Genomic DNA, 144179 nt, shown 5'->3' with positions numbered 1-144179 from the left:
TTTTGCTTTTCACTTGCAAATGTCCTTTTTCTTGTAGTAATTAGCAACTTCTCTTTTGTTATCTATAAAAGGTAACCACCTAAAGTGAACCTGTGCATAGTAAATGAGGACCATCCTGGATGTAATGTGCCCAGAAAGCAATAAAAAGCGTGTCAAGGCAGGGGTTGGAGCACTCTCTCATGCAGAGAGTGGCCATGCTGTCCCTTTTTCTCCACAGGACTTCTATAGCCCATGTGAATTTATTTGTCGCATCCACAACACACAGACCCCTCATGCTGGGGTCCACATCATGTAAGAATAGCTATAAACAGCCCAGGCTGTTAGATTGAGTGCCAACCTGTGAACCAAAGGGTTGCCTGTTTGATTCCCTGTCAGGACACATGCATGGGATGCAGGCCAGGTTCCCAGTAACAGGTGTGCCAGGGCAACCACACATTGATGTTTTTCTCCTTCTCTTTCTCTCTCTCTAAAAATGAAAAAAATAATATCTAAAAAGACTTTTTAAATTAAAAAAAGCAGGTGGTATATCTTTAAAACAAAGACAGCTATAAACAATGATAATGAATAATGATACCTTTTTTTTTTAAGTACAGTGCAAGTAAGCTACTAAATAAGCCACAAATCCCATTCTGTAAGAACTAAACCCCTGTCATCATTCAGGGTTCCAAAAAGTTAAGCCACTATTAGAAATTATGTATTTTAACCAAAAGTGATCAGGAAAGGTTTTATTTATGATTATGTTGTGTTATGTATAAACATACATATACTTATTAAGTTGCACTTATTAAATATGTATTTATATATTATATAACTTTATTAAACTAGAAAAAAGTAAAAAAATATATAGAGAAAATGTATGTTTAAGATACCAAAAAATTCTGTGTTTTATTTTAATACAATTTCAAATTCTTATCTTCTTTAAAAAGATTCATATTGGTTACGAAGTTGCAAAGTCACTCATCACATATGTGGAGTCACCCAAGGGGACTTTGCATCACTTTATAGTTTATCAATTAGCACTTAAGAATACATTCAACCTTTAAAATCATCAAATACTTTCCAGAATCCTTTTCTGTCTAGGTAGAAGAGTTACAGCTGTGAGTTTCAACTTGCAAAGAAAACCTTATCCTATAAATCATCCAAAGCCCCAGAAATACAAAAAAAGAGGTCTATTATTATAAGAACTACCTTTATCTACATATTAACCCCATATCATTGATGACCAGGTAACAGGATAGACATTCCTGGAAGTTCACTAATAATTTGATTCCTATGCATTCTCTTGCAATTATAAATGTTCAAAATTGAATCTTTGTGAAGAAAATGGTAAATATTAAATTATTATCAATGTAATGATTAAATTTGGAAAAACTAATTTTTACCTGGAATTATTTTTTAATAGTCTTCTAAGTACTGGGTTGGCCAAAAAGTCCATTTAGCTTTTTTTGTAAAATAAAAAACAAATTTTTCATTTTCACCAATAACTTTATTGATTTGAATATTTTGAGTATGTTGGCTATCTCCCGCTATTAGCTTCTAGTGGGCAGAGGTCAAAGGTGCTGCTAAACATCTTCCAATGAGTAAGACAGCCCCACAGCAAAGAATGATTTGGCCAAAATGTCAATAGTACAAGAAACTTTGCAAAACACTTTTGACATGTTCAATCAGTCACAGCACCTTCTCCACAGACTGCATAAATCTTTTTTTTTTGCATTTCAGTTGCATTTTGCCTTTCTTGAAATACTAAAGCATAATACATAAAAATGTTGTATATATTCTTCCATCGTAAACATTAAAATGACTGCACAAAAATTCACCAATTTTGATCTTTTTAATGCATATTGATATGACAGCTGTCACAATATAATCTAAAAATTGTTTTGAATGAAGTTAAAGACAATTATGCACTATTAGAGCCATTGTACAGAAAAAATTAAATGAACATTTTGGTCAACCCAATATTAAACAGTATTTGAAAGGAACCATACAAGTCATGTAGTGTCAAAGCCATCTCCAAAGTGTTCCTGGTAATTGTGTCCTCAATACTGTATATTTCTGACCCAGCGGGGGAGGAGTAGACCAGATGTCATTCACACTAAACTTCAATTTAGAAAAGTTCACAGCACCTCCCTCCTCCCACCCCACCATGCACACACACATATTACCTCTTTAAGCTTTAATAGTTCCAATGGTTAAGAAAATATGTAATAATTATGGCCTTCCTTATCTCCAGTCTAAGTCATTGCCACTTTGCAAATTCATTTTTTCTGTTTTCCTCTTTGGAGACAGAGAACAGCTGGTTGTCATCTTCCAAATACTGTAACAATCCCTCATATACTTGAAGATAGTAATTAAGTCATCCTCTCAGCCTTCCCTTTTGAAAAACTCAAATTCCTTTTTAACATAATATCAAAAATTTGCTTTAGTCTTGGACATAAAAATTGTATTGCATGGACTTTTCTGTAAACCCCATTTGTTTCTTTAAATACCAGAAGCAAAAGCAGAAGAGCTCTGTCTTGATGAATTTGAGTTCCCACTGTCTGGCTCTATCCTTCTTACAACATAACATCACTAGTGAACTTGGGCTCTCCATTAACCTCCCATGAACACTTTGCAGTTCCCACGTAAACTCGTATGACTCTTACCTCCCAGTGATCTTTCACTCTCTGCCTCCACCCCGCCACATTCTAAAACAGGAAAACATCAGGAAGAGCAAGTTCTTTCGCAGCCATGAGTGCAGTTCCAAATATAACCTAGACTGTTTGATCCAACTGTACCATTCTCAGGTGGGTGAGTTATCTCCATGGGGTATTAATATGCTAATAAAATGTTAAGACAAACAAAGCTTTCCTTTTAGCCACATCTGTATCAAAACAGCAATCAATACACAGAGACATGGAAGAAAATAAATTCACTGTGATTTTAAACAAATTATTGAATCTTACATTTTCTTCATCTGTACAATGGGAATAATAATATCCCAAAGAGTTGTGTTAAGGGCTGGGTAAAATAGTATGTTACCCACAACATGGCCTGACAAAAGTCTTTTCTCTGGCACTTGTGTGGCTTTTTCATCCTTAGGCGAAGTGTTCTTTATGAAAATAGAGTGGATTAATGAATCCAAATTTCTGCTGAGTCACATAGTTGTATTTAAAGAGGGGGTTTCTGGGGCTTTTAAAAAAGTGGCTCTAATGATAAGCATTCTAAGTGGAAAGTCAGACTGACAAGGACAATGTTTTGAACCAGGAATAACACCTGAATAAGGTAAGCCAACTCACAGCTGTGTGATTTCATCCATATGCAAACATAGATATGTCATTTAAAGAAAAATATCCTCAATCTCAATGATCCTGAGTTGCATATAACAAGATTTTCTCTGAACTATCATTTTACCTCGTACTATTTCACTGGTTAAGAGGATGACCCTAATCTTAGAAAGAGTTGGCCTGCCAATTTACCCACAATATGAATCTAGAATATTAATGCACCAACCTTTTACTTCATTATGCTTTGAAGAAAATAAAACAATTAGTCTGTTTGAGGATAGAGTATTTTAAGTTTGAAAAAAGTTGAAAATGTCTTTTTATTTTTCTTATATGACCACAATTTAATTATTAGTCCACCCCTTGCCTTGCTATACAGCCTAAAAATAAGTTTGAACACTTAGAATAAAGATATACCCTCCGTAAGTATTTTAATAATTATCTGAGGAGAGTTTGACTCTCTAGTTACCTGGAATTAATGAATAGCTTTTAGAGCTTCCTACTTTCGTGATTTACCTATTTCCTAGCACCTATACATAATTGACTGATGATCTGACTAGTAATAAATTTCACTTAAATCTAAGAATTGTTAAAAAGGTGACACGAAAAGTATCTCATGGAGGAAACAGTAAAGTCTATTAGAAAGAGACAGCAAAATTAATTATCTCAGCAGCCAAGCTAAATGGCTCAATCAGCTACCCAACAAAACACTTCCTTACCTAATATAAGCCTCTTGAATGGCAACCAGTGAAATTAATCACATACCTAGAAAGTTTATCTTTTCTGTGTTTAAAAGAAAGCTACCTGAGTATTCACATACCCAGAAATGTGTATGTGTGGATGTATGTGTGTGGGGGACAGATTTGTGAGGCCAGGGTGTGTGGAGGGATTATACACATTCAAAGCTATTTCTGCTCTTTTCTAAATGGCAGTGTTAACCTACTTGCTGATTTATTTTATAAGGTGATTCATTCTCACCCACAGACACATTTCTCTTTTTAACAAAAAATATTGCCAGCATACCAGTAGTATTTAAACAACCTGTGCTTTGTGTATGAAATATTCTACCCCAAATTGGTCACTGTGGGCTATCAGTGTAGCAGTAAACTCCTGCCACATATGACCATTGAAGGTTACAAAAGTCCTGATGTGAATGAGTGAGGTAGGAGCCTTTCCCCTAGGTATTTCAGGAGCACTTTATCATTCTCACTGGTAACTCATACTCCATTCTTCCCACAAAAAAAAATTTTTAAGGACATAACGTTACTTTATTAAAGTTTAATCTATGTTCAATAGACTCCGGCCTTTTCACAGGTCATAAAGTTTTCCACTAGGAAAATGTAAGCTCCCCTAACTTGAGTGGAGGAAACAAGACAACTGGGAGCTCATTTGGCAACTAGTCAAGATGGCTGGGCACAGAATGTTTAAGATTTCAGATGGTCTCTCAAGGCAGCAAAAGCAGGTAAAGAACAGCAACAGGTTTGTTAAAGTAACTTCTAATTCCAACACCTCTCTAGGTAGCAATTTGACCATTTATTTTGTTTGGTCATTTGTTTCATTAATATTATCGCAAGGTTCTATTGTACTCCTCCTCCATAGTGCTCTCTGCCATTCAACCCCTCCTCTGTCTGGCTTATATTATTTACTGATTTTTAATATTACGTATAATATAGTTATGATTTCAAAGGTTAAAGGAACAGGAAAAGTGTCTCTGGAACTTCCAATGTTATTTCCTATTACTTATTTTTTAAAATGTATTATTTGAATGTCCTCACTCAGTCAGTATGCCTTTTCTTGCTCATCTTCTACTCTCCCAGATTTTGCTTTCCTCAATAAGATTTTTTTCTTCTGTTCATATGACTCCTCAGTTTCTACTTTTTCACACCAATTTTCCTTGATAAATATAGTACTGAGCTATTAGTAAAGCACTTGTTTTATATCTCAACTATATTATTCATAAGTACACACATAAATTTCATGTATACTTTCATTTATTCCACAAACCATTAAGACATACCAAAGCTATATTGCTCAGTAGAGAGGCAAGTCACAGGTTTACTTATCAAGAAAGTTCATGAATCACTTCTATCTATGAATATCAGCCACAGTCCACACAGCACCACTCCTTGCAGCATAGATCAGCTGCCCCACATCACCCTTGAAAACGTTTTAGTAACATGTTCCCCACTACTCTTCCCAAGAGAAAAGAAAGATGGAAGGTGTAAGAGAATCAATCACAGTATGCCAGGGTAGTAGTGGAGCACAGGTAAGTGAAGAGGAGAAATCATGAATGCAATAATCAAATGCTCATCGCTTACTGGATTAACATGAAGCTTGTGTTGAGCTGAAGGTAAGAGATGTGTAAAATGGAGTGTTCCTTAAAGAGATAGCACATATGCCCAGAAGTCAAAGAACAAACCTAAGCAGAAATACACATAGTTTTGGTAATCAGCAGTTTGCTCTGGAAATTGTTGGTATAGAAGCAAAGGTAAACAGGAATATTCTTAAGAGAGCTAAGGAGAAGGAAGAAAGTTCAGTCAGAAAAATATAAAAGTGAATAACTATGAGAAGTTTTAAAGGACATGTATTCCTAATAAGGAGAAAAAATTACAAATACAGAATCATTTTATCAGTATACTCATCATGTACAAGCAGACACATGTATATGTAAATGTAGAGTGGGAATAAGAATACAGAATTTTCTTAATCATTGTATATATACCATTAGAGGTACTGTTTCAATAATTTTTTTGGAACTTAAACATGAAGGCTATAAGTGAACTCAGAATTATGATTTGAAGAAATGGTGGACTATTGACAATATGTGATAAGTAATTTTAAAATGTTTTTTTATACTTAGATAATTTGGCAAAAACACATAAATGCATAAATAAAAGAAGTAACTTGATGCACATGAATAAATCCATCATAACCTTATTATTATAGTGTATAGGCAAAGATCCCATTCCATAAATCATATGTCCAATTCAGTATAGCCCTCTCAAACCCACAATTCTGAATTTTTCTAAGCAGTATTTCTCACTAAGAGCTTTAATTTGTGCAAGAGTTAAACCAATCAAAATGCTAAACTTGGAAAAAATGGTGTACAGTTACAAAAATAAAGAGATAATTAGGTATAATATTCTAGAATATTTAGAACTGTTTACTTTTTTCAGGCAATGGTTTTTCCAAATAAAAGCTCAGGATGAATTAATTGTTGTAAAATAAATGCACAATCAAGCAAATAACATTTTACAACTCCAAAACAGGAATATAATAGAAACCATTTCAAAGATGCCTAATCCAAAGGAACTGGCAACTGGAAGTAGATTTGTGAATTAGCAAACGTGATGATCTGGCAGTTAACATCTCCGGTTCCTAGTGTTTAAGTGCATGCTTATAGAATGGGAGCAAAGCACACAGGAAATTAAGTATATGCAGCATATGAAAATTAAGCAGGTGGAGGAGTGAAGAAGGGAGCAAGTAAACTACTCTAGAGGGGAATATGAATGCAGGGAACTGGAGAAGGAAGAAGAGAGGGAAATTAAAAATATTTGACTATTTGGAAAAATCTATTTAATTTCTTTGTTCAACATCTTCTATCGATCACCATCAGTGCTGGCAAGTGGCTAGAAGCTGTGATCCTGAATTGATATTTAATTAAAACCCAGTTCTATTTTAATAATATGGTAAACACATCACAATTCTCTATGTAAATAACATCAGCAGATGAAGGATAAAAGAGGAATCAAAACTAAGTGCTAGGAGGTTTACAAAGAAGGCAAAGAACGGTTCATGCAGAGAAAAACAATAATTAAACTCTGCTTCCAATGTATTGTTATCGTGACTCTTATTAAGATTCTGCTTTAGTCCAAAAGTTATTTTCTTCCTGTCTTATTTGTCTTGCCACAGAGGAAAATAAGCACAGACTGCATTTTATTACTTTTATTCATAAAATCAGAGGCAAGTTCTGCCCTTAACAACTCATTCTCAACTCTCCATGGCTGAATTATTTTCCTGATCATCACTTTTAACTTCCTCTTAGTAAAATTCTTTACCAAAATTCTTACCCTGATTACACCCAACTATCAGATAATGGTAGTTATATGTGTTTATTTGGGGAAAGATTTGGCATTTAAGATAGATTCCATGAGTCAACCCAGCCAACTTCTTTGAAAACTTCTTAGATTTCCAAGTATCCTAATAGATTCTACTTTACAAGTTTGTTACATCCCCTTGGGAGCTATTGCCATGCATATGTGTTAGTACTTATATTTGTATACATGTGCATGCATGAAATGAGAAAATGTGTTCATATTTATATGTTTGCATACATGTTTGCAAAATTTTGAAGATATCTTTGAAATTTGGAGAGTGCTTTCCAAATTCAAAGTATCTTTTCATTATAATGGTTAGTCATTATGATAAATCTTTTTGCTTCACCCAGCAAGTGGGGAAAATTATGACTCCTTAGTGACCTGAAATAGTTACAGCTATAATAAAATTTTAGGCTCGTCATTTAGGGAAGTGCCTTAATTCATTTGGGCAGCTACAGCAAAAATACCATATACTGGCTGGTGTAAACAACATTTATCTTTCATAGTTCTGAAAATTGCAAAGTCAAAAAACTGTGCTGGCAGATTCAAGCAGATTCCATGTCTGGTGATGCTCAGCTTCCTAAAGGGCTATCTTTTCTCTGTGTCCTCACGTGGTACAAAGGGAAGGAATGTCTGACAGGCATTTTTTATATAAGAACACCAATCCCATACCTGAAGGCTCTGTCTTCACGACCAGATCACCTTCCAAAGTCCCCACATCCAAACACCATAATGCTAGGAGTTAGGGTTCAACTTACGAATTTTGGGAAATATAAACATCCAGTCCATAACGAGAATTACTAAAGATGACATTTTTTTTCTTCCTCCCCTAAGAATTGGAAGAAGTTCTGATCTTATAAAATAGAATCTACTTCAAATATATGAGGTCTGTCCAGAAGGTATCCAACCATATAATGTGAAATAAAATTAGAGACATTTATTGAAGAAGATACAAGATACATTGTACACAGGACAATGATATCTCAGTTCCCTTCAAAGTAGGCACCTTAGTATCTCACACAGTTCTCCCAGTCACCATCAGCTGCCCCATCCTATTTTCCTGAGTCTCATTGACAGTCTGAAATCTCCTCCCTTTCAAAGGCAATGTTAGTCTCAGGAAAAGCCATAAGTCACAGGCTGCCAAATCTGGGCTGTATAGGGGCTGAGTCATGTGGGTGACTTGACATTGTGCCAAAAATTCTGCACAAGATATGATGCAGGAGTGGGCATGTTGTTGTGATGAAGCTGCCAACCACTAGTTGCCCAAAGCTACAAACTTTGTGGAGAAATGTGCTCAAGCTTAATGCAAATTTTGATGCATATTACTTGCTCTAATTATTCAGTCATTTAGAATGTGATGGCCACACAATACACATGCTCACTCAATGTTGTCTACCACCCACCCTGACTACTACAGTGAAGTAGTCATTGTTCACAGATGTGCATTCCAGTTGATCTCCTTGGCTGCCAGGTTACGTAAATGTCTCAAGAACTATTATTTTTATATAAACAATGGCTAGACTTCTTTTGGACAGATGTCATATATTTGTGCTTTTAAATTATAAAAAAAAATACTACTTCATTTCACCTTCCTGTTGATCCATTCCAGAGTGAGAAAAATAGTAAGCTAATGGGCATATGAAATACATTGCCTCCTTTAGAATCAGAGTTAAAAGGACAGGTGAAAATGTCTCCCACTCAGGTCTGCATAATCCTATGCAATCCTATATTGCAAATTTCTTAAGAGATCACAGGCAAATCCATTTATCCCCACATGTCCACCTTGCCTGAGCCTCCCCTCAGTCAGAACACAGACTTATAGGAGCCTCCATGGGGATTGCAGAAAAACAAAAGAAAGCAGCCATCCTTCCCTTCCTCAAACTGGTCTAGCACACTTGTGTGCACCATTATTGTTTTCCAATATAAACAAATCTTAGAAGCCAAAAATCACCCCAGATGATTCTCATGGTGAGATAAATCAACTATATCATTTGTATGCATCTCAGAAACGTGTGTTACAAGCGCTTGCACAGGCAGTAGCTAGAATAAAGGTTCCCTGTGCTTAGTCATTCTATTCTTGAAGTAGCAAAAAAAAAGTCAGAAAGAATATCAAAGGGCCCAAAAGGGAGGATTTTCTTTTTTCCAAGACTAGCAGAAGGAAAATAAAGCCAAGCCTACTGCTCCTCTGCAGTGAGGCATGCTGTAATTATTTGAATGAAAAGAGATGTACCAATGCCAAAAAAACATAAAACAGACGGAACAAATCCAAAGATTTGAAAAGGATGTGATTTGGCTAAGATATTATCTCTGCCTTTGTCTTCTTCCAACCCACTTTTATTCAAGCAGCTCACATCTGGCATTTTATGTGAAGTCAAGAGGAAAATCTCACTCAACTGACACTGAGCAGTTCTAGGCTGGGAAGTAGGCCCATGTGCTCATGGAAGTGGAGCAAATCACAGAGCAGGCCCACCCAGCAATCTCCAGCCTTCAGAGCCCAGGATTTATACAAGCACCTTCATTTCAGTCAGAGAGAATAGATAAAGAAGAGGGAAAATAGTTAAGTTATAGATGGCCAGAAGTATATTAGACTGCAATGACCCCTTTGCTTTGCTATGATATCTAACTCATCTATAAATAAATAGCCAATTAAGATGCTATTTTCTATATTCTTTTAAAGTATTCCTTACTTTTCATTTCAACATTATTGCTTTGTAAAATAAATTTATTGTTGAATTGTAAAACTTACAAGGTTGTTTTCTTTTTTAAAAATTCTCACCTGGGGATATATATATTGATTTCAGAAAGAGAGGAAAAGAGGGAGAGCGAGAAACATGAATCAGTTGCCTCTCACCTCTCATACATGCCCCAACCCAGGATTGAACTCACAATCTTTTGGTGTACGAGATGACATTCCAACCAACTGAGCCACCCTGCCAGGGAAAAACTTGCAATGTTTTAATTACAAAGTTAGCAGTTGAGATATTCTATACACTGCATAAGTCTGTAAGTCAAAAGAAAATAAAACCCATAGTAGTTTGACCCTGTGTTGTATGTTGTGTTAAAATGAGCTCTAATGAACTACACTGTCACCTTGATTTCACCTCCATGATTGAGATGAGTAACCCCACCAGAAACATGCTTCTTCTGAATCTCAACCAATGAGAGTAATACTCCACATGTGGGGTTATTCTGAGGGCTGTGATAATAAAAAAGCCTAGAACTAGCATAGCGTTGGCATATAAAAGGTGCTAGCAAATATGAGTCCTTCACTTTCTTTTAGCACCATGGGCCTTGTCTAATACTCAACTCTATCAGGCTAATAACTGAGGAAAAAGCCTACACTCCCAACAGAATTAAAAATGTCTTGGTGCATAATTTGAAAAACTAGATTAATGTGTGCTCATCCCTCAGGAACTAAAAGGAGAAGTTCTCCCCTAGGAAATCTCACCTCTACAAATCTTACTCAGAAGACTTCTTGCCAACATCTTGTATTTCTCTGTCCAAGCTTTCTTCCCATTTATAAATTAATGTTTCAAGGTGATTTATCAAGAGCTCCTTAATTCTGATCTGATAAGATAGACACCATAAATTTATGAGGACTCTTGTGACGTTTCCCAGTTTAGCCCAGCTCTAGTTGAGATCCTTTTGTGAGTTAGCTCTCATGTTGTTCAATTCTCAGGGATCAGTCAGAGCTTCAGTTCTTATTACCTATAGTCCCTTTGAAGGGAGTTCTGAGATATGTCAGATTGCTCTCTGTTTTCCCAAACTAAAAAAATAATAATTTTTACTTTCTTTGGGACGTGTGTTGTATTCACATACAATCTGTAAGGGAAACTTCTCATACTTTGCACCACAGTACTCTTTGTACAGAAAGGGTGTGATCAATTCTCATTTCCCCCAAGTCTAGATAGTATATGGGTTTGCTGCCAGAAATAGACAGAGGATCCTGGGGTCATAATGAAAGTCAAGGTATAAGCTGACACAGCAGAAAATGGGTCCAACTTGAACATGGTCAGGAGGGGTGGAGAAGCAGTTGGACTAGATCCAGTGTGTATATTGGTTGTCCTAGGGGTAAGGGGCATTGTAATGATTGCACAGCCTGGTGAAGGGGTTGTACAAAGAATAACAAAGTGAGGAGTAACTTGCATAATGCATTGGTCAGTTAATTCACAGAGGTGAGTTCATGAAATATATATATATATATTGTGGTATATCCTTACTGAAAGCAAGTTACCAGTTAAACACATCTTCCTAAACATCCCATCAATGGCTGGACAATATGCAAAATTACAGGGCAAAATACAGACATGTATGATTCCTATCAATCACCAATTCAGTCTTAAAAGTTACACCATTATTTCTACCTTTGTTTTCCACGTGATGCTGTAAGTTTTCAACTCTCAGAATCTGAAAAATATTTATTCTTTGAAATATAATGACACCACAAAAATATGTTCACTTTACCAATTATCTTTCATCCTATTTACTAATAACAGAAAAGCAGCCATATATTACCAAAAATATGACCATGATCGTAACTGATTTAAATCATCATAACTTAACAACATAGAACATACCCCATGACTACAAATGTTTGCATCTTTCTTTAAAACACCATTAGCTTGGATCTGAACTTCAGCTCTTTGAAAAGATCAGCACTATACAGATTGTAGAGATAGTCAAGTTGTTACCCTCAATTCATTAATATGATTGCAGTCATTGAATTCGTTTGAATTCACATCAAAGGACACTATGTACCAGCACATTTCCCAAGGAGAGAGACAGAAATAAAGATGAGATGGATATAGAGATAGAAATTGAAGATACATATTACTATAGATAAATGTAATATAAATCTTATATTGTCTCATATAACTACCACAAAAAATAAGCTTTAATAATGATTAAAAAGATCATTAATATCATATAGTGAAACATTTTTGGTACTCTCCTAAAGAAGGTATTCTTAAAACTTTCTTAACTGCCTTGTAATCTATACAGTGTATATGGTTGATTATATTCTACACTTGAAGTTTGGAATTAACTTTAACATTGCTTAAAGTTGATTGTAAGTTCCTAAAACCAAGTGTAAACCCTCAGCTCTTGAAAGAGAAGACACAGATTTTCATTCTATTCATGTATATACAAATTGCACTGTACCATACATGGTTTGGCTCAAATGTTAATTACATAGAAGAGAAATGGGAGGGGAAAACATTTGAATGAGCTACGAAGCAGAGAAGAATGTGAACCTAGCAGGGAAAAGGATATTAAATACTTCAAAAAGATATGTAACAGAAAATTTAGAAATTGAAACTAAAATGTACAAGAAGGCAGATAATTTTTCCTGTCATTTTTATACTTACTTTTATCACATGTCTAAATGCTGTAAAAGCTATATCTTACTGTATTTAAACTTTTCAAGTACACAGAAGCTTAAGAGTTGACTATTTAAAAATGAAACAAGAGCAAAAATTTACCAACTATTGAAAAAAGATTCCAGATAAATTTAGAATAATATGTAATTCATCCCTGCTGCTTTTTCCATTCACGTTGGCAAAGTTAATTTGTGTCTCATATTATTTCATTTTCTCTATGCACTACTTTTGCAATAAAATAAAAATAAATTCAATCTCACCTTTGAAAAGTGATAATTATGTTCCATCACTTATATGAGAGATCACAGTAACTGTCATGCCTGAGGCTTTTTGAGTTATGGGTCTTTGACCTTTGTAGGAAAAACAATAACCATACTTCATAGGTAAGGCATTCTACAACTGTGAATGAGAAGATGGAATTCCAGTTCCTCTTGGCAATAAACCATTTTCTGTAGGTTGGAAAAATCAGCTCTGAATTATTCAAAGTGGTGATTCCTCAGGAAGACATTCTCTTTCCAACACAGCAGTTTAGGGAATAAGAATCCCAGAAGAAGAATCTCAGAAGAATCTTCTGAGCATGGAAAATAGACACACATACATGCATGCATGTATGGACTTGTGACTGTATACACATGTGTATATATAGCATATACTCTATACATTACATTATATGTATACACATATAAATACATATACACATGTGCATTTACATATGTGAAGGTGTGCCTCAATCATGGTGCTATACAAACCAATTTTATATAGACTCAAATTGGGCTGTATATAACCAGCATAATCTCTTTCATTATAGTTCTCCAAAGAGTTGAAGATATTTATTTTACATGTAAAATACAGTGTCCAGCACAAATAAAGCCCATTCTTATTGCATACAATTTTTATTGCAATATCATAAGCACATAGTTCTGTAACATAACAATATCACACTCAAACACTCCATATGACATTTTAGGTAAAATGTTCAATTGCTGTCCATCTCATGTGAGACATTCACGTACCCTACTAACCACACTCGATGGCATTACTTCTGACGGACACTATAGATCACATAACTCATCTTTTTAAACTGTTTTCACCTTTTCCCTCCTGAATCCACTTCCAGAAGTTGGTGGAAAGAACTGAATCATTTTATGAGTAACAGAGAAAACCTACAGAATGGGCTTTGGCATCAGTTGGACTTGGTATGAGGGTCCAAAAACAGCTGTGCCAATGTTTTACCTATTTGACCTCTAATTATTCACATCTGTATACTTCATTGTCATCATCTTATAAACTGGGATTAAAAATAGGGTTTTTGTAAAGATTATGTGAAATTATTTATATATTATAATTAGCAAACTAACACATAATGACAAAAATTGGTAATTACTATATTATTTCTTAAGACAATGATGACCCAGTTCCATCTGAACAGGTTCATAAAATTATACTTACTTATCTTTAAGAAGTGATAGACAAGTCACTTGTTATGTCCCAGATGTGTCGTATTGTGTGTCATGGGACAAATCTAAAAATTCATAATACAGAAGTTTAAAGAGTCATTTTTATATACTAAAAACCATAATAATGGAAGTATTTTAATTTCTAATGGGTAAAATTCATTTTAGAAAATATTGTTATTACTTACCAAATATACCAAGTACCCCTCTCTCCCTATATTTCCCAGCTTCTCTTGTTTGGAGCCATGTATTTCTTTGTAGCCAACAATTACTAAGCATATTTGCCATTTCTGGTCCAAGAATTTTAAGGGTGGCTTGAGTTCTCTAAACTCTCTTTCCTATGCCTCAATAATATCTGTGTTGTATGGAAATAACAGAGCCATAAGAGGAAAGCAGTCTGGATTCCTAAATTATGGTCAGAGATTTTAACACCCCTCTCTCAATAGTTGAGAGGACAAGTAGACAGAAAATCATTTAGTGTAAAGAATGCTTGAAAAACACTATCAATCAACTTCACCTAATAACTCCACCTAACAAGGACAAAATATACATTCCTTTAATACAAATGGAATATTTACCAAGCTAGATAACCTTTTGGGCCATAAAAGAAATCTAAGTAATTTGAAAAGTATTCAAACCAAATATGTTCTTTAATGACAAGAAAATTAACTTAGAAGTCAATAACAAATCAGTATGTGACCAATCCCTAAATATTCACAAACTAAATATATTTCTAACTAATCAATGGGTAAAAAATAAAAAAGTTAGAAATTATTTTAACTGAATTTAAAAAAGCACAACATATCAAAATTTGGGGATGTAGCCAAGTAGTACTTAAATAACAGTAATAACATTATTTAATAGCGCTGAATAAATATTATAGCAAAAGAAAGATATTGAATGAATGACCTTAAACTTTACTTAGAAAACTCAGGAAAGAATAAATTAAAGCAAAAGAAAGAAGAAAGATTATATTTTGCTTGTTTGTTTGTTTTGTTGTTTAGGTTCCTGTTAAAGGTGAGATCATATGGTATTTGCCTTTCACCACCTGGCTTCTTTCACTTAGCATAATGCTTTCCAGTTCCATCCATGCTGTTTCAAAGGGTAGGAGCTCCTTCTTTCTTTCTGCTGCATAGAATTTCATTGTGTAAATGTACCACAGTTTTTTGATCTATTCATTTACTGATGGGCACCTAAGTTGCTTCCAGCACTTGGCTATTGTAAATTGTGCTGCTATGAACATTGGGGTAGAGAACAGGCTGACAGTGGCCAGAGGGGAGAGGGGACGGAATTTCAGGGGAAAAGGGGAAGGGTTTACAGTAACAAGTATAAAGGACACATGGACAAAAACTAGCGGGGGTGGAAATGCGGGGGAGGTGGGGAGGGTGGAGGGGGCTGGGATGGGACTAAAAGACAAAAAACTGTACTTGAACAACAATTAAAGTAAAATAAATAAAATAAAATAAATACTACATATGGAAATGGAATTGGATAAAAATAAAAGTTACTCTATGCACTCAAAAAAAAAGAAAAACGAAAGAAGAAAAAAATGATAAAGATCAGAGCATAAGTCAATAAGCAGAAAATTAAAAGCAAAAAAAATTGTGCTTATTTAAGGAGATCCATAAAGTTGATATATACCTAAACAAACTGATCAGAAATAAAAGGTAGAATATATACATTAACAATGTGAAAAATGAAAAGAGCAGCAGTGCTATGTATATTCAAAAGGCATTTAAAGAAAAATAATAAAATATTATAGACAAATATATGCCAATGATTCTGATACCATATATGAAATGTAATAACTGCTTGAAAGCCAAACTACCAAAGCACACTGAAGAAGTAATCAATAACCTGAATATCTCTTTTATAAAATGAATTTTAGTTAAGAACTTCACCCAAAACAAAACTCTGGTTTCATATTAATGAATTCTGGCTAACTTATAAGAAAACATAATACCATTTTTTAACTTTTTTTAATTATTCAAGTACAATTGTCTCCATTTTCCCCCACCACTCCCACCCCCTGCCTCACCCATCTCCACCTCCCACCCTCAATTCTACACCACTTTGGTTTTGTCCATGTGTCCTTCATACACATTCCTTGACTACTCTTCCCCTTTCCCCCCCATTATCCCCCTCCCTTCTCTCCTCTGGTTACTGTCAGTTCTCTTTATTTAATGAAAGAGAAAAGAATTCCTGATCATCCTATGAGGCCAGTATATTCTGGTACCAAAATTGGACAATGACATTAAAAGAAAACTAGATCCATTAACTCTTATGAGTACAAATGTAAAACCTATTTTAAAATTTTAGGAAATCAAATCCAAAAATGTATAGAAAAGATAGTACATCACAACCAAGTGGAGTTTAGCCCAGGAATGGGAGATCAATTGATATTCTAAGATCAATCAAAGTTATTGACCACATTAACAAACTAAAAATTAAAAAGAATATGATCTCAAAAAAACAAAAATAACTTTACAGAATTCTTCATGCATTTCTGATTAAATCTCTAAGCAAACTAAAAAAAAACAGTAGAAAGCAGAAGGAATCTCCCCAAAACTTACAGCTAACAGCATACTTAATATTGAAAGTATAAATAATGTCCCTCTCAGAACATTAATAAGATAATGATGTTCACTGTGACCACAACTACTCAACATTGTACTGAAGGTTCTAGCCAGTACAATGAGGCAAATAGAAGAAATAAAAAACATACATATTGGAAAGGAAGAAGTAAAGTGTTCTTTATTTGAAGACAACATGGTATCTATAAAAACAATTATGGAAGCTCTCAGAAAGGTACTATAATAAATAATCTCAGCAAGATTACAGGATTCAAGATCAATATACAAGAATCAATTGCATTTCTATATAATATCAACAATGAGAATTTGATTCTATTTCTAAAAACCCCTTTTATAGGAGCATTTAACATTAAATTTATATGGTAAATCTGGCAAAATGTGTGTTAAGCCTATACAGTTAAAACTGCAAAACATTCCTTGGAGAAATTTAAAAACACCTATATAAACAGAGATAAACCATGTTCATAAATCAGAGAATTCATTACACTTAAGATATATTATTTTTCTCTAGTCGATCCATAGAATGTATAGGTTCGATGCAATCTAAACCAAAATTGAACAGCTTTTTCTGTGGGAGTTAACAAGTTGATTTCAAAATTCATATGGAATTATAAAGGACTTAACAAAATCATCTTTGAAAAATAACAAAATTGTGTGAGAAAAAAACAAATTTTCAACAACTCAATGAAGAAAGGTTGGTCTTTTCAACAAATGGTATTGAAATAACTGGATAGTCATATGCAAAAAAAAAAAAAGAAAAAGAAACTTTGATCTATACAAAAATTAACCCTCACAATGGATCATTTACCAAATTGTAAAACTTATAGCTATAGAATTTCTACCAGAAAAGATAGTAAGTTAAGCAAATTTTCTTTCCACATCTAAAACACAATCCATCATATGGTATTTGTCTTTCACTGACTGACTTCTTTCACTTAGCATAATATTCTTTAGTTCTATTCATGCTGTTGCAAAACATAGGAGTTTTCTTTTTCTCACCTATAAAAGGAATCTAATGAACAAAATAAACTAACAAACAAAATAGAACCACAGACACGGAAACATGGAATAGACTGAAAGTGACCATGAAGGAAGGGGAAAGGGATAATGGTGGAAAGAAGGGAAGGGATTAGACAAATGACATGTATGAATGACCCACGGACATGGACAACAGTGTGGGAAGTGACTGTGAAAGTGGGAAGGTGGAATGTGTGGAGGAGGACAAATAGGGGAAAACTGGGACAACTGTAATAGAATAACAATAGAAATTATTTAATATAAAAATAAAGAGGTACTAAACCTATGTTAGTAACAAAAAAAATAAAAGTGAAAATAAGTGTTTAAAGAAAGCACAGTCCGTAAAATTAAAAATGATAAAATTGCTCAACTGATTTTATTAAATTAAGAAATTCCTCTTTTTGAAAGGCACTGTTAAGAAAATGGTAAGCCAGAGATTGAGAGAAAATATTTGCAATCACATATGTAATGAACTAGTATTCTGAAATTTAATTAACTTTAAAAATCTAAAAAAAAGCAAGAGATTTGAATAGATATTTGATAAGGAGAATATATAGCAAGTAAATAAGCATATAAAAATCTCTAACATAAGTACATTTACAAGCTATGTTAAAATCTGAAGCTATGAAAAATTCAGTAATATTAATAGTATATTTAAAATTTTGATATTTTTTCTTTGTGGGTATTTTACAGTATTTTTTTTAAATTTTAAAATATTTACTAAAATATTATTTACCTTGACTACAGAGTCTTGGCACCTCCTCAAATTTTGTGCCCAAGGTGTCTCCCTCATTTTATTAAACTATTGACTCTGCTTCATATCATTAGTCATTAGATAAAGATAAATTAAAATATATCTATGCATCTAATAGATATCTAAGATTAAACAAGATTGGTCATTTTTAGGTTGGTGAGGATGTGGAACCCCTGGAATTCCCATGCACTGGAAGTGAGAATGTCAGATAGTACAATCACTTTGAAAAGCTGTTCGACAGTTTCCTAAAAAGTTAAACATACTGCTACCATATGATCAAATCATTCCATTCTTAAATATGCATGCAAGGGAAATGAAAGCATATTTCCACAGAAAGGCTTGTACACAAATGTTGATGGCATTCTTTGCAATAGCCAAACACTGGAAACAACCCAAATGTTCATCATCAGGCAAGTAGATTAACAAGCTACAATTTATCCATACAATGGGATACTAATCAGCAATAAAAAATAATAAACTGATAACATGCAAAAACATGAATGAGTTTCAGAATAACTATGCTTTGTGAAAGAGACCAGAAGAAAATAGAGTACTACTCCAGGATTCCATTTATATTAAATTCTAGAAAATGCCAACTAATTTTAGTGATAGAAAGCAAATCAGTAATTGCCTGGGGGGAAACGGAAGATTACAGGGAGTAGTGGCAGGGTGCTATCACAGTGGGCCACAGGGAAATTTGAGTGGTCATGATATAAACATTACCTTGATTGATGGTGTGGTGATGGTTTTACAAACCAGTGCATCTACCAAAACATAGAATTGAACATTTGAATTTTGTACAATTTACAGTAGTTCAATCATAACTCAATAAAGCTGTTTAAGAAACATTTGGTTTTATGAGAAAAAAGTCATGTCTTCTAATTATGTAATAGATATCATTATTCCTTTTGAAGCAATTGAGAATGGGCTGTTTTCTTAATTTCCCTTTCTGCTAGGGCATTATTGACATACTAAATTCAACTGAGTTCTGGGTATTAATTTTGTATCCTGCCATTTTGCTGAATTCATTAATTAGTTTCAGTAGTTTCTTGGTGGAATCTTACTGTTCTCTATGTATAGTATCATGTCATCTGAAAATAAAGACAGTTTTACTTCTTCCATTCCATTTTGTATGTCTTTTATTTCTTCTTCTTGTCTGATTGTTATGGCAGGACTTCCAGTACTATGTTGAATAGAGAGGTGAAAGCAGATATCTCACTCTTGTCCCAAATCTTAGGGAAAAAGCTTATGTTTTTTACCCATTAGTATGATGCTGGCAATGGGTTTGTCAACTATGGACTTTATTATGTTTAGTTATGTTCCCTCTCTTTCCACTTTGCTGAGTGTTTTTATCATAAATGGGTGTTGGATTTTATCAAAAGCTTTTTCTGCATCTATTGATATGATCATGTACTTTTTATACTTTATTTCATGTATGTGGTGAATCACATTTATTGATTTGCAAAAGTTGTACCAACCTTGCATTCCTGGAATAAATCCAATTTGATCATGGCATATGATCTTTTTAATGTATTGCTGTATTCCATTTGCTAATATTTTGTTGAGGATTTATTCCTCAATGTTCATCAAGGATATTGGCTTATATTTTTTTGTAATGTCTTTAACAAGTTTTGGAATTTGGATAATGCTGGCTTCATAAAATAAGCATGGGAGCCGTCCCTCCTCTTGAATTTTTTGAAATCATTTGAGAAGGAGATGTGTCTGTTTTTCTCACAATATTTGGTAAAATTCACCTGTGAAGACATCTGGTCTGAGGCATTTCTTTGAAGTCCATTATTACTGCATCAATTCCATTTGATATAACCTGTCTATTCAGATTCTCTGATTCTTCCTGATTTCATTTTGAAGATTGTATGTTGGAACTTGGAATTTATCCATTTCACCCAGATTGTCCAACTTGTTGGCATAGATTTGCTCAGAATATTCTTTCACAATCCTTTGTGTTTCTTTTGTGTCAGTTGTTATTTCTCTTCTTTTATTTCTGATTTTATTTATTTAGGTCATCTCTTTATCTTCTTGATGAATCTGGTTAAGGATTTGTCAATCTTCTTTTCAAAGAAAAGCTCTTGGGTTCATTGATCTTTTGTACCCTTTCTTTAGATTCTGTTTCTTTTATATATGCTCCAATCTTTATTATTTCCTTCCCTTTATGTTCTTGGGCATTTTTGTTGTTGTTGCTCTTTTTCAAGTTCCCTTTTTAAAAATTGTATTTTATTGATTATATTTTATTGATTATGATTATTGATAATTATATTTTATTACAGTTGTCCCAATATTTCTCCCATTGCACCCCTTCACCCAGCATCCCTCACACCCTCAGGCAATCCTCACATCATTGTTCATGTATGTGGGCCATGCATATAAGTTCCTTGGCTACTGCATTTCCTATACTGTACTTCACATGCCCATGGATATTCTGTAACTACCTATTTGTACTTCTTAATCCCTTCACCTCTTCACCCATTACTTTACACCCCTCTCACATCTGGCAACTATCAAAACACTCTCATTATCCCTGATTCTTTCTCTGTTCTTCTTATTTGTTTAGTTTGTTTTTTAGATTCAATTTTTGATAGATATGTATTTATTGCCATTTTATTGTTCATAGTTTTGATCTTTTCTTAAATAGGTCCCTTTAACAAATCACATAATAATGGTTTGGTAATGATGAACTCCTTTATTTTTTTCTTGTCTGGGAGGCTCTTTATCTGCCCTTCTATTCTAAATGATAGCATCGCTGGGTAGAGCAATCTTGGCTGTAGGTCCCTGCTTTTCCTGACTTTGAATTTCTTGCCAATTACTTCTAGCCTGCCAATTTTCTTTGTGAAATAAGTTGACAGATTTATGGGACCTCCCCTACAGGAAACCAACAGTGTTTTCCTTGCTTTTAAGCTGCTTTTAACATTCTCTCTTTATCTTTAACCTTTGGCATTTCAATTGTGTCTTGAAGTGGGCCTTTTTGCATCCATCTTGTTTGAGAATCTCTGTGCTTCCTGGAATTCCATGTCTATTTCCTTCACCAAATTACGGAAGTTTTCTTTCATTATTTTTTCAAACAGGTTTCCATTTTCTTGCTTTCTCACCTCCTTCTGGCACTCTCATGATGCGAATGCTGGTGTGCTTGAAGTTGTCCAGGAGGCTGCTTATATTATCCTTGTTTATTTGGATTCTTTTTTCTTCTTGTTCTGATTGATTGTCTTTTACTTCCTTATGTTTCAAATCTGTGATTTGATTCTCAGCTTCATTCAGTCTATTGTTGTTTCCCTGTAAATTGTTCTTTATTTCAATCAGTGTATCCTTCATTTCTGACTGGATCTTTATTATGCTGATGAGGTCCTCACTAATTTCCCTGAGCATCATTATAACCAGTGTTTTAAACTTTACATCTGATAGATTGCTTACCTCCATTTTATTTAGCTCTTTTTCTGGAATTTTAATTTGTTCTTTCATTTGAGTCATGTTTCTTTGTCTCTTCATTTTGGCAGCCTCCCTGTGCTTGTTTCTATTTCTTGGTAGTGTGTCTTGGTAGTGTGGCCTAATGTAGTAAGTGTCCTGTAGTGTCTAGTAGCATAACCTCCACCCTCACACAAACTGGGTACTCAAGGTGTGCCCTATGGGTGGACTGAGTATATCCTCCTTTTGTAGGTGAGCCTTGGTTGTTGTTGGCAGGTCCATTTTGGGGGGATTGACCCAGGCCAGTTAGCTGCAAGGACAGACTGTGACCACAGACCACAAACCCCCATTCTCTGTGGAGGATCAGCTGTGCAGAAGCAGTGTGGTGGTGCCCTGACATGGTCTATAGCTGTCCACTGGGTACACAGGCCCTGGGTTTACCTAGGTGGTGCAGGCCATGGTCAGCTCTTACCTGTATTTTGCCCAGAACCACCCTGCCTGAGCTATAAAGCAATCTTAGATGGCTGCTACTTGCTTTGGGCTTGTTGGTTAATTGGCTACCAGATGAAACCAATCTGTGAATCTAGGCTGGCTGCTGCTAGTGCCAGGCCTGGGGCCACTTAGCAAGAAGTCTAAGGTCTGGGGGCTGGGGGCTTACTGAGGGCTGGGTTATGGAATTTGTAAATCATGGGTCAAGATCAGTTATTCATATCTTGGGTGGGCCCATCAGTTTGGTGGGATGGAGCTTCAGGGGATCTCCAGGGTGGGGCAAACCATGTTAGCCAGTTTGATGGAGTTTCAGATATAGCACCTGCCTGCTGTTTCTGTAGGGGGAGGGTTCAGAAAACGGACAATGGCCTCTCACCCTTTCCAGGAGAAAGCTGTCTCCCAACTCTTGCCTTGATGCCAAACACTTCAGTTCCTCCCTTTATACCACTGGTGAATTTCAAGCTGCTCCCCTGGTGCTGGCGCTCAGACGAAGTAAGTCTGAATAAGTTCATGTGCGGGTTCTTTAAGGGGAACTGCTTGGGACTCCAATAGTTTCTTCCAGCAAACCTATCCCTGCTGGTTTTTGCAGCCAAAAGTTATAGGGACTTATTTTCTGGGCACTGAAACCCTGGGATGGGGTCTGATTTGGGGCTGGGACTCCTTGCTCTTGAGATAACCCTCCCAAATTTCTATCCACCACATATTGATGTGGAACCAGCCCATTCCACAACTTTGACTTTCCTACCAGCCTGGGTGGATGTGGTATCTTTAATTCCAAAGTTGTCAGACTTCCATTCAACTAGATCCCTGCTGGTCCTAAGGGATGGTTGTTCTATAATTTAGTTGTAATTTTGATGTGGTTATGTGAGAAGGTGAGCCATGTTTACTTATGCCACCATCTACTTAAGTTCAAGTGTGAAGTTAGATTGTTTCTCTGAGCCTTTTCTTGTTTCTTGATATAGGATTGTAATGCTATGCATTTCCCTCTTAGAACCACTTTCCCTATGTCCCACAGATTACGGATTGTCATGTTCTCATTCTCATTTGTTTCAAGGTATCTTTTGATTTCTTCCTAGATTTCATTTTGACCCATTCATTATTTAATAACATGTTATTTAGCCTCCATGTCTTTGTGTATTTTTTAGTGTTCTTCTTATAACGGATTTCTATTTTCATAGTATGTATATTCTGCTATCCTCAGGTAAAACTTTCTGAAGATATCAATTAAATACATTTGATGTATTGTGTTTGCTGTCTCCCTGTTAATTTTCAGTCTGGAAGATCTATCCATTGATTCAGCAGGGGTGTTAAAATCCTTTACTATGACAACTATGAGGTAAGGGAGGTTAGGGGTGGTGGGATTGAGGAAAAAATAAAAAGGACTCATGAACATGGACTACAGTGTGAGGACTGTAGGGGGAAGTGGTATAAGAGTTAAATGAGCATGGGAATAAAATACAATTTAAAAAAAACGAAATGCCAAAGAAAGGGCTAGAAAAATTCATTGTCTCTAGAGTTCAAAAAAAGAAGAGAGACTGCTAATTTTTAATATCTTTTATATTTTTATCTATATTTAGTGTATTTCTTTAAACATTTTATTTATTTATTTTTAGAGAGTGAAGGGAGGGAGATAGAAAGAGAGAGAAACATCAATGTGTGGTTGCTGGGGGTCATGGCCTGCAACCCAGGCATATACCCTGACTGGGAATCGAACCTGCAACACTTTGGCTCGCAGCCCCCGCTCAATCCACTGAGCTATGCCAGCCAGGGCTACTTAGTGTATTTTTGATAAATAAATAAAGTACTTTTAAAAAGGGAAAATCCATGAGAAATTCTGATGCACTGCAAAGGTTAAAAACAATGGGACTGTCCATAAAAATATTAACAAATACTACATAGTAGTGTGGAAAAGAAGTCAAACTACATTATTTTATTCTCAGAACCACTTATTATTGCCCCTGTTCCTTATCTGGAATTCTTTAGACATTAAAGGAACATTCTTTTTCCCCAGAAATAATAGTTTCTAAAATATTAAGAAACTGCCACCATCCCCCAAAGAACTTACAATGTATTCTTGAAAAAGGTGTGTTTCTATGACTCCTGTTAGGTTCCCAAATGAAACATTAGTTTATCACTTTCCTTTGTTAGATTTCACAATGTTCTTATATACTGAGATGAAAGAAGTACCCTCACCTGTGGACAAAATGATAGCATGTTGTCAAAATTAAATAAGCCTAGTTTACAACAGTTATTGGTGATGACCTCTAAAAATTATTTTTTTCACTGTCATATACCAGAGAGCTGTGTAATCATGGGGAACTCATTTCATTTCTTTGAACCATACTTTTTCTAACATGAAGTGGAGAAGCAGGACTAGTTCTTCAAATCCCTTGGCTTTAGATATATTTAGTTCTACGTTATGATGACTAAATGTCATGTTTTATTTAACCTAAAATGCCACTGAGGTAAGATGTACCATATTGACCACAAGGAAAAAAAAAAACTGCCAATAAAACTATGTTTGCCTGAACTTTAGGATTTTTATTTTAAATACATTTAAGTCTCCAGAACTTATTTAGACATATTTTTTCTTTTTGCATAGAATTCCTGTTCATACATTTAAAAAGTAATATGCAAATGAAAGAAATTGGTTTAGATGTTTGCAAAGCTTGTGTGCAGAAATTGACTCTTCTAAGCCACTTTTTTTAATCAGACAAGAGCGTTGTATACATCATTTCTTAAAAGAGTGCTCCACTAATGTGTCTAGGATTTTCTTCCAAGCTACTGTTACTAATTCAAGATTTCCTGGAGGGTCTTCAGACTAACAACCTCATGTGTGTTCTCAGTCAGTCCTTAACTGATATGTTGACTGACATGCCACTAATTTTAAGCATGCACAGGCAGTGACAGCCATGGCAAAACCTCCCCTATACACTATCAGTTACAAGATACTCTTGATTTCAGAGAAGTTAAAATGTGGGGTGCAGGGAATATATTCCTCTTAGAATTGATAAAATACAACAATAGCAATTAGGTAACAGTGAAGTACATAAATTACTAACCTAGTACTTTATGCAGCTGTACTAAACACATTAATAAAGGCTTTGGACATAAAACAACAGACACTCTGTATCTCTGTCTCTCTCTTTCTCAAGCATGCACGATGGCACACTGACATGCACATAGTCATGCACATACCTTGAATGGATCTGGAGATACTAATGTTACTGAGTGTTGCTAAGTAATGTTTCAGAAAATGGGCAGTTTCTTTCTTTGGGGCATTAATGCTTATAATTATTCATTAAGTCATTCAGTTGTTATTATATGAGGAAAATTTAGGACAATTATATATACTTTCATTTTAATCATACAATAATTTCAGGCATGCGTGTCGCATACCTTTACTAAGGCATTAACATTTAAATACACATGTTTGTTTCTCCTATTATACTGATATCATATATTCTCCCAAGAGTGAGCCACCTCTAATGGAAAAATTGTGTCTTCATTTCTGCTTCCCAGTGGTCTCTGTCTTTTCCCTGACCAGCTAGATTTAATCACATCTCATTGCTGGAATGGGTGTTGGGTCCCCTCAATAGGCGGCAATGAGGCCTGTTTCCTCTAAGAAGTAGGAAAGCAAAGCATTGCAGGGTCATTAGTAGGGTTACAGGGGGAGAGGGGCTGTAAATAGGAAGTAAATGTACACGGATCCTCATCACTTTTACTGAAAATAAATAGGCAGGAAAAATACCCCACTGATCATTAAGAAAATATGTATTTACTTTTGCCTGCTCAAGCTTAGGAATGAGTGCAAAAGTGAGCTAGCTCTGGGACCAATTTCTCTGCCCTTGTTGCCCTGCAAATGACATTCTTACCAGACCATTAAGAAAAACTGTTATAACTTCTAGTGAGACCACCTGTTAGGTCTCAGTGCTGGGACAGTAACATCTATTGGAAATAATGACCCATAACTAGAATAAAACACATTAATAACATCACATTTACCAAAGATACTGCATTTCAACATTTTATATTACAAAAACCAAGTTAATCAGTGAAAAGCATTACCAAAAAAAATGAGAGGAACTAACAGACACAGAGAAGAAAGTGAATAGAGAAGCAAAATGTTCAGGATTTTTTTCCGTTAGAATTTAAGATATATGCATTGGGCAGTAATGGATGGAGCACTTGGTTGGCACTGGGCAATTTTATTTTCTGTCTGTGGACTCACATGCTAAAGAAAGACCTGAAGTGCCTTTCTTTGGACCTATGAGAAAGCGTGAGGTATTGAGGTTAAATGGAGAGAGCTCTGGATTTGTAGTTAGAAGGCCACAGGTCTTACTCCAGCTGTGCTGTTAATGTGCTGTGTGACCTTAGACAATTCATTTCACCTCTCTGAGCCCAAATGTCTTATCTGCAAAATGAACAGCTTAGACTAGGTGATCTCAGAAATCCCCTATAATTCTCATATGCTGTGATTCGAAGAAGAATGTCAACCTGATGTGGGAATACTGTGAAATATAATAAAAATACCTATAAACTTTGGATATCCATGAACCTTAGAACTGAAGGCAGAAAGCATCAGATTGCAGTGGCATTTAGTAGAATAGTTTGATACAATTGACCCAGGAGACTTTAGAGAAGTGCTGCTTCAGGACCAGACCAAGGCAAGCCTGTGTGGTTTATTTATTATTTACTTTGTTAGGCAAGCACTTAGACTGACTGTGGTTTATTTCAGGAATTATGATATCTATAATAATAGGAAAAACTAGTCATAAATAAGACATATCATGTAAGTTAAATAAATCTCAACCATTAAGATATATAACACACCTTCGACACTATAATTCAATATTTTTAAAAGTTCAGAAAACACAAAAGTAGGAAATTAGTTAAATGTCTTAAAGTTTTCAATCTCTCTCATAATTTTCTGCTTGTTCCTATGACTGAGCACTTTCCTTCGAGAAGACACATTTTCTAACTCATCGTCACAGCATTTCCACTGATACATAAAGAGACTACAAACAATTCTGAGAAAATCTATCTGATAAAACCCAAATTTCTAAAGGTTTCAGGGACCAATGCCTAGTATATGTCCTACATTCTGGTTTCCAGATGCTTCATTCTTATGACTGTTGTCAGTATTTTGGAGGAAAAAAGCCACAGTGACCTTTTCATTTTAATCATGATACAAAATGTTGACTTGATTTGGGGGAAAAGGCAGAAGTCAGTACAGTAAGTGCTGGCATTTTGCATGCAGAACCCCACTGACACCTGCACACAAATCCTCTGGGACACAAAAAGTCCAATCTTGCTACATAATGCTATTCCACTTCAGTTTCACATTATTACTTGAATTGAATTTTAAATTAGTCTACTTACAGAACATATTACCAAAAGTTTAATTTGCCATTCTCAACAAATCCCACTGCAAGCACCAGCCACCTGAAACCAAGAGAGTTGTATATTTTTTCCAAATACAAGTGAAATAAAATATCAAAATGAACTAATTCTTACTCAAAACAAATGGACACCCCATTTATAATAACAATTTTTCATCAAGCCAGATTTTAGCCAGATATACTCAGATGTGGCCCTTAAGTGAAGTGTTCTCTTTGTTAGCCTTAAACAAAATACAAAAGAGAATAGAAATGTAACAGTGATTGAAGTAAACATAATACACTAATCAGGTGGTAATTACAGAACAGGCTGTACTAACTCATAGAAGATTCATGTACTAAAAGTTCCTTCATACATATTTTATGGACATCAGCAGTTGCAGCTCCTGATTAACCAAAGGAATGGCCCTGACCACAAGAAATTGGGCGAGTGTCAGCGGCTCACAGAAGAACCAGCAGGAACGCTGCCTGTGCATCCTGTTCCCAGATATCAGCAGTGAGATTGTGGCTGGAGTGATGAGACTACACGATGGCACACACAGGAGATCACACTGATACCACCGAAGAGCAGAGCTGAGAAACTGCACATCACCAGAAATTCCTTAGTTCCCCTCTTCCCATTGTGTCCCTAGCCAGGACACCTGAGATTCTAAGATAGGCTTTGAGATGAGAATCCCTCATCTTCCAGATGGCCAGCACCTGAATGAAGCCACTTTCCTTTACATTAGCATATGCCTATCAATAATTGGCTTTCAAAGAGATGGGCAGCCAGACCTATGTTCAGTTATAGAAAGGCTGATAGCTTCTTGTAACAAAGGCAAGGTAATTGGAAAAAGATGTAAAAATTAATGCTACCTGGTTAACACTATTGAAACAGACAATGGCTCTATTAATAAAAAGAAACCCTAACAAATGTGTTTCATGACAGAAATATATTAAACACTTTTCATCATCTGGAACCTTCATAAATCAGTGAGATAATATTTACTCTATCCTGCTGGATGGCTTTTTATATTTCTAATAGAATTCATTTAATTCTTGTTGCCATAGTTACAACAGAGTTCTAAAATGAGTTTTGTTTCATCATAATTGCCTTGCCACGTTAGTATATAAACAGAACTCTACCTTCAACCAGCAGCTCTCATTTGCGAATAAAAAAAAAACCCTTATCCAAAAGTAATTTCACTAGAATTCAAAATATACCATTTAGCTTGCTCTCCTCAGAGAGTTGCCAAATATTTGTCAATTTTTTAGCGTAGTTATCTCTGAAAGTCACATCAATAGTACAAGAAGAATTTAGAAGATTAAAAATGTTTAAAGTGATACAGATATTAACAAAATTTGAAATAATTTATTCTTGATCTGTACCATAAGTCATAAGCAAAATTTTGACCTTCAAGCTATTGACCTATCATTTTACCAAATACCTGTCAATTCATGCAGATATTAAATTTGAAATGTTTATTTCCTAGCCAATTCAGTGCCAATTGGTTCAATATCAATTTATCAACCACAACAAAAGCCAGATAAATTATTTTTTAAGCCTGATATATTTTTTCACCTGCAGTTCAAAAGTCACAAGGTAAAAGGAAAGGAAAATATTTCCTTATGACTTCTCTAAAGTAGAAAATATCCAGAACATATAAAATAAAAAAGAATTGGATACCACAACTTATGTTGTAATCCCAAACAGAGTACTTAGAAATCACTAGGAATAATATTTGTGCCTCAGAGAAAATGAAAACAAAATCTTCAGGTAAAAGCTTAACAATCTATGTCAGTAGTAATTAAAATGTCAGTTCAGTTAAACATATAATTATTTCAATTTTAAAAAAAAAACAGAGGACTTCCAGTCAAGATGGAGACAAACTATATACACTTTGCCTCCTCCCACAACCAAAAGAAGAACAACACAAATTTAAAAACAAAAACAACCAGATCTGTCAGAAAATCAAACTGTATGGAAGTCCAACAACCAAGGAGTTAAATAAGAAACATTCCTCCAGGCTGCTAGGAGGGTAGAGACAGGCAGCCAAGGCAGAGAGGACTCAAAGCAAGGCAGTGGCTAGAGGACCATGACAGGTAAGGTGGCAAATCCCAGAACAGGCAAGGTGGCAACTGGTGGAGCGGGCAGTCCCATATTTGCATGTGAATAAACCAAGAGGAATAAGTGAGGAGCAAGACAGACCATGCAACCCAGGGTTCCACCATGGGGAAATAAATCCTCAAAACCTCTGAATGAAAAATCCTGTGGGAGTTCCAGCAGTGGGAAAAACTCCCAGCCTCACATGAGCATTCATTGGAAAGATCCACAGTGTCCAAGAATGTACAAAGCCACCCACCTGAAAATCAGCACCAGAAGGGCCCAATTTGCTTGTGGGTAGCAGAGGAAGTGACTGAAAATCAGCTGAGAGCTGAGCAAGCAGCACTTTTCAATTTTGGACCATCCCCCACATACAGGCTCATAATACAGTGATCTGGATTGCCCCTCCCTGGTGAATACCTAAGACTCAACCCCTTACTATGAAATAGGGAAGCTGAGACAAACATACATAGCCCAAATGAAAGAACAGATCAAAGTTCCAGAAAAAATACAGCTAAGCCATGAAGAGATAGCCAACCTATCAGATGCACAGTTCAAAACACTGGTAATCAGGATGCTCACAGAAATGGTTGAGTATGGTTACAAATTAAAGGAAAGAGTGAAGGCTATGAAAAGTGAATTAAATGAAAATGCACAAGGAACCAACAATGACGGGAAAGAAACAAGGACTCAAATCAATACTTTGGAGCAGAAGGAAGAAATAAACATTCAACCAGAACAGAATGAAGAAAAAAGAATTTAAAAATATGAGGAGAACTTAGGACGCTCTGGGACAACTTTAAACGTTCCAACACCTGAATCATAGGGGTGCCAGAAGGAGAAGAGGAAGAGCAACAAGTTGAAAGCTTATTTGAAAACATAATGAAGGAGAACTTCCCCAATCTGGCAAAGGAAATATACTTCCAGGAAGTACAGGAAGCTCAGAGTCCCAAATAAGTTGGACCCAAGGAGGAGCACACCAAGGCACACCATAGTTACATTACCCAAGATTAAAAATAAGGAGAGATTCTTAGAAGCTGCAAGAGAAATGGAGACAATTACCTACAAAGGTGTTCCCATCAGACTGTCAGCTGTTTTCTCAAAAGAGATTTTACAGGCAAGAAGGGGCTGGCAAGAAATATTTGAAGTCATGAAAGGCAAGGACCTACATCCAAGATTACTCAATCCAGAAAAGCTTTCATTTGGAATGGAAGGGCAGATCAAGTGCTTCCCAGATAAGGTCAAGTTAAAGGAATTCATCATCACCTAGCCCTTATTACATGAAATGTTAAAGGGACTTACCTAAGAAAAAGATAAAAAACTATGAACAGTAAAATGACAACAGACTCACAACTATCAACAACTGAACCTAAAAAAAACAAAAACAAACTAAGCAAACAACTAGGACAGGAACAGAATCACAGAATGGAGATCACATGGAGGGTTATCAGTGGGAAGAGGGAGGGAGAGAATGGGGGAAAAGGTACAGGCAATAAGAAACATAAATAGTAGGTACAAAATAGACTGGGGGAGATTAAGAATAGTTAGGAAATGTAGAAACCAAAGAACTTATATGTCTGACCCATGCACATGAACTAAGGGGGGGAATGTGGGTAGCAGGGGGTTGCAAGGCAGAGGGGAATAAAGGGGAAGAATGGGACAATTGTAATAGCATAATCAATAAAATATATTTTTAAAATACCTGATTGTCTCTTTTATCATCATAATTATTTATTTATTTTTAATGTTAATGTGTTTTTTTTTATTTAGGTCTTTTTTAATTGTATTTTTTCCATTGCCATTCTGCCCTTTTATGACCCCTTTCCCTTGCTGTGCATTTGTCTAGTGAAGTTCTGCAAGTCTGCCTGTGAAATCTAAAAGAAGAACATGTCATGAGAACATGGAAGGATAAGAAGCTCCAACTAAAATTGTCCTTTCCCATATGGCAGCTTAAGACAAATAGTCTTAAGCATGTTTATTTTGAGAAATACACAATTTTTAAATAACTGAGGATACCTTAAGCTATTCTAGAAATGACAAGTCAAAAGAAGTACCTTTGCTTAATCACCTTATGCTTTTTCCTAGTTAGAGGCTGCCATTTAATACATTCCATTTGAAGTTCTTTTTATTCTACATTTGTAGTATTTATTATTTTGAGGGGAACCACTTTCTTAAATGTGTTAGATTTGCATCATGACCATTTTCATATACTTTTATTAAAACATATTGTTTTAAACATGAATAAGATAATGTGTTAATAATAACCGAAGAGATACAAAGATAAATCAGACCTTGCCCAAAGGAACAAGTACTAGAAGACTTCAGTAGAAAAATGGAGAGAGCTGTTAAGACAAATTATTGTAGATAGTTACATAATATGGGCTATGTATGAATGTGATAAAGTAAGTCAGAGCAGAGTGCTATGACAGACAACACAGCAGAGACTTGCCCTTCGCAAGATTAGAAAAGGCTTCAAGGAGGTAGTGGCTTTGAGTTGACTGTCCTATTAAATCTAGTTCAACAGGCTAATGTTAGTGAAGTATATTCTGATACTCTGAAAGGAGGAAAAATGCTAGCAAAACTGAAAATGATGACTAGGACAAGATACATGAAAGTTCTTTCCAGAACCTTGACAAACTTTTAACAAATGTAGGTATAAGAAACACAGAGCCTGGGAAGAGGTATCACATTGTTTGAATGATCTGAGGCAGCAGCTGGCTGGGTGAGGAATGGGCTTCGGACACAGCCTGCTTCAGTGCGAATACTTGCTGTGACACTAACTGGGTACAACTGAAAAAGTGACTTAAGGTCTCAATGACCATTTTTCTATCCAAAGTAGAAATATTAATAGTGTTCCCTTTCTAGGTTGTCATCAGAATTAAATCAATTAATATGTATAAAACACTTCGACTAATATCTATGAAATAGTAAGCAATCAGTGTACATTCACTCTTGTTTTTATTATGTGGGACAGAGCTAAAAATACTCTAATTTAGATTTTTTGGGGGAAAATTTTCTTTAAATTATATTGATGCAGGCACTGGCCCGCAGTGTCCAAATCATTATGGAGAAAATGAGACATTCACAAAGACTACCGAGTCCAGTGGAGAAAAAGGGACAGCATGGCTTTTCTCTCAAGGGGAGCAAAAGCCATGGCCTCTGCCATGACAGGCCTTTATTGAGTTTCTCCACCCATTACAGGATGGTCCTAATTCACTGTGCACAGGTTCACTTTAGGTGGTTACCTTTTACAGAAAACAAAGGAACCAATGCTGCTAATTACATCACAGAAGAGGGATATTTGCAAATGAAAAGGCAAAAGTGGTTGAACTGGTTACACTCATCCTGGGAAGGTTTAGTATGGATTTTAGGAAGTTACTTTGCAGTAAATGTCCTCAATTCAGGGTGAGGGAGTTTTAGCAAAAAGCAAGACTCATAGAGGCCTAGGCACATTGCAGGCCTGATTCCCCACAGGAGAACCTATCCATGAGCATGGGTCCTGTGCATCTCCGAGTGGGAGCTGGGCCCATGCCACGCAGAACGGTCTCCTACATATATCATCCTGCCCTGGATGATATAATATTTTCAGCTATTGTGGTGGTGGGAGAAACTAAACTAAACTAAAGTTGCAATTAAAGATAACAAGTCTCTTTCAAGTTTCTTTTTCCTCATCACAGTAGTTCTAGAATCTAGCTGCATTTTTTATTCTTATGAAGATTTCTTAAAAATACTAATGCTGGGATCCCATCTCTAGAGATTCTGATTTAATTGGGTTTGGTCATAAGGAGTTTTAAAAGCTTCACAGGTAATTATTTCAATGTGTAAGTCAAGGTTGAGAACCGCTGTTCCAATGGGTAAATTATATGCCAATTTGAAGTTCAAAATCCTGTAAGAACTGGGTTCATCTCTTCTCACTGGGTTTTTCCCTTCCTCCCTTTTTTCCTTTCACACTGCTATGGAGGAAAACTGTGACTCCTTGTCATATTGGTGAGTCTATCATGTTACTAGTCATCACTGTCATAGAGTTGTAGTGTATTCCTTGTAGGCATGTGCTGACCCCATCTGCCTATCAGCCCAGCTAATACCAAATTCTGCCTTGGTTTTATAGCTACCATGCTAAAGATGCTGCAAGGGCACACATCCCCATTCACATGCCTCTGGTTATGAAGTCCTACGCTCTGTAGCCTCCTCTTCCAGAAACCTATACTACCTGTTGGCTTCTGGTCCTCTTGACACTTCTCCAAATGTCCATTGCATCCTCAACACCATGCATGTGGGGAATTTTAGGTTTCTTCCAAACCCTGTGCAAGCCATAAGGTTTGGGGCCCTTTTGCAGGTAAATCTATGTAGACATCCTTTTTCCTCTGCTCGTGTTCCTCTGCCTGCTCCTGGACCACACTGGATGCAAAGGAGAGAATGATAGGGAACTTTGGTCAAATATCCAGCATCTTGGGGCTAAGGTCTAGGAATGGGAATTCTAGTTTCAGATGAGGGACCCAGAGAGAACCTTACGTTAGTGTTTCCTCGTCCAGTGCACAACTGCCCCAGGACTGAAACCTGCTTCCTCCTCCCCCTGTTTCTGTTATCTTTCCTTAGGTCACATCCTCAATCCTTCCTAGGCTATAGCTCAATAAAAATTATGTGATACAAGTCTCCTAGCCTTGACTCTGGATGTGGAAAGAAAAGATTTTGGCAATTCAAAAAAAAATTTCTCTTTCAGTGAATCTTTGCATGTTTCTCACAATAGACTCAAAAAACTTCATTTTTAGTCAAAATTTGAGTAGTAAATTTCTTGCTTGTGCTCCTGCCTACATCCTTCTCTAGGCAATGGACATCCCTGGCTAAATCAGGGCAGCCCTATACAGGGAAATATTAAAAAATAAGTGCACATTAATATATTTCAAGCTCTATTATTCTCATAATATCTGTAATTTTAAATAAAACCAGCATGAATCTCCCACTCATCTTGAAGGATACACTTATTTTCAACTCCATCATTTTGATAGCATCAATTCTTCCCCTCCACTCAGTCCAAGTCTGTGTGTGTGATTCTTTCTTTGTTTAATACATGCCTTAAGTAATATCATGTCAATATATTCTACAAATTTAAGGGTAGTACTCATGTCTTTATTATCTAACTTCCACCAAGACTGAGAATGTAGGGCATGTAGAAAAAAATCTAAAAGTATTTCTTTACTACTCACAGTCTATCCTGATATCCTGGTTTAGAGGCTTTGTTTGAAAGATGTATTTTCCTTTCCATTTGACTTCTTTCAGTCCTTCATGGAAAATGAATGCACTGAAGTTCTCTTTTCTCTTTCAGTAAGAGTGAATCAATATTCAGAGATTCAAATTTCATACATGTGCCTCCACTACAGAAATCCAGATTAAATTAACTTTGCCCCACACCTCAGAGAGGCTCCCCACCTCAGCTGCAGGCCTTCATTCCACCAATCCTGCTGCAGAATGCTACAGTTATGACTGACTTCACTTTTCAAACATCATTAAGAATACTTAGGGCTTTTTTAAATGGTAAAAACAAATTCCATTTAAGAAATTTGGAAAATTGAAAAACGGTAAAGAAATCAAATAAACATCCAATAACTACCAATGTTAACTATTTTGGCATATTTCCTTCTATGAGTATAGTGTAAATTATAATTAATAGATAGCTGTATTTTTCTCCATTTTAGAATGTATTGTAAAGACTGACTCATGTTATTAGTCTTTTGAAATGTTTGTTTCCACTATATTTACTCATAAATAAAACTGTGATGAAAGTAGCAACATTATGAATAAAAAAATAGTAATATTACTTACGTGTATAATTGCCACATGCTTAGCTAACTCTAATGTTCACAATGTCAAGTTATCCTCACAGAAACTTTGCAAATATCAGCATCATTCCCATTTTACAGATGAAAACAATGAGACATAGAATGACACAATAATTTGGCCAGTGACACACCCTGAATTCTACACTAAAATTAAATTATGCAGTAAAATTTAGTTCTCTGACACCAACTTTGTACATAATTCTATTTCCAGAGGGAAAAAAATTGCTAGAAGTAGAGTCAAATATTGAAAACATCTTAACTCTTTAATGCTTTTGATGCCCATATCTAAGTTGTTTCCAGAAAGCCTTTTTAAAAACTTTATAAACCTGCAGTAGTATAAGAAGATGCCTGTTTCACAGCATCTTTTTTCAAATGTTACCAATCCAAAGGTGAAAAATTGTAACTTATGTTTTTGAATATGTTTTCACACTTACTGTCTCTTTGTATTTCTTTTCTAAATTGTCTCCTCTTCTGCCCATTTTCTTCTGAGAACTTTTTATTGTTAATTTTTGACAGCATTGAACATATTAAGGTTATATCTCTCATGAATGATTCAAATATTTTCCCAGTTCACCAAATTTGCTTTAAACTTATAATTACTGAAGATTTCAGATTTTGGGTTGTTTTATGTCTGATTTAACATTTTCAGTCTTTTATTGTTTCATTGGTGACTTTATGCTTACAAAAATTCTTTCCAATCACAAATGGATAAATATCTGTTAGGTTACTTATTGCCCTATGCCTCATTAAGGGAAGTCCATTATGGTGTGGAGCATGTTTTGCTCTTGGCTGTGATGATCCTGGTGGAATCCCAGCCCTACACATTACTCACTCAGTGACCTTGGCAGGCCATCTCTTTCTGAGATACTCCATTTCTTAAGTGGGGATAATACCGACCCCTCAAAGTTGTTATAAATGTTAGATGAAATAATATATTTAAAATACATGATGCAGAGTAAGAACTCTATAGTAGTTATTATTTAATTCACATCAACTTAACTTTGGGTCTAGCATATAACTTAATTTTTTTCCCAAAATATTTGATCAACTTTTCCAGCATTAGTTATTTTAAAAAAATCTTTTCTTCTGTGGAATCTGTTGCTATAATTTACATCTACTTTATCTCTACTTATGCTTGAGTTGAACATGGAAATAAGGACACTGTTATGAAATAATTTGCACACATGTGTTCTTATTCATTCCAGGTTCAATAATATGTACTACTCTTTTAATATGAGAACTTGTGCTTTTCTGCCTGTACTTCACATAAAACAACCTGGCAATCCTATCTAAGAAAAGGGCCAGTGGAGTCAAGGTCATCCATAAATTTGAATATATTTCTCTTGACCCCAAAACACAGACAGAGGGACTAACCTGAACTAGGCGGCCCGCATTCAGGAGTGCAAAGCAAGCTGCCCCCACCCATTCTGCCCACAACACTGTAGAGAAAACTCTTACCTTCAACCTTTGTGTTCTGATGAAGCTTCAGAGGGACAAAGGTAAAACAATGAATCAAAAACAATGACTATTCTTCTTAACAGATACTGCTTTTCCCACCACTTTTATTCTCATCTTATCCAAAGGATATCTTGAGCAATTTGCCCCAAATGGGATTGAGCCTACCTAAGATGGTCTTTCCAAGTTGTCAAATTCTTTGTCTCTGAAACCTAACTTTTGGATTTTAAAAAATGTTTTCCTACAGCTATATAATTTAGCTTTCATCTAACAAAAAGAAAAATAAGAGAGCTGAAACCACAAATAAATAATATGAACTATACATAGATTTTGACATTTGCTTTCAAATTTGAGAAAATAAGATCTTTTAAGCAAATGCACAGTGGTATATGAACCTCCCTTTAAAAAAGAACCTGAATCCATGTAAGCCTTCACAATTAAAGCAACCATGGATTATGGTTGAATTAAGTTAGGTCATGTCTAACATTCTCTGCTTCCATTTCTATTCACCAATGATTACCATAATTTTTTTATTCTCTCCTAGAAATCTGCTGCTAGTTTCCCTGTCCTGGCCTCTGACTTAGCCTGCCACTGTAAAGTTTGTCTTGGTTCATTAATTCCTATATAGGTTTCTGACTCTCATCCAAATCATGGAGAGGAATTGTGGTTCTGTAAGGCTCATGGGAGCATCTACTCTGCGAGAGTCATTAGCTGTGCAGAAGTCACCAGCACCTCCAACCCCTCAACTTCGGTTTTCTCCTAGGTCTGGGGGCCAAACATTGCACAAAGCTGCAAAACTAAAAGCTTAGTAGTAACTAAACTCTTCAGGAATGGAGGGAAGCCATTAAGCCTTTTACCTTATTCTCTAGCTCTTTTCTTTGGGGTATTGAGATCTATAGAAAACAAAGACTATTATCTCTCCTCCCAGTGGGGTTTCTCAACTAATATTAAAGCTGCCTCAAACATGCCAACTCTTCTATCAATGCTATTTCCAAACCTGTCATTTGTGGCTGTGCTTTTCTACTAGTCAGGACAGAACTGTCCACACCACCATTAATTATGTCTCAGTTCCTGTGTTTATTCTTAAATCCCACCTACCAACAGAGTTAAGGATCTCTCTAAGGCCACCCAGGTTTCTTTTAATGTACTTGTTTGTCACATGGTCTAATTTATTGAAAAAAAAACTTGCTGAACATTTGAAATACGAAAGAAAAAAAACTGTATCCAGACAGTAGAAATGTCTTCATCATCCCATTATCATTATCACTAACAATTTTATAGTGCTTACTATGTGCCGAACAGTAATATAGCTGCTTTATACATATTAATTTATTTAATCCTTACATCAACCTAATAAGGGAGGTAATAGTATTATCCTCATTTCATAGATAAGGAATCTGAGGCAGAGAGAGAATAAATAACTCATACAAGGTCACAGAGATGGTAAACAGCAGAGGCAGCTTCAAAGCTGGCTCCAGAAGCCCTCTCCTTATCCTTACACCATTCCCCTTTCATACAATGACAATCCCCCAGTGGCTTCCACACACCACTCTCACCTAGTATAACAAAAACAGCCTGTGTTCTGGGTTGGTAAATCACTCTGTAGTGTACCATATGGATTTACCTCTAAAGAGATACTCACAGAAATTCTGCAGAGCATGGATGGCTTTACAAGCAAGTATAAAAATTGAGCTTGAAATTTCAACAACTAAATAGCAGTTCTGACATATGCATATCTAATATTTAAACTATATCAAAATGTTTAAGCAATACCATGGAAACATTGCTCCCATTTTATTGTAGAAGAAACTAAAGATCAGGGAGTCCTGTAATTCTGGGAAAGCAGATCCACCATTTCTGTGGTATTGTCATTGCTTTCAGTTGATGTTCCCCAGACATTCAAATGCAAGAAGCAGCCAAAGGTGGAGGTACAGATAGAAAAACCCTGAAGGCATTATACAAAGATGTCCTGTTCATGTGTACTACATAGCCTGAGTTTTCTGAGTTTCCACAAAGAACTAAAGTTGGTTTTTTCCATTTCTATGGTCACTTCATTCCATGACAGAATGCCCAAGTTGACTTCCCTACTAGGTGACATCTAATTAGTTTACTCAAAAATCATCCTAGGTACACTAGGATGCTGGTTATATATATATACACACACACACTAATGATATATAAATATATATACTAATTGTATATATATAGATAGATATATTAATTGTATAATTGTATATATAAATATATATACTAATTGTGTATGTGTATATACATATATATACACAATTAGTTTACTCAAAAATCATCTGCAAAGAATAATGTCTAACTGCTCCCACTCCAAAGAACTGTGGTATGTATGAAGTACTGAGAGAAACTGTTTTATAAAATAATAAACTAGACTGAATCCCAGTTATGTCATTTACTATCAGTATGAACATAGCAAAAATCTCACTCCCAAAAGTTACAGTTAATTCACTTAGAAAAATGATAAGACACTAATATTAATTTGTTTGGATTTGGGAGACCTAGTAAATCTACTCTATCTTCTACTCTTGAGTTTAGAATCAACTAGAAAATAAGACATAAGAGAAGGGGCAATCAATGTTGTACTACCTGATGTACAGGTAAAACTAACTGGAGACTATGACTTAAGTAGGGATCCCTAAATTTTTCTAAAAATAAACATGATTATTATTCTACTGATAGGCATATTAGAATAAACCCTAGCCATTGGGAACAAGTCCAAAGCTACCCAAATGGAAGACCACACCTGTGTCCTGAATACTTATGAGCTGCATATGAGGGGACCCAGAAGGCACAGAGCCCAGCATGCTCAGTCCAGCTCCTTCCGTAAGATTCACCAATGAGATAAGTCACTCTTATCAGTGAGAAGTCAGAGAGGATGGGAAAAGAACCTGGAAGAATTCCTCTCATATTTTTCTTCTGTGGAGTGGAAATTCTCCCTTCTTTATAGATTTATGAATAACAAAGAAAAAGTGTTCCTCTTGACATTCAGCACTAAGAGGGCTGTTTTCAGCTAAGAATGCTCTTATGCATACCACTGCATGTTAAATATTTCAATTTGAATATAATACAGGTACCTAAAATTCAAAAGCCTGAAATGAATTACCTTATTTCTTAATGGAGTTCTCCTCCAGTGTGCCCTATCTCAATGAAAGCTGCTGAATCCATTCAGGGGCTCAATCCAGAAATCTGGAAGTTATCCTTGATGTATCCTTCTCTATCTGTTCTTCTTCACTAAACTAATCATGGAATTTTATTTAATTCATTTTCCTACATATCATTCAGACATATCCCAATTTTCCCCTTCCTCACAATTAGCACCTCTTATAGTACATCACCACTGTTGTACTTACTTCCTACTGTCTTCCTTCCCCTCTTGCCCTCTGCCCCATCACTCTTTTGAACAGTTCTAGAAAAAGACCCCAAAATTATTCTTTTAATATACAAACTAAATTCTACTTACCTGACTCCAATTCCTACACTTTCTTCAAGTTTAATTTAAAAACCTCATTTTCTCAGAAATTTCTCTCTGATCTTCTCTAGTTATTTATATAAGGGAATTCTACTATTTACTTCCTTAGTGCCCTGTAATTCCTATTATGGCAATACTCACCACACATTATTTTAATTGCTTTTAATACCTATTTTCCCCAGTAGCTTCAAAGTTCCACCACAGAAGTGACCAGGGTCAAATTGTTCATAAGTATATAGAACTCCTAGCAACATAGCTGTAATATAGCAGAGGTATAAAAATATTTAATAACTTAATGAGCTATGTTATCATATTAATTTTCAAAATTACTGAAAATCTCCCACATGAACTATGATGGAGTTGGTTAAACAATTATGACTAACTTTAGCTTGTAGAAATGATGGTGTAGGGACCTGCCAGATTATTCTCCTGCAGAAATAACTATAAAGCCTGGTTATGGAAATAATAATATAAAGGTACTTACAGTTGAACAAAAGCATACAAATTTTAGCAGGAGTACACACTCAGAGGAAGGAAGGAGGGTAATGTACAAAAAAAGCCCCCAACTTAATTGTTTTCAGTCTAGTGAAACAACACACACACACACACACACACACACACACACACACAGCCTTTTCTTTCTTTCTTTCTTTCTTTTTTTTTTTTTTTTGCCTTTTTTGCCTGGGAAACCAAACAAATGAAGTTAGGTGAAATATGCCTTTTGAAAACAATAATGAAATCCCAGAACAAAAAAAGAAAGAGAAGATTGTCCATATTTATCAATCCATATCTCTGATTGAGGCCTGGGCCATAACTATTTAGAACCAACTCAGTACACTTCAATTAAAGGCAAAAAATCTGAATTATGATCAGAGCACCCACCCAAGAAGCAGGGTTTTCCATTTTACATCCAAACTTTTTTTAAATACCTGACAAATTTATGTACTTCTCATGGGATTATAAATTAGTACAGCCACTATGGAAAACATTATGGAAATTCCTCAAAAAACTAAAAATAGAACTACTGTATGACCTATCAATTCCACTTCCAGGTATTTATCTGAATAAATCTAAAATGCAAATTTAAAAAGATATATGCCCCCTTATGTTCATTGCAGCATTATTTACAATAGCCAAGATAAGGAAGTAATTTAAGTGTCCGTAAGTAAATAAATGGGTAAAGGAGATGTGGTACATATATACATACAATGTAATATTACTCATCCATAAAGAAAGAATGAAGTCTTACCATTTGCAACAACATGGATGGATTTAGAGAGTATTATCATAAGTGAAATAAGTCAGTCAGAAAAAGACAAACACCATATGATTTCACTTACATGCGGAATCTAAAAAACAAAATAAATAAAAGACAAATAAAACAGAAATACACTTATAGATATAGAAAACAAACTGATGGTCACCAGATGGGAGAAAGGTTGGAGAGGTGGGTGAAAAGGGAAAAAGGTATTAAAAAGGACAAATTGGGATTTTAAAAAATAGTTATTGGCATGTGAAGTATAGCATAGGAAATGGAATCAATAATATTGCAACAATTGTGCTGCTCATTATGTTGCACAACTGAAAGTAGTAATATAATATTGTATGTTAACTGTAATTGAAATATTTTTAAAGTTATCTACTTTGTTTCCTATAAAAATGAATTAACTATTAATATATTATTACTGTATATTAGTATCCTAAATACAACAAAACAAATTAAGTTTGCAATGAATGAAAAAAGTCACATCAAAGAAATAAGAAATATAAAAAAGAATCAAATGGAAAGTGAAGAAATAAAAATACATTATATGAAATTGTAAAAATCACTGAATAGACAACACTGAACTGAATATGTTAGAAGAGAAAATAAATTATATATACATACATGTATATGTGTGTGTATATATATACATCAGTAGGACTTGTCCTTAAGGATTTCTTAGATAACATCAAATGCCCAAATTTATATTTAATTTGCATCCTAGAATAGCCAAAATATGGGTAGGGATCAAGAGTGGGAAGTGGGAAAAATCACTGAATTTTAAGAGAAGATTACACTACATACATGGAACAACAATCTTATTAACAGCTGACTTCTTATTAAAAACATGGAGGCCAGAAGAGATTGAAACACACATGTAAAAAGCTAAAACCAAAAATTGGTCAATCAAGAATTCTCTGTGGTATACATAATAGAATGTTATTCAGCCATAAAAAAATAAGAAATCTTGCCATATCTGACAACATGGATGAATATTGAGGGCATTATGCTAAGTGAAATGAGACAGACAGAAAAACACAAATACAGTATGATCTCCCGTATATGTGAAATCTAAATAAACAAACTCAGTGAAAGAGATCAGAAGATTTGTGGTTACCAGAGGTGGGGATTGTGGGGTGTGAATGAAAGTAATCAAAACATACAAACTTACAGTTATAAGTAAGTATTAGAGATATAATGACTATAGTTAGCACTGCTGTATTTTATATTCAAAAGTTATTGAAAGTTAATCTCAAGGGTTCTCATCACAAGGAAAATACATTTTTCTTCCTTTTTATGTTTCTATAGTATTCCTCCCCTTATCCAAGGGGAATATGTTCTAAGACCCCAGTGGTTGCCTGAAACCACAAATAGTACCAAACTCTGTACGTACTATGTTTTTTCTAATACATACATACACATAATAAAGTTTAATTTATAAATTAGGCATAGTAAGGTATTAAGCATAATAACATGATAAAATAGAACAATTTAACCATATACTGTAATAGAATTTATGTAAGTGTGCTCTCTCTCATTCTCTCTTTGATAACTGACTGATAACCAAGACAGCTACTACATGACTAATGGGCAGGTGCATTTACAGGGTGCGTATACAGCATGGGTTACTCTGAAAAAGGGGATGATTCACCTCCCAGGCAACCAAGCAGAAGGGCACAAGATTTCATCACATTACTCAGAACAGCATTCAGTTTAAAACTTATGAATTGTTTATTTCTGGAATTTGTCCATTTAATATTTTTAAACTATGGTTGACCACAGGTAACTGAAACCATGAAAGTAAAACTGCAGATAAAGGGGGACTATTGTGTATGAGATAATGGCTCTTAACCAAACTTAATGTGGTAATCATTTTACAATATATCTAAGTTAAATTTTTATGCTGTACACACTAAATTTATATAGTGCTGTATGTCAACTGCATGTCAGTAAAACTGGAAAAACAGCATCAAAGAAAAGAATTCTCTAACTTGTGAAAATATTCTTCAAAAGTGATAGAAAAATAAAGACATATTTGGGTAAAAGAAAACTAATAAAATTTGTTGTCAACATAACTGAGTTATAATCATTGCTCAAGAAGGTTATTTAGGATTAAGGGAAATAATTCCAGATGAAAACTTGGATCCTTAGAATAGAAGGAAGAACATCAGAAATGGTAGATATTTGGTAAATGCCAAAGATTATTTCTTCTCTATGATTTGTTTCCCTTAAACCATGCATAATTTATGAAGAAGTAATACCAATACTATGCAGAGTCTTTCAGAAATAGTGAGAGAACACTTCCAAAATCCCTCTATTTTCCAGTTTTACTTTGCTACCAAAACCAGACAAAAACAGCACATGGATATAGAACCATAAATCAATATCCATTATTAATATTAATATGAAAATCATGAATAAACTTTAACAAATAAAATCTAACAATATTAAAAATATATAACATAACATGGTCAAGTGGAATTTATACTAAAAATGGTAGATGGGTTGGCTTAACATCTGAAAATTAATTGATATAATTCACAACGTAAATAGCATAAAATAGAAAAATCACACAATATTTTATTTTTATATATTTTATTTATTTACTTTTAGAGAGAGGTGAAGGAAGAGAGAAAGAGAGGAGAGAAACATTAATGTGTGAGAGACACATCAATTGGTTGCCTCTCACACACGCCCCCAACTGGGGACCCAGCCCACAAACCAGGCATGTGCCCTGACTGGGAATCAAACCAGCAACGCCTTGGTTTGCAGGCCAGCACTCAATCCACTGAGCCACACCAGCCAGGGCTAAAAATCATACAATATTTTCAATATATGCAGAAAATGTATTTGATGTAAGTTTTAGCAAAGACTTCAAAAATTAGAGATAAGGGAAAGCTTCTATACTTATTAAAGACATCTATGAAAATCTGCAGCTAACATTATACTCAGCTGAAAAAGGCTCTTTAGCCAAGATCAGGAATAAAGCAAGAGTGTCTGCTCTTTCCACTTCTCTTTAACATAGCAATGGAAGGTCTAGCCAGTTCAATTAAACAAGAAAAAATATTAAAGAGCATAAAGACTGAAAAGAATGAAATAAAGTATATTATGGGAGAGATAGTTGTGCTCATAGAACACCCTAAGGAAGCTACAAAAAATCTAGTAGAATTAATAAGTGACTTAGATAATGTCTCAGGATATAATGTCAATATAACAAAGTCAAGTTAAGTTTATATACTAGAAATGAAAGATTAGAAAACAAACTTTAAAAAATGAACTTCTTCCATTACCATGTTTATAGATGTCATAATATAAAGTTGTACCAAAAGTAGTACTAAACATTGTGTGTACTAATAGGCTGTAACCAATATAATCCCCATAAATTTAATGAAAAATTTAACTCTACTGAAATAGCATTAAAAATACTTTTGAATAAATTTAACAAAAGATTTGCAAGTACTGAGCACTGAAATCTCTAAAACCTTGCAAAAGAAAATTAAAAAGACCTGAATAAAGTGAGCACTATACTATCCTCATGAATCAAAAGATTAGTATTAATAAGATGGCAATTCTCCACAAAATAGATACATAGGTGTAAACATTCTCAATAATATCCTAACAGACTTTGTTAAAGAAATTGACACATTAATTTTTAAATTTATATGAATAGGAAAAATAACCTAGAATATCCAAAAACAATCATGAAATCAAGAATAAAGTTGGAGTACACACACTACTTCCTTTCAAGACTTACAACAAAGCCACACTAAACTTGACAGTGTGGCACTGGCATGACTAGAGTCTAAAAATAAACCCAACACTATGGTCAATTGATTTCAACAAAGGTAACAAGGTAATTCAATGAGGAAAAGATGTCTTTTCTACAAATGACTCTGGAACAACTGGATACCTATAGGAAAAAGAAAGAAACCTCAATCCTTACCTCAAAACATACAAGAATTAAATCCAAAGGAAAACAGACCTAAACTTGAGAGCTAAAACTATTAAACCTCTAGAATAAAAAGATTTTAATTGTTTGTGATCTTGGGTTATGCAAAGATTATTAAATGCATAAATTATTAAAATAATAAATGAGGCTTTATAAAAATTTTAAAAATTTGTTCTTTCAAAGACAATTAAAGATATACAATTGGTAAAAGGGAAATCAGAACTCCACTTTGAGTAAGTAAGACCCTAAAACTCAAAACCCTCTCCAGTACTCCATATGGTTTCCCTACTTGCCATGGGTAAGATGGTCTGGTGGAAACACAGTGTGCATAAGCATATACTACTAAAAAAGTCTAAGACCATTTGTAACACACCAGATCAAAGGCCAGCAATAAAACCAACATGAGTAACACCTGGAACTAAGAACTAAGTAGAAAATTTCCAAAAAGCAAGTATCTTTTTCCTCAGCAAATTTCACAGGTAACCCAATAAAATACCTGACCTAATAAGATGAGGAATGTGCCCAGAAGGGAAATAGCACTGACCAGGGACTTGGGCCCTAGACTTAACACCTCACCAACAAGTAGTATGACCTTATATGTCTGTGCTTTATATTCCCTCTCTCTTAAAAACAAAGGTCAACTTAGAAAAATGATCCCAGAAGTCCCTTTAGATTTGTGACATTGATAAGAAAAGATTCTCCAGTCCTTTAGCCAGCAACTTTTATTGCCAAGTTCCAACGGAGTGTAGTTCTGAGGGGGAGTGAGAGGTGGTTGGAACAAACAAAAGCTGAGCACCAGACAGTCAAGACCATGGTGATGGCACTCCTGCTCACAGATGAGCTGCAGGGCCCTGCTGGGACACCGTCTGTCACAGCTGTGTGAAGGCAGAGGAAGAGCGGTAGGAAATGTTCACCAGCTTCAATGGGTCATTTTTCACCAGTTGCAGATGGCTCTGGGGCTGGGGGACAGGAGGCAACTGGTGTTCAGTGGCTGGCAAGCTATACCCAACATCCTGAAATGAATGAGCTATGTGTCTAAATTGGGAGCTAGCCCTGCAGATTCACTTTGGGGAGAGTCCAGCCCCCTCTATGGTTTCCAACAATCTCCATCCAAACTCCCACAGGCCTGTGGTGTCTGGTACTGCACAGTCTCCCAGGCCCTGGGTACTCCATGCACAATGATTACTGAAGCAGTGCAGTGACTCAGACTCACCCACCCAATCCAGAAGTCCTTGCAAAGTACTAGTGGATACCTGGCCCACGGTAGGTGCTTGACAAATACTTAGCAAAATGTACTGCATTGAAAATTTATCCTTTGTATCATGGAAAAATGCAGATGGGAGCTTGTTCTTTTACCTCTATACAGGATTTTCTAAAAAATAAGACTTTTGAACATGAAAGTCTAACTCTGATTCCATCTATTTGGTCTCTGTTACTTCAAGTCACCGATCATTGTCCCATATTCTTGATTTAATTCTGAGCTAACTGACATTGACTTCATGTACTTCCAGTATTTAGGGGGTGAAGAGCAATAAAAATTAATAATAACAAAGTTAGGCCTTAGTATGATCATTAAATGTTAAAATGTATTTGGGGCACCCAAACTATTTCTTTTCTGCTTCAGCCACAAATACCATTAGCTGTCCTCCCTCACTTCTCAACCAAACTTGCTTTCAGAAAAGGCTCTGGCTTCCTTATCTACAGAACAGTATAAGTCTGTCAACATGACAGGATTCTCAGGCAATTTATATTTTAAGGTATAATTCTAATTGTTTCATGAAAAGCTTAGCCACCTATAATGAGCAGTTCAATAACTGGAGTAATTCAGTAGAAGGGCCTGTATGTTGTATCCAAGAGGCTACATTATCTAAAAGTAACCATTGGCCTTGGCGTTTCATGTCCTCTCCTCCACAGCTTCCTTTGACCTTTTGCTGTCCACACACCTGATTTACTGTTACTGCTTTTGCTGCTAAAATGTGAAATGAATGGCTAATGATTTAAAAGAGCTATTACCAAGGCATGATTAAAGTCTGGGAAGAGGCAAGCTGAAGGCATCCTAAAGTACACTGTACACTCAGAGCTAAAGAATTTCCAAAGCTTTCTTCCCCTTAGGAGGATATCCCTCACTTTGAAGTAAAAACATGCAGGTATGCCTGAAGAAGAATGTGAAAGAAAGGAGGCTGCTTTTAGGAGATATCCAACTCCAGACCTTAAGTGATTTAAATGCAATCCCCATGTGCAGCAGCTAAACTAAAGCACTTCACCCCAGGAAATAGATGAGAAATTTTGAGGGCAATTGAACACTGAGTATTCTCATCACATTCTCATCATGGCTTAGCAAAAAGTGACTTAACACATGTGTTTCAGTGACTTAACTCATGTGACTCTGAAATGCAGTCACTGGTGTGATGACTCTGGTGCTGGTGTAAGAGACAATCAGACAAGGCAGGAATGAACATCTTGAGCCTTTGCAATCTGCTAATGCTCCAGGTAACTTTTCTTCTGGGACTGGGTATCTGTGTTTGCATTCACACCAAGATTATTCATTGCTTTTTAAGAATTAGGTGTGCAGGGCTAAACAGGGGAAGATGGGGGAGACAGAATGCTTATTAAGCAGCTACTGTGTAAGCAGCACCTATGGGGGGTCCTGGAGTTTCATATACATTTTCTTTAAAGAAAAGGAAAAAGAAACTTTTGTTGTGAAATTCCACATCCTTACAGAAAGGCATAGAAACAGAAAAATTCCTCTATAACTCTGCAAAGGTCAAACAATAGAAGATTGCCAAGACCTCTGGAGGGCATTGCATACTCCTTCCTCAGGGCCACCGACACCCCACACAAAGTTTAGTACTACTTTTGGCAATTCCTTTCCTACTTTGCTTTGTAGATTTTACACATAAGGATGAATTCCCAAAGATTATAGTTTAGCTGTGTTTGTTTCCAAACTGGATATAAATGGACAAATGCAATATGGATCCTTTGTATCTGCCTTCTTTCATCCAATAAACAGTTCTGTTTATAATATTATGTTTTAGTCTGTGATGCAGTTTGTTCATTCCCTTGCTATCACATTAAGTTATAAGACTGTATCACAATTTGTTCATATTTTCTGCTGTTGATGGGCTTTGGACTAGAAGTAGCATGAATAATGTGCTATGAGCATTTTTATGCATGTCTTTTGAAGAACACGGGCATGAGTTTCTGTTAGTGGTAGAATTGGGGTGCTTCATAATGTGCCTCTTCAACCTAAGTGAATAACAGAAACCTGTTCTCTGAAGGACTGTACCAATTTACATCAGCAGTGTTGGGGAGTTCCTGTTGTGTCACATTCTTAATAAACTTAGTGTTGTCTTTTTTCATTTCAGCTGTTTGGGTCGATGTACTATGGTATGTCATTTTTCATTGCCCTGATTACTAAAAAGGTTGACATCTTTTCAGATACGCACTCGGTATTAAGATGTCATATTTTTAAAATGCTTGTTTAAGTCCCTTGTCCATTTTTATAAATCCATGTTAATTTATATACTACAACTAAAAATAATTACAAATGTGTTCTCACCCTCTTTAACTTCTTTTCATGCATTTATTTATTTCTAGAGAGAGGGGAAGGGAGCAAGAAAGAGAGGGGAACAGAAGCATCAATGTGAGAGAGGAACATTTGGTTGCTTCTTGTAAGCTCCCTGACCAGAGACAGAATAGGCAACCCACGTATGTGCCCTGACCGGGGATTAAACCAGAGACCTTTTCCTTTGTTGGATAATGCCCAACCAAATGAGCCACACCAGTAAGGGATTTAATTTAACTTTTTAACCCTTTTAATGGTGTCTTTTAAAAAAACAGAAGTACTTAGTCAAATGTATTAATCTTTTTGCAAATGATTACCCTGTTTAAAAATTATTAGCCTATCTTGTGGCAATGAAGATGTCTTCCTACAAAAATGATGTTTTCTTATTTTCTAAAAGTTTTATTAGTTTGCCTTTTATGTTGAAGTCTACACTCTGCCTGAAATAATTTTTCTTTTTAGTTAAAATAAAGGTCAAGTTTATTTTTTTCAATGTGAATGTGCAACTGGCCCAGACCATTAATTAAGTTCATTCTTTCCCACATTTTTCCACTTATCTTCACTTTTGTCATAGCTGAAATCCCCATAGATTTATTTTTTTGTTCTCTTTCAATGGCTTATTTGTCTTTGCTGTGCCAAAACTGCACTATCTTAATTGCTATACCTTTAAAGTAAGCATTGATATTGGAAGTCTTCCTCCACTTTGTTGTTCTGCTTCAAGAGTGTCTTAATTATACTTAGCTCTTTGGATTTTTATATGTATTGTAGAGCCATCCTGCTCATCTTCTCTCTCTTCCTCTCAGATACACACACACACAACAAATCTGCTTATATTTTTATTAGCATTACATTAAATCTAGGCATCAATTTGGAAAAAGTTAATATCTTTAAAGTAAACAATCTTCCTATCTATGAACATAACAAAGAGCTCCATTTATTTGGAACTTTTAATTTTTTCCATTAATGTTTCCTTCATTGAGATCTTTCACATCACTTGTTAAATTGATTCTTAGTCATTTGCTGTTTTAATACTATTTTAAATGGTATTTTTATCACTTAATGGTTTATTGCTGATATATAATAATACATTTTTGAACATCAGCTTATACTCAGCAAACTTGTAAACTTACAAAAGGTTCTTTTGATTCTTCTAAAAATACAAGCATGTTATTCGTGAATAATGACATTACCTTTTTTTTCAGTCTTCATATAATTTATCTTTTTCTTGCCTTACTGCATTGGCTAGGAAGCATAGTATGATGTCAAATAGACCTACTGATAATGCCATCCTTATCTTGTTTCCAGTACCAAAGGAAAGGTTCTTTTTTAACATTTTACTATTAAGTATAATGTTTTTAGGTATACTTTATTAGCTTAAGAAAGCCCTCTCCTATTACTAGTTTGTTCCTTTTATAAATTGTATGTTGATGACCTTTTATATATCTATTGGAAGAATCATATGAATGTTCTCTTTTATTCTCTTAATGAGGTACATTTTACATATATAAACATTCTTAGTAATCCCAATTTTACATGTAGCAGGAACCTCAATTTAGGCAAGAGGAATATTAACTACTGTAATTCAGAAAAATTGAGTGTGCTTGGCAAAGTGCAGTGAACTTTTCAAAGTATATTGCATGAGAAGTATCCTGGTAGAAGATCTGTGAAAGGAAAGAAACTAGATGGTTATAAGCTTCAGTGTCATAAATGAGGGGCAATATTGCTTACCATAGGCATCTGTCATTCAAATTTTGTTTTTCAACCAATAAACACCTATATAGGTTCTAAGAAAAAAGGAGAGAGTATAAAAAGAAACAAATAATTACACTAAAATCACACTTCTTGGAGAGGCCCATAACAAAGAAGCACGTGAAACATGAGAAAAACATCCCTTTAAGAGTATGTTTTGGGCTTAAGACAGCACAATGCAGCTTTGGTACTTGGACACTTTGAGAGTGAGCAATGAGGGAAAAGGTGCATCTGGAGCTCTGATAACAAGGCCTCAGGAACAAGTTAGGATGAGCAACAGTCACAGATGGATGCCTTCACTCAGTAGTGGACTGAATTGTGTCCCCCCAAAATACGTTTAAGTTTCAACCCAAGTACATGTGAATGTGGCCTTATTTGGAAGTAGTCTTTGCTGATGTTAAAGTTAACATGCCATCATCAAAGTTAGCCCTAATCCAATATGACTTTGTCTTTATAAAAAAGGAAATGCCATACACACCAGGGAGAACTCCATGTGAGGACAGAAGTTATGCTGCCATGAGCTAAGGATCTCCCAGAAGTTAAGAACAAAACCTAGAACAGATCCTTTCCTAGCACGTTTAAAGGAAGCATGGCCCAACCAACATCTTGATCTCAGACTTCTAGCCTGCAGAACTGTGAGACAATAGATTTCTGTTATTTAAGCCACTTAGTCTGTGATACTTTGTTAAGGAAGCCATACAAAACTAATATAAGAGGTAGGAGATACTCCCATCAGACAAGATGATACCCTACAAAAACAGGAGTGGTACACCAGAAAGGAAGCAAAACATAACAGATGCTATGTGGAAGCTGGTAGAATTGTTCAAAAGCAAAAGAGACATTCCCTGAAACCTCCAGAACTAACTGAGGAGGACTCTGCAAGGTATTAAAGATCTAAACTTAGTCATAGGAAATCAGAGCCAGTATAATGGATTAAGGTTCTAAATGTAGTCAATTTAAAACCACAGAGCAAGGCAGATTGATGAAAACCATGTAACTTTTGAGGGAGTAATGTGAAAGCAGCCACATTATATACACTGCACAGGGCCCCCCAACTAGCTGGTGGCATCAAGCTTGAGCTCTATTCACTTTGCCATGTTGAGTCTGTCACTCTTCTCAACAGCCCCTTTCACCTTTATGGTTCCCAGATTGAACTAGTGCATGGATAATTGTTTGAAACTTACAACATGACAAAATAGGGGCTTATGTGATGAAGATTATGTTCAAGGGTAAGTAAGTCCAGTAGTTGTCACTACTCAGATATTTCTGAAAATTATACACAATTAATTTTGAATCAGGAATTATTCAATCAACAATTACCCCAGATCCACCTTATACAATGCATTGTGCTCAGCTGGCAAATAAAAAACATAAAAAAGATAATTAAATCTCACCAAAAAATTGTCATTCATTCATTCATTCAGCTGTTTGTTTTTCCTTGAATAACAACCGCGATCCATACACTGTGGAAGAAACCTGCCTTGTCCTTTGTGGAGTGGAACATTCTAATAAGAACTCAGAATTACAATCACCACAGTATATAACTTAATAAAATAGTTGAAGCCATTTATTAGCCACTGTGGAAAACAGTATGGAATTTCCTCAGAAAACTAAAAATGGAAATGCCTTTTGATCCAGCCATTCCACTGCTGGGATTATACCCTAAGAGCCCTGAGACACTAATCCAAAAGAACCTATGTACCCCAATATTCATAGCAATACTACCCTAATATTCAATATATAATAGCCAAGTGCTGGAAGCAACCTAAGTGCCCATCAGTAAATGAGTGGATCAAAAAACTATGGTACATTTACACAATGGAATACTACTCAGCAGAGAGAAAGAAGGTGCTCCTACCCTTTGCGACAACATGGATGGAACTGGAGAGCATTATGCTAAATGAAATAAGCCAGGCAGTAAGTGGCAAATACCATATGATCTCACCTTTAACTGGAACATAATCAACAAAGAAAAAAGAAAACAAACTATAACCAGAGACATTGAAATTAAGAACAATCTAACAATAGCCAGAGGGGAAGGGGGATGGGACAATGAGGCGGGGAGGGTTTTCAGGAACCACTATAAAGGACACATGGACAAAACCAAGGGGAAGGGTGGAAGCAAGGGAGGGAAATGGGTTTGGGTGGGGTGGAAAATGCAGACAACTATAATTAAACAACAATAAAATAATTTTTAAAAAAGAATACAGAAGTTTTGCATTTTAAGTATTAATTAAATTGATTTAAATAAACAGAAAAATAAATAAATAAATAAATAAATAAATAAATAAATAAATAGCAGAACCATAAGAAGTAAAGGACTTGATTTAATTTCAACAGAGTGCTGTAAAATCAAAATATCCTGATTCTCAGTTCTAGAGAAATCTTTTCTGAGGGGAAATAACAGGATCAAGGAAGGAGAAGTTATGTGCACATATATTTAAATCCAGCTGATTCTGAGAGCTTATTTTTTTCCTTTTCCTCCTTTCCAAAACTACCCTAAGGCAAAATTAGGAAGTAAAAATCTAACCAAGGTACAAAGTTCATTGCTTTTCTCAGACTTCAAAGACTTTGCTTCTTACATTTTCTACATCTTTCTTCCCCAGGTACCTATTTTAGCAACCCTGAGATGCCTAAGAAACTCAGTCCAGCTCTTCTAAAATATACATTGATTTTGTTAACTCTCCAAAAAGCCCTACCTTCTCTGCCTCACCCACCATGTTGCCACAGCAGCTGTGGTATGAAAGGTCCATAGCTATAAGAGTAATGCACATTTCTCAGATCAGACACTATACTTCCAGCAAATGAAGTTTGCACAGTCACTTTAACCTCATTACACCTAGCTCCGTTTGTACCTTTTCCATACCTTTCTCAAAAACCTTTGAATGGTTGCAATTCAGTGATGTTAGAAGATTCATTTTGACCTATTTCCCTTTTCTTTTTTAAAAAATTAGGACAACGTTATTTTCTTCCAACAGACCATTAGTACTTTTGGGTTTCTTTACACTAAGAATTCAAAAGTTCAGTGTGCAATGATGGAAAGAGCATGAGATTCAGAGGCCGACTATGTGCTTGATGCATTTCCAGGCTCCCAGGCACTATTTACAGCCCCTTTGGAAAATGTTTCTTACCCCACATTTTTTGTTTTTTGCATTATGGAAAAAAGTACTAATTCAAGTTTTTAGAATAAAATGACTTCCAGGTCTAGTCAAGCTGTGTGTAATTCTGCAGAAATATTGCTGTACCTAGTTCCAATGGCAGGTTCAGTCCCTGGACTAAATGCACCAATGTATGAAAAGGTGCATAATTACCTCAGGGAAGACCAAGCCAAGATCAGGGTTTTACCCTCTCATGAGGGCAAATCACCACTTCCACAATTCACTTAGTGGGACAATTGCCTCTCTGATGTTTATGCCTTCCTCTGTCTCCCCATGTTTTTTTTAATACATACATTGTATCAAAAAGGAACATAGTGCTTTTCTAATTCTTGTGTCAAGAGTGTGATGACCCACTGCCTACAGCCTCATAAGTTTGTACCCCATGTAGAAGGCAATCAAGACCAAACAATGAGATGCTTAAGGTTTTTGTTTTTTTTTAGCTCTGGACTAAGACTCAATGCCGGAAAGGGATGAAACATGACTCATCTGGCTGTGAAAGAACTCAGTCAGGGCTCAACCTACAGCCAAGTTAAATTAGTAAAATGCTTATCTTTCAAAGTTTTCAATTGGGAATTCTCAAATTTTGATGCACTTTAGTTGGATACTAATTAGCAACTAGCTGACTGCTAAATGGACTATCACCTTTTCTTTTGACAATTTACTGCAAATTGGCCCCTAAGTGTTACATGAACACAAGGGAAATGGGTTGTGAGGTCTGAAGCTAAAGATGGGATTTTATTTGGTGCATTTATGTGAGAATTTTTAGTGTACTGCTGGTAATAAAGAATTTCAGTAAATGCAAAAGAGGGGAAAAGATTGGGAATGACAGTGAGTTCTGCTCAGCAGTTGTTTACTCTATAGCCAAAGTATAAATGGATCTAGTTCTTTTTAAATGTTAATAAGCTTTTGCACTGGAAGACATTTCATTTGCAGTCACTATAATATCAGGCACTGGCCTATTCTCTCATTGTCTTGGTTCATTGCAAGTTTGAACAGCTGACAATATTAGGTGAGAAGAAATCTAAAAGAGATATTCAAATGTTAATAATGAAAAAAATCTTACATTTGGGAACTAAATTTAGAAAATGAGTATTTATTTAATTCACATTTTTCTAAATTATTATTATTTTGATATAGAATAGAATTTCAGTTCATCACAATAGTTACCTTCAAATATAAAATGCACGAAAGGTAAGCATGAGCATGAACTGAAGTAGAAACCCCACTTTCCAATTTTTAAAGAAAAGGATTTCTCGATGTGACTGCCATATTCCAGGGTTTGGATCACAAATACTCCCACTGCCTTCCCCCACTTCCCGCACAACAAATGCTGCTGCAATGATGTAACATGAGATGAGATAGAATGGTACTGATTTGAACTGAACAAACTCTACATGATATTAGTCTTGGTTTCTAGAGGAAGCACCAACATAGGCATATTTTAATACTGGATCAAAACAACAAAAAGTTAACCCAATATGTTTTTACTCTGTTTTGAGATCTAGATGCCAAAGTCACCCAGGCCAAAGGTCACCCATATCCAGGCATCTGGGGTAAAAAAAAATAAAATGAATAGCTATTGAAAAGAAACTCATTGCATCGGCCTGACCCCTCTGAGTCCAGTAAAATAGAGGGTCAGAGTCCATCAACGCTGGGCAGCAGCACTGATCATTGACCATACAACCTTTCAACTAGTCAATCCTCAGTCTCAGACTGACAGACCTGTAATTTGAAGCATGGAAAACATCTCCTGGCATGGACAATTTTTCTATTGTCAAAGAGTAAAAGACAGATCCACCAAGTGGGAAAAAAAATGGAAAGGTCAGAAAAAAATAAATTATAGGATTATAATAAATTATAAATTCAGTTAAATATAAATGGGCTTTAGAAGCAAAATAACATACTGAAGTTTATCTCAAAACATATATGATACCACATTTTAAAAGAAACATTGAGAAAGAAGGGACTTGTTCTACCTAATGTTAAAACGTATAACTCTGACAATTAAAACAACTGAAAACAGAAATAGGAACATGAAAAAAAGGGATAGTCATGTGTTTGTGAATCTTTATTTCATGTTTCAAGGGAAAATGTAACATGGAAATAGATTAGACTGAATTTGTTCACAGCTCAATCCAGACCAATTTATAATAGCATAAAACCTATATATGTTATTTAAAGACAAATATATCAGTATCTAAAGTTGAATAATTATTTTCTGAAAGACCACTTTTTGTACTTTTACAGCCAAAAAAAATCACCCACATGTCATATAGGAGAGTAAGATGTTTCTGGGAGGAAGTAGGCATTTCCACTCCCCATTACTTGAGGAAAAGGCATATCCCAGGATAGGTAATGAAAACTGAAAAGCTGGTTATAAGACTGAAGGTGGGGAATTACCATTTTCTGGACCTGGTATGCCTGGTATTTTCTGGCAGGTATGCATGGATTTCTACTGGGCACTGGACTATAAAGATAAACATGGAAATATTTCAGAAGGTAGGTCATCAATAAGGGCTGCCCCATAAAGGAAATGTGTCAATTGGGGTCTGAACCTGAGGCCTCTGAGAAGATCACATGTAATGTCAATGTCATATGTTCTCTCTGCCATGCCTCCTTTCTGTCTTGATCAAACAATAAAAAAAATAAAGACTTAGTACAAGTTATAGACTGGGAATATTAACAAGAATGTACAAAATAGTGTTTTCTATAAAAGTAAAGGCTTGAACAATTGAAATGTCCTTCAAGAGGAAAATACATGAATAAATTGTGGTATATTCATGCAATGAATATGTATGTAATGTCATAATTAGAAAAAAACCTATATTGTTAAGGGATAAATTTATAAAAGGTACACTACCAAGAAAAAAACCAAAGGAATGATAAACTACTTAACTAGTGATTAACTCATTGAAGAAAAAAAAAGGATGCAGTAAGGAAGGACTGGCATAGAATGAACTTCAACATTTTTGGTAATGTTCTATTTCTTAAACTAGGTGGCAGATACTATATAAGTATATTATACTACATTATTATCCTTCACTAGGGATCAGCCAACCACAGTCCGTGTGTCAAAACTGACTAGCAGGATACTTATGTACAAGGGGGGCACAAAAACATGGAGTTTATTTATTAAAAATTGTGTACTTATTCTTACATGTTCAAACTTTAGGAACCTTCAAATTACTCTCCATTTGATGCAATACACCTGTCAAGTCTTTTTCCACTGCTCATAACAGTTTTTAAACTCATCAATTTTGATGCTATTTTGTTATTCTGCTGTTTGTTTCGCCTCTTCTACATTGACAAAATGTTCCCCTTTGAGGACCTTTTTCATCTGAGGAAACAAAAAAAAAGTTGTTCCGGGTGAGATAGGGAGGGTGGGGCATGGGGATCATGATGTTTTTGGTGAAAAACTGCTGAACTCAGCATGGTGTCCACAGGTGCACTCATAAAACGCCCATAATGAAATGGGCAAATGCATTAAACCAGGGGTGTCAAACTCATTTTCACCGGGGGCTACATCAGCCTCACGGTTGCCTTCAAAGGGCCAAATGTAATTTTAGAACTGTATAAATGTAACTACTCCTTAACTAGGGGCAAGGAGCTTGGTGCTGCCACTGGGTAGAAACAAGATGCCGGGCCAGATAAAACAAGGTGGAGGGTTTGATTTGGCCCACGGGCCTTGTGTTTGCCACCCATGCATTAAAAGACTCTTCAAAAAAAGTTCACTAAAGCTAAACTCAGCCTATCACAACACCACCAGTTGGTACACTGATACAGATGGATTCCTAGAACACTCATTTAGTGGGGGAATCCTGTATTATAAGGGGCCTACCCTCTAGAAGATAATTCCAGGTTTTGGGGGTCCCCCTTCATATGGCCAGAAGCTGAGAATGCTTCTTACATTTTTAAAGCTTTGTTAAGAAGGAGGAAGATGAAGAAGGAAGAGGAAACTATGCAATAGTGGTGTATGTGGCCTGCAAAGTCTAAAATACTTATCTGGACCTCTACAACTTCTGCTTTTTAATGTACTCACATCTTATACATTGTTTAATTTTAAAAATATTTTTAATATATTTTAATTTACCAACTGTAATCTCTACTGTGTTTGTAGTAGACTGTTCTGCGTGGCATGGGCCCAGCTCCCACTCAGAGATGCACAGGACCCATGCCCATGGATAGGTTCTCTTGTGGGGAATCAGGCCTGCAATGTACCTAGGCTTCTATGAGTCTTGCTTTTTGCTAAAACTCCCTCACCCTGAACTGAGGACATTTACTGCAAAGCAACTTCCTAAAACCCATGCCAAACCTTCCAAGGATGAGTGTAACTGGTTCAACTACTTTTGCCTTTTCATTTGCAAATATTCCTCTTCTGTGATGTGATTACCAGCATCCTCTCCTTTGTTTTCTGCATAAGGTAACCACCTAAAGTGAGCCTGTGCATAGTTAATGAGGACCTTCTTGTAATGTGCCCAGTAAGACAATAAAAGCTCATTGGAGTGAGAGCCAAGGCTTTTGCTCCCCTTGAGAGAAAAGCCATGCCGTCCTCCACCACATTCGGTAATCGGTGTAAATGTCTCATTGCATCCATAATGACATGGACCCCACATGCTGGGGTCCACATCAGTGTTAAAGGAAATTTTTCTAAAGGCCATTTGTTGGGTAACAGAGTGATCTGACAATATTTACTCCAGGAAATCACGTGAACTAATGGGTTACCATTTTCTTCCCCTACAGTTCCATTGAGTGACTATGTAGGAACTTCCAAAGGGTTGGATCAAAGGCTACATAGCAGATATGAGGAAATAATCACTAGAAATAAAAGTTGGCCCCATGTTAATTAATTTCTTTTCTTTCTAGAGGAGGAAGTTTAAAAGAGATTGAGAAAGAAAGACAGAGGGCCAGGGTTTATAAAAAATTAAAGCAAGTTATCTGTTCCTTTTGATGCTCCTAGTTCTCCTATGATTTGCCTACCATACTTCATCAAAGTTTGGCACTTCCCAAGGGCACAAAAGGCTGCCATTTTGCTTCTCATTTGCTTATCACTTGCTCATCCATAAAAAGACAAGGAAGACACTGATGTGATGAAGTGGGAGGCACTGGGGAATGGTGGAGAGTGGCAACAGAAGACTCGGGAATATATCCCTCCCTACCTTCAGCCCATTCTTCAGGCAAAGATTCTTAATTCCTGTGTGTCTGGGCACAGAATGAGCCAGCAGAGCTTGCTGAGGTCCTGGGGCACAAATTAGCCATCATAGCTATGTCTGTTTAAAGGTTGTTTGGCAGAGCAGGAAAATGACAGAAGCAAAAATCAGATGAGGTAATGCTGCTGGGAGTGAGGTGCTGAGTGAGGAAAGTCCAACCTTCTTAAGATTGCCAGCATGTGCAGGAAGCTTAATAGGCAGCCAGAGCCCTTAATGGGCCACCCCTTAGAGTTAACTGTACAAGATGATTTGGGGCAGGCAAAGGGCAGCATGAGAGCCCCGTGCTATTGAAAAATTGATGCTAATTGGTCAAAAATTTGCAAGAAGAGTGACAAATTTCCTCACCAAAAATCTGCCCATATATCTTCTGTGTAATTAGTGTCTGACTCACATATAGCAATTTGCTCAAAAATAGGCAACAACCTAATAATAGCTAACTATTAATAGCAAATTATTTCATTGAAAGAATTAGACAAACATAGCTATGGGTAAAAGATTGTTATTAGGTTCTCTCCTTTCCAACAGACCAGCCTCCTCTCCACATATTAGTTATATTTAGAGTCACCATAGAATTTATTAGGAAGCTTTTGAGAGTAATGAATCAGCTATTAATAATTTTGCCAGAATCAGGTATAAACAGATTCTGTCCAGCACAACCACCACAGCATGGCTGGCTTGATAATACCTGAGTCTTTTCCACTGTAACCTGGAAAGACTGTGTAACAGCAAAAGCTGCTATGAAAGAGCGCCTTCTATGCCAGGTGCTTTACCTATGTCATACCATTTAATCTGCACAATACCCTATAAATTAGGTATTATTTTTGCAGTGTTACGGAAGAGGAAGCCAAAACTCAGAAAGGTTAAGTAACTTGTCTAAGATCACACAGTTAACAAGGGAAGCTTTCATCAAACAGAAGCTTTTATCAAGACTTGAATATGTGTTAAGTCTTTCCACTAGTTGTTTCCACATTTGATACATTATGTTAATTCTCAGCCTTTGAGAAAGGGATAAGAATATCTTTTTTGCAGATGAGGAATGGCATTTCAGAGGAGTTATTATGTTATTCAAATTCAACCAATTCAGGAAGTGTGTAAGTCCAAGTTAAACCCAGGACTCTCTGAATCCATTGTATGGGGCTTTCTGCTTCCCAAGCTCTCATCCTAGGGGCTTATAGAGGAAGATCTGAGTCCTTGATCACTAAAGTCCATGTTTGGTGAAAAGTAAGGGGACAGCCAGTGTTAATGTTCACCTGTTTTACTACTTTTATTACTGGAGCTTTGCTGTCATTAGATACATTTTTAAGACCCCTAGGGAAAAAAAAAGTCTGCTATATTATCAGCAACCACACATGCAATAATAACCCTATAGCTCTCAGCACTCGGGGAGATTTCACTACACTACCAAAATTAGAGAGGATTTGTGTTTATGTGCAGTGTCCCCACACGGTCTCCTGAAAGGCACACACCAAGCAGAACACACTCACACTTACTAACAGAAAACCAAGCCTTGTCAATGTCTTACCCGGGAGCAGGGAAACTACACACCCTTTCTGTTCATGTGACTGCAAATCCTCTTTGGACATCTAGTAGGTGAACTGTGTACATTCATGCTATATAAATTTGTTAGTTGCCAGAGGGGACTGGAGGTAGTCAGTGGGTGAGCAAAAATTGACAGAATATGCTTCAGCCACCCTCCTGAGGTAACCTGAGGAAAAATTGAGTACAGTTTGCTGTGTAACTCTTCACTATAAATATTAGGGTCCAATCAAGCACACTATAAAAGCCTGATGCAACAGGTGAGGCAGTCCTAAAGGAATGACCAGGAAGCACTAAGCAGCAAGTAATAGGAGAGAAAATAAAGATTCCCAGGACCACCTTTAAGGTGTGGAACTCTCTCTGAAAAGTACTTTATCCTCAGTTCACCAAATCACCTTCTTAAATATGAGGTAGGAAAAGGACAATGGGCTTCACTATTAGGAAAAGTTGAGTTCGAAGCCTAATTCTGCCATTGAGTAGCCTTTTTCACCTTAGGGTAGTGTATTTATCTTCACTGAGACTGCAAAATATGATCCTAATACCAACCTCCACATATTATATATGCATGTACCAGGCACAGAAAACAACATAGAACCACAAAGAAGAGGCTCAGTGAAAGTTAATTTCCCTTACTTTGCTCTAAATGTGTGACTTTCTGTAAGTCACATAGTTTTTCAAGGTTTCAGTTTCCTCATTTGCAAAATGTGAATAATAATCTATTGTGGGTAGTAAATAAGAAAATACATTATGCAGAGTACCTATTACAGTCCTAGGCACAAGTTATGCATCAGTAAATATTACTTTCTATCCCCAAAGCACTCACTGTTTCTCAGTGCAGACTTGGTTTCTCTTCGGCTGCACACTTTGATTTTACATAGGAGTTAAAATAATGCTGCTGGTCCCCAACAACAAACAAACTAAACAGTGTCTACCTGCTTTAGCCATCACACCATTTGAACCATTCCAGAACATGTGGCCCTTACACTAGTCCTGGGCTACCCACTCCTCTTCTACTACCTGGACTGAAGCTCAGTGACTTGCCAACCGCTGAGGCTCATTATCACAGAGATATCGATTTGCCATGCTGGGCCTTGCTAGTAGCTTTGTAGTTACTCACTTCACAGTTCTAGTGGCAAATTATATTTGACTTTCAATTTAAAACCCATGGTTCTCTAAAGCAAAAGCTCAGTGTAATCATGGTGATAAAGCAGCAGCACATGCATTTTTGACAGGATGGATTTTTCGTGTTGGTCGTGAAGGGACTGATTCTGAACATATCCATACATGGCCAAGCTCTGGCACCCTCCGCACAAACACCATAGGATAATAGAAGGTGCACCTGTGACTACTGTCTTAAACTTATAGGGAACTCACAGAACCAGCAGGATTCTTTGAGAAGCAGAGGGTCACTGTCCTATCGAAAGTCATGGAGGTCTTAGGCTTGATTCAGTGAGCATGAAATGAATGAAGTTAGAAATGGGAAGAAAAGCCGTATCAGCAATAAAGTTTTCATCTTTATTTAATCAAATACATATTTGCATATTTCTCTGGCATAGACATCAGGTTCTCCAGCTGATGAGCTAAAGCAAAATTTGCCAAAAGAAAAGTTTTTTGGTCCTCCCTATTGAATAAGAAATACTTAACTTTACTTTTTCAGCATGAAACTTTGGTGGCTATTAGAGGCATTTTCAAATCTATTTGGGTGTATTTTGGTTATTTAATTTCAGAAATAAAATCTCAGTTTCCAAGTATTTAGAGGAGGCATACTTAATGTCAATAGTATTATCAATCACGTGACAACTTGAAAAGCTAGGTTCAACTCTGAGTGGGCAATCCAGAAGTATTTAAATTTGCCCCTAGAATGCAATTGTGTACTCACACTAGGATGAGGAGGTTGGACATGTATCACAGAAAGTACTTGATGTTTATAGCATTTCGGAATTGGAAACCTTAAAATCATCCTACAAATAATGGAATTATTTGAGTTTAAACACTTTCAAGCATGCTTACAATACCTCTTCCCATACAATGTTGTGGTACTGATTAATACATAATCTCCTCCTATAATACCTTCCACTTGAAAAGCATACTGATGGTTGAACAAGCCAAATTAAATTCTGGTGTTGAAAACTTTAGAAGTGCTAAAAATATAAAACCCTAAGATAATTGAACTTACCCTTGAAGAAATGCAAATCATGTATTAAAAGTTAGTCTCTTAGACAGCTAAGAGAGGGAGGAGGTTGGGGGTGGAAGGATTGAGCAATGAAAAAGGACTCATGGATATGGACAACAATGCAGGGATTGTAAGGGAGTTGGGTATAAGGGGACTAAATGATGATGGAAAAGATACAATAAAAATGAAAGCTTAATAAAGATAAAAATAAAGTTATTCTATTAAATATATATGTAGAAGGTTTTCAGATTTATAGAAAATATACATTTATAAATAGTTAACAAATTTCCCAATGCATTTAAAGAAGAGAGAAAACCTTGTTTGCCCCCAATGATATTGTAACCAAGGGACAGATTCATCCTCAAAAGAGCTGGGCAAGGACTTCTCCAGCTATACCTTTTGCAATGTTCCCAATGGCTACTAATTTCAATGGTTCTGCCTTTGCTTACACTATCTGCCATCCCTGAGCCATGATGCTTTGTATGACTTGAGAAGAATCATGGCTTCATCATGCAGGAGGTTTCCAGCTTTAGACCTGGAGTACCTTCAGCCTTTGTTTGAAAAGTAACAGTAATCAGTAAGTAATTAAAAAGAGAATCTATACAAGCTGACAGAAGAAACAATGAAAGCATCAAGAAAATATTTGTCAAAGGTAATAAAGGGAAAATAAGCTATGAAACAGAGCCAATGTAAGATGATTAAAATATATCAGAAATTTGAAAATATAAGTGCATGAAAGTAAGGTTTACCAGACTAACCAAATAAAAATAAAATATGGTTGAAAATATAAGAAAATAAGGAAATAATTAAAATAATGTCAGACTAAATAGATTTTAAGGAGAATATACATATAGTTTAGAGTTGAAACCCATCTTTCCCTTTTCCTTTATTCTGTGTTCACTTCCCTTCCTCAACAGAAGTAAAACTCAATAAGAGATGTTTCTTAAAGCATTGCAAGTTGGTACATAAAAGCATATCAGTTATCTTTTTACACCCTGCTTTATGTTAAAATCTATTGTTTTCTCTTGCAATTTGAATAGACCTTTTGTCAACGTGTGACTTTGTAATGCAATGTATTACTTACATGGAAAATCCTGACATTATTCATTATACAATGTTGAGAAAAGCACATCCATTAATATAACTACCACCTCATCAGAAATTCTTAATTGGGAAAACTCACCATGGAGGATACATATTTTCAATAATTCTAATTTTTACTTGACAGCTTCATTTTTGTCATCGACAACAGTGTCAATTGTTTTCCTTGAAGAGACAGTAACATTTGCTCACTTTTGAGAAAATTATAGCCAAATATAAGCCTGAATAATCATTATTTGTCTGCCAATGGTTCTTTCAAGTAACAATGGCATTCTATGAAAAAATATACTAGTTCACCTAGCAACTCAAACAATGACACAAGTACATTTTCTTCAGACAAGCACTATATTACAGAATACAGAAGTACTCTTATGCAAACTTGTCATTATGTGACACAGAATACTAAAAAAACATGTATTCAAGGGTCAATATTTGATCAATTTAATGATGTTTTTTACTGATTCCTCAAGGGCAGTCTTAAGCAAAACTAGGACTTTTTGTGAAGAATGTAACACCCGATACTCTTTGGTGTCACTGGCATGATGGTGCCAGGGCACATCAATTTCACTTCCCACTACTTTTGAACCACCAGTGCAAATGTCAACCCATATAATACTAAATACTAGTGAGATATTAAATAACAACAAAGTAGTATTATTATTAAAAAGGTTTTGAACTCAGGGACCTCCGGAAAGCATTTCCACAGAGGTTTACACTGAGAACCACTGTGCTGTGCCCTCCACTTCTCACAGGTATGGTGTAAACCATATTCCATGCATGTGAAAAGCCACCTGTCCATCTCTTTCTCTGTGTCACTGAAACACACACACACACAATTGGTTCCTGTTAAATGGAGTCAAATCTAGCTTTTAAATAACAATCCTTAGATTTTTTTTAACTTTACCTATGAACTATCACAGCTTTTCTCTTCCCTTTGGACATATGAAGTCCCTCTGTCCTGCACCACCTACTTTCCATGAATGAGGGAATGGAATAAAGCTCCATCCCCTCATTCATGGACACCTATTGTGAATCTCTAAACATTTCCCAAAAAACTACATAGGCTTTGTCCCTTGTATCCTGCTGTTGCATTTTTTAAATCTAGTTATTTTAGATATGGATTCAGAGGTAGACAATTTTCTGTCAAAAATGATTTTTATATGTAGTCCCCAACTTCTAAACATTGGGCTTAGAAATGACTCACAAAAATAACTGCTAATGCCAGCTCTCTGATTCTCAGACACTCTGACACTTTTCTTGTTTTGGAAACCACTGTGAAAAAACATAGAGTGTTCAGAGAATCTATAGTTTCAGAATTTGGAGAGGAAAGGTAAATATTTTTAACAAACATTATTTGAGCACTTAAGTGTTTGTTGAATGAAATTATTAATGAAAATGGAACATTAAAAATTCAGAAGCACCTACAAAAAATGAATTTTTGGACAATATTGTAGGCAAGGCTGCCTTGATTACATCCTGAATCCTGCCCAAAATAAAACACACATATACACACACAATTTTCACTTGATCTCATGGCTTAAAATTCTACTAATCAGAGACTCATCTGAGTTAAGTGTCTAGATGTGTAAGCACATCTTATTTGATTCATCTCTGTTATTTATGGATGAGATTTGGGTCAGAAAAGAAAGGAATAGGAGTTGATCATTTTGGAATATAAAAGGAAAATGAGTATGCAGAGAAATAAAGTAATAGAAAATTAGGCAAACTAGGTGTAATAAGCAAAGGAGACATTGCCAAAAACATTTTATGCACTCAAAATTTTTACCTTAGGTCAGATTAGATGTTAAAAAGACAGGGGGCAATAATCTTTTTCTTTCTCCTTTGGCTCCTGAACTGCATGGCTTTTGATAACAGAAAACAGAACTTTGCTATCTGCTATCAGTCTTTCAGTTAGATATGCATTAGGTGCCAAACACAGAACCAAATTAACTTATAACAGTGTTTCTGCAAGCTATTGTGTTACAGGAGATGCCACTGACTTGGAGAAGATATTCTCAAAGGATAACATTGGCAAAGAATTTATATTCAGAATGGTGTGATTTCTAAACATCTGATTTATACAAACATAGATTTTGCACATAATCCCTTTGTTGGTTGAGTGTTTCTTCTTTATCATTACTTTGATTTTTTTTCCTGTTACTTTCCTTTTGAGGGACCAATGTGTTCTGGGTAACTTTTGCTGACTCTAAATGGGTAAGTAAAGTACACCTCTGCCCTCAGGAAGTCCTCAGTGTAGCAGAGGAGTTCAATGCTAAAGCAAAAGCAATAAGATGAAAAAGGAAAATGTAGAAGATGTTTAAGAATGAGAATTCAGAGGCACAATATGGCAGAGGAATGAATGGAAGCCACACTAACATCCTCCCAAAACCAATATGGAATTACAACTAAATTGTAGAGAAATCACTAAGAACAAACAATTGGGCAAAGCAAGAGGGAAATTTTACAGCCTTGGACAGACAGAAGAATCAGCTCCAGTACAACATGACTGGTAAGTCGTGCAGACTTGAGAAGGCTGGCTGGGCACCCACAGGTGGCAGCACTAAAGAGATAATTAAGCAATTGGTTGGATTGCCCTGAGAAGTGTGGGGTACAAACCCTAAACAGGGATCCCCAGACTAGAGCACCAGAACCCAAAAAGTACACAGATAACTACCAGCAAAAAGTGACAGGGTTGCTCTCCAGCAGAGATGAATAGCTGGAGATGCAAAGAGCCGTTTAACAGGCCAACACACAAGTTTTCATTTGCAGCCACTTACCCTGGGCTCCAGCAAAGGTGGGGCCAGAGTGCATTGAAGATGCCTAAGGAGAGACTGGGGACAGAGAGTATATGCTGGAATCCCAGTGCTTAGTCATCAACCCTAGGGCAGCAGCCAGCCTGCTCAGATAGACCACTCCTGTCCAGGCAGCATCAGCCTGAGGAGAAACAATAGCCCCAACTCCGAGAGGAACTCAGCTCCGCTCCAGCTCTGTGTTGCTTAAGCTTGATGGCTGAGTGCCAAGTAACTAGATTAACAACTGAAGATCTACCATAGACAGTAGATCCCTGACAAAGGAGTGGCAGAGTGGAGTAGAGATGCTGAGGAGAGATGGGGGATAGAGGCTTTGGGGAGAGAACTAAGAGAGTAACCTCAGGATCCCTGTGCCTAATCATCACCCATATAGCAGCAGCCATCCTGCTCAGACAGACCACTCGCCTCCAAGCAGCAGCAGCCTGAGGGGAAACAAAAGTCCCAACCCCAGGAGAAATTCTGCCCAGCCCTATGGGTCTTAAACCTGACTGCTGAGTGCAGAGTAACTAGATTAACAACTGAAGAAGACAGCCACAGACCGTAGGTTCCTGGCCCTCTCAGAGCAGGCTGCCTAAGGTCAGACAGGGTCAACATCTGACATCACCAGAGGTGGATCCAGACAGTAAAAAACTGTGGTAAATACTAGAGACTACCAAGATGAAATCCACTATGGTCTTCTCCATGATCAGTGATATTTTCTTTCCTGCATGGCTTTTTAACATTAATTTCTTGTCCAGAAAGTTTGTGCATATTAAGTCACTAGATTTTATATTATAGTTTATTTCCATTCACTTATTTGCCCCTCCCTCCTCTTAACCCATTTTACCTTCTCCTTTCATCTTATTATTTTCATTTAAATTTTGTTTTCTCCCTTGTTACAAGTTGTTTCCATTTTGCACTCTTACTATTTCTCCCTGTCCAGACACACAAAACCAATTTTCTTATCAATGGTCATCTCACATCCTTTTTTCCAACTTTTAAAATACCTTCATTCTTTCTCCGCCTTTAACAATCTTTGCTAGGTGGTTTGAGTAGGGTAGTTATTTCATTTTTCAATTTTATCTCTAGATCTTCACTAATTTTGTATTTCAAATATCAAGGTTTACTGGTCCTCTCTCCTACTCTTTTTTGTCTCAATTGTTTAATTTTGACCTATCTTAATCTGTTCTTTTCTTTTTTTCTATCTTATATTTCTCTTTTATCTGCCCTTTTATTTTTCTTTATTCTCCTTTTTTCTTTTTTCTTTTGCCTTTTATCTCAAATTTTCATTTTTCCCTGTCTTAGCCTGAATTTGTTCCTCACTCTCTCTCCCTCTATCATTGCAAAATCACTTCCCATTTCTCTAGATATCTCTTAAGCCTTTCTTTGTTTCTTTTTTCCCTTCTTATTCCCATACCTCCTCTATTAATTTTAGCTCATTTATTGCTGATAGTGCTGTGGTAATCTTGCTCTCCAATTTGACTCCTATATTTTATTGTTTATTTAATTTTTCCCTTCCTTCTTCTTTATCTCTCTCACTTTATTTTATTTTATATTAATATATTTTATATTTCTGTTGAAACCTAATACTATAGGCTTCCCTTCTAGTACTCCATTCTACATTCTTCATTCCCTTTTTTGTTCATAATGCAAATTTTCCTGTCTCTCTTCGCATTGTTCCAACTCCCAACCCTTATTGGTGCTCCTCCTTCTGCCCTCTCAAAATCATTTTTGTTTCAGTAGGTCATCTCATATTCACACTCCTTTCTTATAATAGTCTCAATTTCTTTACAACCTTACTAAATCCTGCCCATTTTCTGGCAATAGTAGGATTGCAGAGGGAGTTATTTTGTGAGTGTGGGTTTGTTTCCTGGGCTTTGTGGTTTTGTTCTGGCAGCATTAGCACAAAAGCACACAAGATATGGTGGGCAGAGAGATCCTCAGTCAACCAGGTGGAGGGAAGGACACTCCAAAGAAAGACCTAACAACAGTCTAAACCCAATTACATCCAGAGAACCAACATAAATAGCATAAAGTGCATCTTAAGAGCATCAAGTTCAGGAGATCAAGGAGACTGCACTATTGAATCTTACAGGTCTCCTACCATAGAAGTTCACACCACAAACTCTGGGAGTCAGAATAGATCAGTTTAAGAAGCAGAGGCAAACAAGAAGAGTCTCACAAATAATGGGAAGACAAAGAAGCAACCCCCAAATGAAAGGAAAGCAGGAGTCCTCAGAGTGCTAAATGAAATAGAGGCAAGTAAACTATCATACACTGAGTTTAAAACAATGATTATAAGGAAGCTCAGTGAGCTCACTGAGAACTACCAAAAACTGCAGGGACACAACAAGGAACTGACTGTAAATAATATCAGCATGAAAAAAGACATAGAAACAATCAACAAGGCCCAAGAGGAAATGGAGAATGCAATTTCTGAATTAAAGAACACAGTAGAAGGAATCAAAAGCAGGCTAGATGAAGAAGAGGATCAAATCAATGAGCTAAAGGACAAGGTAAAAAAAGCTCCCAGAAAGGTAAAGAAAAGGAGAAAAGACTCAAAAATAATGAAGAAGGGTTAAGGAAACTTGAGGACAACATGAAACATAATAATATCCATATAATAAGGATACCAGAAAGAGAAGAAGGGATAGAAAACTCATTTGAAAAAAGTAATGATGGAAAACTTCCTTAATATGAAAAAAAACTTACACAAATCCAGGAAGCACAGAGTCCCAATTAAGAGGAATCCAAAGAAGAAGAATCCTTTGAATCCACTCCAATACATATTATAATTAAAATGACAAAATTCCAAGACAAAGAGAGAATATTAAAGGAAGCAAGGGTTAAAGGCAGCAAGGGAGAAACAGGAAGTAACATACAAGGGAGCCCTGATAAGACTATCAGCTGACTTCTCAATGGAAACTCTACAAGCCAGAAGACAATGGCAAGTAGTATTCCAAGAAATAAAAAGCAAAGGCCTACAAATAAGACTTTACCTATCAAGGCTCTCAACTAATATGGAAGGTAAAATAAGGAATGTTCCAGACAAAAAAGGCTAAAAGATACACCTCCACCAAACCAGCACTGTAAGATATGCTAAAGGGACTGCTTTAAGAAGAAGAAGAAAAAGAATGAGAAAGAGTGCAGTACAGGTACAAACTGGGTAAAATGGCAATGAATAAGTACCTATCATTAATAACCTTAAATGTAAATGACTAAATACTCCAATCAAAAGACATAAGGTAGCTGAATGGATAAGAAAACATGACCCACACATATGCTGCCTACAAGAGATCCACCTCAGAATAGGTACACAGACTGAAAGAGAAGGGTTGGAAAAAATACTCTAAGCAAATGGACAGGAAAAAAAAAGCTGGGGTAGTAATACTCATATCAGACAAAATAGACTTCAAAAAAAGACTATAAAAGAAACACAGAACACACTTCATAATACTCAAGGAAAGAATCCATCAAGACATAAACATTAAAAACATATATGTACCCAACATAGGAACAACAAAATATATAAGGAAAATCTTGGAGGACTTCAAGAAAGATATAGACAGTAACACACTTATACTAGGGAATGTTAACACCCCACTGTCAAAAACAGATAGATCTTCCAAACAGAATATCAATAAGGATATTGATACAATAAACAATGCCCTAGATGAAGTGGACTTAACTGATATATATAAAGCCTTTCATCCCAAAGAAGTAAAATATACATTCTTTTCAAATGTACATGGAACATTTTCAAAGATAGACCACATGATAGGACACAAAACAAGCCTCAACAAATTCAGGAAAATTGAAATCTTATCAAGCACTTTCTCAGATCACAACAGCCTGAAACTAGAAACAAACCTCAAGGAAAAAACTCAAAATACTCAAATTTGTGGAGATTGATTAGCATGCTATTAAAAATAAATGGATTAATAATGAGATCAAGGAAGAAATCAGAAAGTTTCTGGAAACAAATTAAAATGAACACACAGCAGTTCAAAACTTATGGGACACAGCAAAGGCAGTCCTGAGAGGAAGTTCATAGTGATACAGGCCTACCTAAAAAAGAAACATTAGAAACATTTTAAATAAACAACCTAACCTTACATCTACAAGAACTGGAGGAACAACAACAAACAAAGCCTAGAGTGAGTAGAAGGAAGACAATAACTAAGATCAGAGCAGAATTAAACATCATAGAGACTAAAAGAAATATTCAAAGGATCAATAAATCTAAGAGATGGTTCTTTGAAAATATAAACCAAACTGATAAGCCTTTAAGCAGACTCATCAAAAAAAGAGAGAGAGAGAAAGAGGACCCAAATAAGCAAAATTAGAAATGAAAGAAGAGAAATTACAAGTGATACCACAGAGGTATTGTACAAAGGATTGCAAGAAATTACTATGAACAACTATATGCCAAGAAGTTAGAAAACCTGGGTGAAATGGACAAATTTCTACAAAAATATAATCTTCCAAAACTGAGTGAAGAAGCAGAAAGCCTGAACAGACCGATAACAGCTGGTGAAATCAAAGCGTTAGTCAAAAAACTCTTAGCACGCAAAAGCCCTGGACCAAACGGTTTCACAGAAGAATTTTATAAAACATTTAAGGAAGAGCTAATTTCTATCCTTCACAGAATATTCCAAAAAATCCAAGAAGAGGGATGATTCTCAAACTGTTTTTATGAAGTCAGCATCACCCTAATCCCAAAACCAGATACACAACAAAAAAAGAATACTACAGACCAATATCACTGATGAACATAGATACCTCACTTCTCAACAAAATATTGGCAAACTGCATCCAGCAATACATTGAAAAGGTTATACTCTGTGATCAAGTTGATTCATCCCAGGGATTCGAGGATGGCACAATATTCATAAATCAATAAACATAATACATCACATGAACAAAAAGAAATACAAAAATCACATGATCACGTCAATAGAAGCAGGAAAAGAATTTGGTAAGGTACAGCATCTATTTATATTAAAAACACTCAGCAAAGTGGGAGTAAAAAGATCATATCTCAACATAATAAAGGCCATATATAAAAAACCTACAGCCAAACTCATACTTAACAGGAAAAAGCTAAAGCTGTACCACTAAGATCAGGAACAAGACAAGGATGTCTGTTTTCACCACTTATATTCAACATAATATTGAAAGTCCTAGCCACAGAAATCAGACAAGAAAAATAAATAAAAGGCATCCAAATTGGAAAGGAAGAAGTAAAACTGTCATGGTTTGTAGATGACATATTAGTGTACATAGAAAATCCTATAGACTCTACCAAAAAACTATTTGACCTAATAAGTGAATTTGGCAAAACAACAGGATGCAAAGTCAATATTCAGAAACTGAAGGCATTTTTGTACACCAAAAATGAAACATCAGAAATAGCTAGCAGGAAAAAAATTGCATTTTCTATAGCAACAAGAAAAATAAAGTACCTAGGAATAAACCTAATCAAGGAGGTAAAAGACCTGTACTCATAAAACTACACAATACTGAAGAAAGAAATTAAGGAAGACACAAATAAATGGAATCATATAATGTGTTCATGGATTAAAAGAATTAACATCATAAAAATGTCCATACTACCCAAAGCAATGTGTAGATTTAACACAATCCCTATTAAATACCAGTGACATTTCACAGATATAGAACAAACATTTCAAAAATTTATATGAAAACATGAACAACCCCAAATAGCCACAGCAATTTTGAAAAAGAAGAACAAAGTAGGAGGGATCATAATACCTGATATCAAACTATATTACAAAACCATAGTAATCAAAATAGCCTGGTACTGGCATAAGTACAGACACATAGATCAATGGAACAGAATAGAGAGCCCAGAAATAAACCCAAGTCTCTATGGTCAATTCATATTCAACAAAGGGGGAAGACACAATAAATGGAGTAAATATAGCCTCTTTAACAAATAGTGTTGGAAGAGCTGGACAGCTACATGCAAAAAAATGAAACTCAACCACAAACTTACACTCATATAAAAATAAACTCAAGATGAATAAAAGACTTAAATATAAGTCATGACACCACAAAAGTCCTAGAGGAGAACATAGGCAGAAAACTCTCAGATATTCCATACACCAATATTTTCACCAATATGTCCCCTAGAGCAAGAGATACAAAAGAAATAATAAACAAATGGCACTTCATCAAAATAAAAGAAAATAGCAGCAAAATGAAAAGGAAAGCAACAATATGGGAAAATATATTTGCAGATGATACCTAGGACAAAGGTTTGAGCTCAAAATATATAAAGATCTCACACTACTACACTCCAGGAAGACAAAAAAAAAACAATTAAAAAATGGACAAAGGACCTGAACAGACACTTCTCCGAGGACATACAGAGGGCGCAGAGACATATGAAAGGATGCTCAAAATCACTAGCCATCAGGGACATGCAAATTAAAACCACAATGAGGTACAACTTCACACCAGTCAGGATGGCCATCATAAACAAATAAACAAACAAGTGCTGGTGAGGTTGTGGAGAAAAGGAAACCCTACTACATTGTTGGTGGGAATGCAGACTGGTGCAGCCACTGTGGAAAACAGTATGGAATTAACTGAGAAAACTAAAAATGGAACTGCCTTTTGATCCAGCAAATCCACTGCTGGGATTATACCCTAAGAATCCTGAATCACCAATTCAAAAAAACCCATGCACCTCAATGTTCATAACAGCACAATTATAATAGCCAGGTGCTGCAAGCAACCTAAGTGTTCATCAGTAAATGAGTAGATCAAAAATCTATGGTACATTTACACAATGGAATACTATACAGCAGAAAGAAAGAAGGAGTTCCTACCCTTCACAACAGCATGGATGAATCTGGAGAGCATTATGCTATGTGAAATAATCCAGGAGGTGAAAGAGAAATACGACATGATCTCACCTATTAGCGGAACCTAATCAACAGAACAAGCAAGAAAGCAAAATATAAACAGAGACATTGAAATAAAAAACAAACTCATAATAACCAGAGGGAAGGGCAGAGAGGATAATGGTGCAGGGCGGGGGTGGGCAGGGAGGGGAAGGTACATCAGGGAACATGTATAAAGAACACATGGGCAAAACCAAAGAGGGTTAGAGCTGCCGGTGGGAGGTGGGGATGGGTGGGGTGGAGGGGAATGGTGGGGGGCGGGGGCAAATGGAGACCACAATACTTGAACAACATTAAAAAAGTAAAATAAATAAAAGAAAGAAAAAATAATGAGAATTCAGTTGGATGTTTTTTCTTTCAAATCATTTTACTCACTACTCTCTACTAAAATTCTGATTGCTATGGACTGAATGTGTCACTCCAAAAATCCTAACCCTCAATGCCATGGTATCAGGAGGTGAGGACTTTGGGAAGTAATTAGGTCATGAGGATAGAGCCCTTATTTGTGGGATTAGTGCCTTTTTCAGAAGACCCCAGCATTTGCTCTGTGTCTCTGCTCTTTGCACCACATAAGGATACAATAAGTCACAGTCCATAACCCAGAAGAGGGTTCTTACCAGACCATAACCATGATGATATCCAGATCTCGGACTTCCATCCTCCAGAACTGTGAGAAATATATTGTTATTTATAAGCCACCTAGTCTATGGTAATTAATTTGTTATAGCAGCCAGAACTGACTAGGACAATAATTTCATTAAGAAAGTCCTCAAGAAATAATTGTATGTCAACTAGATACAAAAGCAATTTTTCAAAGAAGCCTGCTTAATGTATACCTTCCTCTCTAAACTCCTCTGATACTGTGTGGCAGACAACCAGAGTGAGCAGACTTGTCCATATTCATGTATTTGTAGGGCTTAACCTCTTCACTATAGTGACAAGCCAGGCACAACCATCAAAGTGTCATTATTCTACTCACAATCCATACTCTTCTCAGATATGACACTGTTGGATGTTTTTTTTAAATGGCTAATGATACATAAAAGGCACTATGCAGAAATATGAGTCCCCATTGCAGCCTGCTTGCCATACTCCAGAGTTATACTTGGTGAAGTTCATGCCAGAACATTTTACTTCCACTGAGTGTTTAAATGATCTTAGGAGGAAGACTGGATAAGCTCTGTTCCTGGTTGAGAATCTGGAAATAAGCAGGTTTTCAAACAGTGAAACCTGTCCAGTCATCAATCTGTGCTTAGGAATGAGTGCTTGCTGCATAGGAATTTGGTAAATTTACTTTCAAACTCTGCTTTTTTCAGTTTTCTTTTGTGCTTGCAGAGGGTTTTCTCATTTGATGCATCACTAGCCTTTTACCTTGCTTTAAAAAAATCCTCACTTGAGGATACATTTTTATTAATTTTAGAGTGAGAGGAAGAGAGAGAGAGAAACATTGATGTAAAGAGAAATGTCAGTCTATTGCCCCCAGTTCATATTCCAACCAGGGATGGAACCCACAACATTTTGGTGTACAGGATGACACTCCAACCAACTGAACTACCTAGCTGGGGCTCCCCTGATATTTTATTTAACTCAAATGTTGTGTGTCCTACTTCATCTTCCAAAGGAAGACTGTGATGGCTACAGCCTTTACTGAGAAGCTATCCAACAAGGCAGGAACCATTTGCTCCATCTGGTGAACTTGACCAAGTCCATTTTCCATCAGCTTCTCAGTTCTGAGTTTGGCTCCTCAATTAAAGGAAAAAAAGAAAAAGAAACTTTTTTCAGGCTTGAGCCTAACCCAGCTTCTTTTCTTATGTAGTTTTAGCCCAGATATTGGAGAACATTTGCAAATGATCCTAGATCTAATTCTTCCACTGGGTTCATCTCTAGGCTTTTCAAGTCTGCCTCCCCTCCTGGCTGCTTCTTCCCTGGCCCCTTGAATAGTGACATTTCCAGAACACCAGCATTTACAAAGTGCTTTCACACACAACAGGAGACAAAATAAAGTAATTACATCCTACAAGCCAGGAACTGTGCAAGACACTTAATAAGCATTACTATAACTGATCTTCAAAACTCTATGGTGAGTTTTACTATTCTCATTTCACACATAAAGAAAATGCGATATGCAGTTCCTAATGAAATCTTGCCTCACAATTTTTGCATAAGCTACACCAAAATGCGTGCTTCCACCATTCCAGTTTCTGTTTCTTAAGGAGATCTGTGATGGTCAGAGACCATCTAGATATTTGTGATTGCATCTCCATCTTTTATAATCATCTTGCTCATAACTAATTACATAACATTTTTTAAAATTTTTCCAGTTGGACTTTATTGAGTATTTTTAAAGCATTAAACATAATGTTAAAGGAAACAACACTTTTTGTTGTTGTTGAGCTCATATTTTAATTGTTTACATAATGATAAAATATGCAAGTACAAGTGGCATAAATAGACTTAGGAAGAGCCCCACTGCGCCTTGGTGAGATAGAATTTCAAGTAGTGTGTGCAAGAGTGTGGAGACATAGTCACTCCAGGGCAGTGACTTACACCCTTTTTCATCTCATGGCACACATAAACTAATTACTAAAATTCTGCAGTACACCAAAAAACATAATTTTTGCTAATTTGAAAAAATATGTATAAATTTGATTTATTCACACTGGATAGCTGTTGTGTTGGCTGTTGTCATTTTTTAATTTGATAATGTAAGGGAAAAGAGGTCACTACTCCTGACTATATAGTCAGGTATTCCATGTTTTAAAAATTCTTGGGGTACAGTGGTTGAAAATTTCTGTACTACAGAGTAACTTTCTAGCTTCAAGCCTCAATATGAGCATTTCAGAAAATGGAGGTGAACAGTTTTACTGATAATGGATGTGTATTGTGTGATAATACCCTTTCCTTATGTGCATGTTGCTATTTTTATGAACAGAGCAATTTAAATAAGCAGAATATTTATCCTTTTAAAATTTTACTGATTCACTTGGGTTTGTTGCCTAATTAGCTTAATACATCCTGTCATAATTTGGGGGCATCACAGGGGTATTCTGGCATGGATGGCTGGGTGTGGCTCCTGGGAAAGGCTGAATTTTTTAAGTGTTAAGCATAAGCTGTGAGTTAAGTCTGTGCTAAAGCAGGATCCATGGTTATTTCCTAGTAGATGAAGTACAAAACTTTATACACACCCTAGGTGCTTTCTGATGGACATGCATCCATTTATTCAATAATATTTACTGAGCAGATTTTATGTTTTAATTGAGGAGAAACAATCATAAATAAAAATCAACATGTTCTCTCTCCTGGTAGAGTTTTCAGGCTTTGATGGAGCCCTCAGGGGAACAAAAGCTAAATTGTAACAAAGAGTGCTATAAAGAAGAGCTACTTCAATTTAATGTAGTTAGGAAGGTCAGGGATAGCTATCTGGGTAATGACACTTAAAATCAGAACAAGGCATTGGAATCAGCTAGGTGAAAAGGAGAAAGAAGAACATTCAGGAAAAGGGAATGACATGTAAAAAGACCATGTTCTGGAGGTAAACAAAGCAATTTCAAGAGAATAAAATTATCAGTAAGGACAATAAAGTGTCTTTAGTCAGAATGAATGTCCCCAAAAGAAACAGGTTAGATTTTCTAACAGGTATTTGACTCATTGAAAGGGAAAGTTTCAGATTTTCCCTTGCTGATTTCCAGGACATTTAAACAGCAGTAGCAATGAATGCCTTAAAGAGGGACATATAAGAACTAACTCAGCGATCAAACTTCCAGTGTACCAACTGAGTTAGAGGTAGAGATGTGCAGGGAATGAGAATGACCAGATACAGCTATGGAAAGGCACTAGATTGAATGTCCGGGACTGGGACATAGGGGATCCCTGTTACATAGCAGCTGTATGACATCTGGGAAGTCATTACTTTCTCAAGAGATTATGGTCCTTGTCGTGGTTCTAAATCCTGATTTAGCCACTTATTAATATATATCCTTGGGCAAGTTCTATAGTTAATCTAAACCTCAGAGTTTTCACTTTGAACAAATAAAAATAATGAAGTTCTTTGTGGAATCATAAGAATCAAAGAGACAATAAACAAAATATTGACGGTGTTGGTGCCCCACCCCTACCCCCACAGCTGCCCATGTTCCAGGACACATTTCCGATCGACAGCAGCTGCATTTCATGCCTGAGGACTTGCTTTCTAAATCCATGTAAAATCACATTGCCCGCACAAAATTCATACTTCCCTGTGTTTGACAATAGGCTTTAGACAATGACCCCAGACTTGAGCATAAATATTCCAGCTTCTTTGCCCTTTAATTAAAATAATTCTGAGGTTTGAGCTTTACTCCTTTTCCCATATTTTCCCATATGATTAAGTTCTACCTACATTGTGCTTCTAGAATAACCACCTACACTCAAACCTTTATCCTAGGATCTGCTTCTGGAAGAACCCAACCTAAGACATTGAACAATACCTACTGTGTAATAATCACTCAACAAATATTTGATGACTTAATGATTTATAATGATAATTCTTATGCCTACTAAAGAAAATAAGTTGTCCAGAAGAATTCTAATGATTATTCCAATTTCTAGGAGAACTCAAAATATTGTTCCAGCATTAAACTCAGAATAGAAAATACTCATTATTTTTCTCTGGTACATAAAAAAACAGAGAGTAGCTTTGTGGGTAAAATTAAAAGGTAACTAGATTCCAAACAAAAGTCATCTACATTGTTAAGAAAGCCAAGCAAAGACCCAAAGATATCAGCAGATATTATTAATAAATTATTTGAAAGAGCTTAAAAAGCTACAAAAAGCCAAGTGCCAGTGCTTCTTCTAGGACACAAGCTCAGACTCCTGTTGGTACTTCAGATTTAGTATAAACTGGCCTCTCCTCTGTCTTCCAATATTTCAGGACAGTTGTTGATATAAAGATGTAATATATTATGTAGGTTTACTTAGAATTGAGGGGCACTCACAGAGGTAAGTAGGTCTACAGATGGTTTGACTAATCAGTAAGAGGGCATCTGCGAGGATGTAAAATGTTTTCAAACTTAAAAGAAGTTGGTTATGTTCACAACTGCTCCCTTGGCAGTGTCAAGCCTACCTTGAGAGATAAGTATAGAGATAGGTAATGGTAGCAAACTCCAGCCAGTAAGTGTAATCAGGGGGCTCCCTGCCTTCGTTCTTGTCTTATTTGCAAGAGAAGAATTCAAGTGAGATGCAACCCGTGTAGTGGAAATGAGAGAGCAAGTTTGCTTCTGAAATGTAGAGGAAATAAGGTAGTAAATTTGTTAGTATGTTCTATACACTAAGCACCTGGCTACAAGTGGGCGTTAAGCTAGTCTGAGCTCACCGAGTATTGGAGTTCAGGAGTTATAAAGTTTAGTCAGCTTTTAGGTACACCTCTTTCTCCCTCTTCATGAACTTGGGATTAATATACAGCTACAAAGGCTTTATTTTTCAGCTAGTGAAGGCTCTTTGTTTTAGTTAGTGAAAATGCTATGGAGGTTAGTAAAATTGCTAGAGTCTCCCTTTCCCAATACACAGAGTTTCAAGGGCTCCTTCTTCCTGCTTGTGATGTTCAGAACAGCCAGCAATCTTATCTGACTGAGCTCAGGACAGCTGAGTCAATGGGTGAGACGTGACTCCCTCCTCCTCCCTGCCTTCGTTTACTACCTATCCTACCTGACTTAAGGACATTTTACTCCATGACCCTCATTGTAAACTTCAAGGTAAACATCACACAATTATACTACTTTTATTATTAAATAGTATTACCTTAATAATAAAAATCTCTTAGAAAAACTATGGTCAGCTGGTTTTAAGATTAAGAACACTAAACTATCTAGTAGAATATTTTACCCAGGGTTTCTTGTTTGTTTGTTTGTTTGTTTGTTTGTTTGTTGGTACATTAAAGCCAAGAGAAGAAAACTAACTCTCAGACTCTACCTTGATCTTTAAAAATAGTAGTTTTCATTGATTACTGTGTGATAGTCACTGGGTAGAATATCTTGTGTGCATTATTTTATTTATCCTCATAACCATCTTCCAATGGTAGCTATGGCTGCATAAACAATTTTAAAATTTAGTGACTTAACGCAATAACTATTTCCCATGATGATAGAACAAGCTGTGTGGGGCCAGCGATCTCAGCTGGGCTCACTCACATGCCTGGGGCCTTGGCTGAAACAGCTAGGTTTTCCTGGCTCTGTTCCACAAAATCTCCCATTCTTTAGGAGGCTAGACCAGGTTTGATCTCATGGTGGAGGCAGGGTTCCCGGAAAATGGAACCATGTGCTTGGAACTAGCACATCTCTTCTTCCATGAAAATATGTTGCCAAAGCAAGTTAGCCCTGATTCAGAAAGTGGGGAGCTGGGGAAGGAACTGCATCACTTGATGAAAAGAAAAAGCTTCAAAGTCACATGCAAAGAGCATGAATATTGAGAAGGGTAAAGAATTATGGCCATTTTTTTTATCAGAGCAGGACATCTTGTAATTGGTATTATAGACTTCACTGATACTGTGAGGAGAATAAAATATAGCAAATCTCTGGAAATCTCAAAGTCTGCAGCCCTTTGCATGCAGTTAGAACAGATAAGACATAGGGCTAGAACTCCTTAAAATATTCTCTTCTTTCAACTCCTCATTTTCCTCATTAGATTTCCCCTCTGTTCCTCTGGGAAGCTTCCTCTACGTAATCACTAGGGGCCCTTATGCACTCCTGTAATACACAGGAATTCTTCTGTCATGACAGTTATCACATTGTATTACATTTCTTTGTTTAACTCTGACTTTTCTAGAAGGTAGCTTTCTGAGGGCAGGAACTGTGCGTCCTCTTCATTATTACGCTATATGCACAGCAACTGGTAGAGTGCTGCAAGGAATTGCCACACAATAAATATTCTACTGCTGCTGAATACATGAACAGTCAGAAAAATGTGAATGAAAATAATAAGGAAAGTTACTGTGTGACTGAGAGTACACAAACACGTAATGATTCTCATTTAAGTGAAAAGATAGGAATTCCTTGGGAAAGAGAAATCCCAGAACTAAATGCTGGGTAGCACACAGCCAACTGCCTTCTTGCTCCTTTTCCCCCTTGGGTAACTATACTCTTTAGAGGACTAAGCATTTCAACACCATAACAGAGGCAGTCAGTCATTTGTCTGCAGGCCATTGTGCAACTGAAAGCTGAGAGTCTAACAAAGGGTTCTAAACAAGGGTGCATTTCTTGATTGGATTTCTGTCCAGCACAAAGCTTGAAAATACTGTAAACTGTGTCCAGTTTGGGGTGAAGAATATAGATCTGCTGGACCATTTTCTTTTCAGCTATGTTTCTAATCACTAACTAATTATTTTTCCAATTTGTGCCTAACAGAAATTTATTTTCATTGAAATTGAATAGTCTTGGTTGTGTGGAACTAAGCCTGGGAAGTATTGGGTGGTACAGATATATTAGAGGATAAAGCGGTTGCCTTCTTAGACATGATTAGCCAATACAATTAATTTCAGCTTAAAATATATGTCAAAATAAATAGAATAAAGTTACTTTTTTCTGCAACCATTTTTCTTACAGTATTTTAAGATTGAACAAAAAAATAGGTTCTATGTGATTTGTCAAAATTTTTAAATAAACCTCAATAAAGCAGACTTCTTAGTTACAAGTTTTAGGGAGTAAATGTGATATAAGCAAAATGTTCAGTACTTAAGCGGATTTATCAAACACTTCAGATCTGAGAAACTAGTTAAAGACTCCATAAAAATAGAATGAATAGACCCACATAATGTTTAACCCAACAATTTAACCTACAGGAAATAATTTTAAAATTATCCTTGAATATGTTCACAAAAATGTACATTCAAGAATATTTACTGCAGCATTTAATAGTCACAAGTTAGGGACAATCTAAACACTCAATGGAAAGCTACATGATTGTTTTGATAACAATACAATACAAAATAGGATGCTAAAACCCACAAGTTCGAGGAAGAGTCTAGGTGCTTGGATCAGGAATGCTTTTGGACATGAAGACAATTCTATGAACGTCTTCTAGGATATTTTGCAATACATCCTAATGTGTTTGTGCCACTTGCAGAAGGCACCCATGCATGGCATGTCTGATCCCATTCCTCACTAATGCGGGGAGGGCTGTCCTCGCACTCTCCCTGTGTAGCCTGTGTCTTTTCCAGGATATTCCATGACTTCCAGCTCTCCACACATGTACTAAATTGTACTAAAAGAATTCCAAAAGTTTCTGCCTTAATCTGCCAGAGCTTACTGCTCCTCTTAAGCAGTGTTCGCAGCTCTGGCATTAAAGGTGTGAGGCCAGGGATTCATTCACTGTTTGAGAGATGCAGATCCTTACTTTTCTGCATAACTGAATGCAGGACACAGTTTCTCTAGGAGTGAGGGCTCTTCACAAAGTGTGCCCATCACTGCTCCACTGCTTCACCTCTCCTCTCAGCAACAGCAAAGTCCTACTTCTTCTCAAGGAAGATTGGTAGTCTCACCCTAGCCATCGTGCATTCCTACATTCCACCAAAGGAGATACCACTTTCTATGTCTTTTCTCCCTACTGCCCTGGGAATTGGTAAGGCTGTGATTTCCAAATTATCAAGATTTCCATTCAAATAAAGCTGTTTTCCAACATAAAATCTAAGAAATAATGTTCTAGAGACCTCCTTCCTACTCTATGAACTGTGTCTTGCAGGTGATACATTCTGAAAATTGGCAGCAAATATGAAAGGTAAAGAATTTTCAAAATTACAAAGGATTTTATTCAATAGTAAATGTCAGATTAATTCTATAGGAGGAAAGCTAGTATTAGTCAGCCTTCCTTACTTTAAGCTACAGGAACAAACAGTTTCCAGATTTCAATGTTTTACAAAATCACTAACATTACATCAGCAAATTTTTGTGGCTCTGTTCTGGAATCCAGGATGAAGGAGTACCAACTAAATAATGTGTGACATTCTATGGCAAAAGGAAAGAAACAAGAAACCAAGCAATGGCTAAAGCTTTCATTGATCAAACAAATTTGCATGACAAGATTGATGTTGGCAGAATAGAGAGGCATAATCCTCTTCAAGAGGTAGTAAGGAAATAATTGGGAACAATAACACAATCTACCACAGTACTATATAGTAGGACACAGCCTTAGGTGACTTTATCCATTTAGTACACAATTTGCAATCTTACACGTCCACATAAGCAACATAAATAAGTTAAAAATGAGAGGTGAGGAAATAGGATGTATCAGCTTGCCCTACCATTTCACTCCAGACCCCAAATACCATTTATGGGTTAGGGAAAACCTATCTGAAAAGACTCTGATTAATTCCTGGCTTTGCAAGTCCACAAAACTCAACACTTACCAGTTCACTTGAGAATGAGCAGATTATCCATCCCTACAAGAAAATTATTGATAAATCAGGGTATTAACCTAAAGTGTATTGATCAACAGGATATAGATATAAAGTGGACCTAAAACAACTGAACCTTAAATCTAGATTCAGACACCCATAAACTGTATCAAAGACTGCAGATAGCTAAATTGGTAATCTGACAGTTTTTCATTAAACCAAAAATCAAAACAAAAGGAGTTAAAAATAAAACAGGATATATAATGTTTATTATAGTTGAGATTTCCAACAGAGTTTGTCTTTCCAGTTTTTTCTAGTAACTGATGTTTTCCTCAATTCTGAATAATTCACGGGTTATTTCTTATGTTCTCTCACCTCCAGTTTTCACCACAGTGAACACCGCAAAGGTAGGTGACTTCTGTTTGCATTTCTCATTGTTACTTTCCTTCATATCTCATAATATAATTCTAAGCTAGTAGTTGATGTGAAAGTGTTTATATTTTAGATTAGTTGCTTTCTTTTAAAAAGATGAGTCTCTTTATCTCATCAGGAAAATATTCCTATTCTACATTTTGTAGAGGATGATTTCTGATGATTTGCTGAGAACTTGTTCATTCAACTTGCCTTGGAAGCTGAGGCAACTTTCTTTATTAGGCTGTCCATATGTGATTGCTGCTTCATTTTAACATTCTCTGATTATTTTAGGATCTAGACACTCATTAGAACTCATGCAAAATATTTGATTTAAAGATTGTTTCTCATAGTACTAATAACCCACATCAAAGGTAGAAACCATTGGGACCACTAGAGGATGCCTATCAACCAATCAGGGTATATTTGTTGATTGCTTATAAACATGGACAAAAGGTGAGAAGATACAGTCCCTGCCTTCAAAGAATTTACAAAGAGTATGTGAGAGGAATACATAAAAAGCTAATATACAAGGCAATGTTCTAGACAAAATGTCAAAAAACAAGCACAAAATAATGTAGAAGAGTAGACATGTTGGGAAGGCTTCTCTGAAGATGTGGACTTTGAAGGATGAGTATGAATTTGACAGGCAGAATCCAGCAAAAGTACATTCCAGATATGATTGTGTTTTCTGCTTCAGGCAGGAAACAGTTCTATGTCTTTTTCTCTTATCAAAATCAGGTTATCAAACATCTTACCAATATCTTTATATGTTTCCATTCATGCTAATTACTTGACTGATCACAACTACTAATGATATTTTTTATTCATTACTTATTAATTACTTTTAAAGTGTATTGAACCAAATGATGATACTATGATATTCAATGACAAAAATTTCAATTATTTTATTCTAAATTTGGTCCATGATTACCTGCAAATCATCAGTTTTCTGAATACATGTCATAATATACAGAAGGCTGCCTTAGAGCTAATGGAATAAGTGTGAGTATAGCTACTTAGGGTTCTGTCAAGAAAGCAAAAAACAAAATATTTTGTATAAAGACTGACTATTGTCTAACTGCTTTGAATATTGTCAGCTAACTCACCAGTTCCTTTACAAAGCTCTTTCTACTTCTTGAGGATGATCATATGCTTAGTTCATAAAATGGAGCTTCACAAATCAAATGAAAGCTCAATCTCTGTGTTTAGACTCCGCTTTTTATAGTTACCAAATATGTAACTCTAGGCAAGTAACCTAACTTTTCTAAGTTGGTCCATCAGTAAAATGAGGATAGTAAAAGTGGCAACATCATGGTGTTATGTGGATTAAATGAGTTAATACAAGTAGAATGGTTGCAACAGCACCTGGAAGATCACAAGCCATCAAATAAATGATACTAAAACCTAAATTTAACACAGAAAACACCCACAAAACTGTTTACTTTTATAATTATTATTATAATAAATGTTATATACATTAAAGAAAAGAGGATGCCAACTGACAATAGCCAAAATTGATATGGTAGAAGGGTTAAGTGGATAAAAGAACTCTAAGTATCATCAACTTGTCAGGTGAAGACATTATTGGGAGAATAAAACTTTAAATGTGGTTGATTCTGTAAGTCAAAAATTTATAAGTGGTCTATGGCTCATTAATGAAGCACTAAATTGGACAACCAGCGATAATGAGAATTGCACAGTGCAATCACTGCACATCAAGCTGAGACTCTGGACTAAAGGCAAAATCTTACACTTAGCAATTCAGTTCCAAGCACTCTGTGTCATCCTTCAGATTAGATGGGTAGATAAATTACTTTTATTTGTAGGGAACATTCTAGTTTTTGCTTATTATTATATCTTGCCTCCTTCAAAGAAAAAATAAAACAGTTAAAACAGTTGAAAAATATGACGTTATGGCACAAAGACAGAATAACATCTATCAAATAATTAGCTTGATATAGTTTTTCTGCCTGAATACAAAACTGAGTTCAAATCTTTCTGGCCATCAAGGATTAGGACAAGTGTCTAATGTTCTTAGTAACTATCTCAGCCAGAACTATTTCAAAATTTATTTCTCTTGTATACCTGACTTTCTCTATTAAATATGTAGAAAACTCTCTAAATGTCCTACATTCATTATTCCCTCACTAATTTAAAGTGTTCTTTTCCCTTCATTTAATATGAGAGACTAGCTATTTGTTTCAGAGGTCCCATTATCTTGTCACCTGGGAAACCAATGCAATCCTGAAGCAAATACGCCTATTCCTGAGATGGTCTAACCTCCCAGAGACCCCTTGATAGATGAAGGGAACAGTCTACAAACGACCCATCCACGAGGAGCTAACCTTTTGCTTGTGTGATTATGAATCTGAAACACATCAAACCTTCCTTTTATAGTTTATATTTCCTGGAAAGATGATTTACATGAAACCTCACAGTTTAGCATCACAGAGCAGTTAAATCAGACTTAACTACCTGTCTAACTTAGTTTCTTAATCTCGGCACAATATGCACACAACTTAGCCTCATCCAGTTCTTATTTAAAGTCATGTCATTGGTGCTTTATGCAGAATCAAGTGGTTATTATACAGTGTGGAGTGAAGCAAATGGAAATATTAATTTTGCAATCTGATACTGAAAGGAACACTTTAAAACAATGGTTAGGGGCTGGATCTGCTCAAGGAAAATTCTGAAACATATCCATTGTAAGCATCAACACACCTATCTGCTGCCATGAGAAAATCCAGTTTTGTAAGCATAATTTCTGTATTCTTAAGGAAAACCACACTTAAAATGAAAAGATCAATATTTCTGGCTACAAGTAGTTTGGCATCTTTCTAATTTACTCAATATCCCATTTTTTAGTCAAAAATTTGTAGGCAGAAAACTAAAACCTAAATTTGTACAGAAAAAAAAAGAAATACTTTGAAAGTAACTTTAAAAAAACCTAAACTCATGAGACCTTGCAACAGAGTCACTACCCTCAAAAGTAATCATTACAATAATTTTGGAGGACACAATTTATATCATGATTTTTTAATAAGGAAAAATATAATAAAACTACAAAAATAACTTGGTTTTTATTTTCCTTAGTTTCTTATATGTAAACTCTTTTGATAATAATTGAAGGGAAAACATCTATATTTTTTTCAAACCTAAATCTATAATGATCACTTGAATGCCCATTATTTTCTCTTGAGGAGCAATTGAAGGGAGACATGAAACAAACTTTCAAGTGGATGAAGGGCCATCACACAGAGAATGTTTGAAAGTGTATGAAGAGGGGAAATGATGTGAGGTACTCATATAAAACCCAAAGGCAAATTTCCTGACCATTAATGCTGATAGGCCTGGGGATGTGTTACCAGGGAAGCAGAGGAATCTCATTTTTCAGAAATATTTAAAAACAACAATTACTGGATTTCTATTCTAAGTACAGACTGTACTAGAGTCCTGGGAGTATTTGAAAGCAATAGGAGCCATGATCTAACTCTGAGAAAGTTTGAGTGGGAAGAGGAAAACATAGCTGCAAACTTATTCACAATACTGAACCAAAGTAATGTTGGCAAACAATTTAAGTTGGAGAGTAGAAAGTCACTTCCTGAGTAGCCTTCAAATTGAGACACACAGGTTGATGGAGAGGAAAAAGTACCTTCAGTCTTGAGGGGGAGGGTGTAGACAGGATATAAATGATGGTGAAAGTACTAAATTCAGTAAAAATAAGTTCAATGCATTCTGTTTCCTCCTCCAAAAACAGGAATTTACTTTAGCTTCAATTTTTTCACATGGTTGTAAAAGTACATAAGGTAATATATATAACACATTGTTAAATTAAGATCTTAACAAATGGAAGTAATTGCTAATAAATATAATCACCATTATTGTCATCATTGTAAACATCACCACCCACTTCTATTACCTCTATCCCTACCACCAGTGACAGTGTTCAATTTAATAGGCAGCAGTCTCTGGTGTTTCACTTCTACCATGATCTGCACAGAACTTGTTTTCTCTAACTGGCCCACGTTCATACTGATTAACATACCTAAAGCTTTGTGATTCCTGTGTGTTCAGCAGCATGTAATAACCACAATGAGATACCACTTCACACCGTCAGAATGGCCATTATAAACAAATCAACAAACAAGAAGTGCTGGCGAGGTTGTGGAGAAAAGGGAACCCTAGTACACTGTTGGTGGAAATGCAGACTGGTGTGGCCACTGTGGAAAACAGTATGGAATTTCCTTAGAAAACTACAAATGTAACTGCCTTTTGACCCAGCAATTCCACTGCTGGGATTGTACCCTAAGAGCCATGAAACACCAATCCAAAAGAACCTATGCACCCCAATGTTCATAGCAGCACAATTAGAATAGCCAAGTGCTGGAAGCAACCTAGGTGCCCACCAGTAAAATGAGTGGATCAAAAAACTATGGTACATTTACAGGATGGAATACTACACAGCAGAAGGAAAGAAGGAGCCCCTACCCTTTGTGACAGGATGGATGGAGCTGGAAAGCATTATGTTAAGTGAAATAAGCCCGGCAGTGAAAGACAAATACCATGTGATCTCACCTATAAGTGGAACCTAATCAACAAAACAAACAAGCAAGCATAATATAACCAGAGGCATTGAAATAAAGAACAAACTGACAGTAACTGGAGGGGGAAGGGGGATAATGGGGGGAAGGAGAAGAGTCATCAAGGAACGTGTATAAAGGACCCATAAACAAAGCTAAAGGGTGAAAGGATTGAGGGTGGAGGGCAGGGATGGATGGGGTGGGGAAAAGTGGTGGCAGGAAAAGGGAGACAACTATACTTGAACAACAATAAAAAGAAAAAAAGAAACTAGAAATACAAGATCCTCTCATTTTACTTTAGCTTTAATGGGAGTTACCTGAATCTGAACACAGGCAAACTAATGCCTCAAACCCAAACCCTTGAGCAGACAAATCAACCAGACAAAGCCACATTCATGCTCAAGATTAATTTTTACCTGGAATTTTCTTAAGAAAGATCTACACTCATATAAAAAATAGTTTTTAGGATTTTTCGATTCATATTTATCACATTCATTGGGTAGTGAATGATTTTATTAGTAGTATTCACTCAACCCTGTAATTTGGCAACTTTCAGGAGATATACTCAATAATTTATCATTGTGAGTTCTATCTTCAATCAGAAGCAAAAACTTCATTACTGTGTTCAAAATAGGTCTTAATGAATAAGCTAGTTGGGAGCACATTAGCACATTTAATTTGCCTCTGTGTTTATTTCTAAAGAAAAGTAGTAAATTGCTTCCTTGTGTATGTTTAATGTTAAGTAAATTTCTAGCATAACAAAACCATTTCCAGCTTCCTCACTTCAGCAGCAAAACACTTGAAAGATAAGAAATACTCGCTATCAATATAATTTTAAAGTGATATTATTCAAAGGGAAATTGTTATGATTTTTACTAGAAATGGTTGAGGACATTACAGGTGCTTGACATCTTGTTACAAAGAGGAGTCGTTCATGATAATGACCAGCATGAGTCTACTGAGTCCCTGACCCTCAGCCAAATCACACTCAGAATCAAAATGCCTAATAGAAATTCATAGGTTCCGTGCATTAATATTTACTTAGATATTCACTGAAGGACATTTCACAAGGTAAAAAATTACTTCCTAGAGGAATCATTCTTTTAAATGGGTCCTAATTATGCCCAGTTTCCAAATAATCCCCGTTTACTGTTTATGGCATTGTTTTGTACACACATCTGATAAAAGGCCTCCCATTACTGGAACAATTCTGTTTCATTCCTTATTCCCTTGGTGTCCAATTCATGGTTTCCTCTTATTTCAGACCCTTATGGAATGGACTTGAATAGTCAATGAGAAACAGGACACTGCTCCTGAGAAGAAATTACAGATTCTATCTCCATCCTCCTTCAGGACCCATTAATTATTCTATTCAATAATGGCTTGGAGTTTTGTGATAATTCAAGTAAATCAGTGTAGGAAAGCAAAACAAAACAAAACAAATGATGGCTGGCCCTGAATTTTAAATGGAAGTTTCAGTTTAGTGTAGAGAGCCTGATCTCTTGTCAAAGCACATGAATGTGAATCACAGCCTTTCTTTTTCCAGTCTTTAAAAATCATGGTTAAATTTTGACCTCTCCAGACTTCAGTATTTTCCACCTGTATATATGCAGAAAATTATAATAATCTACTTAGATGTTATTGGAATAATCATGAGATAACATATAAAAATATCGGTAAACTATAATAAGTGAGAAATGTGAGAATTACTGTCATTAGTAATAATAATATCAGCAAAAATGATATCCTCCTTACCACTTCAAGTCAACAGGATGCTCCAAGACTGTTGAGGTGGCTCATTAGGCAAAATAGCTGAAGACTATAAATAGTAGAAATCCAGAAGTTCTGCTCTAGCACTTGCAAGGGGTTCAGACTACTTTGGTTCTTTCTTACTCTTTCCTCTTTGTATATCCAAATACACCAGTCATTCAAGGTAAAAACACAACTGAAATGCCAAAAAAGATTTGTGCAGTATATGGATAAAGTACTGTAACTAATCAAAGGTGTCAAAGGTGGTTTGCAAAATTTAGTGCTGGAGATTTCTCACTGAATGATGCTCTCTGGTCATGTAGACCAGTGGAAGTTGATAGCAATCAAATTAAGACATTAATTGAGAACAATCAACATTGCACCATGTGGGAGGTAGCCAACAAACTCAAAATGTCCAAATTAATAAAGTTATTGGTGAAAATGACAAATGTGTCTTTATTTTACAGAAAAAAAAGCTAAACAGACTTTTTTGCCAAACCAATATTAACAGTGTTTACTATGTGCCAGGCAAGGTTAGCACTAAATTTAACTAGGTACCACAAATTTAACTATTAGCCCACATGATTTTAACTTCAGCAGGTTTGAAAGCTTGTAAGACTGACCTTACAGTCTGCTGATGTCCCCTATCACCATCTCATGCAATACTTGCAGCACAATTATCCAAAACACCATTTTAGTATATATTTTCTAGATCAAATGCTTGGAATTTTATCCATAGTCTAGTGGGTCAAGTTCATGATCTATCACACTTTTCCCAAATTAATTACTCCATTTTTTATCATCCCCTGGGATGAATGCATTATTTTTTGTGGATATCACAACACATCTTACTCACTCCCACTTTCAAGCCCTTGCTCCTTCATCGCGCCCTCCAGGAATGATATTCTCAATCCTCTCTATTAATCCATATTTAGTCCATCAATCCACCGCAATCCTGCAGAAGGTCCCTTTATTGTGGCTTTTCTTATTTTCCTACCCACAGAAACTCTCAAAACCCACAGTACTTGTGTGTTTAGCCTCCATTTGACACTTTTCCTATTCTGTGAATGTATTTTGAAAGGTTATTACTAATAACTTTCAAATCTAAGTCAAATGTTAACTCTTTAAATTTTTTAGTTTTTCAATTAAAGTTTACATTCAATATTATTTTGTAGTAGTTTCAGGTGTACAGTATAGTGTTAACTAATTCTTTTAAATTCATCTCCATACCTGAAAAGGAGCTCTAGAATTCTGGATTCCTGTTTTATGTTTTCTTGAACTCTTTTTTTAAGCATTTACAAATGTGGAATTTCTTGTCTGATCTTAATATTTTATAATTCTTCAAAACTGACTAAACAAAAGAGCAAAATAACCCTAGACATAATCCACTTATAACCATTATTATGGATTTTCTATTAATTCAGTTCTGCAGACGTTAACTTAATAAAGCAAACTCTGTTATTTTCTAATCTTTAACATCTCCAAATAGATACAGAAACCTCTTTATGGTCTACAGTTTCATGGTATACATAGCCTAGATATAGATTGCTTTGGAAAGTCATTTCAAAACAAGTAGAGTTGTAATATAACTGTGTATTTGTCTTTCACAATAGAAAACATGTGGACAGCTTTCATTATAGCTGGATAAATTTAGATAAATGAAGTGTGTCAACTAAATAATTACTAAATGTTATATGTGAAGCAATTAAAGCATGAATACTTTTAGACCCTCTTGTAGCTAAAGGCTGTTTTATTTGTTGTTACTGGTTTTCTTTATTTGTTTATTTTTTATGAATTGCAATTCAATATAATAAATCTGCCTCAAAAGGAGCCAAAAATAAAAAAGGTGAAGATACCCTAAGAATCATTCTACTTTTAGGAAGGTTGCATTTCACCCTTTAGCAATCAAAGGTATAACAGTGAGATGACTTTTTATAACAATATTGTTTTCCACTCTGCAGCAAAATAAACTACATAATACTTTTAATGTTCCTAAGAGTATAACTGAGGCAGGGATACTGTAATATTTTATATTAGATTCAATTACACAAGTGAATCATCAGCCAAGCCAAGAACTCAGAACTCATATGTCTTTAAACATATCCTCTTGACACCCTTAACATCAGACCATGTCTCAAAGCCATCAAACTTTGAATTCCCTTACAATGAACAAAATATAGAACACATAAACAATTTGGCAATAAGGCTATTTCAAACAATAATAATTAATACATGGTATCCTAAAGCAAGTTGATCAATACTCTCTTTTTCCCTCTAAATATACTGCAGTAAAATCAAGCCATGCATTCATTTTGTTAAGCTCTATGAATTCTCATCAAGTGCATCAGTTCTGGGAACTACCAGTTTTACGTATATTGACACTTGGCTCCAACTTAAAATGAAAAAGCAATAGATTAGGGGAAGAAATGTGCCTTGCTCTTTAAATATTTCCTCTCTCTCTCTCTTTCTCTTTCTTTCTCTCTCTCTCCAACCCCTCTCCTTACAATGACCAAAGTTTTGAAGCCAGGGTGATGTAGTTTTAAATGCAAAGGACTAGTGAAGTCCTTTCCAAAAAATAGTGACAAGTAGCATCTGTTACTCTATTAATTTAACATTGTTCACTGGATGGAATCCAGGTCCTAAAGATCTGTCAGTTTTGCTCACTAGTTGGTTGTTCCTTGTCATTTGTATCTCCACTGGGTAATATAGCTATATGAAACATAGTAGCAGAGACTACAGATTTCCCTCCAATTTCTTATTTTAATCTGGGTTTCTGGCTCCCCAGAAGAGCAACATTTCCCCAGCTGACATTCTATTAAATGGAATGTAAGAACAAGTGATAGGCAGAAATTCCAGGAGTACTCTTACAGGGGAGTGACCCTTTTCCCACTTCTTCATGTGCTCTGAAACGAGACATGGCAGGCAGCAGGACCTTAAGCGGTGATCTTGAGTTGTGAAATAGGAGACAGGGCAGATAATGAAGCAAAATGATGAAAAGAAACTGGATGGACCAATTGGGGCACCATATTGTTCCTTGGCTGCTTATTTCTGCCTTCTTTTCTGTGAGAGAAAAATCAATCTCCACATCAATTAAACCATTGTTATTTGAGGTTCTCAGTCATGTGCAGCCAAATTTATCCTGATACAAGCATAAAAGTTCAATGAATATCTTTCTTTTGTCTAGATAGGGAATTTGAAATATTGGATATTTCCAATATCCAAATGATGAGTACTCTTAAAAAAACATATTTCACACTGCATTTGTCATTTTATAAAATTGATCCTTTCTGGTCACCTCTTCTGAACTCTACTTAATACACTAAAATATGTCTCTAAAATAATTGAAAGAAAAATACATTTTTAAACAAAATAAAATCTGTGTGATGCTAATACCACTAAAGCTTTACACTCACACTTTCAGGACTCCACTGAAACATTAAGCATTTGGACAACACACAATTTATTAAGAATATGCAGTCACAAACATCTAATACAATTCTAAGCATAATCCAAATATCTCCCACCCCTGAAATCTTTGAGAACTCTGGTTATCTTGGTGACCTATTTCTTTAATGTGTAAACAAACCTCCTCCAACCCTATGCAGCCTGGAGACAGTAGCAAGTTCGAGTCCATAGAGAGCTTACATTCCTCTTCATGTCACTCTCCAGTTTCTTGCTTCTGCTGACTCCCCATCTTCCACCCTGGCCTCATTTTCTGAGGCTCCTCCTTCCCTTTCTTTCAGGGTTAACTCCACACTGGACATCAAACCTATTCTTTCTTTTAAGAACCACACATACAAGGAGGCTATGTGTGTGTTACAGGTCAAATTTCTGGTCATGTACACTGGAGAAATTTCTTACTGCCCACCTTTTAAAATTTAGGCTGCCACTTTCTGCAGATTTCTTCCTCATCTTTCTTCTTCTTTTCTTATCTTCCTGGTCCCTGTGACACCACCTTCTTTTAGAGCTCTCAAGAGGCTGCCCTCTAATTCTTATTACTTCGTTTGCACATCAAGCTAATGTGTTTTGATGTAATCTTCTATTATAGGGGAAAACGAGGGGGGCTATTGGCTCCTTCACTATCAAGAGTTTTATTAAGGTAAAGAACAACAAGTATAGACATAAAAATTATAACCTTTATCCTCACATATAAATGGGGATCAAAAAATTATAAGTATCATTTTTTTAACTTTTGGCCAGGTTGAAGTTTAAATATTTAGGGAGGACTCTCTCCTGAGAAAAATCTCCGTGAATGAAAAGCATGACTATAGAACAACTGTTGTCCTGACCTTCAGATCACATCTATAGAATTTGGAAAAAAATTGTCCCCATTACATAAAACCCTCTAATATAATACCACCAGGGTCTTTTGACTTTTAGGGCATTGCTCTTTCTACTAAATTACATTGCTTCCCAAAGCACTTTATCAGAGTTTCTTTTCTAAATCCATTTTGATACCTTATACAAAAGTAACAGGACCACCTTTGAACAATATGTCTTTGGAATTAATTGCTGATAAGGCCATCTCATTCCTTTTAGTAAGGGCATGACCAGACTGCATTTGCTTTTCATGAGTAAAAAGACTCCTCTCTCCTCATAAGTACCACTCACAGTCCTCAAATATAGAATTAAAGCTCTTCCCTAAACAAAATTCCAAGCATGAATTTCTACAGAAGACATACTCTTAGAATTTTCAGAATTATTTCAGTTTTTTTTTCAATAATTGTCTGTTGAATACCTTTTATCTAGTGCCATCACACTGGTCACTATAGCTATTCGAAGATAATAGGATTTTATATTATACTCTGGAGGAGAAAAAAGGGAAGAGAAACAAGATAAAGGTATGATAATGAGCTATACAAGTACAAGCCCTTACCCCAGTCAGAGAGGCATCACTTAGAGCTTCATAAAGACTTATAATCTGAGCTGAATCTTGAAAGACAAAAGGAAGTAAAAGCTAGAAAAATTAAGTCTCAAAGGATATTTCATGCAAAGCAAATAATTTGAGCCAAGATTAAAAGGAATCAAATTTTATATGCAAGTAGTTTAGAATTACTATAGCATTAACTTCAAAGTGAGAGACCGAAGTTATTTACTTATGTATTTACTTCCTTATTTGTGCTTTGTCTGTCTTCCCCACTAGTTCTAGGAGAGTGGGATTTTGTCTGTTTTTTTTCCCCCCTCAGCACCTAGACCAGTGTTGGGCAAATAGCTGTGCTTGGTAAATATTTGTTGAAAGGCCGCATGTCTCCGAGCGCAGCAGGGGGAAGGCAGTGTAGTGTGGGAATGGAAAACACAAGGGACCCATGGAAACATGCCCTAGGAACATGAATAAGAATGTGCCTAGCAGAGCTCTTCACAGTAACAAAATCCTGGATACAACCCAATGCCAATCAACTAAAGAGCAGATCAATAAAATGCAGTACACTCACAAAATGGTTTATCGTATCATAGTTGGAGTACAATAATATAGATCAATCTTAATAATAACACTCTCAAAAGATTAAATATATTATGGTAGCATCTTTGAAGCAAAAATCATCTCAAATAAAAATATACACTTTTTAGAAATACACATGATAGCAATAAGTGTATATAAGAAGAAAAGTGGATTCAGAATAATGGTAAGTTCGGGGAATCAGAGGAAAGGAAACAAAATGAAGGGTCATATTTTTAGGTTTAGATTATGTCAGGGTATTAACTCATGTTTTGGTGGCACTTTGGTGTGTTATTACATTATTAAAAATGACAAATTACCCATGCATGGCAATGTTGAGAATGTCATAAAACAAACACTATGCTGACTTAGCCCAAAGAAGAAAAATGAGGAAAAAAACATGTTCCTAAGCACCTGCTCTCTCCTGGATGTTGGAGATGGCAGCAAGAAATATTTTGTGCCCTGGAATCAGGCCATCTGCATTTAAATTCTAAACCTGCAACTTTCTAGCTGTGTGATATTGGATTAGTTTCTTAAAGGCTTCATGCCTCAGTTTCCTCAACTATAAATGAGGGGGGGAAATACCTTTACTTTAGTGTTGTTTTGAGATGAAATTAAGTATATGTAAATGTGTATGCCCGGCAAACACTTACCCTGGCAAATGTGTGTGCCTGGGGTAAGTAAATGTTGCAATAAATCCAAACTGGATAAATAAATATTTGCTGTTAGTAGTATAAGGCCAGAAAGTGGAAGACCTTGTGTATATGTTAAATCATTCCTGCTTCACCTGTAAAGACTTTGAGAACTTCAGATGAACTTTAAGTCAGGAAATAACATGAGTAGATTTTGATTTTCAACATGTCCTTCTAACTGCAATATTGTGAAGAAGTATAGTACTTCTAGCAGGGAACCCAATTGATATATTATTACAATTGTTACAAAAAATGTATGATGAAAGCCTAACTTAATACAATAGTAGTAGAGAAGGAAAAATGAGGACAGAAATGATGATATAGTTATAGTAAGGAAATAGAATCTTGGTACATAGTTGTATCTAGAATGAAGAACTTGGAATGACTCCTAGGATTTAGGCTTGTGAGGTGGGGGAATGCGGGCACTGTTCCATAATAGGAAGTATAGAAAAAGTGGATATTTCTCAGTCTAGGCACTATTGACATTTTTGGCATGAATAAGCCCTATAAAGAAGAATCAGATTTATAGGGGAAGACAATGAGATCAGTTTGTGATGTATTTGATGTGTCAACTTTGAGATGCTTCTGGGCCTTACAGGTGGTGCTTTCTAAAAGAGTTGGATGTTAAGAGTGTGATTCATGAGAAGAGTCTAAATTTTCAGCATAGATTTGGACTCTTAATTTATATATTATAAATAAAGCAAAGCCATGAAAGACAATGTGTTTGCCTAGAGAGAGAATGTGGGGTAAGAAGTTAAAGCCCTGAGGATAGAAACCTAGAGAGCACACTGATTCAGGGGTGAACAAAAGACAAATCAGAAAATAGATTGATTTCTTTTTTTCTCTTGTCCCAGTGCATTTGCTAGGACCTCCACTGGGGTGTTATATAGCAATGATAGCAAATTTTTCTCAAAATAAGAATGCTTCTAAACTTTTCACTATTTAGGTACTTCCTGGAAAATTTTGATGGGTATGAAGCAGAAAGTGTTAAAGACATCACTTCTAAAGACATAAAAATAAGGACACAGGGGGAAGAATTAAGCTTGAAAAAGGTAGCATAAAAAAGAATTACCTCTTTCTCCAAGAATGGAAAAAACAAAGTGAGAAGGTTTTGATTTTTTAAAATTTTTTGTTGTTCAGTTACAGTTGTCCCACTCTTTCCCCCTTTCTCACCCCAACCCCTTCCCCCTGACTCCCACAGTCAATCTCCTCCTTGTTTGTACCTATGAGTCTTCTATTAGTGTCCTTTGCTTGCCCCTTCCCTTCCTTTTCCCATTATTTCCCTTCCCCCCCCCCGTCACTGTCAGTTTGTTCTTTATTTCCAAGCCTCTAGATCTATTTTGCTCATTTTTTTGTTTTGTTTTCTTGTTTAGGTTCCACTTAGTGAGATAATATGGTATTTGTCTTTCACTGCCTGGCTTATTTCACTTAGTATAATGCTCTCCAGTTCCATTCACGCTATTGTGAAGGATAGTAGCTCCTTCTTTCTTTCTGCTATGTAGTATTCATTGTGCAATGTACCACAGCTTTTGATCCACTCATTTACCTATTACCTGATGGGCACTTAGGCTGTTTCCAGCACTTGGCTATTGTAAATAACACTGCTATGAACATAGAGGTGTATAAGTTCTTTTGAATTGGTGATTCAGGATTCTTAGGGTATAGTCCCAGCAGTGGGTTCTAATAATTACTTCCCTGTTTCATCTATAATATATATAAAGTATTTAACTCAGACTAACTCTCATAACCATTATACCAATAAAATCAGACCAATATTTTTACCTGTAAGTTTGTAGGTTTAGGGAATGAAGAGGACTTTATGCCTAGTAGTTTCACCAATTTTTTTTTAAGTAGGACGCAATTGATTGCAGACATCTTAATGAATTCAAAGTGTCCCCCAAAGGCTAGAAATCCAAAGCTTTACATGGGAAAGCTGAACAGGAGGAATTCCATATAGGGAAAATGACCTTTTAATAATATTTTGTTCTGTGATTAAGTTAAATTCTGTGTTGCTAAAATATTCAAAAAGATTTGGAAACTGCCTTTTGATTAAGACTAAATAATCCTTTCCAAGAAAAAATGAAGATGGTAAAATGCAAGATCCAGCAAGGTAGAAGCCATGGACTGACAAACGGCAGCCCACAAGCCAATCTCCCTGCCTCTCTCAATCCCTGGGCTCTACTTAGCCCTAGAGGCACAGGGAACCAAGCCAGACATCTGTCCCATGTCCCATGCCCCCCCCACACACATCTGCCTCCCCTGCCAACACTGAGTCTTGCCTCTGGCTAGGGTCAACACAGGTTGCCACCTGAGTGTCAGGGACTTCACTGTTAGCAACAAGTGATGGAATGTTTGTCCGGCAGACACCTCACCACCAGGCCCCACTGCTCAAGCTGGTTACTCTTCCCTTGCAGAATAGCGGCTGGGTGCCAAGCCTGCTGGCCACATGGACAGCCAATTCCAGGCAAACATATCAGAAAGAAGCTGGGCTTTTCTTCCAGGCTGCATAAGCATCTTTAGATTTACCCCATGGCCCTACAAAGCCTAAAACATTTACTATCCGGCCCAGAAAGAGTTTGCTGATCCAAGATCATTTCTTGGAAAATGAGTAAGGGGAGGAGCCAAGAATTTTAAAAATTATTTTAAAGAAAATCACAACCATTTATCTAGCTAAAAAATAAAATATTTTTATTCTTAAGCAAACTAATTTATAAAATGTAAATAATATGTCTTTGTCATAATTAGGGTAATTCAGGGTTTCTCCTCCAGGTACAACTGACACTTTAGAGCTGATAAGTATTGTGCACTGAAGGACGTTAAAGGGCAGCCCTGGCCTCTGGCTCCTAGTGTGGGTAGTAACACTCTGCCTCCCCACCATGCAGCTGTGACAACCAAAAATGTCTCCAGATATTGCCAAACATCCCCTGGGGGAGGCAAGCAAAATCACCCCCCAGGTTGAAGCTACAAGAGTAATTAACAGGTAGTAAAATCCCCTAGACCTCTCCCTTCCTATTCTATCAGTATTTTAACTTGATAAAAATTATTTTCATCACTTCTGGGAAGTTATTTAAGAGTATTCTTCCTTCGATCATATGAGAATTTAAATCACTGGGATGTCTGTGTCAGAATCCTCCCCTGGTGATGTGTATGGGGAGGGGTGGGGATGGGAGCAGGTGGTAGACTATGAGGACAGAGAGAGGGAGAGCACTCGAGCCAGCGAAAATGATGGAAATACAGAAACCAGGGAAAGAAAGGGCACTGGGAAACAAGGAGCTGCTGTTATGCAGTACCCTAAAGGAGTCCAAAGATTTGACAAAGACAAAAAGGCCAAAAGCATGGATTAAAGCAGGAGCCAAAAGAAGGATGGCAAGCACAGCACACATAAGTGGGGAACCGACCAAGATAGTTGTTTTGAAAGCCTTTGTTGCCTGTGGCTTTTATTTGTAGTTGCCACATGGCGTCTGAACTACTTAGTAAAGTTGAATGAGCCAAAGAGGATATTGACATACTGATCTGATCTTATTGGCACTTATCTTAGCAAAAGGAAGGAAAATGTTTCATTCTGATATCACTTCAGAAGATGGGAGTCATGGTGATGCACCTGTGTTAAGTGCAGGCAACCAAGGTTTCCTGAAGCTGCAAGTGTGCTCGCACTCGCAGACCAGAAAGCCCACGCCAAGTGAGCATGGCACGGGCACACCAAAGGGCTCTGACCTGAGGAGGACTGGAGCAAGAAAAGCTAGGGGTGGGAAGGCTTTCCTGTAGCTGTGCCCCTCACTGCTGCAACCACTAAACAGCTTTTTTCAGTTTCTTTGCTGCTAGATGATATCTGTCTTGATATCAAAGGGCCACCTCCACCCCCTATAGCAGGCCTCACCACACAACCCCCTGAAGGCTCTGGGTGCTTCTGTCACTGTAGCCACATTCTTAACACTCAGGTAGTGATGTATTGGACTACATATGAGTTTCTGAGAATAAGTTTTTTCCTGTGTATTTTCAGTACTTTTTATTCTGTCCCTTTTATTTTTGTGAGAGTGAGTGGCTCCCATCTAATTCCCCAATGTGACTGGGACAGTTGTCTGCAGTGCTGCAGGAAATGCAGGAAATGCTGCCTACCTGCCTGGCCACTCAGACATGGATGCTCACCCCAGCATATTAATAACAGCATTTCTTTTAAAATGACATGGTTGTTGTGTTATATGTCAATGCTGGAAATTCTTTGAGTTTCTGTTGGTCTCTGCCTCATTATCTCTTTTTCTAAAGACTTTAATCAGTCACACACACAAGAATTCTAACCATGTCTTTTCCCCTAGGAACAAGATTATGAACAAGAATAACAAAATGAGATTCAAGTTAGAAAAATGCACAGAATTTTCCCTAAGAGAGTCTAAGAATAAGAAGAAAAAAAATTCAATGAATCAGAGAGGAGCAAATTTAAAAGAAAGAGAGGAAGACAAATAGCAGAACAATAGCACTTCTTTTAATGGTTTGCCCTTGAACACTGTGGATCAATTTGTACTTGCCTGGATGAGAGACCATAGTCTCCTCGTCTGTCTCCTTGACAGCTGTGGCTACTGGTGTGTGTTGTAAGTACAGTACTTCTGTATACACCTGATAAACAACAATGGTCACTCTCACTATTTAATCACCAATGTTTCCCCAGAATAATAATTGATCAGGTGGTTTTGGAAACACCTTTCCCTGTGAACACACCCCACATATTACCTTTGTTTGTTATATACTCTATGAGCCCACCTTGCTTTTTTTTGACCCTGAAACCCTTTCATCCTATCACTCATTCCTGTACCAAGACATGGTTCGGCATTGCAGGGTAAGGCCAGAGAAGAACAGTAGTAGCACCAGAGGCCCAGCTTCCTATAATGTTACTAGGGAGCAAGAATGTACCAGATAGGCCAGCCTCTCTCCCACCAGAGCAGAAAGCCTTCATTAATAGACAAAGCTAAGAACAGAGAGGATGAAATACACTCTCTTGCTCTCTTATGACTTTGGGGGGGATTCCTGGAGGCAGCCCGAGGCCAGCAGGAGGGCCATGTCCAGTACTGATCCAGGCAGGTGCCACTTGAGGTATGGGTGGTGCTTGGCATCAAAGAGGCTGTGTCAAGTCAAAAGAGAATCTTGAAAGAGAAAGTGGGAGAGAGGGCACTGGTTTGCTGTACTTTCTGGTAGAAACAATGACTGCAACTAACTAGCATGAGCTCCCAGGCCAGAAGACAAACAGGGCATCCTTTTGAAAATTTCCCTTCTGTTTGGAGCCCTGTGAGTGGCAGTTGCAGGATGAAAACAGAAAGAGACCAGTCATGATACCTGTTCTGTTTCTTCCTTCTGAAATATAAGCTTCTAGTTCTGGGGAAAGGCCAAAAGTTATGCTATGACTCTGTACCATCTGCTGTTAATGAGGCCTCCCGTGACATTTCCCCACTAGACAGTGGAAGAGGTAATGATATTGGTTCTAAGAAAGGGGCATCTCTGATTATTTCCAACCGCTGACCCCCACCTTGGGGGAACCCTGGTCCTGACAGCTGTACTAGTCATGGAGAGTGGCTGGGATAAAAGACCCTGGTTTATTGGTGGGTTGGCCATGGGAGGGTACAGAGGAGAGCTTTTTTCAGATACTCTCCTGAGGGATTTTGCGAGCAAGATGGGAGCACGGGAGAAGAAACAGGTTCTTTGGTTGCCTCTGTATTCTTCTGCAGCTCTTCAGCCTCTGTCAGGGCTCAAGGTGCCACTCAGGCTTATCCCAGGCATTTGCTGACACTCAGTCATGCCACCCACATGTGGGCTAAGCCTGGCTTTATCTAGCTTGCAAAGTGAAATGACCTTGTTACCAAGACTGACTGACTTGGTTTCCCAAAAGTGTCACCAGATAAAAGCCTCTGAGAATAGTACACTCATAAGACACTTCCTAAGAGGGCAGTGTACAGGGCTGCATCTCACCACCCCCTCTCCAGATAGCCTCTCTAAAGGCTGATACATGCAGCTCTGCCCAGGCACAACCTTGCCCATTTGTGCCACCCAGGTCACTCAGGCACTGGCTCTCTTCCTGCACTCCATCTTGCACTCTCCTTTTTTATTCTTTAGCTCAGTTTGTCATTACATTCCAAGCAAATACTACTTCCCTGACTATGATTGATCCCCACTTATTTCATCTTGAATGCAAAGTATTTGATTTCAAGTGTGGTTCATTCTGCTCAGTGAACTCATTATAAAGTCAAGCTAAACATCTCACAGATGTGAATCACCTTGTCTTTGAGGTTCAGCAATCTAATTTGGAATCTCATTATAGACCTTCTACTGGTGGTGAGCACAGGGGCAACTACCTGGCCTGGGTTTTTCTGCCCACTTCCTATCCCATAAAGGAACTGTCATTTCAATACCAGCACACTAGAATATTCCTCATTTTGGAAAATAGCTTATTTATCTATCTATCCACAAATGCCTCTTGGCACTGATGAAGGAGTATTACTTTGTAGGCTATTTTATTAAGCATCTCAGGAGGTCAGGTACTGAAAGAGACAGTTCACAGCTGCTTGCTTCCCATCTATTTAGTAGGCTTCTCTATGCACTGCATGCTACATTTTCTAAAGTTTGTGGCATAGATATCATCTTGCTAAGAATCTTTGCTTGAAACCCTAATGTAGTTTAACTTGGGGGGGATCTGATTTCTGGTGTCTCTATGGTGGATGAAGGAAAATCAGGGTTGAAATGGAAAGTTAGTTTTATTTGTAGAGAAATGCATTGATTCTGAAAGATTGATGCATTCATTTTTTCACCTGTTTGGTGCTTTCAAAACCAATGAGCATTGAAGGCTCCATTCTGGCTACTAATGAAGTTTTTATTTCTCCACTTTCTATTTCAAAACTTTGGTATGGAAGAATATTTGCCTCTCCAATTGCAATTGTTTCCATTCCCCTATAGAGCAGGCCAGTCTTGAAAAGGACAGGAACTTTGCTTCTTTGCTATAGAAGAGTAAATAGATCCCTGAAATCACATAGAAGGAAAAGGAGCTGATGACATTTACTTATACTAATGAATAGAGGTAGGATGATGTAGCTATGTCCAGCAAAGTATACAGATACTTGTCTTGCATTTTATGTTCAGCAAAAACACAGTCTCCTACCATTACACCATACCTCCTGATTTCTCAGTTTGATCTAGTAAAGGGGTCTGCAAACTCCCGTCTGCAGGCCAAATCCATCCACTGCCTGTCTTTGTTTGGAATACAGTCACCCATTTATTTATATCCATTTCATCTTTCAAGCTGCAAAGGCAGAATTAAGTAGTTGTGGTGGATACCATAGCCCACAAAGTTTTGCCCCTTTACAGGAAAAGTATTGTGACCACTGGTCTAGGGAAAATGATCTTACAGGTTCTATTCAATTCATGTTTAAGAGTGCATGTGTTTTGAAAATAATTTTCAGTAGGTAACTGAGCTGTAGATTACAATGAGCATAAAGTAAAAATCTGACCCTGCTGGCCTTTTGTGAAGATTTTATGGTCTCTTAATAAATACTTTATTTATTTTTTAGAGAGAGGGAAAAGAAAGGAGAAAAACATTGATGTGAGAGAGGAACATCGATTGGTTGCCTTTCTAGGAATTGAACTGGTGACCTTTTGCTTCATAGGCCAGAGCTCAATCCACTGAGCCACACCAGCCAGGGATGGTTTTATGAATCTCAGGTGTCTGCTCTTTCTACCCAAGAAAAGACTTTGAATAGAATGGTCAATTAATTGCAAAAATCTGACATAATTTTTATTTTGAATGACTTTTTGACTTGAAAAACTCCTCCACTGACTTTTGATTTCCATTTATGGGTTAGGGAATTAATTATTTTATTTTATTTTATTTTATTTTTATTACATTACATTTGGGTCAGATCTATCACTCAGAAAAAGTGGAATTAGGAATAAGTGATGAATAAGTGATGTTAAAATTTTATAGCATATCCACTCTATAAAATTTTGTTATGATGTGTATTTCTAACCTTTTTTTCCTTCCTTCTGATAGTTTCTCTTTGGTTGTTATGGCCCTTTAAGAAAGTACTGGCAGCTTTAGTGATGGTAAAACAACATAGAGTTGACACATATCACACAGCATCATGTATTTGGGAGCACACCAACCATCAAATGACTATTGCCTCCTGCATTCTACTCTCAGACCATGAGTTGCATGCACCCATTCAAATATGATTACAACAAAGCTATGAGATTGTATGAATGGATGGATGGATATTAGATACACAGATAGATACATGGATAGATAGTTACATAGATGGGTGGATGGATAGATGATGATGATAGATAGATGATGATGATAGATAAATGATAGATAGATAGATAGATAGATAGATAGATAGATAGATAGATAGACAGAAGAGAGAGATAGAGAACTATTGTGGTTAAAGACCCAGATTTAAGTTCTGCCTCTGCACTTACCTCAGCCAAGTCAGGTACCTCTTTGAAATGTCAGCATCCTAAAAATAATAATTCATTATGAGAATCTCATAAAAATTTTAAGAGCATAGCTGGTAATACATCTGAAAGCAAGTTTATAATTATAAAGTTACTATTGTGACAGGTCTAAACATTACTTTTTACATGGAAGTTTGTAACATTTCCCCTATTCCAAGAAAGAGTACTCTAATATTGCCCAATCCAACCCTTTCCTTCCTCCTTGCTTTTAGACAGAAAGGAGTTTGTGTGGCTGTTGTTAGGACATATCAGTGTGCATTATAATGGAATGGACTGAGGGACAGAGAGAGAAGATAAGAAGGACAACTAGTTCGGAGTTGAAGTCTGAGACCTGCAGAGTGGTTTCTAGTGTGTGATGGGAAAAAAGGAGGAAATTTAGAGTTTTCATAAGTGCTGCTCATAATGATGTATTGGACTATCTTTCCTAGTCTGAGAAATGCAACATAAAAATTTGTTTTTTCAAAATTCATTGGTTACTTGAATTTGTGTGTTTCAACTGGAAAACACCAACAGGGGCTGAACTTCATAATTCATCCAGGCTTTTAAGGGTTTATTATGAATTATCATCAGGAATCCCCTGGTATGTTTGTCGGGTATTATTTTTAAGCAAGCCTAAATTTATGCAAGGGGTGATTCTAGGTGTTTTTAAGGTATATACTGAAGACTCTTTCACTTAAAAAGCCCTTCTCCAAAATCAGTTAGAAATGTCATTCCTCTGTATTTTTCAGACAATGGCAGAGGGTCCTTTGCAGTGAGTAACAGAATATAGTTCAGAGATTTTCAGAGTTGGGGGGGTAGGAGTATGTTTGTGTGGCATGATGACAGTATTGTTAAAACAAACCAAAAAAACTTACATTCAAACTACTCTCTTAAAACAAACTAAAGAGCATTCAATAAACATCTCCTTGTCTGTTAGTGGTAAGTAGAAGACAGAACCAGAAAGTCCATAAAGAATGAAAAGTGGGGGGAAAGGAAATTTTGAACAAAAGAGAGAGAGATTGAGAAACCTTGTCAGAAAGGGTGCCAGGACTGAGTGATCATGATGATAAAGAGGTTCTAAAGTATTTGAAAGAAAAGTTAAAGTTTAATGGAGAAAGAAAAATCATTATTAAGCACTTACTATGTGCCAAAAACATGTTCTACATATATTTCCCCATTTAACCCACCCCATAGCCTCTGAAGAAAGCATAATGATCATTATTGTATAGAAGAAGGTGAAGGTTAGCAAGCAAATCATAGGAGTAAAACCTTTACCTAGGTGTCCTTGTTTCAAAGCCCTGGTTCTGCCAAGCCATCTTCCACTGCTGAGTGAATGGCAGAGTCTAGCTAGCAGGCCTCAGAGTGAGGGAATAAATCATCCAACTTTAAAGCTGGTGGGGGGCCCTATGCACCAATTTTATAGATGAGGTTCTGTGAAGTTAAGTGACTTTTTCAGAGTCACATAATTAGTTGCAGGCTGCCCCAGAATTGCCATCTCTTGAATCACATTTACACCTTTTTCTAAAACTGCATGTCAGGGAAGACAGGAACACCTCGCCCAGAGGGACACTGGAGAGGATCCATTGGCTTCCACTAATGCTTCTGTTTCTTTTTTTTTCCTATTGTCATCTTCTAGTCTTCTTTCCATTTTTTTCCTACATTTTCCAAACAAATGTAGCCAAAAGTATGACTTTTTTATATTATTTTTTTCTGTTATAGAAAAGAACCCAACTGTTTTCTTTTCCTAGGGCTGCTGTAAAAAAAATCGCCACAATCTTAGTGACATAAAACAACAAAATTTAATTACCTTGCAGTTCTGGAGCACAGATGTACACAATCGAAGTGTTGGCATGGTTCATATCTTCTGGAAGCTTTGAGAGAGAATCCACTCCAGGTTTCTCACCTCGTTTTCTGGTGGCTGTGCACAATTCTTGGTGTTCTTGGCTTGTAGCTGCATAACTCTTTGTCTTTATCTTTACCTGGATGCTGGGTCTCTGTGTCTTCTTTTGTGTCTCCTATAAGTACGTTTGTCATTGGATTTAGTGCCCAACCTAAGTCTGGGGTTATCTCATTCTTAACTGAATTACATCAGCAAAAACTATTTCTAAATAAGGTCACATACATAAAAACTGGGGGTTAGGATCCACAGTATCTTCTGGGGGAACACAATTCAAGCCAATACATCAGCAAAGCCTCTGCAGCCCCTGTGGTGACTTGCTAATCCCATGGGAGCCACAGGTTGTATAAACCAATCAGGAACAAAAGGGGAGTTGTTATGGTGACCACTCAGAGCCATGGATCTGGGTGCTGTCAGCCATACTCTCCAAGGACTCAGTAAAAGGGATTGTGGTCTGAGCCCCTGTGGCCTCACTACCATGACCTTGGGTAATGGCTAAATGTCCTTAACCTTAATTTCCTCATCTATAAAATGGGACAACAATGGTAACATCTACATGCAATTTTGATTATTATATATAAACATTATTTTTACACTATACAATAGCAATTTTAGTATTAACTAGTTCAAAGTCCAAGTAAAGGATTCTATTTCATTTTTTATTTTGCATAGCTTTTGCTTCTTCCATGCTTTCAGGATCTGTATCATTCCCATAGTAGTTTTTGAAGACTTTTATTTTAACTCAGATCCTTGGCATGATCTAAAATGGTTTTCTATATTTTGCATTTATATTGAAATGATTATATGCAGGTACATACAGGCAAGCAGAGGTGACATTAACAACAGTTAAATTATGAAATCAAAAGTAGGAGAATATCTAAATATTTCACTTCATTCATAACTAACAATATGGCTTATCCTAATTGCAGATAAACAGAAAAAAAAGAAAGAGTAAAGTTAAATGTCTTTGGCAAATATCATGTAAACCTGTCCTTCCCAAAACATTTTCATGATCGCTTAAACAGAAATGAATAATATAATTCAAAAATATAAATAGATGATCATATCAGACTACAATGGCAGCAGATGTTTCAAGTTATGTAAAATTGTACCCCATCTGGTAAACAGTAAAAATGTCTCAACAGCAACCCACAGAGGAAATGCTGCCAATACACTGAAAGTAGTGGGGATTGGGTAGAAGTCAATTTTATTGGATTACTTCATAAAATGCCTACAAGCTATAAATATACATGGAATAATTTCACCTCTTACAGTGATTATCATTCCAAGAATTATTTCTAAAATGTTAGATATTGCAGCTGACCAATTGCACGATAAGTCATACTATTAATAACAGTTGTTAAACAGTTCATTTTCTCCCCGAGGACCTGGAACCTAAAAATCCACCCTGGAGTGGTGATATATTTAGGGTAATTGAAACATTTCTTCCACCTTCAATCCAGTGAGGATGAGCACCAATGAGAGAATAAAATTAGAGACAAACTCGACTCCCACTGTTGCAGACCCCATTCTGTTTGCAACGAGTAGGTGGAACTATCGGGAACATTTGGTTTGTGTCAGCTCGCCTTCTAGCTGGGTTTCATCGTGTGAACTACTGCAAGTCTTTTCAGCTTCAAATAGGTGGCTACCAATATAAACTTGCTGCATTATTCCAAGTTAAATTATCACCAGAAAAGTTTCCTAAGAGCAATAAACAACACAAGTCTATTCTTCAGTCTCTCTACTGCTTAAATCTAAAAGTTGTATTCCCACCACATTTTTGTACCCTTTTTTTCAACTGCTCTATGGAAACCCCGTACCAATTTACTTATTCATTCTAACTGGAAGAAAGGCCAGCAAAGATCCCCCACGCCACAAAGAAATCTGTTAAAAAGTAAATGAATCACTTCCGAATATGGGCAGATTTCTGCTTAGAACAATAAAAGGAGGATTTCTTGCATGTATGAGGGGTAATCCTAGCTGCGGAGAGAAATTAAGTGAAGGGGGGGAGATTGTAATTATAAGGACAAGTTACTGTGCTAATTTTTAAATATTTGTTCTAAGAATTCAATTTAAAGCGCACCATACTCATGCACGGACACATTCTGCACCATTCCCCAATGTTCTATTTATACTAGAAGTTTGTTTAGCAAAACCTTTTTCATAGATTAGTAGAAATAATGCAATTAAAACTAAGTGGCCAAGACAATAAACATGAAAATTTAGAGTTAACTATTCTTTTATGTTGAATGTTTTTTAATCTTACTTTATTCATTGAGCCTGGGAAGACTCTGCAAATGTTTCACATGAAAAAAAAACAAAGACCATTAATATTCAATTAGAGTAATTAAGCCCTGGTCTTATAACAGATTCAACTTAATTTTAAAAATATCTATATTATCTTTGAAAAATATAAGTCAAATGATATCACATTCCTGCTTAAAACCCTTCAATGGCTCCCCACTGTATTTAAAACAGAATCCCAACTATTGGTCTTGAGGCATCTGGCTTCTGCCTACCTGTCCAATTCTATCTCCTACCTTTCCCCACCTACCACAAAATGCTTTCAGACCATTCCTAGAATATGCCAAGCCTTTTCCTGCCTCAGGATTTTGTTCATCCTACTCTCCAGAATGCTCTACTTGGCCTGCCCACTGCCACACCCTAGAGTGGCACTTGTTTACCCCTCAAGTAACCACTACAAAGGGGTTTGCTCTCACCCTTTGCCTAATGAAACATCTCCTTACACCAAAGATTCTTTTATGCCATTACCTCATTTGTTGCTTTATAGCATGAATCAGGATTTGTAATTATTTTATCTATGTTTTTATTTATTGTTATTCTCCCACCACTGGAATATAAATTCCATTAGAACAGGACTCTTTGTTTTTTGTGCTATTTGTTTCTGAGCACACAGAATAGTATAGTTGCAATGTGCTCAGCAAATGCCATTTAGAAGTTCTCAAAGAACTTACAGTCTGGAGGGAAGAGAGGATAGAAACGCAACTAGAATGACAGGAGAATTTGAAAATGCTTAAACTTGGGGTAGAAACAGAAAATAAGTAGTAATGATCTGAATACAGTTACAGAGACAATTTAATTTAAAAAAAGGTGAAATTGGAAAGGGGTCAATAACTGACAAGAACATCAGGGAAAAGGACACAGAACGAGGTGAGTACAAGAGGCGTGCAGAACGATGGAGAAATTGGGATGGATGAGACGTTGGGTGTATGAAACGTGGCTTGGGGACAGAGAACAGAGGGCTTCAGTGCTCTGACACGGTATTCAGGCCAGTCTTAGAGGGCACTCAGAATGGTCTCCTCAGCGGAAAGAATGACAGGTGGCCCAAAGGGTAGTGGGTGCCCAACCAAGGCCAGAGCAAAGGGGAGCCAACGGAGGATGGGGCAGCAGGGTTTGCTTTAATGACTTAATGAAACTGTTTTCATATCTCTTACTCTCTGCTGGCTTCAGCATCTCAGGCCCTTGATGGAATAAGCCCTCCAGAGATAGTGGTTCCATCAACTGTGCATCAAAGTGAAATCTCACATTTTCCCCTCTTTAAGTGCATTTCATTACAAGTAGTTAGCTTTTTTTTCCTTTCCAATTCTCAAAGGCTCTGGTGAGTGATAAAGGAAGAGAAGCAAGAACTTAGGTATTTGAGGTTTATGTTTCTAAGTAATGTTTTTAAACTCATGTCTAGTTTTATCAGGAGAAGAAATCAGGCAATTTTTCACAGGGTGAAGATAATGCCTTATGCCTGTGGCAGTTAAAGTATCTCCGGTGCTTCTCCCTTTTTTCTGGCTTTAATGAGGACTACTGCAGCACTAAACCTCAGCCAGAAAAGGCAGATACAGTCAGTGGACTGTTTCACCAAGATAAGAGGAGTAAAGGAGAATATAAGTCTCTATGCTCCAGGCGCATATGCTTTACCCTATGATAGCAGGAAGCCCATGTATTAGCATTATAGAAGGCTGTTTTCTAGTTGACGTAACAGAAAGATTTGAAGTCATCAAAAATCTTAAGTAAGACTCATGTTCCTCCTAGACTTGCTTTAAATTCTGCCACTAGCTTCACACTTTACCTAATTGAACATTTTTAATGTGTACAGTTTTGATTCCTCTGTGTCTCGCTACTATTCATGATGATATGGTCTCTGCAATAATATTTCTAAACATTGTTAACATCATTGGTGAAGTTAAGCACTCATTTGTTACAAAGTCTCTAATTTGATCAAGCTGCAATGCCGGCCCTTAATACAATTATCTGAAATTTGTTACTGGGAACCTGCCTGTCTTCAACCACATGCATAAAAAGAAAAATATATAGTAACTTCTGTATTGTATATGTGAGGCTTCATAGCCATGAGTAAAAAGTAATTGCATATTAAAATATGCTAACTGACCTAGAATCCTGTGGGGAGAGTAGGGGGAAAGTAAAGTGACCTCCCATGTGGCAGCTTTGATGACCTCATCACCACCACCCAAGTTCAAGGACTTGATTCCCTTTAACTCCTAGAATCTCTGAATGTCAGGCTGGAGACATATGTATCACACATGTGAAGATTGTCCATTTTTGTGTGATCCTCCATCCTAAAAAGTGACTTTCTATCTTCTTTGTGTGTCCATATTTAGTATATAGCACATACTAGATACAATAAATACATAAGAATGAATGGGAGAAAGAACATCTTGAAATTTGTCAACTTAGAATAGTATTGGTTTTGTCAAGACTTTAAGTTTTATTAATATGCCAAGTATATTTAAAAATGCAGAGAAAATATTCATGCTTTCCAAAATGCAAGTCTGAACATATCTCCCTCCACTTAAAGACTTTGAGTGTCTTTGTATACATTTAGAATAAACTCAAACATCTCATGGATAAGAAGTCCCTGCCTGATAGGACCCTCTGTCCATTTTGTATCTCTCTCTCCTGTTCCTACACACTCCACACATTCTGGCCCATTTCAGTTCCTGGAACACACCTACCTATCTTTGCATGGAAGGCTCTCATCTTCCCATTCCAACATTTCTGCGACTAAGTCCTTTTCTTTCAGATCTCAACACAGAGATACTCATTCATTGAGACCGTATTGCCTAAATTAGACTGAACATTATTTTTTGTTTGATTATTTGTCTGTGTTTTTTATCTTAGCTTCTTTTTTTGTTTCTTCCATAGGCCTTAAATATGTTTCCAATCAATTTACTGACTGTATGCGTGTGTCTTCGGTTTCTCGTATTAGAAAGTTCGCTCCACGGAGACAGGCCTCTTTCTGTCTTGGTCACCCTTGTATCCCCAGCATCTAGCACAGTGCTTGGAAAAAAATAGAAGTTCAATAAATATCTGTTAATTTTTACATTGAATAAGTACCTACCAACTGGAACTCTACTATTTCCTCCTAAAACTCCATCTCTGGGGGATGTTTTTAAGTAAAGCCATTTTTAAAGCATCTTTGTTTCAGACTATTCTTGGAGCAATGAGTCATTAACTTCTCTAGGATGAGGATCAGGTGACTGGCCACTTGGACAGTTGATCCATTTAAATACACTCCATTTGTAAGTACAATTTCAGGTCATTTTGGTGAGTATAAAACTGCATGTACTTAGAGAAACCACTCCCTTTTGGAAAGCTGGCTGATTAGCAACACTGAGGAGTGATGGAGTGTGCTCCAAGCATCAGTGCTTTCCTCCAGCATTGCGGGTGGGGGGGGACTGTCTGTGCATTAATAGCACCTTCCTTCTCTGAGGCTCTGGGAAACCCTGCCTGGGGCCAACAGCCACCTACCTTGATCCTGTCTCACAGAATTACAAACCTTTCTCTCTGATTCTGATTCCCATGCACAGTATTGCTTCTTTAGATAATAAAAAGTAATCTAAGTATCAATCACATGGTATATTCAGTGCCAGATGCATGCTCTCAGCTGTCACAAACAAAACAAAACAAAAATTACTTTATTAACAGATCTTCCCTACCTATACTATACATTCATGTCTCAGTTTTGTAGATGTTGATACACTTGATTAGGGTTCATTTTCACGTCTTGACAGTTGCTTTGTTGTTTAAAATTCTCAGCAGCACACACTGGATGGAGATGAAATGTACCAAATCCCTGGGAAATTTAAGTGGAAAGGCAATGGCTTTGTCTGCCAGGTTTATCAGAAACCTCAGTTCCTCTTCCCACTTTGGAGAAGTGCACAAAAGGTCAGTGGAAATTCAAGTCTAGTCAAGTTACCTCTAATCGTGAAGGAGGTACACTTTAGATCTTGAACAACTCACAAGTATTCTGGCACTTCTCAAGTTGCTTGCAAGATGAGTCATGTTTGTTGACAGTGTAATGACTGCAGTTGTCCAACTGAAACTTTATGAAATTGATGGGGCTTTTTTTTTAGTATATTCAGTACTCTCAGAAAAGCTTGACATTATTAAGAACTAGAATAAAGTATTAGTATAAATTAGAGCCTGGAAAGGGTATCCACACAGGTTGTGCAAAAACATTCACAGCATCAACAGTAAATAGTTCTAGGACCTAGAAAGACAACACTCTATTTAGGGAAAAGAAAAAAAATAATGTATATAAAAAGCAAAAAGAAGGAAGGAGGCTGATGTGACTTTAGGATTCAAGCCTTACTGACTATAAGGTTGATGAAAAAGCTGAAAGATTCCAGAGGGAGAAAATGATTTTTACCCTTTCAACAATGAAAGTCAATATATATGATGTGCTCACTGAGTGAAGGCAATGCACTAGGTACAAGAAACAGATGACTGAGACACCATGTCTTGTACCAAAGAATTCACAATCTATTGGTTAGAAAACAGAGCAGTCCCTCCTTATCTGCAGGGAATATGTTCGAGTCTCCCAACAGATGTCTGAAACCACAGATAGTATTAAACCATGTACATATATAAACATATAGTAAACCTTACCTATGGTAAACCTTACCTATGGTTTACATAAAACCTATGGTAAGGTTTAATTTAGAAATTAGAGTAAGAGATTAACAATAATAATAAGATAGAAAAGTTATGGAGTTTCTCTTTGGCATATGCAAATTGCTAGCATCGTTATTCTTGTGATTTGGAACCATTATTAAGCAAAATAAAGGCTGCTTGAACACAAGCCCTGTGATTACCCGACAGTTGATCTAACAAACCAGCCGGCTCAGAGTCTCTGGGCAGGGAGAGCACCCGCAGTGTGGAGAGGCTGGACAGAGGGTGATTCACGTCTGGAGCAGGACAGCACATCTTATCAGGCTACTCAGAATGGCATTTATGTAAAACTTATGAATGTTTTATTCCTAGAATTTTCTATTTAATATTATTGGACCATGGTTAACAGCAGGTAACTAAAATCACAAAAAGTAAAACTATAGATAAGAGGGGACTACAGCAATTACAATTTGATAAGGGGCCATAATTCAGGTGACCAGGATCCTACGGGGAACATGATGGGTTCCTTTGGAGTAGTTCAGAAGTAACTTCACCTTTGAGCATTCAAGAGGCTGAGACTCATGAGAAACCCCACCTGCTGACACCTTGTCCTGCAGTCCAAAGTGAATCAGAGGTGGAACCAACGTTCAGTCCTGGTGAAGACAAAACCCAGATGCAGGACTGTGGTTCTCAGTCCTGCCTGTTGCAAAGATCTGAGCACAAGCCAGGAAAAGCATCCAGGGCCAGGTGATTATGTTCTCTTTAATGAATCACTCCTTTCACAAGTTAAGTGGTTTTGTTTGTTTTTCCCAGTTTCTATTCTCTCTGATATCTGTCTACTAAGGTATCCAATATTAGGGAGATACTTTTTGAATTCTTGTAAAGAAACGTCATCAAGCCCAACGAAATTCATAGAACTTCAGGGATTATCTGGTCCAAATCATTATCACCTACAGTCCTCCAGGGTGGCATGTTTGATGCAAAAACAGGTCATATTAAAATCAGAAATGAGTACTCTATTAATGCTCAACTGAGCCTTTTCCAGGGTTATTTTTGCATAATTTTATGTTTGTCTTCAAGTTGTCAAAGGAGACCACTCCTGTAGGTTCCCAGTTATTTACTCCTGTAGGTTCCTAGTTTACTCAGAAAGGCTATTGATCTGAGCAAAGATACAGCATCTGCAGGAAGAAAGCAGGGGAGAAGCATCCTCACACGTTTTCCCTTTGCCTTTCTGTTCTCATGGGTAACGCTGAGGCAGGCACACGTGGTATAACCCTGTGAGAGTGGAGAAAGATGGTGAATTCTTGCTATGCCACAGGTCTTTTCTACTCAGTGTTACATCTTCTGTACAGGTGAACTTACAGTAATTATTTATGAATTTCAGGTTGTATTAGTTTTCTGTTGCTGCAATAATAAATTACCACAAACAGTGCTTCATAACAAAAATTTATTCTCTTACAATTCTATAAATCAGCAATACAACACAGGTCACACTAGGCTAAAGTCAAGATGTCCTCAAGGCTGTGTGTTCCCTTCTGAGGGCTCTAGGAAAAAATACATGTCCTTGTCTTTCCCAGCTCCCACAGGCCACCTGCCTTCCTTGGTTTGTGGCCTCTTCCTTCATCTTCAAAGCATATCACTCCAAACTCTGCTTCCATTGCCATAGCTTTACTGATTCTGACCCTCATACCACAAGCTTCCTTGTGGTACCACTGAGCTCAGCCAGATAACCCAGGATAACTTTCCATCTCAGGATCCTTAACTTAGTCACATCTGCAATGCCATTCTGACATGCTGTGTTCATAGGTTATGGGGATCAGGACCTGGGTCTCCTGAAAAAATGAGGCATAGCATTGCATCTACCATACTGATAAAGGAACTCTTTACAAGGGTTTGTCTCTCTTGATTCCTGAAGCAAAGCTCTACTTAAGGAGAGCACATCTTTATCTGTTAGCCACTTCTGAATAGCATCTTGGACTCCAGCTTCTAAGGGTTTCAGAAAAGCAGACTCCTAGCAACCACCAAATGAGTGTTTCAGCTAAAATACCACTTAAAGAAGAGAGACAGATATGATTGATAACTCACTGATATTAAGCATGTCTTTGCACCATTAACTTCCCTGTAAGTTTCTTGTATCTCCAGCAGAGCCTGGCATATTTTTTTGTACAATAGGTATATAGGTTCTTTAATATTTATTGAAAGGGTGAACTACCCTGTTATAAAATAGGTGTGATTTCACATGTCAGTATTTTTTGCATGACAGCATCAAAATCAATTTAAAAATGGAAGGGTTTTAGTCAGGCAGCAGTGACATAAAAGAAATAAAAACACTCGTTATTGGAAAAGTGGAAATATCAGTTTGGTTCTCTAAATAGCTTAGAAAACAAAGCAGAAACAAACAAGTGAAATGATCTATCTATAACAAGTTACTACTCTCAAAGGTGCATGTTACGCTTGTTAAATGTCTCACACGTTTACTTAAATGCTTGATAATAACACTGGACGGTAAAATGCTTTAAGGCTAATCAACCCACTTTCCTGGCACAGCAAATGTAGTCTGTGAAGCTAAATGTATTGACTCCATATTACTCAAATAACATGTTTTGTCTTTTGTTTGCCAACTCTTCCCACTCTTCCCTAAAATAAAGTTGGCAACTGCACCTTGTTCATTTTGTTTCATTTTCCATGAAGATAGACTCCCATTCACAATCTCTGCGTTTTACAACTCAGTTGTAAATCCGAGGTAGGGAGGAGCAAATTAACTTCCACCCACATGCTTTTAAGATTGCCCCCCTGCAAATCAATCACAGTAGTAAAATTAATAAATAAAGGCTCAAAGACTTCCCTTACCCTTCCATCTCATGCTAGATAATAAAACAATAGCCCTTATTTCTACCACCAGACATTTCAGGATCTAAAACCTCTTTGTTCTATAATCTGAGGGAAAAAACTCATCTTTAATGCACTTTTAAATTAATAGTCTGTAATGCTGTCTTTTTATGAGTGTGAGCTAATAGAATAGAAAAACAAATGCTTATTTGTTCTCTCTGCTGAAAATGTCTAATGTTAGAAGAAGAAACTTTGGTTTCCACAGAAAATATTGGCTCCCCCATTAGCCATCTGCTAGATGGTGGGAATGTTCTGTGTGGCTTTCTCAGCTGGAACATTTGGAAAATGAATACATTGTTGCAAGAACTCACATTGTTGGCCATAATGTTTGTGATAATGTTGTTGACTTACCAGATGTCCTGGAAATTCCTGGGGTGGAAGTATTTCCAGCCCTTCCAGACTCCTCTGTTATGTTGCAGAATGGGGTTTGGTATACATAACTAGCTATTTCTCATGATTTACCACGGAATTTTTCATTCAGTCAGTCATTCCATAAGTTAAAAGAACATGGAAATAGATAATCTTGAATTGCTCATGTTATTCCAAACTTTACCTTGATACTCAGTGTGTAACATCTATTTTTTCCATTTTTCAAAATAATTCCTGCTCCAACTCCTACTATATACATCTGTTCATATGTAAGATTAAATAGCATGACCTTCATTGTACTTGTCTCTAGCTGGTAGAAAAGCAACGGAATCTAACAGTTGAATGCTTTGCTCACTCATTATGCCTGAGGAGTTTGTTTGAAATGTGAATAACCTCTGTTTCCAGTGCAGGCCTTTCCTTTTGAAATTAGATTAATGAAGTCATGAAAAACCTGAAAAGTCCTTTACAGTTTGGCATGAAAATAGATTAGACTTCCCTTGCAAATGGAATGATTTCTTACAGGTCTGTTTCTCTACCTGTTTGCCTTTCTTTTAAAGCAACAGAATTCTCTGAGCAGAGTGAGGACTTGTTCTCAATGGGAATTCGTTTTAATACTCTATAGAAATCTGAATGCTGAACTAATCATACACAGCTATGTTTATTTGTCATGCTACATGATTCATTTTGACATTTTACTCTATCAGAAGGAAATCCCATAAAGGTTTACATCTTCAAAGAATTTTAAAGAATGGCCTCATTTTTATCTGAGTACTCTGTTCCATCACACCATCCCACTTCATTTGTTCCTTGGGGCTTACATAGTGTCATAGCAAAGGGGTAGCCTATCTGGTCTCACGTCACTCATCTCCTGAGCATCCATGACCATCCATCCTTCATTTTGATGCTCTGCCATCAACACGCAGAGTCACTGCCTGATCCCAGGGACCCCTTCAGTTCTGGAGGTTCTTGCTGTTGCCTGCAGACATGAGATCAGATGAGCTGTCTGTGGCATGTCCTTCTAGACAGGCCCCGAGACCATCTCTTCTTTGGGCTTTACCATTGGTGGGGGGTGGGGGTTTCCATCAGGAAAGTGAGCTAAATCCACTCTGGCCATGTCTCAGGTGCCCTGCTTATGGTGTCCTGTCTCCCCAGCTGCCTCCTGCAGACAAAGCCCAGGCCCCTGTCTCCTGGGCACAGTGAGGCCTCTGTTCTTCACTTTTCCTTCTTTCCTCTCTGTTCCCTTTCATTCCACCTTGAAGCAATCCATAATCTGGAAGACAATCCCTGTATTAATCTCCTTAAAAGAACTGGTTTTAAGGAACTTAAGCCTGTGTATGGCTTTTTTTTGCTACACTTGTTCATCCTGAGGCCAACTGTCTGCTTGAATATGGTTATGGAAGAGGGGGGAAGAAACACATTTAAAAGCATGTTAATATTTAAAAGCATTTTTTAATATCTCAAATACATCATGACACCACCTAACTAGAAAAAGGACAGAAGAATAAACAGAGGAGAAGGCAAAAATGTAGGATGGAGGATTGAATATCAGCATTTCCTGACATTGAGAGAACTTTGCTCCAACAGCTTGTATCCATGAGCACATCTCCACATTTAAGGTCCCAGTGCTTGATAAGCAAGTAAACCCACCCCTCTGATTTTCAACCTTGAATTGGAGAAGTTTCAATTGTTATTCCATCTCTGATTAAATGAATGAATAAATAAAAATTGGACAGAAAAATATTGACCATTATATCATTGTCTTTTAATACCATATGTTATTTTTATCGGTAGTTTTGGTTTGGGGTTCTTTTTTAAACCAACAAGCATTCTTTACTTTGGGAATATCCCTATAACAAAGAAAATCCATGGAAACATAAGGCTGAAGAAACTTAAAGGCTGTCAAATTCAGTGGTTTTCAATCTTTTTTGTATGTACTGGTCACCTGGGGAGATTTCACAAAAGCAGATATGCCCCACCCCACCCAGACTATTTGGACTAGGTGGGCCCCATCATTGCTGTTTTAAAAGCTCCTTTGGTAATTCTAACACCCTGGAGGTGGGGGAGCACCATTTCTGTCTCATTCTCCCATTTACACAGGTAGTGGTGATTTATCCAACATGTATCATTATAAGTAAAAAATCAATGATTTAACACTGTTTCTCCTGACTCTTTGTTATATATTCTTCCCAGCACACCCCCACTAAACATCAACATTTTAAAAAATTAGAGTGACCAAAAAATGATTCTGTTCTAGTATATTTCAGTGTTGAAGAAAACAGATTAGAATAGTATCAAATTGTATTTTCATGGTTTTCTCACTTCAAAAGCTATAACATTTGTTCATATTTCCCCAAAGAATGACTCCACAGCCCCCAAGCCCCACCCCATCCATGTGTTTGATAAATGTTAAACAACACCTTTATGAGATGGCATTCCATTCTGCTATGACATTTAAAAGCTGAGAAGTTTAATTGCTGTGGATAGCCATCGATCATGGCTGGGATGCCCCTGGGACGGTGGACTTTGAGGTATGCCATCCATCTTGTGGCGATTCTGTGGCTGGCTGCCTGCCCCTCTTCATCACCCACCAGCTGATGGGGCTGATGGAGATGGCTGCTGCACTTTCAGCATGCCTCCCGTTCCCTCACCTGCTCTGCATGACTACTGAACTGAGCCATGTTGTGACAGTCCGCCTGCTCTTCCCCGTTCAGATTAATGAATACAGCTTTAGCTGTTAATTCAAAGCTAGTCAAGCTTGTATCCAACAATTAGAGACCAATTTTCATATTCAGCTCAAGTGTATGTGTGGAAGGGTGTGGAAGGGGAGTGCAATTTGGCGTGATGCTTTATATCTAGGGGGAGCGTGAAGAAGAAGCAAGAGTAAGGGATCCTGAAGACAGTACCTGCAACTCTCATTGGGTCTGGCCACAACAAAATGTTTCAAGTCTCAACATCTCTCAAGCTACAACAATTTGACCCCGGGTGTTTGAGCTTCCTGCCCTGCAGCTAGACTGCAATCCATCAAAAATAACAAGCACACAGGCAGGCGGCTCCTGTGCACTTCTGTCTTCAAGGAGGCTCAGCAGCTAAGCAAGTACTTGAAGGGGCTTTAGAAACAGAGCCCCAGATTCCCTGGAGGGAAGAAAACTCTCTTTTCTTCCCTCCACAATAAGAAATGGAATGTTTACTTGTCCATAGAATTATGTAAGTGACCTCATGGCCCCCTTGTAGTTTTGTCCAGGACAATGAAAACTGAATACTTAATTCTCGACTGTGAAATATCCTCTCTGAGAAAGCAAGCATTACAGATACCTTGGCTTGCGTGGACAGGTTATTTATGGACCCAACTGCCAAACACTGTCAATGTGCACTCTTACTGGAGTTTCTACTCAGAGAAGGGCCGAAACAAGCCCAGTCAGTGCATTCCGGCCCCTGGTTACTGATCATGGAGGTGACCGTGGAGATGGAACCTATGCCCATCCAAGTTAGGCTTCACCTTTGCCACAGGAATAGAAATATCTATCTAGACATCTCGAGAGATCTTATTTTTAAAGCATGCACCCTGGGGTTAGAGCACAACACACAGCAGCAGGTAGTAGTTTTAGTCATGTTAATAAACTCTAGTGACTTTCCTGATTGAATTTCTTTTAGTTATGCCTTAGTAACTAGCCATTGCCTTTGGCATCAAAGTAGCTCAGCTATGCAATGAAGGATCAAGGAATGGAATTTTCATCCTCTTTGGGCAGTGCACCCACGGGACACCTGGGGATAGCAGAGGTCACCCAGCGTGAACATCTCCACTTGGAGGGTGAAGTGCAGGCAGAGGGTCAGAGGTGACACATGAAATCGCCCTTTTCCTGACTTGCTATTTTGCCCAGATGTTCAAAATCTCTATTTGGTATTTTTAAAGGATGTCTGCTATCTCATCTGTAAATTAGTGATTAAAAAGATATGACTTGCAGATTTGATGTTATGAATAAATTAGATAAATTTAAAGCATTTAGTACAATGTCCAACATGTAGGCAGAACTTAATAAATGATACAGTGGAAAACATATTAATGATGGTTCCTATCTTACTGGAAGTTTATATCTAATTGGGGTACATACAATAAACAATGGAACAAATAAATAAATGGTTGAGTAAGGTAATTACTCAATAGATTGAGTAAGGCAAACTATGATGGAAGAAATAATTACTCCTGAAGAGAATAACTAGGAATGAGGGGGTGCTTTGCATAGGTGGTCAGGGGAAGCCATTCTCTGAGGAGCTGACATTTAATCTAAGAGCAGAAGATGAAACCAGAGGTGGGTGAGTGGCACTCCATGTACAGGGAATAGCAATTACAAAGCTTGAGGCAGCAAAGTGACAGTGGCTGGAATGTGGACACCAAACGGAGAGATCAGGGTGAAGGGAGTCTGAACAATTTTGATTGCCCTTCAAGTTCTTGCTACTGGAAGTATGACCCAGGCATTGCCTGGGAGCTTGTTGAAAATGGAGAAACTCAGGTACCATGCCAGCCTCCAAATCAGAACCTTCGTTTTTTAAAAGAATTTTTTATTTATTTATTTTTAGAGAGGGAAGGGGGGGAGAGAGAGAGAGAGAGAGAGAGAGAGAGAGAGACATCACTGTGCAGTTGCTGGGGTCCATGGCCTGCAACCCAGACATGTGCCCTGACTGGGAATCTAACCTGCGACACTTTGGTTTGCAGCCCTCGTTCAATCCACTGAGCTACCCCAGCCAGGGCTAAAACCTTCATTTTAACAAGATCCCTGGGCAATACCTCTACATGTCTGAGATTAAGCAGCACCAGATCAGGAGGTCACGGAAAAGTCTGGGTATGATTTGCTTTATCTTTTTTAAGGGTCATTCCAGGTACTATCATGAAAATGGATTAGAGGGGAGAGTTTTTATTGCTGTTTCTATTACTACATTTGAAGTTGCCTAACTCCTCCTCCCAAGACTAGATCCTGCTATAATCTGGCCAACTTCCGCCTAGAATCCAGCCCAGTGGCTACTTTCCTGCTCTCTTCATATGTATTGCTCAGTGCCACTGCCCACTTGCCTTGTATTTTCAAGTATCACCTGTTACTATACTCCCTAGATCCCTGCTCTGCCCACCACCTCAGGATGCCCGCCCTCTCACATCCTTATGGCTCACTCTGAGGCTGGAGACAGGCCTGTCTTTGATGAGGCACCCCACACCTTCACTGGCTCTCTTCCACACCTGGCCTCTGCCTTGGAGAGGCTCCATGCCACATCCATCTGTTCCCACTGTATGCCCCTCTCATGCCCCAGGAATTCAGGGACCAAGTAAAACATGAGCATTCTTAGTGACTATAATTAGATTTCAAAGATGAGAAGCCAGTTCATAAGTAAATGTCAACCATCTTCTTATAAAAAAAATAAAACTTTTTAATCAATTGTTGGGGGGAGCTGTTAATGAGCTAACCACTTTTAATTCAATATTTGACAGTAATTGCAACAGAATTATATTTAAGAAGACAAGAACCTCTCTGGGTTTTTAGCAGTCAAATGAGGTAACAGAATGGTTCTTGTTAAGGAATGAAATATTATCAAAGGAGCCTTCATGCCTTTTGTGGAGTCTGAGTGACAAGACTACCAACAGTAACCCCCAAAGATGGGTGATACTTGTTGTCTAGAATAAGAAATGTAATACAAGATATCCCTGTGCTTAGTATAGAAAGGTTTAAATGCCAAGGCTGATGGAGCATGTAGGTTGTTGAGGTTGGCTGGAGAGCTTGTTCAGCTAAAGCTGTCAAGGAGGCTAGGAGCCAAGAGTAAAAAATGGCACTGCTTAATGAGTTCTAATGGACTTTCATACTTTTGCAGCCATTCTACAAGTAGGATGTCACGTACCTTACCATTAGGGGTTGACAGTGAGGAATATATTTTTCCATTCTGTGTTGTGCTCTGGAGAAAAGGAGCCATTAGTGTTGGTGCTCAGCATTCTTCCTGAATGGCGATGTAAAGCAGCCCCTATATTAGCAGAGTTCAATCAGACCCACGAAATAAGGGCAGCACTAAAAGAGGGGTGTTTATACAGAAGACAGAGGAGAGAGGGTCAGAATATCATAAGGGTTTAATCAGGTCACATTGCCTTTCATCCTTGAATGATCTGAGTTAAACAGCTGGCTCCAAAATTGTTTTCATTATGCACTTTCTTGAAGTCCTCTGAAGAAGCTCACCTTTCTCACCTCAAATGACTATGTCATCACCTTTATTTCTGCTCTGACTCTAGCTGTAATGGATTTCCTGAGTGTCTAACTTTGAAGTCACACAGAAAGAACAGCCTCGCCTGAGTACCATAGCTGTTACTCAGATCAAATGTCATCTGTCCTCAGGGACACCTTTAACTTCAGAATGATGTTCAAATTTGAGGGGTTTAAAACCTAGCAAATAGATTCTATATATTTTCAGTGTTTTCTAAAAGGAGCTTCAGAAAGAAGACTTTCATTTTCTCTCAATTTAATACCATATCTGTTATAAAACAAATAAAGTCAAAATGCCATTTTCTATAGTATCTTTAAGGGAAAATAATGTGAGAAGAAAGAAAAATAGCTAAAAAATATTCACATTGCTATATAAGGAAAATGAACCTTTGGATACAAAGTTCATACTTGACAGGTATTGTGACAGTAAAGGGGGAAACATGAATGAAAACGCAATGAAAAGTTCACACTCTCCGTGCACAGAAAAATAAATGAATGTCCTGAAATTGATCAGCTTTGCAGCTAGGAGAAAATCTTCAAATAATTGATGGATATGTGATAGTTTTTCTTTTAGATGTATGTTGAACCATAGTGTGGAGATTAATTGGAGTCAACTTTTTCAAAAGAATATCAAATGCAATTGTAATGTACTGTGTTTTACATACAGTAGGGAGTTAAAAGTGCTTTTAAGGTTAATTCAAGACCAAGGGATAAATTGATGGAGGAAAACAAAAGATTCTAAAGAGATGCTATAAATATTGGAATTCTTTTGGAAGCTAAATGTGAAGATGGTATCAGACTGAGGAACTTTTGAGGAAGAGCTAGTAATGAGGTCATCACAGCCACAAACTACTGGGTGAGTGCTCAAGTTCTCATCAGTGAAACCCAGTAAAGCAACTACCTGTCATGCACCAGCAAGACAGAGGTTGAAAAAGTGTTGAAACAAAATTAGATGGCATGAATAAATGGAATTCTCCAAACTGACTGCTCATGGAAACTATGTGGGAAGCTTCTAAGAGAAGAAACTCTAGGATTCCCTTGACATTGACTAAATCAAAATTGCAAAGTGGACCCCAGGGTACTTCCTAAAGTTCAAATCCTCTGCTTCTTTTTCAGGCTGAATCAGCATGTTTTTAGACCAATGGCTGAGTATGAGGACCCCATTTTAATGTCAAAAAATTGGAGGAGCAATATGTTTATAGTTGTGGTGAGAGTCTGCTACCACGGCTGAATGAGAAATACAGCAAGCATATATGCATGATAGCTCTGAGATCAGTAGCTGTGTATCAGTGACAGAACACTGGCTTCATAAGGGGAGACAGAGTTTTCTCCACCATTCTTTCTCCAGACTCTTACACAGTGCCTGATGCATAATGGATAACCACAAAACATTTATGGAACTAATTACGGAATTAGAAGTCCTCCAAACTATTGTCTCTCTTTCAGGTAAGGTTGATGATTTAGAAATACTATATCCAGTGGTATTACAAAGGAGATCAGCATGGAGAGCACTTCATACACAAGTTTTATAACATCTCAAAACAACTAGACCCAGGAATCTCATCCACCTTGATCTTTGAGGCCTTGTAATTACCCCTTTGTATCTTTCCTTGTGCTTATCACAATGACAGGTTCACAGGAAGTGTACAATAAATAACATTGTTCAACAAATTAGTTCATCCTTTTGGGAGGTCATTAGAAGAATTCAGATTTATCAATTATAAGGAAAAATTTTATAGTTGGCTTCTTCTAATTCTTTTCAAAATAAACAGACACTAAAAAAACCTGTAACTATTATCTAAGCTATATGAATGTCACGTTAATTCACATGATTCATAGATTCTGTATTCTCCTCTTAAAAATAAAATAGCCTGTTCTTGCCTCCCTCTCTTTTCCCTTTCCACTGGCTGGCCTGTTGACTTAGCAGTGACCCAAACATAGATAACACCCTTAAAGCAATGGAGCCACAAGATGGAAGGAAGCTGGGTCCTTGAATGATATCATGAGGAGATCCTTCCCCACAAGCCTGAACTGCTCACCTTCTGGCTGTTATGTGGAACAAAATAAGCTTCTGCCTTGTTTGAGTCCTGGTATTTGTGATTACTTTTGTCAGTAATTTAGCTCCACTAAATATTATACTTCTCATTCTAAGGTTCTGGAATTTCACATATTTCCAGTAGGTAAAACATCTAATGTTTTGTCACCAAGAAATATACTAGTTACAGGTTTTCTCTCAAAGGAGATTGTATGGGTTAAAGCTAGTATTCTGGGTTATCCTACAAAAATAACAACCACCAAAAGAAAATTTCCTCAGGACAACTGTGCCAAATAGTGAAAAAAGTGAGATCATGGAAGCTAAAAGTCTTACAATATGCAATATATTCTCACCTGGATATATCACCTGAAGGTGCATTTTGTTTGGCATAATTTAAACACATTCTCAGTGACAAGAAACAATATTTGTGAGTCTATTTCTGGGCACATGCACAGAGTTAATTAGAAACCTCCCAACTTACTGTGCATGCAAATTTCAAAGTTCAAGAAGTAGCAATTTGCTACATAAACCTTATGTAGCTTTTACTGTTTTGTCAGATCTGCTTAGTTAAATGCATAAATTAAATACTATGTGTTCTACTCACATAAAAATATGGCAGGGTTCCTTGAGAGAAGTGAAAATTAAAATGTCAGAAAGAAAAAAGCTTTGCCCTCTCTCCCTCAAAGGTTTTGCCATTGGATGAAAGTCAGTTTTGGAGATGTGTTAGCTGCCAGGTTAAATGTGGCCACACAGTCTGCTGGTTTTCCTAGCCCACCCACTCCATAAAAATACACTCACTCTTGGCACAAGGGAAGCCTATAAATGCTGAGCACTGAGAACACATGAGCTTCAGGAAAGCTATCAAGCAAAGAGTTCACCTCTCCTTTTCCAAGTATTTCATTTAACATTTCAGTAACAAACCCTGGTCCAAGATTCTGAAGTTAAGATTATCTTTGTTGTTCTACATAAACCAGGCCTCTTCATCCTTAATTTTGTCAAAATTGTCTACACATTCCTGATAGAAGGCTAAATTTTCCTTTGCTGTGCCTCTTTCATGACAGAAACTATCCCCTATGTAGAAAGATAAAGATTAGATTGTTTGCAATAGAGGCAGAGTAGGTGAAAGCTACAATCACCTCCTCCCAGGACCAAACTGGAATGACAATTAAATTAAAGAACAATCCTTCCTAATAACCAGCTAAAGAGTGGCTGAAGAGGAGTCTTATAACCAAGGATTTACAAAAGAAGTAACATCGAGACTGGTAGGAAAGGTGAAGACACAAAAAAGGCTGGCTCTGCTCAGGTGGCAGTTGAGGTTCCAGAGGGATATCTCAGCAGCAGGGGTTCCCCCTGAGAAAAGTGGGGTCTCAACCAGAAGCTAGAATCCCCAGCCCAGAGCACCAGAGCTGGGAAGAGGCACCCGTGTAAAATCTGGTTGTGAAAAGCAGTGGAGTTTTTTTCCTCCAGAGAGAGAGAGTCCACTGGGAGACACAGGCACCCTCTTAAAGGGCCAAAACACAAAATTTTGTTTGCAACCACTTACACTGGGCTCTGGCAGAGGGAAGGCAGAGAAGACTAGAGTCATCTGAGGAGAGTCTAGGGTTTGTGACTCTGGGAAAGGCCCTGTGGGGAAAACCATCAGGATCCCTGTGCTGAGTCATCCTTCCACACCCTAGGCACCATCATTCTGGGTTGAGCACTATATTCCTTGTGGCATCAACCTGGGGGAAAAGCAACAGTCCCACCCTCTGGATGTCCTCTCCCCTCACCCTGTGAAGCTTAGGCTCTGCTGAGGAGTCAGCTCCTATGGCCAAGGTGTAGAGGTCTAGGCAGACTCAGGGGGTATCAGTGATGGAGTTTTCTGATTTGGGGTAGGGACCACTGTCCCCACTTTCTTGGAAACCTGACTGGTGCTTTCTCCTCACAAGAGATCCAACAGAACCACCATTCCCACCTCAGGCAGAGTATACCTTTAGGCTCCAGAGACCCCATCAACTCAATTCCTAGTGGCTCTGCCTTGACAGGTCAACACAAAATCCAAGACAGACTCAGTCATGTGGCTCTGGGATGGAAAGCATACCTATAATATTCTCTGAAGCTTGACTGGCACCTCCCCATCACAGGAGATCCATCAGCTCTATTCACCCCACCCCCAAGTCTGCCAAATGTTCTTTCAGTAACAGCCTAACAGACAGCCAACAGGCAGAGGCAGGGGGAGGTGGATCTTGGGGTGCTTTGGGACATTTGGCCCAGTGCTAGAAAAAGTGGGCCTTCATGTGCAGCTTGGTCCTTCCCACACACACCCAAGCTTATAGCTACAAACAGGTAGCCAATGGATCAGGCAACAACAGTATCTAACATTGATCTGTACCAGAGTCCCTCTCAAAAGGCCCAGAACCAACATACCCAGTGGCTAGCTTCAAACAACATCAGAGCAGGATCCAATAAACTTTACAAACAGCATATTCAAAGGGAGATCTTGGCAGGCACCAAACCCTCTTGAGGCAATATTTGTTTCCTGTGCTCAGCACCTGCACAGAGGTTCACATGCCATGATTGGGGTTGAGCCTCATAGCCAGCCAGCCTGAGGGTCGATCTTACACAAAAATGGGCCAATAGCAATCACAACTAATTTACAACAATTTTATGCCCCAACATAACCTGCACAGAGAACACTGTTAGAGCACCCAGCTCAGGTGATCAAGTAGACTGTGTCACTGAACTTCAAAGGATACCTACCATATAAGGTCATCTGGCAAAGACTGGGAGTCATAGTAGATCTATCTAATACATAAACAAACACAAAGAGGCAGCCAAAATGGGGAAACAAAGAAATAGGCCCAAAATAAAAGATGAATGAAATTTCCAGAAAAAGAGCAAAATGAAATGAAGGCAAGCAAATTATCAGGTATAGAGTTCAAAAAATGGATATAAAGATGCTCAAGGAACTTAATGAGAACTACAGCAGCATGAAAAAGGACATATAAGCCATAACAAAGAACTGGTCAGAAATGAAGAATACAATATCTAAAATGAAAATTACACTAGGAGCAATAAACATTAGGTAGAATGACAGAGAGGACCAAACAGCAATTTGGAAGAAGAGATAAAAAAATAAAACACCCAATCAGCACAACAAAAAGAAAACAGAATTTAAAAGAATGAGAAGAGTTTAAGGGACCTTTGGGACAACATGCACAACACAGGGGTAGCAGAAGGAGAAGAGAGAGAATAAGGGATCAAGAGCCTATCTGAAGAAATAATGGCTGAAAACTTCCCTAACCTGGTATGGAAAGTACAGAGTCCAAAACAAGGTAAACCCAAAGAGGCCCACATCAAGACACATCATAATTAAAATTACAAAGGTTAAAGACAAAGATATCATCTTAAAAACAGTTAATTACTGTATTTTGCCATGTATAATGTACACTTTTTGCCCAGATTTTTGAGGGAAAAATAAGGATGTGCATTATACATGGGTAGTACCTGAAGTACCTCATACACGTTCTTGTGTTTTGTAATTATTTGTTACATAAGACTTCTTATACCATAATATGTTAAAAAATAAATGCTAAAATTCCTTTATAATACAAAAACCAGGAATCTAAACATAAATAAATAAAAATTGAATTAAAAAATTAAAATAAAAGATTTTTTTCCTGAAAGTTTGGACCAAAAATATGGGTGTGCACTACACATGGCAAAATACAGTACCTTCAAGAAAGGTCTCATAAGCTGTCAGCTGATTTCTTGACAAAAACATTTCAGTCCAGAAGGGAGTGGCTTGAAATATTCAAATTGATAAAAAGCAAGGACCTACAACCAAGGCTACTGTACCCAGCAAGGCTATCATTTAAAATTGAAGGAGAAATAAAGAGCTTCCCAGACAAGAAAGAACTAAAGGAGTCTGTTACTACCAAACCAGTCTTACAAGAAATTTTGAAGGTTCTGCTTTAAGAAATATAAGAAGATAAAGGAAAGAAAACAGGAGATCATAATTAAAAAATTTAAGTGGCAACAAATGCATACCTATCAATAATCACTTTAAATGTAGATGGCTTAAATGTTTCAATAAAAAGATATGGGGTAGCTGAATGGATAAGAAAGCAAGACCCATATATATGCTGTCTACAAGAGACCCACCTCAGAATGAAAGATACACAAATATCAAAAGTAAAGAGATAGAAAAATCTATTTTATGCAAATGGAATGCAAAAAAAAGCTTGGGTAGCAATATTTATCTGACAAAATAGACTTTAAAACAAAGGCTATGGTAAGAAACAAAGAAGGACACTATATAATGATAAAGGAAAAAATCTAATAAGAAAATATAACCATTGTAAACAATTATGCACCCAACATAGGATCACCTAAGTATGTAAAGTAAATCTTTTTTTTTAGATTTCATTTATTTTTTTAGAGAGAGGGAAAGGGAAGGAGAAGTAGAGGAAGAGAAATATCAATGTGTGGTTGCCTCTTGTGCACCCCCCATCAAGGACCTGGCCTGTAACCCAGGCATGTGCCCTGACTGGGAATCAAACCAGCGACCTTTTGGTTCGCAGGCCCACACTCAATCAACTGAGCTACACCAGCCAGGGCTATAAAGCAAATCTTAATGAACATAAAAGGAAAGACTGACAGAAATACAATCATAGTAGGGATTTTAAAACCCCATTGACATCAATGGATAGTCTCTCCCAGACAGAAAAATCAACAAGGATGTCAGCCTTAAATAACACACTAAATCAAATGTATATTATTGATATATGCAGAGTATTGCATCCCAAACCAACAGAATACACATTCTTTTCATGTGCATATGGAACACTTTCAAGGATAGACCACAAGTGAAGACACAAAACAAGTCTCAATAAATTTAAGAAGATTGAAATCATATCAAGCATCTTCTCTGACCATAATGGTATGGAACCAAAAATTAAACACAAGAAAAACCTGAAAAACACACAAACACATGGAGGCTAAATAACAAGTTACTAAACAGTGAATGAGTTAAACAATGAGATCAAGTAAGAGATTACAAGATACCTTGAAACAAATGAAAATTATAACACAACTCAAAATCAGTGGGACACAATGAAAGCAGACTTAGAGGGAAACTCATAGTATTATAGGCCAACATCAAGAAAAATGTAAAATGTCAAGTACACAATCTAACTTTACAATTAAAGGAACTGGAAAAACAACAACCAAGCCCAAAGTCAGTAGAAGGAGGTAAATAATAAAGATCAAAACAGAAATAAACAAAATACAATACAGAAGATCAATTAAACCAAGAATTGGTTTACTGGAAAAAAATTAACCAGACTTCTGGTCAAGATGAAGGTATAGGTAGTATACTTCACTTCCTTGCACAATCAAAAGAAGGACAACAAATTTAAAAATAAAAAAAACACCAGAACTGCCAAAAAATCAAACTGTAGGGGAAGTCTGACAAGAAAGGAGTTAAAGAAGAAACATTCACCCAGAAGAGTAAGGGGGCAGAAATGGGCAGCCAGGGTGGAAAGGGTACACAGCAAGGCAGTAACTGGACGACCAGGTGGGCAAGGTGGCAGCTGGCAAAGCAGACTGTCCCACATTTGCATGTTGATAAACTGGGAGGAACAACTGGGGAGCGAGACAGACCATGCAACCCAGGGTTCTAGTGCAGGGAAATAAAGCCTCAAAACCTCTAGCTGTATAAACTTGTGGAAACTTCAGTGGCAGGAGAAACTCCCAAGCTCACATGAGAGTCCTTTGGAGAGACCCACAGGGTCCTAGAATGTACACAAGCCCACACACCTGGAAATCAGTACCATAAAGACCCAATTTGCTTGTGGGTAGTGGAGGAAGAAACTGAAAGTCTGCCAAGAGCTGAGCAAGTGACACTATTCCTTCTCAGAACCCTCCCATACATACACTGCCACAATGCAGCAACATGGATTTCCTCACCCTGGAGAACACTTAAAGCTCCACCCTTTAGAACATAACAGGTACACCAAGACAAAAAAAAATATGGCCCAAATGAAAGAACACATCAAAACTCCAGAAAAAATACAGCTAAGCCACGAAGAGATAGCCAACCTATCAGATGTGCAGTTCAAAACACTGGTAATCAGGATGCTACCAGAAATGGTTGAGTATGCTTGCAAAATAGAGGAAAAAGTGAAGGCTATGAAAAATTTAAATAAAACAAAATGTACAGGTAACCAACAGTGATGGGAAGAAAACTGGGACTCAAATCAACAGTTTGGAGCAGAAGGAAGAAATAAACATTCAACCAGAAAAGAATGAAGAAACAAGAATTCAAAAATATGAGGAGAGGCTTAGGAACCTCTGAGACAACTTTTAACATTCCAACATCTGCGTCACAGGGGTTCCAGAAGAAGAAGAGGAAGAGCAAGAAATTGAAAACTTATTTGAAAACATAATGCAGAAGAATTTCCTCAATCTAGCAAAGGAAATAGATTTCCAGGAAGTTCAGGAAGCTCAGAGAGTCCCAAAGAAGTTGGACCCAAGGAAGCACACATCAAGGCACATCATAATTACATTACCCAAAATGAAAGATAATGAGAGAATCTTAAAAGCAGCAAGAGGAAAGGAGACATTTACCTACAAAGGAGTTCCCATAAAATGATCAGCTGATTTCTCAAAAGAAAACTTGCAGGCAAGAAGGGCCTGGAAAGAAGTATTTCAAATCATGAAAAGCTACATCCGAGATTACTCTACCTAGTAAAGCTATCATTTAGAATGGAAGGGCAGATCAAGTGCTTCAAAGATAAAGTTAAGTTAAAGGAGTTCATCATCACCAAGCCCTTATTATATGAAATCTTAAAGGGACTTATCTAAGGAAAAGAAGATCAAAATCTCTGAACAGTAAAATGACAACAAACTCACAACTATCAACAACCTAACCTAAAAAAACAAAAACAAAAATGAACTAAACAAACAACTAGAACAGGAACAGAATCACAGAAATGGAGATCATATGAATGGTCATCAGCGGGGAAAGGGAAGGAGATGATGAGGGAAATGGCACAGGGAATAAGAAGCATAAATGGTAGGTACAAAATAGACAGAGGGAGATTAAGAATAGCATAGAAAATGTAGAAGCCAAAGAACTTGTATGTACAACCCATGAGATGAACTAAGTGGAGGGAACATGGGTAGAAGGGGGAGTGTAGGGAGAAGGGGAATTAAGAGGGGTGGGGAATGGGACAACTGTAATAGTAAAATCAATAAAATATATTTAAAAAAATAAACTTAACACCAAAAAACCCCAAATAATCCAATTGAAAAATGGGTAAAGGATCTAAATAGTTGTCCAAAGAGGACACACAGATTGCCAGTATACATATGAAAGGATGATCAATGTCACTAATCATTAGAGAAATACAAATTAAAACCACAATGAAATATCACCTCACACCTGCCAATATTACCATCATTAATAAATCAACAAACAAGTGTTGGTGATGATGTTGAGAAAAGAGAATTCTCATGCATTGCTGGTGGAATGCAGACTGGTGCAGCCACTGTGTAAAGCAGTATAGAGTTACCTTAAAAAATTAATAATGAATCACTGCCTTATGAGCCAGTGATTTCACTTCTGGGATATATCCAAAGAAACCTTAAAAACTATTTGAAGAAAATATGCACCCCTATGTTCATTGAAGCATTATTTACAATAGCCAAGATTTGGAAGCAGCCCAAGACCCCAGCAGTAGATGAGTGAATAGAAAATCCATGGTAAAGTTTTACACTGGAATACTACTCAGCCATAAAAGAAGGAAATTTTACTTTTTCCAAAAACATGAATGGACCGGAAGAGTATTATGCTATGTAAAATAAGTCAGTCAGAGAAAGACAAACACCCCATTATTTCACTTTTGTGTGGAATATAATGAACAAAATTAACTAACAAAGTGGGGATAGACTCATGGATCCAGAGAACAGATGGACAGCCATCAGAGGGTAGGAGTTGTGGGTTGGGTGAGTGGGTGAAAGGGATTAAGCAAAGAAGAAAACAAAGACTCACGGACACAGACAACAGTACGGAGATGGCCAGAGGGCAGGGGTGGCTGGGCAGACATAGAAGATAAAGGGGGAATAAATGGTGATGGAAGGAGACTTGACTGGTTGGTAAATACACAATACAATATACAGATAATATATTGTAGAACTGTATACCTAAAGCAACATAATTTTATTAACCTTTGTCACCTCAATACATTCAATAAAAATAAATTAATTAAAAAGATAAAGATTACCCACAGTACTCTGTGAAATTGTTTTCTATTATAAATATTAATTTAATTTTTTAAGTGCTTTGCTTGAGACTACTTTGAAACAGTTAACTTTTACCTATGTTAATTAATCATACTTACGTTAATAGTTGAATATAATATCTGTGTTCAGTGGCTTCCAACATGGATTTTAAGTGACTTAGATAACCTTGTTGGTGATGAAGGCATTCTCCAATAATATTTGGCACTTCAAAATGACACAACCATGCACATGCATGCACATATGTGCACACACACACTTACTCTTGATAAGACTGCACAGATAGCAGACATAACAAAGGTCTTTGCTTTATGGTGGAATTATTTTAACTCAGCATGGCAAAAACTGGGATTACCTTGTACAAGCTTGTCAGAAGTTTAACCAACCAGAAACTTGGTTCTGACCAAGTTTCCATTAATAGGAATATGAAAGAGAGTAAATTATTACTGAATGAAGTTTACTTTTGATAGATATATTTTTTCAAAATAATGGGCCTACTGAAGAGTGAAAAATAATAAAGTGTCTTGTTGCTTAAAAAATAAGATAAATTTATTATTTTTTCTAGCAATTTTAACATTCTATTTCAAAACTTTAAATAAGTATTTAAAGTATTATTAAACAGTTTTTATTTAAATAGTTTTTAAAATAATAATGTCAAACTATCAAGTGGGATAATCATGGAAAATTTTGTCTTCCTCTCTACTTAATTTTGCAATAGAGCAGATGATATCACCTTAGTATTACCGTCAAAGGGAAAAGAAATCCCTCCTATTTCCTAATCATTTACTTCTCAAAAAAATAATGAAAATAGAACCTATGCCCATTTTGTTTTCCTGAACATTTTTCTACATAAAAAATCCTCATTATCCCCCCATTCAACTCTCCCATATTCCCTGACTTAATTTTAAAAATTCAAAGTATATTTTTGAGTGAGTAGTTCCCACACTATCCATACTTCCACAGACAGTTTAAATAACATAAAAGAGAGAGGATATAGAATCTTATCCTATTGTCATCGTGACCCTCTGCACCAAGCCCAGCAATCTCGGAGATCCACATCTCTGCGTCTCACATTGAGTGTTTACTTCTTATCATTTCAAAGGGTTTCTCTTCGATAGCACTTCTGTAAAATTTATGAATAAGTCTGGAAATTTTCAAGATAAGCTGAAATTGGCCTTATTTGTGAGCTTCTGACTCAAATTCCCTTTACCTCTTCAGGGAAGAAACTACTGATTTTAGAATCCAACTGCCGTATGTTTGTTTGGGGTTTTTTTGCCCCAACTATAGCTGTAAATCACACTTGGTTTCACAGATTTGATAAAGCCTGTGAGCTTATAATGTTGCTGCAAGAACTAGCCAAGAGTTACTTCCTGGGGATTGAAACCAGTCAGCAGCCCTCCTAGCTATATAAATGTGACCGTATTATGGAGAAGTTGCCAGGTCTAACAGTGGGGATTTGCCCAAACAACTCCACAAAGTAGTATCAAAATGATACACAAAGTTTACTAAAATATTAGGGAGAAAAGAAAACAACAAAGGGTTCTGTGTTGATTTTTGTCATTTGGACTTCAACTCAGCTTGGATTCCACAGTGATAAGGACTTCCTAGCAATATACGACCTGTTTCTACATGAAAACACAAGTTTCCACTAATACAGACAATCTCTCATACCTGAGAACCCACATCATATCACAAACCACTGTTTTGAAAAATGAAAGCACATTACATAGGTTTGGGCTGTGGTAAGTGGTAAGGAAGGGAGCAGGAAGTTACAAAAAAATCAAGTTGACATATTTCATGTCTGCTTAACTTTAAAATATACTCAGTGCCTTTTGATGATGCTGGTGAAGACCCATGGTAATGACAGAGAAAAATTAAGCTGTCATATTGCCATATACAGGGTGGAGAAAAAGTAAACTTAACAGTTGTGAGTATGTAAAACACAGTTTATGCTTGTATTATTTATTAATTACTGTATTATTTTTCACATGAACAACTGCAAACCTACATTTTCCATACTCTGTATTCTACCTATGAATAAAAAGGGTATATATGAGGTCTGCCCAGAAAAAGTCCAGTCATTGTTAATATAACAAGAATGGTTTGCATGACTTCGATGTAACCTGGCAGCCAAGGAGAGTGAACTGGAATGCATATGTGTGAACAATGATGACTTCACTGTACTAGTCAGTGGGGCCAATAGATGCCACTGAGTGAGCATGTCTACTGTGCAGCCATCACATTCAAAATGACTGAGCATGTAGAGAGCAATGGATCTGCATCAAATTTTGTGTTAAGATTGAATATTCCTCCCCAGAAACTATTCAGATGATTCAGAAAGCTGAAGCTATGGGCAACTGGGGATTGGCAACTTCATCATGACAAATACGCCCACTTGTGTATCACGTCTTGTGCAGAGTTTTTTGGAGAAACATCAAATCACACAGGTGACTCAGCCCCACTATAGCCAAGATTTGGCCCCCTGTGACTTCTTGCTTTTACCAAAACTAAAAACACCTTTAAAAGGGAAGAAATTTCAGACTGTTGATAATACGCAGGAAAATACAACGGGGCAGCTGATGCCAATTGGGAGAACTGTGTGAGGTCCCAAGGTGCTTACTTTGAAGGGGACTGAGGTGTCATTGTCCCATGTACAATGCTTCCTGTGTCTTGTATCTTCTTCAGTAAATGTCTCTATTTTTCATATTACATGGCCAGGTACCTTCTGGACAGACCTTGTACACTAAAACTGATAACGGTTTATAATCACAAGCACTGCCTTGCTCAGTTGGCTCTTATTTGACTCTATCAAAGACCATCTGTTAACATGAAAATATGCTGTTTGAATATTTACTCATTGTTTAATTTTCTCAGCATATACTGAGCATCTTCTATGCACAAATGCTATATGCATTCACTTCTGATATTATTAACACAAAGAATGTGCATGCATGGTCTGGGGGAGAATAGAGAGAACAAATAAATGAGCATTAAAAATCTAAACAGGACAATAGAAGTTTGGCTTTTTTTTCTTCTCCCACATAGATGTACATTATTTTAGTTTATCCCCAGATAAAGGGGTTTGTTCTTCACTAGATGCATGAGTTAGTGGCTATAAATCTTCACTGGTGAAGTTGAGAATAAAGGAATAAAGGACTCTAATCTTTAAGTGCTAACTTAAGACATTAATGTTAGACAAAAAAACCTTGAATATATGATAATGATAACATTATTTATATTATTTAATATTGTCTTTAATCAAGTATTTTTTTAAATTAGTATTCACAAACCTGGCAGGAAACTTAAAGATAAAATTGCCCAATATTATCATTTTAACCGAGACCCACAAAAGTTGGGTTTTCTAATACTGTACAAACAATTGCTGTGGGATGCAGAAATAATTAATCATATAACCTGGCTGAGATTGCATCCAGCCTGATTTGTCACTATATGAAATAAGAATTTTGCTCAGACTCATGACTGTGTCATGGGGTCTTTTTCTTCAGGGGAAAAATAAATATGTGATTAAGGTAGATTTTTCATCTAGGCCCTGACAGGGTTTTCCTGACAGGGTGAACTTGCTTTCAAGTTTCTCTCTCAACACAGCCTTGACAAATTAATGGATAAGGCTAAGATTAGAATACCTCAAATTAGACACTAAATTCTGTAAATTGTTTTCACTATATAATTAGAATCAAAATCAAAATTGGGCCCCTGCCAGTTCCCAGACTTTTTAGATGTTTACAAAGAGGGGACTAACTGTCTCATCATCTTTTTGTGAAATACAAAATACACCAGATAAGCACTGCCCTTCTTGGACAGACAGAAATGGGCTGCATTTCATCAAGTGCAGGCCCCCTACAAAGGGTGCAATCATCTAGCCACTGTAAGAAGACACTGTACAAAAAAAAAATTAAGCAGGCATTAGTGGACTGCAGGCCACTCATCTCATTCCCAGTAAGCTGGCAGATGCAACTGTGTCACTTGACAGCCAGCTTTGCACCGAGTTTCCTGACACAGAAAAGTCGATGCTCTGCAGCTGTCATTTAAGGAACATCTGCTTTGGCAGAACCTCAGACAAAGCTCCCCTTCGTAAAAGGACCTCGCTACTGGGTAATATAAACCTCCTGCAAATAAAAATAACCATGTCAATCCCCCAAATAAACACAAGTGGGGATATAGTGCATTCTTATTTTCCCCTCATAGCCCATGCCAAGTGAAAAGTATGAAGTTGGGAACAAAATGCACAGTGAAGGATTGGTGTGGAGATAATTTTTGTCTAGACCCATGAGAATCACACCAAAAGCAGCAGCCTGAGGGAGCTCCTGTGGAGACCCCCATTTGGCAGGAGCAGTGTTTAAAGTAGGTCAGCATGTCCCCAAATACCTCCTTTTCTTCCAATTCTGTACCCTGTTCCAAATGTTCACTCTTGTGGCTCCAGTGAAGAGTATAGTGACACTTCTCCAGCTGTCTTCCATTAATAACTGGTAAAAGTAGAAAAAATTCTTCCTCAGCCAGCTTATGAAATCAGTTAGGACCCACAAACTAGTGAGATTTGCCCTAACATTTCAAATTCAGAGATATCTAAGATCATGCAAACAAATTCTGAAATGGTGAATGGGAGCTACACTTCAGACCTTGTGAATGTCTAAATTCATGGTATCCTAAGAGATTACAGGAATATATCTTCGGGGTAATCATTATTCCTATACTTTTGCAGCACTTTTCAGTTTGCAAACAGTTTTTATACTTAACACCTCATTTAATCTTTATAATATCATGAACTTTCAGTTTTAAAAAAGAAGCTAAGGCTCAGAATATTTAAGTGGCTTGCATCAAGTCAACAGCTGGAAAACAAGAAACACAGCTGAACCCACATGCAATAGACTTTTGTTATATTTTGCTCCCCAGCATTCACCATCCCCAAATGTTGGGAACACACTATTGTGTGTTCCTAGATAGAAAACATGGCCCCAATCTCCTGTCTTTTTGTGGCATGGAGTCAGTAGGCATTTTATATGTATGAATGTTCCATAAGTAACAATGCCTTTTGCAAGGCTTATGAGAATTCCTTACCTAGTCATCCATCACCTTTGATAATTGACTGTCTTTCTCTGGTCAAAGCAAGTCAATTATTGTTTAAGTCAATGTCTATAGTCATAGATATCAAGAAGCAGAAGGGAGTCAATCTCCCTCTCCCATTCCTCTGGGATTAGGGCACAGGCCCATGATACATGCTAAGCCAATTAGAAGCTCCTTCTTTGGTCTCTAAAACTTGAGGTGGGGTGGGGAATGACAGCCCAGGGAACATGCCTAGTGCTCAGACTAATGATGGAGAGCTCAATGTTCAGCATTGCAGTGGTAAGTGTTGGGTGGGGGTGCCTCCAAGAACAAAGATATAGCTACCCAGCTCCTTGCAGCCCAGGCTCCCTTGACTCCTGCCCATGCAGTGAGCTAGCTACCCAGTAGCCCTTCCAGAATTTTATACTGCTAAATTAGGGTCAGTTTCTGCTATTTGCAGTTAAAAACCCTGCATGGCACCCAATTTTGCAACTTTAATATCAGTGGTTTTTCCAACATCCTCAGCCTCTTGTAATAATTTCATCTGATATTCAATTAGGTTCTAAACACTTACTATACCCTTTCTGGCAAAGAAGGAAAATTACAGTGCCTTATATTCAGAAATTTAAGCTGAAGTGTGTGTACATTAATTTTTTGTTATTGGACTTTGTAATATGGAGTTAATCCAAGGTTAGACTATAAGAACCAGTTATGATTTTTACTAAAATTGTTCATGACCACTCCAACATAGAGTACATATTTCCTTCCTAGAACTCATAACACTTAATGTTATGGTAAATCATTTGGTAAATAATCACTTATTGTCTTAGAATAATTCTTACATTACTGTTATATCTTAAATGTAGCCTTAAATGTGGCTCTTAAATTTTTCATATACTATCATCCAATTTCCCTAATTAGAATTATGGCAAAAAGAAGGCAGGGATTGAAAACTAATTTTTAAAAATATTTTCCATCTATTCCTACAAATTTCTCCTATGCTTTCCAATTTATTAGTACAGTGACTTACACATACTATATGAGTAATAAATATTTCCAAGTCAGTGGTTTCAAATATTTCAGAAGGGATTTCTGACATCAGTGACTGCCCAGTATTATTGAAGCAGTGACAGGAAATGACCAGAGAGAAGAAGCATAGAAAAAGGACAACAACAATTATAAGCTGGATAGGAACTTTTATAATATGGCTTTATTGAATAAGAATACACATGTAGTATATTTCTATATTTGAAATACTTAATGACTTAATTTATATGAAGAGGTCCCCTTCATCCTCGTCTCCCTGCCCTTACATAAAGAACTGTCATACAAATAAAGAAGCTGTTGGTGTTGTTTTTTCCATACAGCCAATATTTTTCAGCCATAATCAGATATAACAAAATAAAACCCAAGCCTCTGGTATATGCAGATAGTAGAAGATAGGAAGAATGTGTAGTGTGAAATTGGTGATGGCACATGCATATTTTTAAAATATTTCTTTCAACTGCCAGTTGCCTTGTCTAATCAGGGCACTTCTAGTCTGGAAGAGCAAATATCAAAGTCAAGATGGAAAATAAATGCAACATTATAATATGTGGCATGTAGAATGAAGATATGGCAAAGGTTGACACTGATGATGATTAAACCATTTGGGATTTGGTCGTCAAGATAATAGAATAGAATCCATAACACCAGCCTTCCTTTTCTCTTCATACGTTATGTGTTAATGTACACTAACTTCATAATTACCTACTAAAAGATAGGTGGGGAGTTCATTAACCACACTAATTACAAGAACAATTTATGCTAAATCATCAGCAGGGATGTTAAAAACACTTCTTGAAAACCAAAACGATATAAAACCGACCTTAGCAGATGTAGAACATCTGTTCTCTAGGATAAAATAAAAGAGAAAATCACAAGAAAACAGAGCAAATGAGAGAAGAAAAATATTTTCTTTGTCACTTCCAACTGAATGACAGGTGCAAGCCTATTATGTGAAGAAAATGGTGTGTATTATAGATGGTGACCTCACATAAAAGATCATTGGCTTCACCACTTGTTACCCAGTAGCCCAATTTGTTATGGCTCAAAAGGATTCCATACCCTGCCTCCTCCTCTCTGAAATGTGAATCAGACAGAGAAAAGCAATATCCCAAAAGTTTTTTGAGATGTGTTTTAAATGTCATGTCCACTTTTATGTAACTCTACCAGATGTTCCGAACCAAAGAACGAAATACGACAATGACTAATGACTTGACAGTGCATGATAGAGAAGTTTAATTTTGCAATAATTTTTTGGTTAATTTTACAAGCTATTTTAAAGCATTGTTTAGTAAATACATACAAGCATTAGAAGCTAGATTTTACTGAAGGGTCTCTTTGAACATAAGAGTTTTGGGGTTATTATTATTTCATGATTATGAAATAATTCCTTGTGATTAGGCAGTGTCAACTGATTTATTTTTTCAAAAGCATCCATATCTAAATGAATATAATTAGCTTTTTCCCTTCAAGAATAGAATTTTTAATAGGGGCAGATGATTCAGATAATGTTTTAAGATCTCTTTAAAATGGAAATGCTTCTTGGAAATTTTCTACACATTTGGCATCAGAAGTCTCCTCAGTCAGATCTGCACTAATTAGAGGCATGCACACAGAGGTTGCGATGTGAGGTGAAGGGAGAGGAACATTAATGACCCAGGCTGTAATATCATTTGTGAGAATTTCTTTGCAATGATCTGACATCCATTAAAGTTCAGCTTTAAATCCTGTCTTTGAAGCATAGATCAAGCAGTATCATGGACACATGTCTTTTGTGGTAGGCACTTGTGTTTTTTCCTGAATCGCTATGGACTACCTGAGAAAGAAGGCACCTACCCAATGCTGGCAGTGGACACTGTTTCAAACTAGTTTCTCATCTGACATCAAGTCTACTGTGGCAATCTTTGTGGCTTTGTAATAGCTTTGGACAAGGCTACATCACAAGAGGAAAATACTGCTTTGGAAATGATAAAGAATGACTAAAAATTCATTCCTACCAAACTCTCCTTTCTTTCCCCGGTTCCTGGGCTGCTTTGAAACCAAATAATAGGTCAGCCCCAGAATGATCGTCTCTGCTATGTATGATTCCAAGCCAGCAGATTGTTAGAAAAGTTTTTTGCAGCATTAAGTTATTGCTGTTTCTTTCACAGCAAAAAAAAAAATGGTTACTCTTGAAAACACGAAATTGTTAATCTTTGGCAATACACTACCTTCTTGATTGGCACCATTTCACTCTAATTCAACATACACCTGAGGCTTGGACCCCTGTTACAGCTCTCTCTGCTTCTCTCTGCTTATTGCAATAATGACTTTTGATGTAGAGCAGACATTTCCAAACTCCACAGATGGGAGCTTCTTAAAATGCCATTGCCTGGGAATCAATCTTTTTTAAAGATGTCTTCAGGGGATTCTAATGTCCAAAGGAAGTTTAAGAACCACTGGAACCTTGCTACTTAAAGTATAGCCCCCAAACCAAAACACTATCATGAGAGTATGTTAGAAATGCAGAATATCAGTCACCTGCTAGGCCTACTGAATCTGAATCTTCATTTTTCACAAGTATTGCTCTAGAGCAAAGAATCTTATTAAACTTAGTGACATACAAACTTCAAAGAAATCTGTGATCAGAATATTATATGTTTGTGTTCTTGCATTTTCTTCTGGGAACATGTCCCAATAGTTTTCATGATGTTCTTCAAAGGCTTTGTGACCCAAATAAGGTGAAAAAAGAGTGCCAGAGGATAAACCAGGGCTCATAAACTTAAATACTTGTCAGGGATAACCAAATGAAATAAATGAGTGAAGCGACTGGGAAACTGTCAAATAAACATGTAGAAATAGTCCGTACAAAACACCAAGCTGTTTCTCAGTTTTAGAACACATCACCCTCTCTCTCCATCCTAATTTTATCACTTTTATTAGAAATGTGAGTTCACAACAATAATTCTCTACCTTAAAGGGAAAAATTCACCCGGATGGTGGCTCATGACAATTGTCACAGTCTGAAGGCGATGGGATGAGATGAGAATGCGGAGGCTGGGAGAGCACACATCCAGCATGAATAAGGAGGCCTGTGACAGCTCTGGCCAAAGGCAGGCATGAAGGGACACGGGCCCATCCTTCTTAGATCTTCTGACATTTAAAGATAGTCCAGAACTCTAGACATTTAGTAAAATGAAATCTTTAAATGTTGTATCTCTTGCTGGTGGAAATTACATTCTTTCATGGTATATCAAGGAAAGCATTCCAGAGACCCATGTATGGGAGATTGTCCCATGTTAAGATTTATTTGTAGCTCCACATGCAAAATCAAAGGACTTCCCCTGGGCTTCCAATGTCCCATCTCCTTCCATCCTGCCATGGAAAAAGTCCAGTCTTGCCTTCATGAGGCCCTGAAATAGGGCCAGTGACCAGAGATTCTGTGCCATTGGTTATAAAGTTTACTCCAGTTCAGACTTTATCACCACCCGGGCTACCTTAGTCTGTGTTCCCAGCAGCGCTTCAGCTGGGACTGTGTCCAGGCCCACGCTTGCAGTCTGCATGGTCTGCCACAGGCCTGAGGCAGATGCTAAGGCCACATGGATGCTACAGAGAGGACTCACCAATGGACAGGGCAAGTGTGTGTTATCCAGTAAGAGAGAGAAGGGGGCTTCTTTGTTAAGTGAAGTTGATTATATTACATCAGGCTTGGGAAGGACCAGGCACTTTTTAAACTAACCAATTAACTTCCCAAGCTTTTTTGGATTCTGATGGGCCCAACTCCTAACCCAGGCTAGAGTGACTGGTTTCTATGATCACCACCTTGGCCTCTGCTGCTTACCTTCCTCTTTATTGTTCTATCCCTCCCCGAGTGACCTGCAGAGAAGGATAGGTGGTTGGTTCCCTGGGGAGTGTATGAAACTGTAACTTCCCAGGCAAGTAAGATGGCTTGTGCTCCCTAATTGATTATGCTTAATAATGTCTTATCTACTTTGCTCCCTTCCTTTATTAATATCTGGCTACCTACACTAACACATAAATATATTGTTTTTTTTATACTGACACTGAGAAAGCCAAATAAAACTCATAAGCACATCTGGGAAATTAACATCCTCTGGACAGAGCTATCTCTTATCTCTTACTTCCAAGGAAACATCTTCCTGGAGCACATGCCCAGCTAGAATCTAATAAGAGATTATTCAGCCCACGCTAGTGTGGCTCAGTGGATTCAGTGCTGCCCTGCAAACCAAAAGGTCACTAATTCAACCCCATAAGGGCACAGACCTGGGTTGCAGGGCCAGGTCCCCAGGTGGGGGCATGTGAGAAGCAACTGATGGATGTATGTCTTGCACATTGATGTTTCTCCCTCTCTTTCTCCCTTCCTTCTTTCTCTCTAAAAATCAATAAGCAAAATCTTTTTAAAAAATATCATTCAAGCCCATTTTTTTCATTTTAAGAATGAAAAGCCAAACAACTGAGATGTCTCGACAAAGGTTGTAGTCAATTAATCAGGCTTAATTTCAGTGTAGCAGTGAGAATTTAGTCAGGAAAGCCAAAAATAACAACCTTTTCAGGAAAGAGAAGACTTAATAAAGAGAAATAAGTGGTGAGAA

The sequence above is a fragment of the Phyllostomus hastatus genome, unplaced genomic scaffold, assembly GCF_019186645.2.
Source record: "Phyllostomus hastatus isolate PE091 unplaced genomic scaffold, TTU_PhHast_1.1 phas_contig_29, whole genome shotgun sequence".
NCBI lineage: Eukaryota > Metazoa > Chordata > Mammalia > Chiroptera > Phyllostomidae > Phyllostomus > Phyllostomus hastatus.
This window is presented reverse-complemented; position numbering follows the sequence as displayed.